Source organism: Heptranchias perlo, chromosome 12 (assembly GCF_035084215.1).
Source record: "Heptranchias perlo isolate sHepPer1 chromosome 12, sHepPer1.hap1, whole genome shotgun sequence".
In the NCBI taxonomy this organism is placed as follows: domain Eukaryota; kingdom Metazoa; phylum Chordata; class Chondrichthyes; order Hexanchiformes; family Hexanchidae; genus Heptranchias; species Heptranchias perlo.
In genome coordinates, this window is record NC_090336.1 from 75,902,653 (window position 1) to 76,046,831 (window position 144,179).

At 54.6% G+C, this 144,179-nt stretch overlaps 1 protein-coding gene across 1 annotated transcript; it reads right to left on the reverse strand.

The window, feature by feature from the left end:
* Positions 1-16,022: 16,022 nt before the first annotated feature.
* LOC137327767 (uncharacterized oxidoreductase YjmC-like) lies at positions 16,023-100,159 on the reverse strand. Its single transcript, XM_067993576.1, is given in 11 exon segments — positions 16,023-16,703; positions 29,911-30,021; positions 54,744-54,817; positions 54,820-54,838; positions 64,910-65,028; positions 70,248-70,383; positions 71,067-71,165; positions 82,297-82,350; positions 82,444-82,505; positions 94,607-94,795; positions 100,015-100,159. Coding segments are annotated over 11 exon segments (1,053 nt in total). The 5' UTR covers positions 100,142-100,159; the 3' UTR covers positions 16,023-16,640.
* Between the last annotated feature and the right edge of the window lie 44,020 nt (positions 100,160-144,179).

Sequence of the window (144,179 nt, forward strand, 5' to 3'; positions counted from 1 at the left end):
CAGGGATAGGGACAGGGACAGGGATAGGGATAGGGACAGGGACAGGGACAGGGATAGGGAGAGGGACAGGGAGAGGGACAGGGATAGGGACAGGGACAGGGACAGGGACTGGGATAGGGACATGGACAGGGATAGGGACAGGGACAGGGACAGGGATAGGGACAGGGACAGGGACAGGGACAGGGATCGGGATAGGGACAGGGACAGGGACAGGGATAGGGAGAGGGACAGGGAGAGGGACAGGGATAGGGACAGGGACAGGCACAGGGACAGGGACTGGGATAGGGACAGGGATAGGGACAGGGACAGGGACAGGGACTGGGACAGGGACAGGGACAGGGACTGGGATTGGGACAGGGATAGGGACACGGACAGGGATAGGGACAGGGACAGGGACAGGGACAGGGACAGAGACAGGGACAGGGATAGGGACACGGACAGGGATAGGGAGAGGGACAGGGATAGGGAGAGGGACAGGGACAGGGAGAGGGATAGGGAGAGGGACAGGGATAGGGACAGGGACACGGACAGGGATAGGGACAGGGACAGGGATAGGGATAGGGACAGGGTTAGGGATAGGGACACGGACAGGGACAGGGATAGGGATAGGGAGAGGGACAGGGACAGGGATAAGGATAGGGACAGGGACAGGGATAGGGACAGCGATAGGGACAGGGAGAGGGATAGGGAGAGGGACAGGGATAGGGACAGGGACACGGACAGGGATAGGGACAGGGACAGGGATAGGGATAGGGACAGGGACAGGGACAGGGATAGGGAGAGGGACAGGGAGAGGGACAGGGATAGGGACAGGGACAGGGACAGGGACAGGGACAGGTACTGCGATAGGGACAGGGATAGGGACAGGGACAGGGACAGGGATAGGGAGAGGGACAGGGACAGGGACAGGGATAGGGACAGGGATAGGGATAGGGACAGGGACAGGGACAGGGACAGGGATAGGGACAGGGATAGGGACACGGACACGGACAGGGATAGGGATAGGGACACGGACAGGGAGAGGGATAGGGATAGGGACAGGGACAGGGATAAGAATAGGGACAGGGACAGGGACAGGGACAGGGATAGGGATAGGGACAGGGAGAGGGGCAGGGATAGGGACAGGGACAGGGACAGGGACAGGGACTGGGATAGGGACAGGGATAGGGACAGGGACAGGGACAGGGACAGGGATAGGGACAGGGACAGGGACAGGGACAGGGACAGGGACAGGGACAGGGACAGGGACAGGGACAGGGACACGGACAGGGATAGGGACAGGGACAGGGACAGGGACAGGGATAGGGACAGGGACACGGACAGGGATAGGGACAGGGACAGGGATAGGGATAGGGACAGGGACAGGGACAGGGATAGGGAGAGGGACAGGGAGAGGGACAGGGATAGGGACAGGGACAGTGACAGGGACAGGGACTGGGATAGGGACAGGGATAGGGACAGGGACAGGGACAGGGACAGGGACAGGGACTGGGATTGGGACAGGGATAGGGACACGGACAGGGATAGGGACAGGGACAGGGACAGGGACAGGGACAGAGACAGGGACAGGGATAGGGACACGGACAGGGATAGGGAGAGGGACAGGGATAGGGAGAGGGACAGGGACAGGGATAGGGATAGGGACAGGGATAGGGATCGGGACAGGGACAGGGACAGGGACAGGGATAGGGAGAGGGACAGGGACACGGACAGGGATAGGGACAGGGACAGGGACAGGGACAGGGACAGGGACAGGGACAGGGACTTGGACTGGGACAGGGACTGGGACAGGAACAGGGACAGGGACACGGACAGGGACAGGGACAGGGATAGGGATAGGGAGAGGGACAGGGACAGGGACAGGGATAAGGATAGGGACAGGGACAGGGATAGGGACACGGACAGGGATAGGGATAGGGACACGGACAGGGACAGGGATAGGGATAGGGAGAGGGACAGGGACAGGGATAAGGATAGGGACAGGGACAGGGATAGGGACAGGGAGAGGGATAGGGAGAGGGACAGGGATAGGGACAGGGACACGGACAGGGATAGGGACAGGGACAGGGATAGGGATAGGGACAGGGACAGGGATAGGGACACGGACAGGGACAGGGATAGGGATAGGGAGAGGGACAGGGACAGGGATAAGGATAGGGACAGGGACAGGGATAGGGACAGGGATAGGGACAGGGAGAGGGATAGGGAGAGGGACAGGGATAGGGACAGGGACACGGACAGGGATAGGGACAGGAACAGGGATAGGCATAGGGACAGGGACAGGGACAGGGACAGGGACTGGGATAGGGACAGGGATAGGGACAGGGACAGGGACAGGGACAGGGATAGGGACAGGGACAGGGACAGGGATAGGGACAGGGACAGGGACAGGGATAGGGACAGGGACACGGACAGGGATAGTGACAGGGACAGGGACAGGGACAGGGATAGGGACAGGGACACGGACAGGGATAGGGACAGGGACAGGGATAGGGATAGGGACAGGGAAAGGGACAGGGATAGGGAGAGGGACAGGGAGAGGGACAGGGATAGGGACAGGGACAGGGACAGGGACAGGGACTGGGATAGGGACAGGGATAGGGACAGGGACAGGGACAGGGACAGGGATAGGGAGAGGGAGAGGGAGAGGGATAGGGACAGGGACAGGGATAGGGACAGGGACAGGGATAGGGACACGGACAGGGATAGGGACAGGGACAGGGATAGGGAGAGGGACAGGGACAGGGATCGGGACAGGGACAGGGATAGTGATAGGGACAGGGACAGGGATAGGGAGAGGGACAGGGACACGGACAGGGATAGGGACAGGGACAGGGACAGGGACAGGGATAGGGACAGGGACAGGGACAGGGACACGGACAGGGACTGGGACAGGGACTGGGACAGGAACAGGGACAGGGACAGGGACAGGGACAGGGATAGGGACAGGGACAGGGACAGGGACAGGGACTTGGACTGGGACAGGGACTGGGACAGGAACAGGGACAGGGACACGGACAGGGACACGGACAGGGACAGGGACAGGGATAGGGACAGGGACAGGGACAGGGATAGGGATAGGGATAGGGACAGGGACAGGGACACGGACAGGGACACGGACAGGGACAGGGACTTGGACTGGGACAGGGACTGGGACAGGAACAGGGACAGGGACACGGACAGGGACAGGGACAGGGACTGGGATAGGGACAGGGATAGGGACAGGGACAGGGACAGGGACAGGGACACGGACAGGGACAGGGACAGGGACAGGGATAGGGACAGGGACACGGACAGGGATAGGGACAGGGACAGGGACAGCGACAGGGACAGGGATAGGGAGAGGGACAGGGATAGGGACAGGGACAGGGACAGGGACAGGGACAGGGATAGGGAGAGGGACAGGGACAGGGATAGGGATAGGGACAGGGATAGGGATCGGGACAGGGACAGGGACAGGGACAGGGATAGGGAGAGGGACAGGGACACGGACAGGGATAGGGACAGGGACAGGGACAGGGACAGGGACAGGGACAGGGACAGGGACAGGGACTTGGACTGGGACAGGGACAGGGACAGGGACAGGGATAGGGAGAGGGACAGGGAGAGGGACAGGGATAGGGACAGGGACAGTGACAGGGACAGGGACTGGGATAGGGACAGGGATAGGGACAGGGACAGGGACAGGGACAGGGACAGGGACTGGGATTGGGACAGGGATAGGGACACGGACAGGGATAGGGACAGGGACAGGGACAGGGACAGGGACAGAGACAGGGACAGGGATAGGGACACGGACAGGGATAGGGAGAGGGACAGGGATAGGGAGAGGGACAGGGACAGGGATAGGGATAGGGACAGGGATAGGGATCGGGACAGGGACAGGGACAGGGACAGGGATAGGGAGAGGGACAGGGACACGGACAGGGATAGGGACAGGGACAGGGACAGGGACAGGGACAGGGACAGGGACAGGGACAGGGACTTGGACTGGGACAGGGACTGGGACAGGAACAGGGACAGGGACACGGACAGGGACAGGGACAGGGATAGGGATAGGGAGAGGGACAGGGACAGGGACAGGGATAAGGATAGGGACAGGGACAGGGATAGGGACACGGACAGGGATAGGGATAGGGACACGGACAGGGACAGGGATAGGGATAGGGAGAGGGACAGGGACAGGGATAAGGATAGGGACAGGGACAGGGATAGGGACAGGGAGAGGGATAGGGAGAGGGACAGGGATAGGGACAGGGACACGGACAGGGATAGGGACAGGGACAGGGATAGGGATAGGGACAGGGACAGGGATAGGGACACGGACAGGGACAGGGATAGGGATAGGGAGAGGGACAGGGACAGGGATAAGGATAGGGACAGGGACAGGGATAGGGACAGGGATAGGGACAGGGAGAGGGATAGGGAGAGGGACAGGGATAGGGACAGGGACACGGACAGGGATAGGGACAGGAACAGGGATAGGCATAGGGACAGGGACAGGGACAGGGACAGGGACAGGGACTGGGATAGGGACAGGGATAGGGACAGGGACAGGGACAGGGACAGGGATAGGGACAGGGACAGGGACAGGGATAGGGACAGGGACAGGGACAGGGATAGGGACAGGGACACGGACAGGGATAGTGACAGGGACAGGGACAGGGACAGGGATAGGGACAGGGACACGGACAGGGATAGGGACAGGGACAGGGATAGGGATAGGGACAGGGAAAGGGACAGGGATAGGGAGAGGGACAGGGAGAGGGACAGGGATAGGGACAGGGACAGGGACAGGGACAGGGACTGGGATAGGGACAGGGATAGGGACAGGGACAGGGACAGGGACAGGGATAGGGAGAGGGAGAGGGAGAGGGATAGGGACAGGGACAGGGATAGGGACAGGGACAGGGATAGGGACACGGACAGGGATAGGGACAGGGACAGGGATAGGGAGAGGGACAGGGACAGGGATCGGGACAGGGACAGGGATAGTGATAGGGACAGGGACAGGGACAGGGATAGGGAGAGGGACAGGGACACGGACAGGGATAGGGACAGGGACAGGGACAGGGACAGGGATAGGGACAGGGACAGGGACAGGGACACGGACAGGGACTGGGACAGGGACTGGGACAGGAACAGGGACAGGGACAGGGACAGGGACAGGGATAGGGACAGGGACAGGGACAGGGACAGGGACTTGGACTGGGACAGGGACTGGGACAGGAACAGGGACAGGGACACGGACAGGGACACGGACAGGGACAGGGACAGGGATAGGGACAGGGACAGGGACAGGGATAGGGATAGGGACAGGGACAGGGACACGGACATGGACAGGGACACGGACAGGGACAGGGACTTGGACTGGGACAGGGACTGGGACAGGAACAGGGACAGGGACACGGACAGGGACAGGGACAGGGACTGGGATAGGGACAGGGATAGGGACAGGGACAGGGACAGGGACAGGGACACGGACAGGGACAGGGACAGGGACAGGGATAGGGACAGGGACACGGACAGGGATAGGGACAGGGACAGGGACAGCGACAGGGACAGGGATAGGGAGAGGGACAGGGATAGGGACAGGGACAGGGACAGGGACAGGGACAGGGACAGGGACTGGGATAGGGACAGGGATAGGGACAGGGACTGGGATAGGGACAGGGACAGGGATAGGGACAGGGATAGGGACAGGGAGAGGGAGAGGGACTGGGATAGGGACAGGGACACGGACAGGGATAGGGACAGGGACAGGGATAGGGATAGGGACAGGGACAGGGACAGGGATAGGGAGAGGGACAGGGAGAGGGACAGGGATAGGGACAGGGACAGGGACAGGGACTGGGATAGGGACATGGACAGGGATAGGGACAGGGACAGGGACAGGGATAGGGACAGGGACAGGGACAGGGACAGGGATCGGGATAGGGACAGGGACAGGGACAGGGATAGGGAGAGGGACAGGGAGAGGGACAGGGATAGGGACAGGGACAGGCACAGGGACAGGGACTGGGATAGGGACAGGGATAGGGACAGGGACAGGGACAGGGACTGGGATAGGGAGAGGGAGAGGGAGAGGGAGAGGGACAGGGACAGGGATAGGGACAGGGACAGGGACAGGGACAGGGATAGGGACAGGGACAGGGATAGGGACAGGGACAGGGATAGGGACAGGGACAGGGATAGGGAGAGGGACAGGGACAGGGATAGGGACAGGGACAGGGACAGGGACACGGACAGGGACTGGGACAGGGACTGGGACAGGAACAGGGACAGGGACAGGGACAGGGACAGGGATAGGGACAGGGACAGGGACAGGGACTGGGACTGGGACAGGGACTGGGACAGGAACAGGGACAGGGACAGGGACACGGACAGGGACAGGGACAGGGATAGGGACAGGGACAGGGACAGAGACAGGGATAGGGACAGGGACAGGGATAGGGATAGGGACAGGGACAAGGACAGGGACACGGACAGGGACAGGGACACGGACAGGGACAGGGACAGGGACAGGGACAGGGACAGGGACACGGACAGGGACAGGGACACGGACAGGGACAGGGACAGGGACAGGGACTGGGATAGGGACAGGGATAGGGACAGGGACAGGGACAGGGACAGGGACACGGACAGGGACAGGGACAGGGATAGGGACAGGGACACGGACAGGGATAGGGACAGGGACAGGGACAGGGATAGGGAGAGGGACAGGGATAGGGACAGGGACAGGGACAGGGACAGGGACAGGGACAGGGACTGGGATAGGGACAAGGATAGGGAAAGGGACAGGGACAGGGACTGGGATAGGGACAGGGATAGGGACACGGACAGGGATAGGGACAGGGATAGAGAGAGGGACAGGGACAGGGACAGGGATAGGGACACGGACAGGGACACGGACAGGGATAGGGACAGGGACAGGGACAGGGACAGGGATAGGGACAGGGACAGGGACACGGACAGGGACTGGGACAGGAACAGGGACAGGGACAGGGACAGGGGCAGGGACAGGGACAGGGACTGGGACTGGGACAGGGACTGGGACAGGCACAGGGACAGGGACACGGACAGGGACAGGGACAGGGATAGGGACAGGGACAGGGACAGGGATAGGGTCAGGGACAGGGATAGGGATAGGGATAGGGACAGGGACACGGACAGGGATAGGGTCAGGGACAGGGATAGGGATAGGGACACGGACAGGGACAGGGACAGGGATAGGGACAGGGACGGGGACAGGGACAGGGATAGGGACAGGGACAGGGACAGGGACAGAGACAGGGATAGGGATAGGGACAGGGATAGGGACAGGGATAGGGACAGGGACAGGGACAGAGACAGGGATAGGGATAGGGACAGGGACAGGGACAGGGACAGGGATAGGGACAGGGACAGGGACAGGGACAGTGACAGGGACAGGGACTGGGATAGGGACAGGGATAGGGACACGGACAGGGATAGGGACACGGACAGGGACAGGGACAGGGATAGGGACAGGGACAGGGACACGGACAGGGACAGGGACAGGGACAGGGACAGGGACAGGGACTGGGATAGGGACAGGGATCGGGACACGGACAGGGATAGGGACAGGGACAGGGATAGGGAGAGGGAGAGGGACAGGGACAGGGACAGGGACAGGGACAGGGATAGGGACTGGGATAGGGACAGGGATAGGGACAGGGACAGGGACAGGGACTGGGATAGGGACAGGGATAGGGACACTGACAGGGATAGGGACAGGGACAGGGATAGGGAGAGGGAGAGGGAGAGGGAGAGGGACAGGGATAGGGACAGGGACAGGGACAGGGACTGGGATAGGGACATGGACAGGGATAGGGACAGGGACAGGGACAGGGACAGGGATAGGGAGAGGGACAGGGAGAGGGACAGGGATAGGGACAGGGACAGGGACAGGGACTGGGATAGGGACATGGACAGGGATAGGGACAGGGACAGGGACAGGGACAGGGATAGGGACAGGGACAGGGACAGGGACAGGGATCGGGATAGGGACAGGGACAGGGACAGGGATAGGGAGAGGGACAGGGAGAGGGACAGGGATAGGGACAGGGATAGGGACAGGGATAGGGACAGGGACAGGGACAGGGACTGGGATAGGGACAGGGATAGGGACACCGACAGGGATAGGGACAGGGACAGGGATAGGGAGAGGGAGAGGGAGAGGGACAGGGACAGGGATAGGGACAGGGACAGGGACAGGGATAGGGACACGGACAGGGATAGGGACAGGGACAGGGACAGGGATAGGGACAGGGACAGGGATAGGGACAGGGACAGGGATAGGGATAGGGACAGGGACAGGGACAGGGATAGGGAGAGGGACAGGGACAGGGATAGGGACAGGGACAGGGACAGGGACACGGACAGGGACTGGGACAGGGACTGGGACAGGAACAGGGACAGGGACAGGGACAGGGACAGGGATAGGGACAGGGACAGGGACAGGGACTGGGACTGGGACAGGGACTGGGACAGGAACAGGGACAGGGACAGGGACACGGACAGAAACAGGGACAGGGATAGGGACAGGGACAGGGACAGAGACAGGGATAGGGACAGGGACAGGGATAGGGATAGGGACAGGGACAAGGACAGGGACACGGACAGGGACAGGGACAGGGACAGGGACAGGGACAGGGACAGGGACACGGACACGGACAGGGACAGGGACACGGACAGGGACAGGGACAGGGACAGGGACTGGGATAGGGACAGGGATAGGGACAGGGATAGGGACAGGGACAGGGACAGGGACAGGGACACGGACAGGGACAGGGACAGGGATAGGGACAGGGACACGGACAGGGATAGGGACAGGGACAGGGACAGGGATAGGGAGAGGGACAGGGATAGGGACAGGGACAGGGACAGGGACAGGGACAGGGACTGGGATAGGGACAAGGATAGGGAAAGGGACAGGGACAGGGACTGGGATAGGGACAGGGATAGGGACACGGACAGGGATAGGGACAGGGATAGAGAGAGGGACAGGGACAGGGACAGGGATAGGGACACGGACAGGGACACGGACAGGGATAGGGACAGGGACAGGGACAGGGACAGGGATAGGGACAGGGACAGGGACACGGACAGGGACTGGGACAGGAACAGGGACAGGGACAGGGACAGGGACAGGGACAGGGACTGGGACTGGGACAGGGACTGGGACAGGCACAGGGACAGGGACACGGACAGGGACAGGGACAGGGATAGGGACAGGGACAGGGACAGGGATAGGGTCAGGGACAGGGATAGGGATAGGGATAGGGACAGGGACAGGGACACGGACAGGGATAGGGTCAGGGACAGGGATAGGGATAGGGACACGGACAGGGACAGGGACAGGGATAGGGACAGGGACGGGGACAGGGACAGGGATAGGGACAGGGACAGGGACAGGGACAGAGACAGGGATAGGGATAGGGACAGGGATAGGGACAGGGATAGGGACAGGGACAGAGACAGGGATAGGGATAGGGACAGGGACAGGGACAGGGACAGGGATAGGGACAGGGACAGGGACAGGGACAGGGACAGGGACTGGGATAGGGACAGGGATAGGGACACGGACAGGGATAGGGACACGGACAGGGACAGGGACAGGGATAGGGACAGGGACAGGGACACGGACAGGGACAGGGACAGGGACAGGGACAGGGACAGGGACTGGGATAGGGACAGGGATCGGGACACGGACAGGGATAGGGACAGGGACAGGGATAGGGAGAGGGAGAGGGACAGGGACAGGGACAGGGACAGGGACAGGGATAGGGACACGGACAGGGATAGGGACAGGGACAGGTATAGGGACAGGGACAGGGGTAGGGATAGGGACAGGGACAGGGACAGGGATAGGGAGAGGGACAGGGACACGGACAGGGATAGGGACAGGGACAGGGACAGGGACAGGGACACAGACAGGGACTGGGACAGGGACTGGGACAGGAACAGGGATAGGGACAGGGACAGGGACAGGGACAGGGATAGGGACAGGGACAGGGACTGGGACTGGGACAGGGACAGGGATAGGAACAGGGACAGGGATAGGGACAGGGATAGGGACACGGACAGGGACAGGGACAGGGACAGGGACAGGGATAGGGACAGGGACAGGGACAGGGACAGAGACAGAGACAGGGATAGGGATAGGGACAGGGACAGGGACAGGGATAGGGATAGGGATAGGGACAGGGACAGGGACACGGACAGGGACAGGGACACGGACAGGGACAGGGATAGGGACAGGGACAGGGACAGGGACACGGACAGGGACAGGGACAGGGACAGGGACAGGGACACGGACAGGGACAGGGATAAGAACATAAGAAATTGGAGCAGGAGTAGGCCAATCGGCCCCTCGAGCCTGCCCCGCCATTCAATAAGATCATGGCTGATCTGATCCCAACCACAAATCTAAAGAACACAAGAAGTCGGAGCAGGACCCGGCCACATAGCCCCTGGGCCCTCTCCGCCACCCACAGGGCATTGACCGATCCGAACTCAGCTTCATGTCCAATTTCCTGCCCGCTCCCCATAACCCCTAATTCCCTTTACTTCTAGGAAACTGTCTATTTCTGTTTTAAATTTATCTGATGATGTAGCTTCCACAGCTTCCTGGGGCAACAAATTCCACAGACCTACCACCCTCTGAGTGAAGAAGTTTCTCCTCATCTCAGTTTTGAAAGAGCAGCCCCTTATTCTAAGATTATGCCCCCTAGTTCTAGTTTCACCCATCTTTGGGAACATCCTTACTGCATCCACCCGATCAAGACCCTTCACAATCTTATATGTTTCAATAAGATCGCCTCTCATTCTTCTGAACTCCAATGAGTAGAGTCCCAATCTACTCAACCTCTGCTCATATGTCCGCCCCCTCATCCCCGGGATTAACCGAGTGAACCTTCTTTGTACTGCCTCGAGAGCAAGTATGTCTTTTCTTAAGTATGGAGACCAAAACTGTATGCAGTATTCCAGGTGCGGTCTCACCAATACCTTATATAACTGCAGCAATACCTCCTTGTTTTTATATTCTATCCCCCGAGCAATAAAAGCCAACATTCCGTTGGCTTTCTTGATCACCTGCTGCACCTGCATACCAACTTTTTGATTTTCTTGCACAAGGACCCCCAGATCCCTTTGTACTGCAGTACTTTCCAGTCTCTCGCCATTAAGAAAATAACTTGCTCTCTGATTTTTCCTGCCAAAGTGCATAACCTCACATTTTCCAATATTATATTGCATCTGCCAAATCTCCGCCCACTCACCCAGCCTGTCTATATCCCCTTGCAGGTTTTTTATGTCCTCCTCACTCTCTACTTTCCCTCCCATCTTTGTATCATCTGCAAATTTTGATATGTTGCACTCGGTCCCCTCCTCCAAATCGTTAATATAGATTGTAAAGAGTTGGGGACCCAGCACCGACCCCTGTGGAACACCACTGGTTACTGGTTGCCAGTCCGAAAATGAACCATTTATCCCAACTCTCTGCTTCCTGTTCGATAACCAATCCTCCACCCATGCCAGAATATTACCCCCAATCCCGGGATTTTTTATCTTAAGTAATAATCTTTTATGTGGCACCTTGTCGAATGCCTTCTGGAAGTCTAAATACACTATGTCCACTGGTTCCCCTTTATCCACCCTATACGTTATATCCTCGAAGAACTCAAGCAAATTTGTCAGACATGACTTCCCCTTCATAAAGCCATGCTGACTTTGTCCTATTAAATTATGCTTATCTAAATGTTCCGTTACTGTCTCCTTAATAATAGACTCCAAAATTTTACCCACCACAGATGTTAAGCTAACTGGCCTATAATTTCCAGCCTTCTGCCTACTACCCTTTTTAAATAACGGTGTTACATTAGCAGTTTTCCAATCTGCCGGGACCTCTCCTGAGTCCAGGGAATTTTGGAAAACTATCACCAAAGCATCCACAATCCCTACTGCCACTTCCCTCAAGACCCTAGGATGGAAGCCATCAGGTCCAGGGGATTTATCCGCCTTGAGTCCCATTATTTTACTGAGTACCATCTCCTGAGTGATTTTAATCGTATTTAGCTCCTCCCCCCCGAGAGTCCCCTGTTTGTCCAGTGTTGGGATATTCTTAGTGTCCTCTACTGTAAAGACTGAAACAAAATATTTGTTCAGCATTTTTGCCATCTCCATGTTTCCCATCATTAATTTCCCGGTCTCATCCTCTAAGGGACCTATGTTTGCCTTAGCCACCCTTTTTCTTTTTATATAACTATAGAAACTCTTGCTATCTGTTTTTATATTTTTTGCTAATTTCTTTTCATAATCTAACTTCCCTTTCTTAATCAATCCTTTAGTTACTTTTTGCTGTCTTTTGAAGAATTCCCAATCTTCTATCCTCCCACTAAGTTTGGCTACCTTATATGTCCTTGTTTTTCGTCGGATACTATCCTTGATTTCTTTACTTAGCCACGGATGGCTGTCATTTCTTTTACACCCTTTTTTCCTCAGTGGAATATATTTATTTTGAAAGTTGTAAAATAACTCCCTAAATGAACACCACTGCTCATGTACCGTCTTACCCTTTAATCTATTTTCCCAGTCCACTTTAATCAATTCCGCTCTCATACCATCATAGTCTCCTTTATTCAAGCTCAGTACGCTTGTTTGAGAATCAACCTTCTCACCCTCTAATTGGATATGGAATTCAACCATGTTGTGGTCGCTCGTTCCAAGGGGATCCTTAACTAGGACATTATTAATTAATCCTGACTCATTACACAGGACCAGGTCCAAGGTTGCCTGCCCCCTTGTAGGATCAGTTACATACTGCTCAAGAAATCCATCCCTGATGCACTCAATGAACTCGTCCTCAAGGCTGCTCTGCCCAATTTGATTTGTCCAGTTAATATGATAATTAAAATCCCCCATAATTATGGCTGTTCCCTTATTACATGCCCCGACTATCTCCTGATTAATACTTCTTCCAGCAGAGTTGCAACTATTAGGAGGCCTATATACTACGCCCACTAATGTTTTTTTTCCCTTATTATTCCTTATCTCCACCCAAACTGTTTCATTATCTTGATGCTTTGTCCCAATATCATTTCTCTGTATTACAGTGATTCCTTCCTTTATTAACATAGCCACCCCACCTCCCCTTCCTTCCTGCCTGTCCTTCCTGATTGTTAAATACCCTGGCATATTTAATTCCCAGTCGTTGTCACCCTGCAGCCATGTTTCTGTAATGGCCACAAGATCATACCCATACGTAGTTATTTGTGCCGTTAACTCGTCCATTTTATTACGAATGCTACGTGCATTCAGATAAAGAACTTTCAAATCTGTTTTGTGACGCTTAGTTCCTGCTTTTTCCTTTTTTAACACTTTACCTATTACTCCATACCTTCTGTCCCTTCCTGTTACGCTTTCCTCTCTCTCCCTGCTCAGGTTCCCAACCCCCTGCCACTTTAGTTTAAACCCTCCCCAACAGCACTAGCAAACACTCCTCCTAGGACAGCGGTCCCGGCCCTGCCCAGGTGCAGACCATCCGGTTTGTACTGGTCCCACCTCCCCCAGAACCGTTTCCAGTGTCCCAGGAATTTGAATCCCTCCCCCTTGCACCATTCCTCTAGCCACGTATTCATTTGAAATATCCTCCTATTTCTACTCTGACTAGCACATGGCACTGGCAGCAATCCTGAGATTACTACCTTTGAGGTCCTATTTTTTAATTTACCTCCTAACTCCCTATATTCTGCTTTTAGGACCTCATCCCCTTTTTTACCTATATCGTTGGTGCCTATGTGCACCACGACAGCTGGCTGTTCGCCCTCCCCCTCCAAAATGTTCTGTAGCCGCTCCGAGACATCCTTGATCCTTGCACCAGGGAGGCAACACACCATCCTGGAGTCTCGGTTGCGGCCGCAGAAACGCCTGTCTATTCCCCTTACAATTGAGTCCCCTATCACTATAGCTCTGCCACTCTTTTTCCTCCCAGCCTGTGCAGCAGAGCTACCCGTGGTGCCAGGAAGTTGGCTGCTGCTGCCTTCCCCTGATAAGTCATCCCCCCCAACAGCATCCAAAGTGGCATATCTGTTTGAGAGGGGGATGGCCACAGGGGACCCCTGCACTACCTGCCTGCATCTCTTACTCTTCCTGGTGGTCACCCATTCACTTCCTGCCTGTATACCCTTTACCTGCGGTGTGACCAACTCGCTAAACGTGCTATCCACGAGTTTCTCTGCATCGCGGATGCTCCACAGTGAGTCCACCCGCAGCTCCAGCTCCGAGATACGATCGGTCAGTAGCTGCAGGTGGACACGGACACTGACAGGGATAGGGTCAGGGACAGGGATAGGGATAGGGATAGGGACAGGGACAGGGACAAGGACACGGACAGGGATAGGGTCAGGGACAGGGATAGGGACAGGCACACGGACAGCGACAGGGACACGGACAGTGACAGGGACACGGACACGGACAGGGACAGGGACAGGGACAGAGACAGGGATAGGGATAGGGACAGGGACAGGGACAGGGACAGGGACACGGACAGGGACAGGGACAGGGACACGGACAGGGACAGGGACAGGGACAGGGACAGGGACAGGGACAGGGATAGGGACTGGGGACAGGGACAGGGACAGGGACACTGACAGGGATAGGGTCAGGGACAGGGATAGGGATAGGGACAGGGACACGGACACGGACAGGGATAGGGTCAGGGACAGGGATAGGGACAGGGACAAGGACAGGGATAGGGATAGGGACACGGACACGGACAGGGACAGGGACAGGGACAGGGACAGGGAGAGGGACAGGGACAGGGACAGGGACACGGACACGGACACGGACACGGACAGGGACACGGACACGGACACGGACACGGACAGGGACAGGGACAGGGACAGGGACAGGGACAGGGATAGGGATAGGGACAGGGACAGGGATAGGGATAGGGACAGGGACAGGGACAGGGACACGGACAGGGACACGGACAGGGGACAGGGAAATGGACATGGACAGGGACAGTGACAGGGATAGGGATAGGGACAGGGACAGGGAAAGGGATTGGGACAGGGAGAGGGACAGGGACAGGGACACGGACAGGGACAGGGACAGGGACAGGAACAGGGAGAGGGGTAGGGACAGGGATAGGGACAGGGACAGGGATAGGGACAGGGACAGGGACAGGGAAACGGACAGGGATAGGGATAGGGACAGGGAGAGGGACAGGGATAGGGACAGGGACACGGACAGGGACAGGAACAGGGAGAGGGACAGGGATAGGGACAGGGACAGGGATAGGGATAGGGACAGGGACAGGGACAGGGACAGGGACACGGACAGGGATAGGGACAGGGATAGGGACAGGGACAGGGACACGGACAGGGACAGGGACAGGGACAGGGACAGGGACAGGGACACGGACAGGGACAGGGACAGGGACAGGCACAGTGACGGGGACGGGGACAGGGACAGGGACAGGGACAGGGACAGGGACACGGATACGGACAGGGACAGGGACAGGGACAGGGACAGGGACACGGATACGGACAGGGACAGGGACAGGGACAGGGACAGGGACACGGATACGGACAGGGACAGGGACACGGACACGGACAGGGACAGGGACAGGGACAGGGACACAGACATGGATACGGACAGGGACAGGGACACGGATACGGACAGGGACAGGGACAGGGACACGGATACGGACAGGGACAGGGACACGGATACGGACAGGGACAGGGACAGGGACACGGACACGGACAGGGACAGGGACAGGGACAGGGACAGGGACAGGGACACAGAGACGGATACGGACAGGGACAGGGACAGGGACAGGGACACAGGACTCAGACAGGGACACGGACACAGGACTCAGACAGGGACAGGAGGGATTCCTGATGTAATATCACTGGGACCAGGATCAGGATTTCCTCCCAAATATGCTCCAATAGCACCTGATGACATCACCCTTCAGTAAAGCAATGCCAGATTACAGCTAGAAGTAAAATCTTTTATTGAAAATGTAGGAGCTTTAGTTTCACTGCACATTGTTCGAAAAGCCGATCGAAGAATAAAACACGTCCATTAAAATGATTGCCGCATTCAAATATCGTCTCAAGTCTAAAGTACTAACTAACTCTCAAACATCCATTCTCTCCGTCCATCCTTAAGTTGGAGGCCCCTCAGGGAGCAGCCTCCCCCGCCACCCCCTTCTGTAACCCGCCCAAGCGAGCATCTTCACGTGTGAGCTCAGGCTGGTCGACTGTGGAGGGCATCACACAGCTAAACCTCACCCGCAATATCCACACATTCCCACAGGGGTCTCTGGAGAGCAATGAGGATCTGTTTGCCTTCCCTGGTGCAGGTGTGCTGAGGCAGAAGGTTTTAATGTGAGAAACATATCTTGTAATTTCCGGGTTAAAATAACTGAAACATTGCGGATTAATAAAGAGCTGAACCGATACCTGCACCTCACTTAAATTGCAACATCGAGCGCTGAGCTAAAAAGCAAACTTTACAATCGTGAACCCATTGCCTGTGACGAGTGTGTGTGTGTGAATCCACTCAGTCGGCGATGACGGAGGGCAGGAGCCGAACGCCTGTACCTCAGTGCTCTAAGGGTTGACTGTACGGTCAGTCGGGAGCAGGTCAACTCCCAGATCCTTTGCAACAGAGTTCTGAAAAATAGAAAAGGTTGGTTTGTAACAGGAGACGGGAGAGATTAAAACACCAGGAACAATAATCCTGGACTTTGTCCAAAGGGTGAAGTGGTGTTAAATATCCATGGTTTGAACACTCGACTGGTTAGTTACTGCTTTGTCCCAGTTACTCTCTGGTGTGACACACTTATACCCAGTTACTCTCTGGTGTGACACACTTATACCCAGTCATTCTCTGGTGTGACACACTTACACCCAGTTACTCTCTGGTGTGACACACTTATACCCAGTTACTCTCTGGTGACACACTTATACCCAGTCATTCGCTGGTGACACACTTACACCCAGTTACTCTCTGGTGTGACACACTTATACCCAGTTACTCTCTGGTGACACACTTATACCCAGTTACTCTCTGGTGACACACTTATACCCAGTTACTCTCTGGTGTGACACACTTATACACAGTTATTCTCTGGTGACCCACTTATACCCAGTTATTCTCTGGTGTGACACACTTATACCCAGTTACTCTCTGGTGACACACTTATACACAGTCATTCTCTGGTGACACACTTATACCCAGTCATTCTCTGGTGACACACTTACACCCAGTTACTCTCTGGTGTGACACACTTATACCCAGTTATTCTCTGGTGACCCACTTATACCCAGTTATTCTCTGGTGTGACCCACTTATACCCAGTTATTCTCTGGTGTGACACACTTATACCCAGTCATTCTCTGGTGTGACACACTTACACCCAGTTACTCTCTGGTGTGACACACTTATACCCAGTTATTCTCTGGTGTGACACACTTAGACCCAGTTATTCTCTGGTGTGACACACTTAGACCCAGTTATTCTCTGGTGTGACACACTTATACCCAGTCATTCTCTGGTGACACACTTATACCCAGTCATTCTCTGGTGTGACACACTTATACACAGTTATTCTCTGGTGTGACCCACTTATACCCAGTTATTCTCTGGTGTGACACACTTATACCCAGTTACTCTCTGGTGACACACTTATACCCAGTCATTCTCTGGTGACACACTTACACCCAGTTACTCTCTGGTGTGACACACTTATACCCAGTTATTCTCTGGTGACCCACTTATACCCAGTTATTCTCTGGTGTGACCCACTTATACCCAGTTATTCTCTGGTGTGACACACTTATACCCAGTCATTCTCTGGTGTGACACACTTACACCCAGTTATTCTCTGGTGTGACACACTTAGACCCAGTTATTCTCTGGTGTGACACACTTAGACCCAGTTATTCTCTGGTGTGACACACTTATACCCAGTCATTCTCTGGTGACACACTTATACCCAGTTATTCTCTGGTGTGACACACTTATACCCAGTTACTCTCTGGTGACACACTTATACCCAGTCATTCTCTGGTGACACACTTATACCCAGTCATTCTCTGGTGACACACTTACACCCAGTTACTCTCTGGTGTGACACACTTATACCCAGTTATTCTCTGGTGACCCACTTATACCCAGTTATTCTCTGGTGTGACCCACTTATACCCAGTTATTCTCTGGTGTGACACACTTATACCCAGTTATTCTCTGGTGTGACACACTTATACCCAGTCATTCTCTGGTGTGACACACTTACACCCAGTTACTCTCTGGTGTGACACACTTATACCCAGTCATTCTCTGGTGTGACACACTTACACCCAGTTACTCTCTGGTGTGACACACTTATACCCAGTTACTCTCTGGTGACACACTTATACCCAGTCATTCGCTGGTGACACACTTACACCCAGTTACTCTCTGGTGTGACACACTTATACCCAGTTACTCTCTGGTGACACACTTATACCCAGTTACTCTCTGGTGACACACTTATACCCAGTTACTCTCTGGTGTGACACACTTATACACAGTTATTCTCTGGTGACCCACTTATACCCAGTTATTCTCTGGTGTGACACACTTATACCCAGTTACTCTCTGGTGACACACTTATACACAGTCATTCTCTGGTGACACACTTATACCCAGTCATTCTCTGGTGACACACTTACACCCAGTTACTCTCTGGTGTGACACACTTATACCCAGTTATTCTCTGGTGACCCACTTATACCCAGTTATTCTCTGGTGTGACCCACTTATACCCAGTTATTCTCTGGTGTGACACACTTATACCCAGTCATTCTCTGGTGTGACACACTTACACCCAGTTACTCTCTGGTGTGACACACTTATACCCAGTTATTCTCTGGTGTGACACACTTAGACCCAGTTATTCTCTGGTGTGACACACTTAGACCCAGTTATTCTCTGGTGTGACACACTTATACCCAGTCATTCTCTGGTGACACACTTATACCCAGTCATTCTCTGGTGTGACACACTTATACACAGTTATTCTCTGGTGTGACCCACTTATACCCAGTTATTCTCTGGTGTGACACACTTATACCCAGTTACTCTCTGGTGACACACTTATACCCAGTCATTCTCTGGTGACACACTTATACCCAGTCATTCTCTGGTGACACACTTACACCCAGTTACTCTCTGGTGTGACACACTTATACCCAGTTATTCTCTGGTGACCCACTTATACCCAGTTATTCTCTGGTGTGACCCACTTATACCCAGTTATTCTCTGGTGTGACACACTTATACCCAGTCATTCTCTGGTGTGACACACTTACACCCAGTTATTCTCTGGTGTGACACACTTAGACCCAGTTATTCTCTGGTGTGACACACTTAGACCCAGTTATTCTCTGGTGTGACACACTTATACCCAGTCATTCTCTGGTGACACACTTATACCCAGTTATTCTCTGGTGTGACACACTTATACCCAGTTACTCTCTGGTGACACACTTATACCCAGTCATTCTCTGGTGACACACTTATACCCAGTCATTCTCTGGTGACACACTTACACCCAGTTACTCTCTGGTGTGACACACTTATACCCAGTTATTCTCTGGTGACCCACTTATACCCAGTTATTCTCTGGTGTGACCCACTTATACCCAGTTATTCTCTGGTGTGACACACTTATACCCAGTTATTCTCTGGTGTGACACACTTATACCCAGTCATTCTCTGGTGTGACACACTTACACCCAGTTATTCTCTGGTGTGACACACTTAGACCCAGTTATTCTCTGGTGACACACTTATACCCAGTCATTCTCTGGTGTGACACACTTGTACCCAGTTACTCTCTGGTGTGACACACTTACACCCAGTTACTCTCTGGTGTGACACACTTATACCCAGTCATTCTCTGGTGACACACTTGCACCCAGTTACTCTCTGGTGTGACACACTTATACCCAGTTACTCTCTGGTGTGACACACTTATACCCAGTCATTCTCTGGTGACACACTTATACCCAGTCATTCTCTGGTGACCCACTTATACCCAGTTATTCTCTGGTGTGACACACTTATACCCAGTTACTCTCTGGTGTGACACACTTATACCCAGTTACTCTCTGGTGTGACACACTTATACCCAGTTACTTTCTGGTGTGACACACTTATACCCAGTTACTTTCTGGTGTGACACACTTATACCCAGTTACTCTCTGGTGTGAGACACTTAGACCCAGTTACTCTCTGGTGTGAGACACTTATACCCAGTTACTCTCTGGTGTGACACACTTATACCCAGTTACTCTCTGGTGTGACACACTTATACCCAGTCATTCTCTGGTGTGACCCACTTATACCCAGTTATTCTCTGGTGTGACACACTTATACCCAGTTATTCTCTGGTGTGACACACTTATACCCAGTTATTCTCTGGTGTGACCCACTTGGACCCAGTTATTCTCTGGTGTGAGACACTTATACCCAGTCATTCTCTGGTGTGACCCACTTATACCCAGTTATTCTCTGGTGTGACACACTTATACCCAGTCATTCTCTGGTGTGACCCACTTATACCCAGTTATTCTCTGGTGTGACACACTTATACCCAGTTATTCTCTGGTGTGACACACTTATACCCAGTTATTCTCTGGTGTGACACACTTATACCCAGTCATTCTCTGGTGTGACCCACTTATACCCAGTTATTCTCTGGTGTGACACACTTATACCCAGTTATTCTCTGGTGTGACACACTTATACCCAGTCATTCTCTGGTGTGACACACTTATACCCAGTTATTCTCTGGTGTGACACACTTATACCCAGTTATTCTCGGGTGTGACACACTTATACCCAGTTACTCTCTGGTGTGACACACTTAGACCCAGTCATTCTCTGGTGACACACTTACACCCAGTTATTCTCTGGTGTGACACACTTATACCCAGTTATTCTCTGGTGTGACACACTTATACCCAGTTACTCTCTGGTGTGACACACTTAGACCCAATCATTCTCTGGTGACACACTTAGACCCAGTTATTCTCTGGTGTGACACACTTACACCCAGTTATTCTCTGGTGTGACACATTTATACCCAGTCATTCTCTGGTGTGACACACTTATACCCAGTTATTCTCTGGTGTGACACACTTATACCCAGTCATTCTCTGGTGACACACTTATACCCAGTCATTCTCTGGTGTGACACACTTATACCCAGTCATTCTCTGGTGACACACTTACACCCAGTTACTCTCTGGTGTGACACACTTATACCCAGTTACTCTCTGGTGTGACACACTTATACCCAGTCATTCTCTGGTGACACACTTATACCCAGTCATTCTCTGGTGACACACTTACACCCAGTTCGTCTCTGGTGTGACACACTTATACCCAGTCATTCTCTGGTGTGAGACACTTATACCCAGTTATTCTCTGGTGTGACACACTTATACCCAGTTATTCTCTGGTGTGACACACTTATACCCAGTTACTCTCTGGTGTGACACACTTAGACCCAGTTATTCTCTGGTGTGAGACACTTACACCCAGTTATTCTCTGGTGTGACACACTTATATCCAGTCATTCTCTGGTGTGACGCACTTATACCCAGTTATTCTCTGGTGTGACACACTTATACCCAGTTATTCTCTGGTGTGACACACTTATACCCAGTTACTCTCTGGTGTGACACACTTATACCCAGTTACTCTCTGGTGTGACACACTTATACCCAGTTATTCTCTGTTGTGACAAACTTATGCCCAGTTACTCTCTGGTGTGACACACTTATACCCAGTTATTCTCTGTTGTGACACACTTATACCCAGTTACTCTCTGGTGTGACACACTTATACCCAGTTATTCTCTGGTGTGACCCACTTAGACCCTGTTACTCTCTGGTGTGACACACTTAGACCCAGTTACTCTCTGGTGTGACACACTTATACCCAGTTATTCTCTGGTGTGACACACTTATACCCAGTTACTCTCTGGTGTGACACACTTATACCCAGTTATTCTCTGGTGTGACACACTTAAACCCAGTTACTCTCTGGTGTGACACACTTATACCCAGTTATTCTCTGGTGTGACCCACTTATACCCAGTTATTCTCTGGTGTGACACACTTAGACCCAGTTATTCTCTGGTGTGACACACTTATACCCAGTTACTCTCTGGTGTGACACACTTATACCCAGTTATTCTCTGGTGTGACCCACTTATACCCAGTTATTATCTGGTGTGACACACTTAGACCCAGTTATTCTCTGGTGTGACACACTTACACCCAGTTATTCTCTGTTGTGACACACTTATACCCAGTTACTCTCTGGTGTGACACACTTATACCCAGTTATTCTCTGGTGTGACACACTTATACCCAGTTACTCTCTGGTGTGACACACTTATCCCCAGTTATTCTCTGGTGTGACACACTTGGACCCAGTCATTCTCTGGTGTGACACACTTATACTCAGTTATTCTCTGGTGTGACACACTTATACCCAGTTATTCTCTGGTGTGACACACTTAGACCCAGTCATTCTCTGGTGTGACACACTTATACCCAGTTACTCTCTGGTGTGACACACTTAGACCCAGTCATTCTCTGGTGTGACACACTTATACCCAGTTACTCTCTGGTGTGACACACTTACACCCAGTTATTCTCTGGTGTGACACACTTATACCCAGTTATTCTCTGTTGTGACCCACTTAGACCCAGTTACTCTCTGGTGTGACACACTTAGACCCAGTTACTCTCTGGTGTGACACACTTACACCCAGTTATTCTCTGGTGTGACACACTTATACCCAGTTATTCTCTGGTGTGACACACTTATACCCAGTTACTCTCTGGTGTGAGACACTTACACCCAGTTACTCTCTGGTGTGACACACTTATACCCAGTTATTCTCTGGTGTGACACACTTATACCCAGTTACTCTCTGGTGTGAGACACTTATACCCAGTTATTCTCTGGTGTGACCCACTTAGACCCAGTTACTCTCTGGTGTGACACACTTAGACCCAGTTACTCTCTGGTGTGACACACTTATACCCAGTTATTCTCTGGTGTGACACACTTATACCCAGTTATTCTCTGGTGTGACCCACTTATACCCAGTTATTCTCTGGTGTGACCCACTTATACCCAGTTATTCTCTCGTGTGACCCACTTATACCCAGTCATTCTCTGGTGTGACACACTTATACCCAGTCATTCTCTGGTGACACACTTATACCCAGTCATTCTCTGGTGACACACTTATACCCAGTTATTCTCTGGTGTGACCCACTTATACCCAGTTACTCTCTGGTGTGAGACACTTATACCCAGTTATTCTCTGGTGTGACACACTTAGACCCAGTTATTCTCTGGTGTGACACACTTATACCCAGTTATTCTCTGGTGTGACCCACTTATACCCAGTTATTCTCTGGTGTGACACACTTATACCCAGTTATTCTCTGGTGTGACCCACTTATACCCAGTCATTCTCTGGTGACACACTTATACCCAGTCATTCTCTGGTGTGACACACTTATACCCAGTCATTCTCTGGTGACACACTTATACCCAGTTATTCTCTGGTGTGACCCACTTATACCCAGTTATTCTCTGGTGTGACACACTTAGACCCAGTTATTCTCTGGTGTGACACACTTACACCCAGTTATTCTCTGTTGTGACACACTTATACCCAGTTACTCTCTGGTGTGACACACTTAGACCCAGTTATTCTCTGGTGTGACACACTTATACCCAGTTACTCTCTGGTGTGACACACTTATACCCAGTTATTCTCTGGTGTGACACACTTCGACCCAGTCATTCTCTGGTGTGACACACTTATACCCAGTTATTCTCTGGTGTGACACACTTATACCCATTTATTCTCTGGTGTGACACACTTCGACCCGGTCATTCTCTGGTGTGACACACTTCTACCCAGTTACTCTCTGGTGTGACACACTTAGACCCAGTCATTCTCTGGTGTGACACACTTATACCCAGTTACTCTCTGGTGTGACACACTTATACCCAGTTATTCTCTGGTGTGACCCACTTAGACCCAGTTACTCTCTGGTGTGACACACTTAGACCCAGTTACTCTCTGGTGTGACACACTTACACCCAGTTATTCTCTGGTGTGACACACTTATACCCAGTTATTCTCTGGTGTGACACACTTATACCCAGTTACTCTCTGGTGTGAGACACTTACACCCAGTTACTCTCTGGTGTGACACACTTATACCCAGTTATTCTCTGGTGTGACACACTTATACCCAGTTACTCTCTGGTGTGAGACACTTATACCCAGTTATTCTCTGGTGTGACCCACTTAGACCCAGTTACTCTCTGGTGTGACACACTTAGACCCAGTTACTCTCTGGTGTGACACACTTATACCCAGTTATTCTCTGGTGTGACACACTTATACCCAGTTACTCTCTGGTGTGAGACACTTATACCCAGTTATTCTCTGGTGTGACCCACTTAGACCCAGTTACTCTCTGGTGTGACCCACTTAGACCCAGTTACTCTCTGGTGTGACACACTTATACCCAGTTATTCTCTGGTGTGACACACTTATACCCAGTTATTCTCTGGTGTGACCCACTTATACCCAGTTATTCTCTGGTGTGACCCACTTATACCCAGTTATTCTCTCGTGTGACCCACTTATACCCAGTCATTCTCTGGTGTGACACACTTATACCCAGTCATTCTCTGGTGACACACTTATACCCAGTCATTCTCTGGTGACACACTTATACCCGGTTATTCTCTGGTGTGACCCACTTATACCCAGTTACTCTCTGGTGTGAGACACTTATACCCAGTTATTCTCTGGTGTGACACACTTATACCCAGTTATTCTCTGGTGTGACCCACTTATACCCAGTTATTCTCTGGTGTGACACACTTATACCCAGTTTTTCTCTGGTGTGACCCACTTTTTCCCAGTCATTCTCTGGTGACACACTTATACCCAGTCATTCTCTGGTGTGACACACTTATACCCAGTCATTCTCTGGTGACACACTTATACCCAGTTATTCTCTGGTGTGACCCACTTATACCCAGTTATTCTCTGGTGTGACACACTTAGACCCAGTTATTCTCTGGTGTGACACACTTACACCCAGTTATTCTCTGTTGTGACACACTTATACCCAGTTACTCTCTGGTGTGACACACTTAGACCCAGTTATTCTCTGGTGTGACACACTTATACCCAGTTACTCTCTGGTGTGACACACTTATACCCAGTTATTCTCTGGTGTGACACACTTCGACCCAGTCATTCTCTGGTGTGACACACTTATACCCAGTTATTCTCTGGTGTGACACACTTATCCCCATTTATTCTCTGGTGTGACACACTTAGACCCGGTCATTCTCTGGTGTGACACACTTATACCCAGTTACTCTCTGGTGTGACACACTTAGACCCAGTCATTCTCTGGTGTGACACACTTATACCCAGTTACTCTCTGGTGTGACACACTTACACCCATTTTTTCTCTGGTGTGACACACTTATACCCAGTTATTCTCTGGTGTGACCCACTTAGACCCAGTTACTCTCTGGTGTGACACACTTAGACCCAGTTACTCTCTGGTGTGACACACTTACACCCAGTTATTCTCTGGTGTGACACACTTATACCCAGTTATTCTCTGGTGTGACACACTTATACCCAGTTACTCTCTGGTGTGAGACACTTACACCCAGTTACTCTCTGGTGTGACACACTTATACCCAGTTATTCTCTGGTGTGACACACTTATACCCAGTTACTCTCTGGTGTGAGACACTTATACCCAGTTATTCTCTGGTGTGACCCACTTCGACCCAGTTACTCTCTGGTGTGACACACTTAGACCCAGTTACTCTCTGGTGTGACACACTTATACCCAGTTATTCTCTGGTGTGACACACTTAGACCCAGTTATTCTCTGGTGTGACACACTTATACCCAGTTATTCTCTGGTGTGACACACTTAGACCCAGTTACTCTCTGGTGTGACACACTTATACCCAGTTATTCTCTGGTGTGACCCACTTATACCCAGTTATTCTCTGGTGTGACACACTTATACCCAGTTATTCTCTGGTGTGACACACTTATACCCAGTTATTCTCTGGTGTGACCCACTTATACCCAGTTATTCTCTGGTGTGACCCACTTATACCCAGTTATTCTCTGGTGTGACCCACTTATACCCAGTCATTCTCTGGTGTGACACACTTATACCCAGTCATTCTCTGGTGAAACACTTATACCCAGTTATTCTCTGGTGTGACCCACTTATACCCAGTTATTCTCTGGTGTGACCCACTTATACCCAGTTACTCTCTGGTGTGAGACACTTATACCCAGTTATTCTCTGGTGTGACACACTTAGACCCAGTTATTCTCTGGTGTAACACACTTATACCCAGTTATTCTCTGGTGTGACCCACTTATACCCAGTTATTCTCTGGTGTGACACACTTATACCCAGTTATTCTCTGGTGTGACCCACTTATACCCAGTCATTCTCTGGTGACACACTTATACCCAGTCATTCTCTGGTGTGACACACATATACCCGGTCATTCTCTGGTGACACACTTCGACCCAGTTATTCTCTGGTGTGACACACTTATACCCAGTCATTCTCTGGTGACACACTTATACCCAGTTACTCTCTGGTGTGACACACTTATACCCAGTTATTCTCTGGTGTGACACACTTATACCCAGTTAATCTCTGGTGTGACCCACTTAGACCCAGTTATTCTCTGGTGTGACACACTTATACCCAGTTACTCTCTGGTGTGACACACTTATGCCCAGTTATTCTCTGCTGTGACACACTTACACCCAGTTACTCTCTGGTGTGACACACTTAGACCCAGTTATTCTCTGGTGTGACACACTTATACCCAGTTATTCTCTGGTGTGACACACGTAGACCCAGTTATTCTCTGGTGTGACACACTTACACCCAGTTACTCTCTGGTGTGACACACTTACACCCAGTTACTCTCTGGTGTGACACACTTAGACCCAGTTATTCTCTGGTGTGACACACTTAGACCCAGTTATTCTCTGGTGTGACACACTTACACCCAGTTACTCTCTGGTGTGACACACTTAGACCCAGTCATTCTCTGGTGTGACACACTTAGACCCAGTCATTCTCTGGTGTGACACACTTAGACCCAGTTATTCTCTGGTGTGACACACTTATACCCAGTTATTCTCTGGTGTGACACACTTATACCCAGTTACTCTCTGGTGTGACACACTTAGACCCAGTTATTCTCTGGTGTGACACACTTAGACCCAGTTATTCTCTGGTGTGACACACTTATACCCAGTTATTCTCTGGTGTGACACACTTATACCCAGTTACTCTCTGGTGTGACACACTTAGACCCAGTTACTCTCTGGTGTGACACACTTAGACCCAGTTATTCTCTGGTGTGACACACTTATACCTAGTTATTCTCTGGTGTGACACACTTATACCCAGTTATTCTCTGGTGTGACACACTTATACCCAGTTACTCTCTGGTGTGACACACTTAGACCCAGTTACTCTCTGGTGTGACACACTTAGACCCAGTTATTCTCTGGTGTGACACACTTATACCCAGTTATTCTCTGGTGTGACCCACTTATACCCAGTTATTCTCTGGTGTGACACACTTATACCCAGTTACTCTCTGGTGTGACACACTTATACCCAGTTACTCTCTGGTGTGACCCACTTATGCCCAGTTATTCTCTGTTGTACCATCCAGCACAGTATACAGGACGAATGAGGCCAAAAGGCAGATCTCGCTGTAAAACCCAGGATCCATTAGATTTTCATAGAATCAGAAATTTACAGCACAGAGGGAGGCCATTCGGCCCATCATGTCCGTGCCGGCCAAAAAAGAGCCCCCAGCCTAATCCCACTTTCCAGCCCTTGGTCCGTCGCCCTGTGGGTTTCGGCTCTTCAGGGGCACATCCAGGTACTTTTTAAATGAGTTGAGGGTTTCTGCCTCTCCCACCCTCTCAGGCAGTGAGTTCCAGACCCCCACCACCCTCTGGGTGAAAAATTTCTCCTCAGCTCCCCTCTAATCCTTCTACCAATTACTTTAAATCTATGCCCCCTGGTTATTGACCCCTCTGCTAAGGGAAATAGGTCCTTCCTGTCCACCCAATCTCGGCCCCTCAAAATTTTATACACCTCAATTAAATCTCCCCTCAGCCTCCTCTGTTCCAAGGAAAACAACCCCAGCCTATCCAATCTTTCCTCATAGCTAAAATTCTCCAGTCCTGGCAACATCCTCGTAAATCTCCTCTGCACCCTCTCCAGTGCAATCACATCCTTCCTGTAATGTGGTGACCAGAACTGTACACAGTACTCAAGCTGCGACCTAACCAATGTTTTATACAGTTCGAGCATAACCTCCCTGCTCTTATATTCTATGCCTCGGCTAATAAAGGAAAGTATCCCGTTTGCCTTTTTAACCACCTTATCTACCTGTCCTGCTACCTTCAGGGATCTGTGGACATGCACTCCAAGGTCCCTCACTTCCTCCACACCTCTCAGTATCCTCCCATTTATTGTGTATTCCCTTGCCTTGTTTGCCCTCCCCAAATGCATTACCTCACATTTCTCCGGATTGAACTCCATTTGCCACTTTTCTGCCCACCTGACCAGTCCATTGATATCTTCCTGCAGTCGACAGCTTTCCTCCTCACTATCAACCACACGGACAATTTTTGTATCATCTGCAAACTTCTTAATCATGCCCCATACATTTAAGTTCAAATCATTGATATAGGAACATAGGAACAGGAGTAGGCCATTCAGCCCCTCGTGCCTGCTCCGCCATTTGATAAGATCATGTCTGATCTGTGATCTAACTCCATATACCTGCCTTTGGCCCATATCCCTTAATACCTTTGGTTGCCAAAAAGCCATCTATCTCAGATTTAAATTTAGCAATTGAGCTCGTATCAATTGCCGTTTGCGGAAGAGAGTTCCAAACTTCTACCACCCTTTGTGTGTAGAAATGTTTTCTAATCTCGCTCCTGAAAGGTCTGGCTCTAATTTTTGGACTGTGCCCCCTACTCCTAGAATCCCCAACCAGCGGAAATAGTTTCTCTCTATCCACCCTATCTGTTCCCCTTAATATTTTATAAACTTCGATCAGATCTCGTTCGGTACCAGCACTTTCCCCCCCCTTTAGTTTAATTAACTTCTCTAATACTTTCCAATTTTTATTATAATATCTCAGCTCACTTTTAACCAATTCAGCATTTACCTCCTCGCCAATATCCTTCTCCTTTGTAAACTCTGAAGTTAAATCCTTGTTAAATATCCCACCAATTTCCACTTATCTTCGACTAACTCACTGACCCACCTCACCTTTAACAATTCTCATCTTACTGATATATTTTAGAATACTTCACTGTTCCTTTAATAGTTTTTGTGATTCTCTTCTTATCCTCGCTCCTTGCTTTTCTTATCCCTCTCTTAACCTCTTTCCTTATTTTCTCACATTCTCTTATTTCTATCATTGCTGTCGTCCCCTTATATCCTCCTCTTCAAAATTAATTCGTTTCCATTTGCCATTTATCCACGGCATTCTGAATTTTGAAGCAGTCTCTTAATTTAATAGTTTATATTTATTGCTACAACTTTGCAATCTCTTTTTTTTAAAACATCCCACTGTTGCTCCACAATCCGGTGAGATTATTTCTCCCTCCCCCCCTCTCCCTTTGGCCATCTCACTCCTCATCTTTCCAGTTTTTGTACTAAGTGACAGTCTCACCATGTGATTGACCACATTGACGTGATAGGGAATGGCTCCGTGATGATCACACTCTGCAACGTGAAGTCTCTCGGGGTCTCCGGGAGTCAGCACAGGAATCCCAGCTTCAGACTGCGAGGGTATAAACACATCGTACCGGTTAATTGGACTTAATCTGTGAGCTGATCACCCAAAGCCCATACTGCAGGACACCTGAGGTCAGGACCGACGATGGGATCGATCAGTAGGAACCAGTCAGGAGTCACCAGGTGCTGACGTCTAAACCCGACTCAGAGACCCAAACTTTAACAAGAATATTCCATGGGTTGATTTAGCGACACCTGTCAGCATGCGGCCTAATATTTGAGTGAAACGTTCCTTTGTCATTCCCTAGTTTATTGTAGATCCATTGGTGACTAGCATGCAAAGGAGTTCTACACAGATCGGTTCACCAGCCACTTGCAGTGGGAATTAAAGTGCTGGAGTCTATCATCAGGGAGGGAGTGACTGAGCACTGAGCAAGCACTAGCTGATCAGAGAGAGTCAGCATGGATTTCAGAAGGGTAGGTCATGTCCGATTAATCTAGTTGAATTTTTTGAGGAGGTCACTAGCGCAGTGAACAGGGGAGTGTCTATGGATGTTGTTTATAGAGACTTCCAGAAGGCATCTGATAAGGTTCCACACAAGAGATTATTGGCAAAAATGAGAGTGCTCATGGAAATGGAGGTCAGCCATGATCTGATTGAATGGCGGAGCAGGCTCGAGGGGCCGATTGGCCAACTCCTGCTCCTATTTCTTATGTTCTTATGTTCACCTTGTGACTTGGGTTGGTAATTGGGTGGGACGTAGACGACAGAGAGTGGGACACATAGAGTCATAGAGTCATAGAGTTATACAGCACGGATAGAGGCCCTTCGGCCCATCGTGTCCGCGCCGGCCATCAGCCCTGTCTACTCTAATCCCATATTCCAGCATTTGGTCCGTAGCCTTGTATGCTATGGCATTTCAAGTGCTCATCCAAATGCTTCTTGAATGTTGTGAGGGTTCCTGCCTCCACAACCCTTTCAGGCAGTGAGTTCCAGACTCCAACCACCCTCTGGGTGAAAAAGTTCTTTCTCAAATCCCCTCTAAACCTCCCGCCTTTTACCTTGAATCTATGTCCCCTTGTTATAGAACCCTCAACGAAGGGAAAAAGCTCCTTAGTATCCATCCTATCTGTGCCCCTCATAATTTTGTACACCTCAATCATGTCCCCCCTCAGCCTCCTCTGCTCCAAGGAAAACAAACCCAATCTTCCCAGTCTCTCTTCATAGCTGAAGCGCTCCAGCCCTGGTAACATCCTGGTGAATCTCCTCTGCACCCTCTCCAAAGCGATCACATCCTTCCTGTAGTGTGGCGACCAGAACTGCACACAGTACTCCAGCTGTGGCCTAACCAGTGTTTTATACAGCTCCATCATAACCTTCTTGCTCTTATATTCTATGCCTCGGCTAATAAAGGCAAGTATCCCATATGCCTTCTTTACCACCTTATCTACCTGTTCCGCCGCCTTCAGGGATCTGTGAACTTGCACACCAAGATCCCTCTGACCCTCTGTCTTGCCTAGGGTCCTCCCATTCATTGTGTATTCCCTTGCCTTGTTAGTCCCTCCAAAGTGCATCACCTCGCACTTTTCCGGGTTAAATTCCATTTGCCACTGTTCCGCCCATCTGACCAACCCATCTATATCGTCCTGCAGACTGAGGCTATCCTCCTCGCTATTTACCACCCTACCAATCTTTGTATCATCAGCGAACTTACTGATCATACCTTTTACATTCATATCCAAGTCATTAATGTAGACCACAAACAGCAAGGGACCCAGCACCGATCCCTGTGGTACCCCACTGGCCACAGGCTTCCAGTCACAAAAACAACCTTCGACCATCACCCTCTGCCTTCTGCCACTAAGCCAGTTTTGTATCCAAAGTGCCAAGGCACCCTGGATTCCATGGGCTCGTACCTTCTTGACCAGTCTCCTGTGGGGGACTTTATCGAAGGCCTTACTGAAATCCATGTATACCACATCCACTGCGTTACCCTCATCCACACGCCGAGTCACCCCCTCAAAAAATTCAATCAAATTAGTCAGACATGATCTTCCCTTGACAAAGCCATGTTGACTATCCCTGATTAATCCTTGCTTCTCCAAGTGGAGACTAATTTTGTCCTTCAGAATTTTTTCCAATAATTTTCCTACCACGGATGTTAGGCTCACTGGCCTGTAGTTCCCTGGTTTTTCCCTACTCCCCTTCTTGAATAATGGTATTACATTAGCGGTTCTCCAGTCCTCTGGCACATCCCCTGTGGCCAGAGAGGTTCTGAATATATGTGTCAGAGCCCCCGCAATCTCCTCCTTTGCCTCACACAATAGCCTGGGATACATTTCGTCCGGGCCTGGGGATTTATCCATTTTTAGGCCTGCTAAAACCGCCAATACCTCCTCCCGCTCGATGTTAATATGTTCGAGTATATCACAGTCCCCCTGCCATATTTCTATGTCTACATCGTCCTTCTCCATAGTGAAAACAGATGCAAAAAATTCATTTAGAACCCCTCCTACATCTGCCGGCTCCACACACAGATTGCCATTTTTGTCCCTAATGGGCCCTATTTTTTCCCTAGTTATCCTCTTACCCTTAATATACTTATAAAACATCTTAGGATTTTCCTTTATTTTGCTCGCCAGTGTTATTTCATGGCCCCTCCTTGATCTCCTAATTTCTTTTTTAAGTATCCCCCTGCACTTTTTGTACTCCTCTAGGGTTTCCTCCGTCTTTAGCCTTTTGTATCTGCCAAAAGCCCTCCTTTTTTTCCTAATCCATTCTCGTATATCCCCTGACATCCAAGGTTCCCTGGAGTTCTTGGAACCACCCTTGACCTTTACGGGAACATGTTGCCATTGTATGGTCTCAATCTCACTTCTGAAAGACTCCCATTGCTCCGATGCGGATTTTCCTACAAGCAGCTGATCCCAGTCCATTTTGGCCAGATCCTGCCGTATCCTATTAAAATCGGCCTTCCCCCAATTTAGAACCTTTATTTCCGGCCCCTCCCTGTCCTTTTCCATGACCACCTTAAATCTCACCGAATTATGGTCACTCTCACCAAAGTGCTCACCTACTAGCACTTCTTCCACTTGGCCGGCCACATTCCCTAGAATTAGGTCCAGTACCGCCCCCTCTCTTGTAGGACTTTCTACATGCCGGCTCAAAAAGCTCTGATTGGCAGGATGTGACGAGTGGTGTTCCTCAGGGATCTGTACTGGGGCCTCAACTTTTCACCATATTTATCAATGACTTGGATGAAGGAAGAGAGAGTTGTATATCCAAGTTTTCAGATGACACTAAGTTAGGAGGGACAGTAAGATGTGCAGATTGGAGAAGAAAGTTACAAAGGGACATTAAGTGAGTGTCAGATGGAGTTCAATGTGGGGAAGTGTGAGGTCATCCACTTTGGATCCAAGAAAGATAAAGCAGAGGCAGTAGTAGAGGCGGGTACAATTTTGTCTTTTAAAAAGCATTTGGACAGTTACATGGGTAAGATGGGTATCGAGGGATATGGGCCAAGTGCAGGCAATTGGGACTAGCTTAGTGGTATAAACTGGGCGACATGGACATGTTGGGCCGAAGGGCCTGTTTCCATGTTGTAAACTTCTATGATTCTAAATGGTGAGAAACTAGGGGCTATGGAGGAGCAGAGGGATTTGGGTGTCCAGGTACAGAAATCACTAAAACCTAGTGCACAGATACAAAAAGTAATCAAAAAAACTAATGGAATATTGGCCTTTATCTTATAGAAACATTGGAACAGGAGGAGGCCATTCAGCCCCTCGAGCCTGTTCCGCCATTCAATTAGATCACAGCTGATCTGCACCTCAACTCCATTTACCTGCCTTTAATCCATATCCCTCGATACCCTCACCCAACAAAAATCTATTGATTTAAATCTTGAAAGCTCCAATTGATCCCCAGCATCCATGGCCTTTTGGGGGAAGAGAATTCCAGATTTCCACTCCCCTTTGTGTGAACAGGATCTCGGGGATTGGAATTCAAAAGTAAGGAAGTGATGCTTCAATTGTACGCAGCCCAGGTTAGACCCCATCTGGAGCTTCTGGGCGCTAAATTGGGCTGTGTAGCGTCCGTTGGTTCGACATCCAAGATGACGTCTTGGCTGCGCACGCACATTTCCAGCGTGATGTGCGCCAGACGCCATCTTGGTATAGGAGTTAGCGCAGGCGCAGATAACGAACGCTGGCTGCATGTAAAGTAAGGAGAAAATGGCTTCAATCAGTGTACAACGCTGATTTAAAGTGATAGACACCATTTTGGGTCTTAACACTCAACTCAACGCACAGTCTTAACCCCGACCATCTGAACGTGTCTTAGAGTGTCTGGAGGACCCCCCACCAGCGCTATTTAAAGGGACCGTGCAGGATTTACAGGTTAGTGGCTGGATTATTGCTTCTGGCATTTGTACCTGTTTTTGGAGGTCTCCTAGACTCCAATACTAGGACACGGGGACATAGCCTAACATTTAGAGCCAGGACGTGCAGGAGTGAAGTTAGGAAATGCTTCTACACACAGAGGGTGGGAGATGTTTGGAACTCTCTTCTACAGACGGCAGTTGATGCTAGCTCACTTGTGAATGTTAAATCTGAGATTGATAGATTTGTGTGAACCAAGGGTATTAAGGGATATGGGGCTAAGGTGGGTATATGGAGTGAGGTCACAGGTTCACCATGATCTCATTGAATGGTGGAACAGGCTCGAGGGGCTAAATGCCACGGCCACTTGCTGCCTCCTGATATGCGCCACCTTCTCCTGCAAGAAAACGGGACGTGTGTCTGGGTGATGTGCCTGTCATGGTTGAATAGCTGCCAGTGTGTGGGGCCTGTGAGTTGTGGGTGGGCGGCTTGAAACAGTGGTAATGTGTGAGGGTGAGAGGAAGCCTCTGATTGGAAGAGTTGAGTACTGATGGAGAGAGTTTATTGGTCTGTGGGTGATGGGGGTGCAGTGGGTGGAGCAGTTGGTCGGAGACGTCACTCGACAGTTGACCTCACTCACCTTGACCACTCATGTCAAAGCATTGAACTCCTTCCTGCACTGCATCCATGTTCATGATGCTGTGCCCCTGGCATTGACTTCGTCCCCCGCTGCCTCCCACTGCCTTTTGGGAATATGTCTGGAGGGTCTCTTGCTCCCCCCAAACACTGCGGATAGAGGATGCCCCTCCTTCTGTCCACCTCTATTGGTTGATAGCGCTGTTTAACTATCAACTACAACAACTTCTTGCATTTTAAGCTATCGGTGGGTTAACTGTTTAACTATCGGTGGGTTAACTGTTTAACTATCGGCGGGTTAACTGTTTAAGCGCCTTTAAACGTCCCAGGGTGCTTCACAGGAGCGATTATCATCAGATTTTGACACCGAGCCATAAGGAGATATCGGGACAGGTGACCAAAAGCTCGGTCAAAGAGGGAGGTTTTAAGGAGCGTCTTAAAGGAGGAGAGAGAGGGGGAGAGATGGAGAGGGGGAGAGGGGGAGAGGTTTAGGGAGGGAATTCCAGAGCTCAGGGCCCAGGCAGCTGAAGGCACGGCCGCCAATGGTGGAGCGATAGAAATCGAGGATGCAGAAGAGGCCAGAATTAGAGGAGCAATTATGTGAACAATTATTTATACTTCCACAACACATCAAACAAAGAAAATGGATCAGAAACATGCACAATTTTCTAACTCATAACTTAATACGGTGTACGATTCAGGCGGAGCATTGGAACAATTGGATCTGCCCAGACCTGGGCCGCACACACATCACATGGTGACATTATTATTTCAGACGCTCCTTAAAACCTCCCTCTTTGACCAAGACTTTGGTCACCTGTCCTAATATCTCCTTCTGTGGCTCGGTGTCAATTTTTTTTTGATAATCGCTCCTGTGAAGCGCCTTGGAACGTTTTACTACATTAAAGGCTCTGTATAAATGCAAGATGTTGTTGGTGTTGTAAAATAAACCGAGCCAGCAGCAAACCTCACATCTCACACACACTGTTTCAGAGAGACTTTCAGGGGCTACAAAAAAAATACTAAAACTAAACACAGGCTTTCTAAAGAGACAGTTCACTGAGAACAAAAACTTCTGTACATAAGAAATAGGAGCAGGAGTAGGTCATTCGGCCCCTCGAGCCTGCTCCGCCATTCAATCAGATCATGGCTGATCTTTGACCTCAACTCCACTTTCCCGCCCGATCCCCATATCCCTTGATTCCCTTAGAGTCCAAAAATCTATTGATCTCAGCCTTGAATATACTCAACGACTGAGCATCCACAGCCCTCTGGGGTAGACAATTCCAAAGATTCACAACCCTCTGAGTGAAGAAATTCCTCCTCATCTCAGTCCTAAATGTCCGACCCCTTATCCTGAGACTATGCCCCCTAGTTCCAGACTCTCCAGCCAGAGGAAACAATCTCTCAGCATCAGTCGAACAGCAGAAAAAGGGACAGGATCGTCCCCTTGATTCCATCAGACGAATTTATCATTTTGCATTTAAACCAATCTTCAATTTCCGATGTTTGCGATTTAACCCCATTCTGTCCTGATTCAAAGTCTGAAGATCACAGTCTTGGAGCTCACTCAATCCTGTTACCTCCTGGATAATTCTGAACAGGATTCCCTGTTGGGATATGGGAGGGGTGTAATGAGATAGAGTAAAGGGGGGAAAGGGATGCTGAGATTACAGTTCAGAGTCCCAGTCCCTTTCTCGGTTCACTCTCTGGACCCGCTATTACTCCGAGTCCACATCCCGTCAGACCCTGCTCACAACTCCCACATCCCGTCAGACCCTGCTCACAACTCCCACATCCCATTAGACCCTGCTCACAACTCCCACATCCCGTCAGACCCTGCTCACAACTCCCACATCCCATTAGACCCTGCTCACAACTCCCGCATCCCATTAGACCCTGCTCACAACTCCCACATCCCATTAGACCCTGCTCACAACTCCCACATCCCATTAGACCCTGCTCACAACTCCCACATCCCATCAGACCCTGCTCACAACTCCCACATCCCATTAGACCCTGCTCACAACTCCCACATCCCATTAGACCCTGCTCACAACTCCCACATCCCATTAGACCCTGCTCACAACTCCCACATCCCATCAGACCCTGCTCACAACTCCCACATCCCATCAGACCCTGCTCACAACTCCCACATCCCATTAGACCCTGCTCACAACTCCCACATCCCATTAGACCCTGCTCACAACTCCCACATCCCATCAGACCCTGCTCACAACTCCCACATCCTGTTGACCCTTGCTCACAACTCCCACATCCCCATTAGACCCTGCTCACAACTCCCACATCCCATTAGACCCTGCTCACAACTCCCACATCCCATTAGACCCTGCTCACAACTCCCACATCCCATTAGACCCTGCTCACAACTCCCACATCCCATTAGACCCTGCTCACAACTCCCACATCCCATTAGACCCTGCTCACAACTCCCACATCCCATTAGACCCTGCTCACAACTCCCACATCCCATTAGACCCTGCTCACAACTCCCACATCCCATTAGACCCTGCTCACAACTCCCACATCCCATTAGACCCTGCTCACAACTCCCACATCCTGTCAGACCCTGCTCACAACTCCCACATCCCATCAGACCCTGCTCACAACTCGCACATCCCATTAGACCCTGCTCACAACTCCCACATCCCATCAGACCCTGCTCACAACTCCCACATCCCATTAGACCCTGCTCACAACTCCCGCATCCCATTAGACCCTGCTCACAACTCCCACATCCATTAGACCCTGCTCACAACTCCCACATCCTGTCAGACCCTGCTCACAACTCCCACATCCCATTAGACCCTGCTCACAACTCCCACATCCTGTCAGACCCTGCTCACAACTCCCACATCCCATTAGACCCTGCTCACAACTCCCACATCCATTAGACCCTGCTCACAACTCCCACATCCCATTAGACCCTGCTCACAACTCCCACATCCCATCAGACCCTGCTCACAACTCCCACATCCCGTCAGACCCTGCTCACAACTCCCACATCCCATCAGACCCTGCTCACAACTCCCACATCCCATTAGACCCTGCTCACAACTCCCACATCCCGTCAGACACTGCTCACAACTCCCGCATCCCATGAGACCCTGCTCACAACTCCCACATCCCATTAGACCCTGCTCACAACTCCCACATCCCATTAGACACTGCTCACAACTCCCACATCCCATTGGACCCTGCTCACAACTCCCACATCCCATCAGACCCTGCTCACAACTCCCACATCCCATCAGACCCTGCTCACAACTCCCACATCCCGTCAGACCCTGCTCACAACTCCCACATCCCATCAGACCCTGCTCACAACTCCCACATCCCATCAGACCCTGCTCACAACTCCCACATCCCATTAGACCCTGCTCACAACTCCCACATCCCATTAGACCCTGCTCACAACTCCCACATCCCGTCAGACCCTGCTCACAACTCCCGCATCCCATTAGACCCTGCTCACAACTCCCGCATCCCATTAGACCCTGCTCACAACTCCCACATCCCATTAGACCCTGCTCACAACTCCCGCATCCCATTAGACCCTGCTCACAACTCCCGCATCCCATTAGACCCTGCTCACAACTCCCGCATCCCATGAGACCCTGCTCACAACTCCCGCATCCCATGAGACCCTGCTCACAACTCCCGCATCCCATTAGACCCTGCTCACAACTCCCGCATCCCATTAGACCCTGCTCACAACTCCCGCATCCCATTAGACCCTGCTCACAACTCCCGCATCCATTAGACCCTGCTCACAACTCCCACATCCCATTAGACCCTGCTCACAACTCCCACATCCCATTAGACCCTGCTCACAACTCCCAAATCCCATTAGACCCTGCTCACAACTCCCGCATCCCATTAGACCCTGCTCACAACTCCCACATCCCATTAGGCCCTGCTCACAACTCCCAAATCCCATTAGACCCTGCTCACAACTCCCACATCCCATTAGACCCTGCTCACAACTCCCGCATCCCATTAGACCCTGCTCACAACTCCCAAATCCCATTAGACCCTGCTCACAACTCCCACATCCCATTAGACCCTGCTCACAACTCCCACATCCATTAGGCCCTGCTCCGGCTGCCGTCAGGAGCTGCAATGCAAAGTGGAGGGGGAGAGAAAGAGAGAGAGCCAGACGTCGTCCGACGCTGGAACGTAAGACGTGGGGGGGGAGAACGGGAAGATCGGGGGATAGTGGAAGATTGGGGGGGAGAGGGGAAGATCGGGGGGGGGGGAGAGGGAAAGATCGGGGGGGGGAGAGGGGAAGATCGGGGGGAGAGGAGAAGATCGGGGGGGAGAGGGGAAGATCGGGGGGGGGAGAGGGGAAGATCGGGGGGGAGAGGAGAAGATCGGGGGGGAGAGGGGAAGATCGGGGGGGGAGAGGGGAAGATCGGGGGGGGAGAGGGGAAGATCGGGGGGGGAGAGGGGAAGATCGGGGGGGGGAGGGAAGATCGGGGGGGGGGAGGGGAAGATCGGGGGGGGAGAGGGGAAGATCGGGGGGAGAGGGGAAGATCGGGGGGAGAGGGGAAGATCGGGGGGGAGAGGGGAAGATCGGGGGGGGGAGAGGAGAAGATCGGGGGGGAGAGGAGAAGATCGGGGGGGAGAGGGGAAGATCGGGGGGGAGAGGGGAAGATCGGGGGGGAGAGGGGAAGATCGGGGGGAGAGGGGAAGATCGGGGGGAGAGGGGAAGATCGGGGGGGAGAGGGGAAGATCGGGGGGGAGAGGGGAAGATCGGGGGGAGAGGGGAAGATCGGGGGGGGGAGAGGGGAAGATCGGGGGGGGGAGAGGGGAAGATCGGGGGGGGAGAGGGGAAGATCGGGGGGGGAGAGGGGAAGATCGGGGGGGGAGAGGGGAAGATCGGGGGGGGAGAGGGGAAGATCGGGGGGGAGAGGGGAAGATCGGGGGGGGAGAGGGGAAGATCGGGGGGGAGAGGGGAAGATCGGGAGGGGAGAGCAGAAGATCGGGGGGGAGAGGGGAAGATCGGGGGGGGAGAGGGGAAGATCGGGGGAGAGGGGAAGATCGGGGGGGAGAGGGGAAGATCGGGGGGGGAGAGGGGAAGATCGGGGGGAGAGAGGGGAAGATCGGGGGGGGAGAGGGGAAGATCGGGGGGAGAGAGGGGAAGATCGGGGGGAGAGGGGAAGATCGGGGGGGGAGAGGGGAAGATCGGGGGAGAGAGGGGAAGATCGGGGGGGGAGAGGGGAAGATCGGTGGGGGGAGAGGGGAAGATCGGGGGGAGAGGGGAAGATCGGGGGGTGAGAGGGGAAGATCGGGGGGGAGAGGGAAGATCGGGGGGGAGAGGGGAAGATCGGGGGGGGAGACGAGAAGATCGGGGTGGGGAGAGGGGAAGATCGGGGGGGAGAGGGGAAGATCGGGGGGGAGAGGGGAAGATCGGGGGGGAGAGGGGAAGATCGGGGGGGAGAGGGAAGATCGGGGGGAGAGGGGAAGATCGGGGGGAGAGGGGAAGATCGGGGGGGGAGAGGGGAAGATCGGGGGGGAGAGGGGAAGATCGGGGGGGAGAGGGGAAGATCGGGGGGGGAGAGGGGAAGATCGGGGGGGGGAGGGGAAGATCGGGGGGGGGAGGGGAAGATCGGGGGGGGAGAGGGGAAGATCGGGGGGGGGAGGGGAAGATCGGGGGGGAGAGGGAAGATCGGGGAGAGAGAGGGGAAGATCGGAGGAGTGAGGGGAAGATCGGGGGGGGGAGAGGGGAAGATCGGGGGAGAGAGGGGAAGATCGGGGGGGAGAGGGGAAGATCGGGGGGGAGAGGGGAAGATCGGGGGGGAGAGGGGAAGATCGGAGGAGTGAGGGGAAGATCGGGGGGGAGAGGGGAAGATCGGGGGGGAGAGGGGAAGATCGGGGGGGAGAGGGGAAGATCGGAGGAGTGAGGGGAAGATCGGGGGGGGGAGAGGGGAAGATCGGGGGGGAGAGGGGAAGATCGGAGGAGTGAGGGGAAGATCGGGGGGAGAGGGGAAGATCGGGGGGGAGAGGGAAGATCGGAGGAGTGAGGGGAAGATCGGGGGGGAGAGGGGAAGATCGGGGGGGAGAGGGGAAGATCGGAGGAGTGAGGGGAAGATCGGGGGGGGGAGAGGGGAAGATCGGGGAGGGAGAGGCGAAGATCGGGGGGGGAGAGGGGAAGATGGGGGGGGGAGGGGAAGATCGGGGGGGAGAGGGGAAGATCGGGGGGGGAGAGGGGAAGATCGGGGGGGGAGAGGGGAAGATCGGGGGGGGAGAGGGGAAGATGGGGGGGGGGAGGGGAAGATCGGGGGGAGAGGGGAAGATCGGGGGGGGAGAGGGGAAGATCGGGGGGGGGGAGAGGGGAAGATCGGTGGGGGGAGAGGGGAAGATCGGGGGGAGAGGGGAAGATCGGGGGGGAGAGGGGAAGATCGGGGGGGGGAGAGGGGAAGATCGGGGGGAGAGGGGAAGATCGGGGGGGGAGAGGGGAAGATCGGGGGGGGGGAGAGGGGAAGATCGGTGGGGGGGAGAGGGGAAGATCGGGGGGAGAGGGGAAGATCGGGGGGGGAGAGGGGAAGATCGGGGGGGGAGAGGGGAAGATCGGGGGGAGAGGGGAAGATCGGGGGGGGGAGAGGGGAAGATCGGGGGGGGGAGAGGGGAAGATCGGGGGGGGTGAGAGGGGAAGATCGGGGGGGAGAGGGGAAGATCGGGGGGGGGAGAGGGGAAGATCGGGGGGGGGAGAGGGGAAGATCGGGGGGGAGAGGAGAAGATCGGGGGGGAGAGGGGAAGATCGGGGGGGAGAGGGGAAGATCGGGGGGGAGAGGGGAAGATCGGGGGGAGAGGGGAAGATCGGGGGGGGAGAGGGGAAGATCGGGGGGGGGAGAGGGGAAGATCGGGGGGGGGAGAGGGGAAGATCGGGGGGGAGAGGGAAGATCGGGGGGGAGAGGGGAAGATCGGGGGGGGAGAGGGAAGATCGGGGGGGAGAGGGGAAGATCGGGGGGGGAGAGGGGAAGATCGGGGGGGAGAGGGGAAGATCGGGGGGGGAGAGGGAAGATCGGGGGGGGGAGGGGAAGATCGGGGGGGGGAGGGGAAGATCGGGGGGGGGGAGGGGAAGATTGGGGGGGGGAGGGGAAGATCGGGGGGGGAGGGGAAGATCGGGGGGGAGAGGGGAAGATCGGGGGGAGAGGGGAAGATCGGGGGGGAGAGGGGAAGATCGGGGGGGGAGAGGGGAAGATCGGGGGGGGAGAGGGGAAGATCGGTGGGGGGAGAGGGGAAGATCGGGGGGGAGAGGGGAAGATCGGGGGGGAGAGGGGAAGATCGGGGGGGGAGACGAGAAGATCGGGGTGGGGAGAGGGGAAGATCGGGGGGGAGAGGGAAGATCGGGGGGGAGAGGGGAAGATCGGGGGGAGAGGGGAAGATCGGGGGGGGAGAGGGGAAGATCGGGGGGGAGAGGGGAAGATCGGGGGGGAGAGGGGAAGATCGGGGGGGGAGAGGGGAAGATCGGGGGGGGGGGAGGGGAAGATCGGGGGGGGAGGGGAAGATCGGGGGGGAGAGGGGAAGATCGGGGGAGAGAGGGGAAGATCGGAGGAGTGAGGGGAAGATCGGGGGGGGGAGAGGGAAGATCGGGGAGGGAGAGGCGAAGATCGGGGAGGGAGAGGGGAAGATCGGGGGGGAGAGGGGAAGATGGGGGGGGGGAGGGGAAGATCGGGGGGGAGAGGGGAAGATCGGGGGGGGAGCGGGGAAGATCGGGGGGGGAGAGGGGAAGATCGGTGGGGGGGAGAGGGGAAGATCAGGGGGGGTGAGAGGGGAAGATCGGGGGGGGTGAGAGGGGAAGATCGGGGGGGGTGAGAGGGGAAGATCGGGGGGGGAGATGGGAAGATCGGGGGGGGTGAGAGGGGAAGATCGGGGGGGAGAGGGAAGATCGAGGGGAGAGAGTGGAAGATCGGGGGGAGAGGGGAAGATCGGTGGGGGAGAGGGGAAGATCGGGGGGGGAGAGGGGAAGATCGGGGGGGAGAGGGGAAGATCGGGGGAGAGAGGGGAAGATCGGGGGGGAGAGGGGAAGATCGGGGGGGAGAGGGGAAGATCAGGGGGGGGGGGAGAGGGGAAGATGGGGGGAGTGAGGGAAGATCGGGGGGTAGAGGGGAAGATGGGAGGGGAGAGGGAAGATGGGGGGAGCGAGGGAAGATCGGGGGGGAGAGGGGAAGATCGGGGGGGGAGAGGGGAAGATCGGGGGGAGAGGGGAAGATCGGGGGGGGGAGAGGGGAAGATCGGGGGGGGAGAGGGGAAGATCGGGGGGGAGAGGGGAAGATCGGGGGGAGAGGGGAAGATCGGGGGGGAGAGGGGAAGATCGGGGGAGAGAGGGGAAGATCGGGGGGGAGAGGGGAAGATCGGGGGGAGAGGGGAAGATCGGGGGGGGAGAGGGAAGATCGGGGGTGAGAGGGGAAGATCGGTGGGGGAGAGGGGAAGATCGGGGGGAGAGGGGAAGATCGGGGGGGGAGAGGGGAAGATCGGTGGGGAGAGGGGAAGATCGGTGGGGAGAGGGGAAGATCGGGGGGGGAGAGGGGAAGATCGGGGGGGAGAGGGAAGATCGGGGGGGGGAGAGGGGAAGATCGGGGGGGAGAGGGGAAGATCGGTGGGGGAGAGGGGAAGATCGGGGGAGAGAGGGGAAGATCGGGGGGAGAGAGGGAAGATCGGGGGGGAGAGGGGAAGTTCGGGGGAGAGAGGGGAAGATCAGGGGGGGGGAGAGGGGAAGATCGGGGGAGTGAGGGGAAGATCGGGGGGGAGAGGGGTAGATCGAGGGGAGAGAGGGGAAGATCGAGGGGAGAGAGGGGAAGATCGGGGGGGAGAGGGGAAGATCGGGGGGGAGAGGGGAAGATCGGGGGGGAGAGGGGAAGATCGGTGGGGGAGAGGGGAAGATCGGGGGGGGAGAGGGAAGATCGGGGGGGAGAGGGGAAGATCGGGGGAGAGAGGGGAAGATCGGGGGGGAGAGGGAAGATCGGGGGGAGAGAGGGGAAGATCGAGGGGGGAGAGGAGAAGATCGGGGGGGGAGAGGGGAAGATCGGGGGGGGAGAGGGGAAGATCGGGGGGGGGAGAGGGGAAGATCGGGGGGGGGAGGGGAAGATCGGGGGGGAGAGGGGAAGATCGGGGGGGGAGGGGAAGATCGGGGGGGAGAGGGGAAGATCGGGGGAGAGAGGGAAGATCGGAGGAGTGAGGGGAAGATCGGGGGGGGGAGAGGGGTAGATCGGGGAGGGAGAGGGAAGATCGGGGAGGGAGAGGGGAAGATCGGGGGGGAGAGGGAAGTTCGGGGGGGAGAGGGGAAGATCGGGGAGGGAGAGGGGAAGATCGGGGAGGGAGAGGGGAAGATCGGGGAGGGAGAGGGGAAGATGGGGGGGGGGGAGGGGAAGATCGGGGGGAGAGGGGAAGATCGGGGGGGGAGAGGGGAAGATCGGGGGGGGAGAGGGGAAGATCGGTGGGGGGGAGAGGGGAAGATCAGGGGGGGGTGAGAGGGGAAGATCGGGGGGGGTGAGAGGGGAAGATCGGGGGGGGTGAGAGGGGAAGATCGGGGGGAGAGGGGAAGATCGGTGGGGAGAGGGGAAGATCGGGGGGGAGATGGGAAGATCGGGGGGGAGAGGGGAAGATCGGGGGGGGAGAGGGAAGATCGGGGGGGAGAGGGGAAGATCGGGGGGAGAGAGGGGAAGATCGGGGGGGGAGAGGGGAAGATCGGGGGGGGAGAGGGGAAGATCGGGGGGGGAGAGGGGAAGATCGGGGGGAGAGGGGAAGATCGGTGGGGGAGAGGGGAAGATCGGGGGGGAGAGGGGAAGTTCGGGGGATGAGAGGGAAGATCAGGGGGGGGAGAGGGGAAGATCGGGGGAGTGAGGGAAGATCGGGGGGGAGAGGGGTAGATCGGGGGGAGAGGGGAAGATCGGGGGGGAGAGGGGAAGATCGGGGGGAGAGGGGTAGATCGAGGGGAGAGAGGGGAAGATCGGGGGGGAGAGGGGAAGATCGGGGGGAGAGGGGAAGATCGGGGGGGAGAGGGAAGATCGGGGGGGAGAGGGGAAGATCGGGGGGGAGAGGGGTAGATCGAGGGGAGAGAGGGGAAGATCGGGGGGGAGAGGGGAAGATCGGGGGGGAGAGGGGAAGATCGGGGGGGAGAGGGGAAGATCGGTGGGGAGAGGGAAGATCGGGGGGGGAGAGGGGAAGATCGGGGGGGAGAGGGGAAGATCGGGGGGAGAGAGGGGAAGATCGAGGGGGGGAGAGGAGAAGATCGGGGGGGAGAGGGGAAGATCGGGGGGGGAGAGGGGAAGATCGGGGGGGGAGAGGGGAAGATCGGGGGGGGGAGGGGAAGATCGGGGGGGAGAGGGGAAGATCGGGGGGGGGAGGGGAAGATCGGGGGGGAGAGGGGAAGATCGGGGGAGAGAGGGGAAGATCGGAGGAGTGAGGGGAAGATCGGGGGGGGGAGAGGGGAAGATCGGGGAGGGAGAGGGGAAGATCGGGGAGGGAGAGGGAAGATCGGGGGGGAGAGGGGAAGATGGGGGGGGGGAGGGGAAGATCGGGGGGGAGAGGGGAAGATCGGGGGGGGAGAGGGGAAGATCGGGGGGGGGAGAGGGGAAGATCGGTGGGGGGAGAGGGGAAGATCAGGGGGGGGTGAGAGGGGAAGATCGGGGGGGGTGAGAGGGAAGATCGGGGGGGGAGAGGGGAAGATCGGGGGGGGAGAGGGGAAGATCGGGGGGGGGAGAGGGAAGATCGGGGGGGTGAGAGGGGAAGATCGGGGGGGAGAGGGGAAGATCGGGGGGGAGAGGGGAAGATCGGGGGGGGAGATGGGAAGATCGGGGGGGTGAGAGGGGAAGATCGGGGGGGAGAGGGGAAGATCGGGGGGAGAGGGGAAGATCGGGGGGGGGAGAGGGGAAGATCGGGGGGGGGAGGGGAAGATCGGGGGGGAGAGGGGAAGATCGGGGGGGAGAGGGGAAGATCGGGGGGGAGAGGGGAAGATCGGGGGGGAGAGGGGAAGATCGGGGGGGAGAGGGGAAGATCGGGGTGGAGAGGGGAAGATCGGGGGGAGAGGGGAAGATCGGGGGGGGGAGAGGGAAGATCGGGGGAGAGAGGGGAAGATCGGTGGGGGAGAGGGGAAGATCGGTGGGGGAGAGGGGAAGATCGGGGGGGAGAGGGGAAGATCGGGGGGGAGAGGGGAAGATCGGGGGGGGAGAGGGGAAGATCGGAGGAGTGAGGGAAGATCGGGGGGGAGAGAGGGGAAGATCGGTGGGGGAGAGGGGAAGATCGGTGGGGGAGAGGGGAAGATCGGGGGGGGAGAGGGGAAGATCGGGGGGGGAGAGGGGAAGATCGGGGGGGGAGAGGGGAAGATCGGAGGAGTGAGGGGAAGATCGGGGGGAGAGAGGGGAAGATCGGTGGGGGAGAGGGGAAGATCGGTGGGGGAGAGGGGAAGATCGGGGGGGGAGAGGAAGATCGGGGGGGAGAGGGGAAGATCGGGGGGAGAGAGGGAGATCGGGGGGGAGAGGGGAAGAATCGGGGGAGAGAGGGGAAGATCGGGGGGAGAGGGGAAGATCGGGGGGAGAGGGGAAGATCGGGGGGGGAGAGGGGAAGATCAGGGGGGGGGGGAGAGGGGAAGATGGGGCGAGTGAGGGGAAGATCAGGGGGTAGAGGGAAGATGGGGGGGGAGAGGGGAAGATGGGGGGAGCGAGGGGAAGATCGGGGGGGAGAGGGGAAGATCGAGGGGAGAGAGGGGAAGATCGGGGGGAGAGAGGGGAAGATCGGGGGTGAGAGGGGAAGATCGGTGGGGGAGAGGGAAGATCGGGGGTGAGAGGGGAAGATCGGTGGGGGAGAGGGGAAGATCGGTGGGGGAGAGGGGAAGATCGGGGGGAGAGGGGAAGATCGGTGGGGAGAGGGGAAGATCGGGGGGGGAGAGGGGAAGATCGGGGGGTGAGGGGAAGATCGGGGGAGAGAGGGGAAGATCGGGGGAGAGGGAAGATCGGGGGGAGAGAGGGGAAGATCGGGGGTGAGAGGGGAAGATCGGTGGGGGAGAGGGGAAGATCGGGGGGAGAGGGGAAGATCGGGGGGGAGAGGGGAAGATCGGTGGGGGAGAGGGGAAGATCGGGGGGGAGAGGGGAAGATCGGGGGGAGAGGGGAAGATCGGTGGGGGAGAGGGGAAGATCGGGGGGGAGAGGGGAAGATCGGGGGGGAGAGGGGAAGTCCGGGGGAGAGAGGGGAAGATCGGGGGAGAGAGGGGAAGATCGGGGGGAGAGGGGAAGATCGGGGGGAGAGGGGAAGATCGGGGGGGGAGAGGGGAAGATCAGGGGGGGGGGGGAGAGGGGAAGATGGGGGGAGTGAGGGGAAGATCAGGGGGTAGAGGGGAAGATGGGGGGGGAGAGGGGAAGATGGGGGGAGCGAGGGGAAGATCGGGGGGGGAGAGGGGAAGATCGAGGGGAGAGAGGGGAAGATCGGGGGGGAGAGGGGAAGATCGGGGGGGAGAGGGGAAGATCGGGGGGGAGAGGGGAAGATCGGGGGGGAGAGGGGAAGATCGGGGGGGGAGAGGGGAAGATCGGGGGGGGAGAGGGAAGATCGGGGGGGAGAGGGGAAGATCGGGGGGGGGAAAGGGGAAGATCGGGGGGGAGAGGGGAAGATCGGGGGGAGAGGGGAAGATCGGGGGGAGAGGGGAAGATCGGGGGGTGAGGGGAAGATCGGGGAGAGAGGGGAAGATCGGGGGAGAGGGGAAGATCGGGGGAGAGAGGGGAAGATCGGGGGTGAGAGGGGAAGATCGGTGGGGGAGAGGGGAAGATCGGGGGGTGAGGGGAAGATCGGGGGAGAGAGGGGAAGATCGGGGGGAGAGGGGAAGATCGGGGGGGAGAGGGGAAGATCGGGGGGGAGAGGGGAAGATCGGGGGGTGAGGGGAAGATCGGGGGAGAGAGGGGAAGATCGGGGGGAGAGGGGAAGATCGGGGGAGAGAGGGGAAGATCGGGGGTGAGAGGGGAAGATCGGTGGGGGAGAGGGGAAGATCGGGGGGGAGAGGGGAAGATCGGGGGGGAGAGGGGAAGATCGGGGGGGAGAGGGGAAGATCGGGGGGGGAGAGGGGAAGATCGGGGGGGGAGAGGGAAGATCAGGGGGGGGAGAGGGAAGATCGGGGGAGTGAGGGAAGATCGGGGGGGAGAGGGAAGATCGGGGGGGAGAGGGGAAGATCGGGGAGTGAGGGGAAGATCGGGGGGGGAGAGGGGAAGATCGAGGGGAGAGAGGGAAGATCGAGGGAGAGAGGGAAGATCGGGGGGAGAGGGGAAGATCGGGGGGAGAGGGGAAGATCGGGGGGGAGAGGGGAAGATCGGTGGGGAGAGGGGAAGATCGGGGGGGAGAGGGGAAGATCGGGGGGGAGAGGGGAAGATCGGTGGGGGAGAGGGGAAGATCGGGGGGGAGAGGGGAAGATCGGGGGGGAGAGGGGAAGATCGGGGGGAGAGAGGGGAAGATCGGGGGGGAGAGGGGAAGATCGGGGGGGGAGAGGGGAAGATCAGGGGGGGGGGGGGAGAGGGGAAGATGGGGGGAGTGAGAGGGGAAGATCGGGGGGGGAGAGGGGAAGATCGGGGGGGGTGAGAGGGAAGAATCGGGGGGGAGAGGGGAAGATCGGGGGGAGAGAGGGGAAGATCGGGGGGGGAGAGGGGAAGATCGGTGGGGGAGAGGGGAAGATCGGTGGGGGAGAGGGGAAGATCGGTGGGGGAGAGGGGAAGATCGGTGGGGGAGAGGGGAAGATCGGGGGGGGAGAGGGGAAGATCGGGGGGGAGAGGGGAAGATCGGTGGGGGGAGAGGGGAAGATCGGGGGGGGAGAGGGGAAGATCGGGGGGGAGAGGGGAAGATCGGTGGGGGAGAGGGGAAGATCGGGGGGGAGAGGGGAAGATCGGTGGGGAGAGGGGAAGATCGGGGGGGGAGAGGGGAAGATCGGGGGAGAGGGGAAGATCGGGGGGGAGAGGGAAGATCGGGGGGGGGAGAGGGGAAGATCGGGGGGGGAGAGGGGAAGATCGGGGGGGAGAGGGGAAGATCGGTGGGGGAGAGGGGAAGATCGGGGGGAGAGAGGGGAAGCTCGGGGGGGAGAGGGGAAGTTCGGGGGAGAGAGGGGAAGATCAGGGGGGGAGAGGGGAAGATCGGGGGAGTGAGGGGAAGATCGGGGGGGAGAGGGGTAGATCGGGGAGGAGAGGGGAAGATCGGGGGGGGAGAGGGGAAGATCGAGGGAGAGAGGGGAAGATCGGGGGGGAGAGGGGAAGATAGGGGGGAGAGGGGAAGATCGGGGGGGAGAGGGGAAGATCGGGGGGGAGAGGGGAAGATCGGTGGGGGAGAGGGGAAGATCGGGGGGGGAGAGGGGAAGTTCGGGGGGGAGAGGGGAAGATCGGGGGGGAGAGGGGAAGATCAGGGGGGGAGAGGGGAAGATGGGGGGAGTGAGGGGAAGATCGGGGGGGAGAGGGGAAGATCGGGGGGGAGAGGGGAAGATCGGGGGGAGAGGGGTAGATCGGGGAGGAGAGGGGAAGATCGGGGGAGAGAGGGGAAGATCGGGGGGAGAGAGGGGAAGATCGAGGGGAGAGAGGGGAAGATCGGGGGGGAGAGGGGAAGATCGGGGGGGAGAGGGGAAGATCGGGGGGGAGAGGGGAAGATCGGGGGGGAGAGGGGAAGATCGGGGGGGGAGAGGGGAAGATCGGGGGGGGAGAGGGGAAGATCGGGGGGGGAGAGGGGAAGATCGGGGGGGGAGAGGGGAAGATCGGGGGGAGAGGGGAAGATCGGGGGGGAGAGGGGAAGATCGGGGGAGAGAGGGGAAGATCGGGGGGGAGAGGGGAAGATCGGGGGGAGAGGGGAAGATCGGGGGGGAGAGGGGAAGATCGGGGGGAGAGGGGAAGATCGGGGGGGAGAGGGGAAGTTCGGGGGGGAGAGGGGAAGATCGGGGGGGGAGAGGGAAGATCGGGGGGAGAGGGGAAGATCGGGGGGAGTGAGGGGAAGATCGGGGGGTAGAGGGGAAGATCGGGGGGGGGAGAGGGAAGATCGGGGGGAGAGGGGAAGATCGGGGGGGAGAGGAGAAGATGGGGGGAGTGAGGGGAAGATCGGGGGTAGAGGGGAAGATCGGGGGGGGAGAGGGGAAGATCGAGGGGAGAGAGGGGAAGATCGGGGGGGAGAGGGGAAGATCGGGGGGGAGAGGGAGAAGATCGGGGGGGAGAGGGGAAGATCGGGGGGGAGAGGGGAAGATCGGGGGGGAGAGGGGAAGATCGGGGGGGAGAGGGGAAGATCGGGGGGGAGAGGGAAGATCGGGGGGGAGAGGGAAGATCGGGGGGGAGAGGGGAAGATCGGGGGAGAGAGGGGAAGATCGGGGGGGAGAGGGGAAGATCGGGGGGAGAGGGGAAGATCGGGGGGGAGAGGGGAAGATCGGGTGGGGAGATGGGAAGTTCAGCGGGGAGAGGGGGGGTGAAGAAGGACATTGGGAGAGCATCTGGGGGGGGGTGAAGAGGGGACTTCAGAGAGGGAAACATCAGACATCGGAGCAGGGTACAAAGGGTATATTCATTTTGTGTTTTGACTTCCTTCTATGGTGCTTTATGTAATTTATTTAGTTTCTTTTTCTCCTGATCCGGCCCTTTCACTCCGGGTTTCACCAGGTGTGAATCAGAAGCAGTGTGCAAGCTGCCCAGGTCAGTTAAAAATCGTTCTCACCACTTCATCTGTCACGGGTAAAGTGCCTTAAATATCTCAATGAGGTCCACTGAACTCTCACCCCGCGGCTTTAATTTCCGGCGGGACGTCCATTTTCGGGTCTCCCGCGCGCGCACACAGGTGGGTCCCTGGGAAACTCGGAAGTCGGCGGGTTGGAGCCGGCTTCTGAACCCGATTTTCGGAGCCCCCGCCTCCAACAACCCCCCAATGCCCCTAAAGTTGAGCCCTCAGTTTCTCCTGCTCCCTCTCAGATTGTCCAACAGCTGTCTTGCACGTTGCTTTTCCATCCCAGCACCGCTATCTTTTTGCTTCTGCTGCCACAATTCCCGCAGTGCCTTTTCTATCCGGAGTCTGCCCGCCTCACCTTCTAAGCTGCGTATCTTATCTTATCTCCCAACTCTACGCCCTCATCACACATTCGTTCCATAGTATTGTGACGATCCAGGAAGGGATGGGTCGCTTGGACAGTGTGGAGTCTGACCACATCGCCGTCTGTTTTAAGCTCCACTATTTCTCCCTTCGAGACTCTAATTTCAGCCTTTGTCGTCAATGCTCCCTCCGGAGGGCACAGGAATCTTCTCTGTCTTCTGTCTTTTGTCTCTGCTGCAAGAGGAACATTTTCTGTCTCCTAGTCTCTCGTTCCTGCTTTTTATTTATTCGTTCGTGGGATGCGGGCGTCGCTGGCGAGGCCGGCATTTATTGCCCATCCCCAATCGCCCCTTGAGAAGGTGGTGGTGAGCCGCCTTCTTGAACCGCTGCAGTCCGTGTGGTGACGGTTCTCCCACATGATCGCTGAAACACATCCTCCAGTGCCTGCTCAATCTCCTCTCAGCTCCCTTTCAAAATTTCTTTGGAAAATCCGAAGGGACCTCCTTTCCTTTTAATCAAGTCACAAATTTTCAAAGGGACCGACTTGGTCGATATTCTTTGTCTGAGTCCATCTTATTCCCGAGATCGCGATTCCCAGTAACTTGTTACACTAAAGGGATCAAGGGATATGGGGAAAAAGCAGGGACAGGGTTCTGAGTTAGACGATCGGCCATGATCATTTTGAATGGGGGAGCAGGCCCGAAGGGCCGAATGGCCGACTCTTGCTCCTATTTTCTATGATCTGTGATACCAACTTTTAATATTGGGCAAAAGTTTCTCTCCATCGACTCTATCAAATCCCTTCATCATTTTCAACACCTCGATTAGATCACCCCTCAACCTTCTACACTCGAGGGAATATCCCTCAACCTTCACACTCGAGGGAATATCCCTCAACCTTCCACACTCGAGGGAATACCCCTCAACCTTCTACACTCGAGGGAATATCCCTCAACCTTCCACACTCGAGGGAATACCCCTCAACCTTCCACACTCGAGGGAATACCCCTCAACCTTCCACACTCGAGGGAATACCCCTCAACCTTCTACACTCGAGGGAATATCCCTCAACCTTCCACACTCGAGGGAATACCCCTCAACCTTCCACACTCGAGGGAATACCCCTCAACCTTCACACTCGAGGGAATACCCCTCAACCTTCTACACTCGAGGGAATACCCCTCAACCTTCCACACTCGAGGGAATACCCCTCAACCTTCCACACTCGAGGGAATACCCCTCAACCTTCTATACTCGAGGGGAATACCCCTCAACCTTCTACACTCGAGGGAATACCCCCTCACCTTCTATACTCGAGGGAATACCCTCAACCTTCCACACTCGAGGGAATACCCCTCAACCTTCTACACTTGAGGGAATACCGCTCAACCTTCCATACTCGAGGGAATACCCCTCAACCTTCCATACTCGAGGGAATACCCCTCAACCTTCCACACTTGAGGGAATACCCCTCAACCTTCCATACTCGAGGGAATACCCCTCAACCTTCCATACTCGAGGGAATACCCCTCAACCTTCCACACTTGAGGGAATACCCCTCAACCTTCTACACTCGAGGGAATACCCCTCAACCTTCCACACTCGAGGGAATACCCCTCAACCTTCCATACTCGAGGAATACCCCTCAACCTTCCATACTCGAGGGAATACCCCTCAACCTTCCACACTCGAGGGAATACCCCTCAACCTTCTACACTCGAGGGAATACCCCTCAACCTTCCATACTCGAGGGAATACCCCTCAACCTTCCACACTCGAGGAATACAAGCGTAGTCCATACAACCTGACCTCATAATTTAACCCTTTTAGCCCCGGGATCATTCTGGTTCCCAGACCTGAAGACAGTGGGGGAGGAATTGGATCAGGGCTGTTTTTGGGCGGGGGCAGCACGATGCCCTCTTACCCCGCGCCCAATGGCCCCCTGCGCAGGCAGCACGAGAGTTTCGTCAGGCCTGAGGATTTCACCTCCGACCCTGCGCTGGGAATCGGCGCGAACGAGGATTCGATGCAATTCGCACTTTCCACCAGCAGAGGGAACGCTTAAAGGCAGGCTGTCTATTAGAAATCTCTTAAAGGGAGCTGGTACCTGTTATTTGCTGAAAATAACTGTCTACTGTCTGCACAGAGTCTGACCAGAGATCAGACATCACACACATAAAACACAGGTGCAGGTCCCATCCCGATGTTTACACACCAATGAGTTATGTTAAAACATTGAATAAAGGTTGCGCACCACTAAATCCCACATCCTCCAATCTGCACACCAGACCTCACCAATCAGCTGATCTGAGTTGGTACCAGGCCTGCGAGAGTGCGACCGATAGTTAAACAGTGATACCCACCGATAGTTAAACAGTTATGCCCACCGATAGTTAAACAATGATACCCACCGATAGTTAAACAGTGATACCCACCGATAGTTAAACAGTTATGCCCACCGATAGTTAAACAGTTATACCCACCGATAGTTAAACAATGATACCCACCGATAGTTAAACAATGATACCCACCGATAGTTAAACAATGATACCCACCGATAGTTAAACAGTGATAACCACCGATAGTTAAACAATGATACCCACCGATAGTTAAACAATGATACCCACCGATAGTTAAACAATGATACCCACCGATAGTTAAACAATGATACCCACCGATAGTTAACAGACAGTGATACCCACCGATAGTTAAACAGTTATGCCCACCGATAGTTAAACAATGATACCCACCGATAGTTAAACAGTTATACCCACCGATAGTTAAACAATGATACCCACCGATAGTTAAACAGTTATGCCCACCGATAGTTAAACAATGATACCCACCGATAGTTAAACAGTTATACCCACCGATAGTTAAACAATGATACCCACCGATAGTTAAACAGTGATACCCACCGATAGTTAAACAATGATACCCACCGATAGTTAAACAGTTTTACCCACCGATAGTTAAACAGTGATACCCACCGATAGTTAAACAATGATACCCACCGATAGTTAAACAATGATACCCACCGATAGTTAAACAGTTATACCCACCGATAGTTAAACAGTGATACCCATCGATAGTTAAACAGTGAAACCCACCGATAGTTAAACAGTTATACCCACCGATAGTTAAACAGTGATACCCACCGATAGTTAAACAGTGATACCCACCGATAATTAAACAGTTATACAGTGATACCCACCGATAGTTAAACAGTGATACCCACCGATAATTAAACAGTGATACCCACCGATAATTAAACAGTTATACCCACCGATAATTAAACAGTTATACCCACCGATAGTTAAACAGTTATACCCACCGATAATTAAACAGTTATACAGTTATAGCCACCGATAGTTAAACAGTTATACCCACCGATAATTAAACAGTTATACCCACCGATAGTTAAACAGTTATACAGTTATACCCACCGATAGTTAAACAACAATATCGACCAATAGTTAAACAGTTATACAGTTATACCCACCGATAATTAAACAGTTATACCCACCGATAGTTAAACAGTTATACAGTTATACCCACCGATAGTTAAACAATGATACCCACCAATAATAGTTAAACAGTTTTACCCACCGATAGTTAAACAGTAATACCCACTGATAGTTAACCAGTGACACCCACCGATAGTTAACCAGTGACACCCACCGATAGTTAACCAGTGATACCCACCTCTTCTAGTATTCTGTGCATATTAAGCAAGTCTGACATCCTCTCCTTGAAACCTGGAGCGAAACAGTCTGGGTGATGGCGAGGAAGCACTGTCCCTGGAGGGTGAGGAGAGGGAAAGAGTCCGAGAGTTACTGAGGGCTCGGCTCACCCCACCGTCACTGAACTCTGAAACACACCTTTCTCTTTCAATTGTAAATGTGGTTCAAAAGGGAATTAAACACGTATTTGGAAAGAGACAGAGTAGAAGGGCAGGTGGTGAGATTACAGCTCCAGTGACCTCACCCCACAGACAGTCAGCAGTACGGGATCTTGCTGTGCTGCAATCGCTAAACGTGTTCAAACTCTGCTCGTGCTTTCCGTCAGGGGTCGGAGGTCACAGGTTTCGCGAACTGTCCTTTGACATTTGCCCTCTTCCCCGTGGCATGTCCTGGGCACAGTGCCAGGCCACCTGACTCAGGGGTCAGCCTTCATATCAGGCTGACCGACGTGGGCTATTCCACCGTGTGGGTGTCAGCTTATTACAAAGGTCTCTGCCGTTAACCTCACCCATTACAGACACCTGCTGCTGGTTCCCACTGTTTCCTGATTTATTTCAGATGTTATACACGTTTCCCTCTGTTCCCTGTACGACTCCAACACTCAGATTTGTGTCATTTGAAATTCCATTAATTACGTCCACAAAATGAAACATTGAACATTAAATAAAACCACGGGGACTCTGCAAAAACGCAAAGTGCAAACATTTGATGTAAGTGTAAATTAGCAACAACGGTTCGATTCAGAGGCACAGACATTCCACAGGGCACAGGGTAAAGGCCCAGGGGAAGGGCCCAGGGGAAGGGCCCAGTCCCACAGGGCACTCGGGTAAAGGCCAGTCCCACAGGATACCAGGGGAACAGCCCAGTCCCACAGGGCCAAGGGTAAAGGCCCAGGGGAAGGGCCCAGGGGAAGGGCCCAGTCCCACAGGGCCAAGGGAAAGGCCCAGGGGAAGGGCCCAGTCCCACAGGGCACTCGGGTAAAGGCCCAGTCCCACAGGGTACCAGGGGAAGAGCCCAGTCCCACAGGGCCAAGGGGAAAGGCCCAGGGGAAGGGCCCAGGGTAAAGGCCCAGTCCCACAGGGCACAGGGTAAAGGCCCAGGGAAGGGCCCAGGGTAAAGGCCCAGTCCCACCTTTAACAATCCCCCCTCGACCCCACCTCACCTTTAACAATCCCCCCTCGACCCCACCTCACCTTTAACAATCCTCCCTCGACCCCCCCTCACCTTTAACAATCCCCCTCGATCCCCCCTCACCTTTAACAATCCCCCCTCGACCCCCCCTCACCTTTAACAATCCCCCCTCGACCCCCCCTCACCTTTAACAATCCCCCTCGACCCCCCCCTCACCTTTAACAATCCCCCCCTCGACCCCCCCTCACCTTTAACAATCTCCCCTCGACCCCCCTCACCTTTAACAATCCCCCCTCGACCCCCCCTCCTACCTTTAACAATCTCCCCTCGACCCCCCCTCACCTTTAACAATCCCCCCTCGACCCCCCCTCACCTTTAACAATCCCCCCTCGACCCCCCCTCACCTTTAACAATCCCCCCTCGACCCCCCCTCACCTTTAACAATCCCCCTCGACACCACCTCACCTTTAAACAATCCCCCTCGACCCCACCTCACCTTTAACAATCCCCCCTCGACCCCCCCTCACCTTTAACAATCCCCCCTCGACCCCCCCTCACCTTTAACAATCCCCCTCGACCCCCCCTCACCTTTAACAATCCCCCCTCGACCCCCCCCTCACCTTTAACAATCCCCCCTCGACCCCCCCTCACCTTAACAATCCCCCTCGACCCCCCCTCACCTTAACAATCCCCCCTCGACCCCCCCTCACCTTTAACAATCCCCCCTCGACCCCCCCTCACCTTTAACAATCCCCCCTCGACCCCACCTCACCTTTAACAATCCTCCCTCGACCCCCCCCTCACCTTTAACTATCCTCCCTCGACCCCCCCTCACCTTTAACAATCCCCCCTCGACCCCACCTCACCTTTAACAATCCGCCTCGACCCCACCTCACCTTTAACAATCATCCCTCGACCCCCCCCTCACCTTTAACAATCCCCCCTCGACCCTCCCTCACCTTTAACAATCTCCCCTCGACCCCCCCTCACCTTTAACAATCCCCCCTCGACCCCCCCTCACCTTAACAATCCCCCCCTCGACCCCCCCTCACCTTTAACAATCCCCCTCGACCCCCCCTCACCTTTAACAATCCCCCCTCGACCCCACCTCACCTTTAACAATCCCCCCTCGACCCCACCTCACCTTTAACAATCCCCCCTCGACCCCCACCTCACCTTTAACAATCCCCCCCTCGACCCCCCCTCACCTTTAACAATCCCCCCTCGACCCCCCCCTCACCTTAACAATCCTCCCTCGACCCCCCTCACCTTTAACAATCCCCCCTCGACCCTCCCTCACCTTTAACAATCCCCCCTCGACCCCCTCTCACCTTAACAATCCCCCCTCGACCCCCCCTCACCTTTAACAATCCCCCCTCGACCCCCCCTCACCTTAACAATCCTCCCTCGACCCCCCCCTCACCTTTATCAATCCCCCCCTCGACCCCCCCTCACCTTTAACAATCCCCACTCGACCCCCCCTCACCTTTAACAATCCCCCCTCGACCCCTCCTCACCTTTAACAATCCCCCCTCGACCCCCCCCTCACCTTTAACAATCCCCCTCGACCCCCCCTCACCTTTAACAATCCTCCCTCGACCCCCCTCTCACCTTTAACAATCCCCCCCTCGACCCCCCTCACCTTTAACAATCCCCCCTCGACCCCCCCTCACCTTTAACAATCCCCCCTCGACCCCCCCTCACCTTTAACAATCCCCCTCGACCCCCCCCTCACCTTTAACAATCCCCCCTCGACCCCCCTCACCTTTAACAATCCCCCCTCGACCCCCCCTCACCTTTAACAATCCCCCCTCGACCCCCCCTCACCTTTAACAATCCCCCCTCGACCCTCCCTCACCTTTAACAATCCCCCCTCGACCCTCCCTCACCTTTAACAATCCCCCCTCGACCCCCCCTCACCTTTAACAATCCCCCCTCGACCCCCCCTCACCTTTAACAATCCCCCCTCGACCCCCCCTCACCTTTAACAATCCCCCCTCGACCCCCCCTCACCTTTAACAATCCCCCCTCGACCCCACCTCACCTTTAACAATCCCCCCTCGACCCCCCCTCACCTTTAACAATCCCCCCTCGACCCCCCCTCACCTTTAACAATCCCCCTCGACCCCCCCTCACCTTTAACAATCCCCCCCTCGACCCCCCCTCACCTTTAGCAATCCCCCCTCGACCCCCCCTCACCTTTAACAATCCCCCTCGACCCCCCCTCACCTTTAACAATCCTCCCTCGACCCCCCCTCACCTTTAACAATCCCCCCTCGACCCCCCCTCACCTTTAACAATCCCCCCTCGACCCCCCTCACCTTTATGAATTCTCTCTTTGCTGATACATTTGTTAAATATTTAATTCTCCTTTTGACGTGTTTGTGATATTTTTCCGTCGTTTTTCTGACCCTGCTCTGAGCCTCTTTATTTCTCACATTCCCCTCGAGTTTGTTCATTATTTTTATCCTTTAATCCTCATAAACCCTTTTAATTGGGGTCGAGCTTCTTCATTTCCATCAGGCACCCCGAAACTCGCAAATCCCGGAAACTCGCAAATCCCGGAAACTCGCAAATCCCGGAAACTCGCAAATCCCGGAAACTCGCAAATCCCCGAAACTCGCAAATCCCGGAAACTCGCAAATCCGGAAACTCGCAAATCCCCGAAACTCGCAACTCCCGGAAACTCGCAAATCCCCGAAACTCGCAAATCCCGGAAACTCGCAAATCCCCGAAACTCGCAAATCCCGGAAACTCGCAAATCCCGGAAACTCGCAAATCCCGGAAACTCGCAAATCCCCGAAACTCGCAAATCCCCGAAACTCGCAAATCCCGGAAACTCGCAAATCCCGAAACTCGCAAATCCCGGAAACTCGCAAATCCCGGAAACTCGCAAATCCCCGAAACTCGCAAATCCCCGAAACTCGCAAATCCCCGAAACTCGCAACTCCCGGAAACTCGCAAATCCCGGAAACTCGCAAATCCCGGAAACTCGCAATCCCCGAAACTCGCAAATTCCGTCTTTTTAGTCGAATATTTTATTCTGAATTTTTGCAATTTCTTTTCTAAAAACATCCCGTGAGATCATTTCTCTCCCCCCCTCCCCTCAGCTCACTCCTCCCTCCCCTCAGCTCACTCCTCCCTCCCCTCAGCTCACTCCTCCCTCCCCTCAGCTCACTCCCCCCTCCCCTCAGCTCACTCCCCTCAGCTCACTCCTCCCTCCCCTCAGCTCACTCCTCCCTCCCCTCAGCTCACTCCCCCCTCCCCTCAGCTCACTCCCCCCTCCCCTCAGCTCACTCCCCTCAGCTCACTCCTCCCTCCCCTCAGCTCACTCCTCCCTCCCCTCAGCTCACTCCCCCCTCCCCTCAGCTCACTCCCCTCAGCTCACTCCTCCCTCCCCTCAGCTCACTCCCCCCTCCCCTCAGCTCACTCCCCTCAGCTCACTCCTCCCTCCCCTCAGCTCACTCCTCCCTCCCCTCAGCTCACTCCCCCCTCCCCTCAGCTCACTCCCCCTCAGCTCACTCCTCCCTCCCCTCAGCTCACTCCCCCCTCCCCTCAGCTCACTCCCCCCTCCCCTCAGCTCACTCCCCTCAGCTCACTCCTCCCTCCCCTCAGCTCACTCCTCCCTCCCCTCAGCTCACTCCTCCCTCCCCTCAGCTCACTCCCCCCTCCCCTCAGCTCACTCCTCCCTCCCCTCAGCTCACTCCCCCCTCCCCTCAGCTCACTCCTCCCTCCCCTCAGCTCACTCCCCTCAGCTCACTCCCCCCTCCCCTCAGCTCACTCCTCCCTCCCCTCAGCTCACTCCCCCCCTCCCCTCAGCTCACTCCCCTCAGCTCACTCCTCCCTCCCCTCAGCTCACTCCCCCCTCCCCTCAGCTCACTCCCCTCAGCTCACTCCTCCCTCCCCTCAGCTCACTCCTCCCTCCCCTCAGCTCACTCCCCCCTCCCCTCAGCTCACTCCCCTCAGCTCACTCCTCCCTCCCCTCAGCTCACTCCCCTCAGCTCACTCCCCCCTCCCCTCAGCTCACTCCTCCTCCCTCCCCTCAGCTCACTCCCCCCTCCCCTCAGCTCACTCCCCCCTCCCCTCAGCTCACTCCCCTCAGCTCACTCCTCCCTCCCCTCAGCTCACTCCTCCCTCCCCTCAGCTCACTCCTCCCTCCCCTCAGCTCACTCCCCCCTCCCCTCAGCTCACTCCTCCCTCCCCTCAGCTCACTCCCCCCTCCCCTCAGCTCACTCCCCTCAGCTCACTCCCCCCTCCCCTCAGCTCACTCCTCCCTCCCCTCAGCTCACTCCCCTCTCCCCTCAGCTCACTCCCCTCTCCCCTCAGCTCACTCCCCTCAGCTCACTCCCCCCTCCCCTCAGCTCACTCCCCTCAGCTCACTCCCCTCTCCCCTCAGCTCACTCCCCCTCCCCTCAGCTCACTCCCCTCAGCTCACTCCTCCCTCCCCTCAGCTCCCTCCCCTCAGCTCACTCCCCTCAGCTCACTCCTCCCTCCCCTCAGCTCACTCCTCCCTCCCCTCAGCTCACTCCCCTCAGCTCACTCCCCCCTCCCCTCAGCTCACTCCCCTCAGCTCACCTCCTCCCTCCCCTCAGCTCACTCCTCCCTCCCCTCAGCTCACTCCTCCCTCCCCTCAGCTCACTCCCCCCTCCCCTCAGCTCACTCCCCCCTCCCCTCAGCTCACTCCCCCCTCCCCTCAGCTCACTCCCCTCAGCTCACTCCTCCCTCCCCTCACCTCACTCCCCCCTCCCTCAGCTCACTCCCCTCAGCTCACTCCTCCCTCCCCTCAGCTCACTCCCCCCTCCCCTCAGCTCACTCCCCCCTCCCCTCAGCTCACTCCTCCCTCCCCTCAGCTCACTCCCCCCTCCCCTCAGCTCACTCCTCCCTCCCCTCAGCTCACTCCTCCCTCCCCTCAGCTCACTCCCCCCTCCCCTCAGCTCACTCCCCTCTCCCCTCAGCTCACTCCCCTCAGCTCACTCCCCCCTCCCCTCAGCTCACTCCCCTCAGCTCACTCCCCTCAGCTCACTCCTCCCTCCCCTCAGCTCACTCCCCTCAGCTCACTCCCCCTCCCCTCAGCTCACTCCCCTCAGCTCACTCCTCCCTCCCCTCAGCTCACTCCCCCCTCCCCTCAGCTCACTCCCCCCTCCCCTCAGCTCACTCCCCTCAGCTCACTCCTCCCTCCCCTCAGCTCACTCCTCCCTCCCCTCAGCTCACTCCTCCCTCCCCTCAGCTCACTCCCCCCTCCCCTCAGCTCACTCCTCCCTCCCCTCAGCTCACTCCCCCTCCCCTCACTCCCCCCCCTCCCCTCAGCTCACTCCCCCCTCCCCTCAGCTCACTCCCCCCTCCCCTCAGCTCACTCCCCTCAGCTCACTCCCCTCAGCTCACTCCCCCCTCCCCTCAGCTCACTCCCCCCTCCCCTCAGCTCACTCCCCTCAGCTCACTCCCCTCAGCTCACTCCCCCCTCCCCTCAGCTCACTCCCCTCAGCTCACTCCCCCCTCCCCTCAGCTCACTCCCCCTCCCCTCACACCCCCCCCTCCCCTCAGCTCACTCCCCCCTCCCCTCAGCTCAGCTCACTCCCCTCCCCTCAGCTCACTCCCCTCCCCTCCCCTCAGCTCACTCCCCTCCCCTCACTTCCTCTCCCCTCACTCCCCTCCCCTCACTCCCCTCAGCTCACTCCCCTCAGCTCACTCCCCTCCCCTCCGCTCACTCCCCTCAGCTCACTCCCCTCAGCTCACTCCCCTCAGCTCACTCCCCTCCCCTCAGCTCACTCCCCCTCCCCTCCGCTCACTCCCCTCCCCTCCGCTCACTCCCCTCCCCTCCGCTCACTCCCCTCCGCTCACTCCCCTCCGCTCCCCTCACTCCCCGTCTCTCTAATCTCTGCGCTGACCCACTCTGGTCCTCGAGTTTTTATACTGAATTTTTCCCTTTCTAGTTGGATTTTAACCCATGTCATATTGTGGTCCTGACTCTGCTCCCGAGGAATCACCCACCTGTTTCATCTCATTGCTGATAACCAGATCCAGTAACACCTCCCCACTGTCGGCCGACTAACACACTGCCGGAGGCAGGAGCCCCCCCGCCAGAGGCAGGGGCCGCCGCGCCGCCTGAGGCAGGAGCACCCCCGCGCCGCCAGAGGCAGGAGCACCCCCGCCAGAGGCAGGGGCCCCCGTGCCGCCTGAGGCAGGAGCAGCCCCGCCAGAGGCAGGGGCCCCCGCGCCGCCTGAGGCAGGAGCACCCCCGCCAGAGGCAGGGGCCCCCGCGCCGCCTGAGGCAGGAGCACCCCCGCCAGAGGCAGGGGCCCCCGCGCCGCCGGAGGCAGGAGCCCCCCCGTGCCGCTGGAGGCAGGAGCACCCCCGCGCCGATGTTGATGGTGGGAGATTCGGCGATGGTAATGCCGTTGAATGTCAAGGGGAGGTGGTTAGACTCTCTCTTGTTGGAGATGGTGATTGCCTGGCACTTATTAGCCCAAACTTGGATGTTGTCCAGGTCTTGCTGCATGCAGGCTCAGACTGCTTCATTATCTGAGGGGTTGCGAATGGAACTGAACACTGTGCAATCATCAGCGAACATCCCCATTTCTGACCTTATGATGGAGGGAAGGTCATTGATGAAGAAGCTGAAGGTGGTTGGGCCGAGGACACTGCCCTGAGGAACTCCTGCACCAATGTCCTGGGGCTGAGATGATTGGCCTCCAACAACCACTACCATCTTCCTTTGTGCGAGGTATGACTCCAGCCACTGGAGAGTTTTCCCCCTGATTCCCATTGACTTCAATTTTACTCGGGCTCCTTGTGCCACACTCGGTCAAATGCTGCCTTGATGTCAAGGGCAGTCACTCTCACCTCACCTCTGGAATTCAGTTCTTCTGTCCATGTTTGGACCAACGCTGTAATGAGGTCTGGAGCCGAGTGGTCCTGGCGGAACCCAAACTGAGCATCGGTGAGCAGGTTATTGGTGAGTAAGTGCCGCTTGATAGCAGTGTCGACGACACCTTCCATCACTTTGCTGATGATTGAGCGGATTGGGTTTGTCCTGCTTTTTGTGGACAGGACATACCTGGGCAATTTTCCACATTGTCAGGTAGATGCCAGTGTTGTAGCTGTACTGGAACAGCTTGGCTAGAGGCGCAGCTAGTTCTGGAGCACAAGTCTTCAGCACTACAGCCGGGATGTTGTCGGGGCCCATAGCCTTTGCTGTATCCAGTGCACTCAGCCGTTTCTTGATATCATGTGGAGTGAATCGAATTGGCTGAAGACTGGCTTCTGTGATGGTGGGGATATCGGGAGGAGGCTGAGATGGATCATCCACTCGGCACTTCTGGCTGAAGATGGTTGCAAACGCTTCAGCCTTGTCTTTTGCACTCACGTGCTGGACTCTGCCATCATTGAGGATGGGGATGTTTACAGAGCCTCCTCCTCCCGTTAGTTGTTTAATTATCCACCACCATTCACGACTGGATGTGGCAGGACTGCAGAGCTTTGATCTGATCCGTTGGTTGTGGAATTGCTTAGCTCTGTCTATAGCATGTTGCTTCCGCTGTTTAGCATGCATGTCGTCCTGAGTTGCAGCTTCATCAGGTTGGCACCTCATTTTTAGGTACGCCTGGTGCTGCTCCTGGCATGCTCTTCTACACTCCTCATTGAACCAGGGTTGATCCCCTGGCTTGTTGGTAATGGTAGAGTGAGGAATATGCCGGGCCATGAGGTTACAGATTGTGCTGGAATACAATTCTGCTGCTGCTGATGGCCCACAGCGCCTCATGGATGCCCAGTTTTGAGCTGCTAGATCTGTTCTGAATCTATCCCATTTAGCACGGTGGTAGTGCCACACAACACATTGGATGGTGTCCTCAGTGCGAAGACGGGACTTCGTCTCCACGAGGACTGTGCGGTGGTCACTCCTACCAATACTGTCATGGACAGATGCATTTGCGACAGGTAGATTGGTGAGGACGAGGTCAAGTAAGTTTTTCCCTCGTGTTGGTTCGTTCACCACCTGCCGCAGGCCCAGTCTGGCAGCTCTGTCCTTCAGGACTGGCCAGCTCGGCCAGTAGTGGTGCTACCGAGCCACTCTTGATGATGGACATTGAAGTCCCCCACCCAGAGTACATTTTGTGCCCTTGCTACCCTCAGTGCTTCCTCCAAGTGGTGTTCAACATGGAGGAGGACTGATTCATCAGCTGAGGGAGGACGGTCGGTGGTAATCAGCAGGAGGTTTCCTTGCCCATGTTTGACCTGATGCCATGAGATTTCATGGGGTCCAGAGTCAATGTTGAGGACTCCCAGGGCCACTCCCTCCTGACTGTATATCACTGTACCGCCACCTCTGGTGGGTCTGTCCTGCCGGTGGGACAGGACATCCCCAGGGATGGTGATGGAAGAGTCTGGGACGTTGGCTGAAAGATATGATTCTGTGAGTATGGCTATGTCAGGCTGTTGCTTGACTAGTCTGTGGGACAGCTCTCCCAATTTTGGCACAAGTCCCCAGATGTTAGTGAGGAGGACCTTGCAGGGTCGACTGGGCTTGGTGTTTTGCCGTTGTCGTGTCCGGTGCCTAGTGGTCCGATGCCGGGTGGTCCGTCCGGTTTTATTCTTATTATGACTTTTTGTAGTGGGATTGGACAACTGAGTGGCTTGCTAGGCCATTTCAGAGGGCAATTAAGAATCAACCACATTGCTGTGGGTCTGGAGTCACATATAGGCCAGACCGGGTAAGGACGGCAGGTATCCTGAGCTCGAGCTCCTCCAGCTGACGACACTTCCTGCACCTGTGTTTTTCTAGGACACGGGAAACATTGTGGAGTTCCCACATGGCACAGTCCATGCATTCGATGGATCTGAGCTGCCCTGCCATGCCTCCGTTTATTATAAGACATTAGTGAACCCGATGGGTTTGTACGACAATCCAGTAGTTTCATGGTCACCATTACTGATACTAGTCACAGTTTTTTATTTGACGCACTGACGCAGTTACTAAATGCAGCGACAGTGACTCCTTACCAGATCAGCGACCTCGTTTGTCTCCTTCCAAGTACGGATGTTTTTACTATAATGTGATCCTGAGAGCACACCACAAAAGACCTCCACCATCATACTCAGCCCGTAGCCTTTATAACCACCTGTAAACAGAAACACAGCACTCGGTACTGAAACACGGTAACAACATGGTACTGAAACAACACGGTAACAACATGGTACTGAAACAACACGGTAACAACATGGTACTGAAACAACACGGTAACAACATGGTACTGAAACAACACGGTAACAACATGGTACTGAAACAACACGGTAACAACATGGTACTGAAACAACACGGTAACAACATGGTACTGAAACAACACGGTAACAACATGGTACTGAAACAACACGGTAACAACATGGTACTGAAACAACACGGTAACAACATGGTACTGAAACAACACGGTAACAACATGGTACTGAAACAACACGGTAACAACATGGTACTGAAACAACACGGTAACAACATGGTACTGAAACAACACAGTAACAACATGGTACTGAAACAACACGGTAACATGGTACTGAAACAACACGGTGGTAACATGGTACTGAAACAACACGGTAACAACATGGTACTGAAACAACACGGTAACAACATGGTACTGAAACAACACGGTAACAACATGGTACTGAAACAACACGGTAACAACATGGTACTGAAACAACACAGTAACAACATGGTACTGAAACAACACGGTAACAACATGGTACTGAAACAACACGGTAACATGGTACTGAAACAACACGGTAACATGGTACTGAAACAACACGGTAACATGGTACTGAAACAACACGGTAACAACATGGTACTGAAACAACACAGTAACAACATGGTACTGAAACAACACGGTAACAACATGGTACTGAAACAACACGGTAACAACATGGTACTGAAACAACACGGTAACAACATGGTACTGAAACAACACGGTAACAACATGGTACTGAAACAACACGGTAACAACACGGTACTGAAACAACACGGTATTCACTGGAGTTTAGAAGAATGAGAGGTGATCTCATTGAAACATACAAAATTCTTACAGGGCTCGACAGGGTAGATGCTGGGAGGATGTTTCCTCTGGGTGGGGAATCTAGAACCAGGGGTCACAGTCTCAGAATAAGGGGTCGGCCATTTAGGACTGAGATGAGGAGGAATTTCTTCACTCAGAGGGTGGTGAATCTTTGGAATTCTCTCCCCCAGAGGGCTGTGGAGGCTCAGTCATTGAGTACATTCAAAACAGAGATCGATAGACTTCTAGATATTAAAGGCATCAAGGGATATGGGGATGGTGCAGGAAAATGGTGTTGAAAAGATCAGCCATGAGCTTGTTGAATGGCGGAGCAGGATTGAGGGGCCGGATGGCCTACTCCTGCTCCTATTTCTAATGTTCTTATGTTCACCCCTCCCCTTTACTCCACTCCCCTCTCATGCCCTCGCCTCCCCTCTCATGCTCTCACCTCCCCTCTCGTTCCCTTCCATCCTATGGTTCCTTCCCTCTCCTCCCTCCTTTCCCCTCCCCTCCTCTCCGCTCCCTTCCTCTCTCCTTGTCTCCCCTCCCATGAACCCTCCTCCCTCCAATCTGTAACCTCATGGCCCGGCATATCCCTGACTCCTCCATCACCATCGAGCCAGGAGACCAGCCCTGGTCCAATGGGGAGTGTCGAAGGGCTTGCTGGGAGCAGCACCGTGGCATACCTTTAGAATAAGGTACAAACCTAGTGAAGCTACTATGCGGGGTTACCTGCAGCTAAACAGCAAAAGCAGCAGGCTAGAGACAGGACTGAGCAGTGCTGCAACCAATGGATCAGAGAAAAGCTCAGTGGCCCTGCTGAGAATGTTGGTGGACAGCCAGGCAACTAATGGAAGGAGGAGGCTCCTTGGACATCGCCATCCTCATCGATGGTGGAGCCCAGCAGGTGAGTGCAAGAGACAAGACTGAAATGTTTACAAGAGTCTTCAGCCAGGAGTGCCAAGTGAATGATTCTACTCAGCCTCCTCCCAACGTCCCACCTTCACCGATTCCAGTCTCCAGCCAATTCGGTTCACTCCGTGTGACATCTAGTAGTGGCTGACTGCACTGGACACAGCGAAGGCTTTGGGCCCTGATAATACCTGGCTGTTGTGCTGAAGACCTGTGCTCCCGAGCTAGTCATTCCCCTGACAAAACTGTCCTGGTGCACCTATAACACTGGCATCTACCCAGATATATCCTGTCCACAAAAAATAAGTTCAATCTAACCCAGCCAATTCCCGGCCCATCAGCTCCCTCTTAATCATCAGTAAAGTGATGGATGGTGTCATCGACAGTGCTATCAAGCGGCACTTACTCACCAATAACCTGCTCACCGATGCTCAGTGGATCACTCAGCTCCAGATCTTATCACAGCCTTGGTCCAGAACTGGGCAGAAGAGCTGAATTCCAGAGATGAGGTGACATCAAGCTGACATTTGGCCGAGTGGCCCCAAGGATTCCTAGTACACTGAGGTCAATGGGGAAACTCTCCAGTGGCTGGAGCCATTCTAAAGGAAGATGGTTGTGGTTGTTGGAGGCCAATCATCTCAGCCCCTGGACATTGCTGCAGGAGTACCTCAGGGCAGTGTCCGAGGCCCAACTATCTCCAACTGCTTCATCAATGGCCTTCCTTCCATCGTAAGGTCAGAAGTGGGGCTGTTCACTGATGATTCCACATGTTTCCGATGATTCCGATGTTTCGTTCCATTCACAACTCTTCCAATGGTCAAACAGCCTCATCCCAACCTACAGCAGGAGCTGGATAACCTTTAGGTTTGGGCTGACAGGTGACCATCTTGTACAACAGAAAGCCTGGCATCACCCCTTGACCTTCAATGGCACCACCATCAATGAGGCCCCACCATCAACATCCAGGGGGTCGCCAATGACCACAAGCTTTACTGGATGAGCCACATTGACACTGTGGCTACAAGAGTTATGTTGGGGCGAGGTTCTGTACTAAGTGCATTACCCCAGGGTTCGATGTTTGGACTACTACTGTTTCTAATTTACATCAAAGACCTGGATTTAGAAACTCAATGCAAAGTGGGCACATTAGCAGATGATATCTGACTAGGAGGATCAGGGGAACCAAAGAACGCAGCTCAGAGTTAGATAAAATAAGCAAGGGTGGTGAACAATGGTGGGTGGAGATTAATGGAGAGGAATGGAAAGTGCTACACATGGGAATGAAAAATCGATGCCACACGTCCTCTGTGACTGGAGCTGAAATAGGCCAAGAAAAAGCCACGAGTCTCAGTTAACTCAACGCTAAACATGTCCAACCAGTGCAGAGCAGCAATCAACAGAGCAAATAGGACACTGAACTACAGCGAGAACAAGAGGGTTTACGTCAGGGAGGTGATGATCAAACTGTCCAGGGCTTTGGTCAGACTCACCTTGAGCACTGTGTCCAGTTCTGGTCAGACCCACCTTGTGCACTGTGTCCAGTTCTGGTCAGACTCACCTTGTGCACTGTGTCCAGTTCTGGTCAGACTCACCTTGTGCACTGTGTCCAGTTCTGGTCAGACCCACCTTGAGCACTGTGTCCAGTTCTGGTCAGACCCACCTTGTGCACTGTGTCCAGTTCTGGTCAGACTCACCTTGTGCACTGTGTCCAGTTCTGGTCAGACTCACCTTGAGCACTGTGTCCAGTTCTGGTCAGACCCACCTTGTTCACTGTGTCCAGTTCTGGTCAGACCGTCCTTGTGCACTGTGTTCAGTTCTGGTCAGACCCACCTTGTTCACTGTGTCCAGTTCTGGTCAGACCCTCCTTGTGCACTGTGTTCAGTTCTGGTCAGACTCACCTTGTTCACTGTGACCAGTTCTGGTCAGACCCACCTTGTTCACTGTGTCCAGTTCTGGTCAGACTCACCTTGAGCACTGTGTCCAGTTCTGGTCAGACTCACCTTGAGCACTGTGTCCAGTTCTGGTCAGACCCACCTTGTTCACTGTGTCCAGTTCTGGTCAGACCCACCTTGTGCACTGTGTTCAGTTCTGGTCAGACTCACCTTGTTCACTGTGACCAGTTCTGGTCAGACCCACCTTGAGCACTGTGTCCAGTTCTGGTCAGACCCACCTTGAGCACTGTGTCCAGTTCTGGTCAGACTCACCTTGTTCACTTTGTCCAGTTCTGGTCAGACCCACCTTGAGCACTGTGTCCAGTTCTGGTCAGACCCACCTTGAGCACTGTGTCCAGTTCTGGTCAGACTCACCTTGAGCACTGTGTCCAGTTCTGGTCAGACTCACCTTGAGCACTGTGTCCAGTTCTGGTCAGACCCACCTTGAGCACTGTGTCCAGTTCTGGTCAGACCCACCTTGAGCACTGTGTCCAGTTCTGGTCAGACTCACCTTGAGCACTGTGTCCAGTTCTGGTCAGACTCACTTTGAGCACTGTGTCCAGTTCTAGTCACGGAGACACAAGGGAGATATTTGACTGTGGGAGGCAGTGCAGAGAGGAGGTGCGAGTCTGATCCCCGGGGTCCGGGTCTGCATTATGGGGAAAGACGGAGAGCCTCCGCGTGGGTGAAATTGATTTTCGGCGTGAGTGCGAGCCAGGCCACAGCCAATCGCAGCACGTTTCACACCTGCTCGTTTTCTTTTCCATTGACTTAAATTTTTGTGCTGCCGAAGATTCTAATTTCACCCCTTTGGGCTATTCAACTGGGAAAGGAAGTGTCTGAGAGGTGATCATATCGATGGTGATTAGATTGTTAAGGGAATGGATGAGATAAATCCAGGTTATTATTTTAAATTAAAATGCGAGAGTAGAAATTGGGGGCAGGATTGATGGACCAGCTGGTCTTTTCCTGCCCGTCAATTTTGCATGTTTGTGTGTTCATATGTTCACATGTTTGTGTGTTCACATGTTCATATGTTTGTATGTCCATATGTTTGTGTTCACATGTTCATATGTCCGTGCATTCGTATGTTCGTGTGTTCATATGTCTGTATGTGTGTGTTTGTATGTTTGTATGTTCATATGTTTATGTGTTCATATGTTTACATGTTTGTGTGTTCATATGTTCGTATGTTCATATGTAGTAGGACAAGGAGGGCAAGGTTCGAGTTAGTAAAAGGCAAATTCAGAACTGATACCAGGAAATTCTTCACCCAGGAAGGTGAAGACATGGGATAAAGTAAAGGAGGGAAAAGCCTGGGATCATTAAAGAGACAATTGGATGCGACAATATGGGATGTTAGCTTCACTCTGGGTGGATGGATTCAGATGGGCTGAATGGCCTCACTCTTCCATAATGATCTTGTGAAAAAGACATTTTGATAAAAATCACTCTTACTTGTGGCCTCACTTCCACCGAGAGGCACCAGCCCTCCACCCTGCAGAACCAGTGCTGGATCAGTGCTGTCTCTGCCATTGGAATCACACCCCCATCCCACCGGAACCTTCTCCCCACGTCTGTGGTGAACTTCTATCTAAAGAGAAGAAAATGGGACAGCTCAACAACCAGGTTTTGCACATCAGTGACACACAACGACAACAACCTGCATTTATATAGAGCCTTTAACGTAGTAAAACGTCCCAAGGTGCTTCACAGGAGCGATTATCAAACAAAACTTGACACCGAGCCACATCAGGAGATACTAGGACAGGTGACCAAAAGCTCGGTCAAAGAGGGAGGTTTTAAGGAGCGTCTTAAAGGAGGAGAGAGAGAGAGGCGGAGAGTTTTAGGGAGGGAATTCCAGAGCTTAGGGCCCAGGCAGCTGAAGGCACGGCCGCCAATGGTGGAGCGATTAAAATCGGGGGATACGCAAGAGGCCAGAATTGGAGGAGCGCAGAGATCTCGGAGGGTTGCAGGGGCTGGAGGAGGTTACAGAGAATTTTTAATTTGAGGTGTTCCCGGACCGGGAGCCAGTGTTGGTCAGCGAGCACAGGGGGTGATGGGTGAACGGGACTTGGTGCGAGTTAGGATACGGGGCAGCAGAGTTTTGGATGAGCTCAAGTTTATGGAGGGTGGAAGGTGGGAGGCCGGCCAGGAGAGCATTGGAACAGTCGAGTCTGGAAATAAGAAAGGCAGGAATGAGGGTTTCAGCAGCAGATGGGTTTAAGTGTAGTTTAATCAAAACCACCTGAACGTAAATAACAAAATCTGCCTCACCTTTCCCAGAGACACCGCTGATGTGGCCATGTCCAGAACAAAGCTGTCACCATCCAGGGCCGGAGCAGCAACACTGATAGGGTTGGTCCCCAGTGTGCACTGCAATAACAGGTAAACGGCAGTAAACAACAGGTAAACCACAGGTAAACATAGAAACATAGAAACATAGAAAATAGGAGCAAGAGTAGGCCATTCGGCCCTTCGGGCCTGCTCCACCATTCAAAATGATCATGGCTGATCGTCTAACTCAGTACCCTGTTCCCGCTTTTTCCTCATATCCCTTGATCCCTTTAGCATTAAGAAATATATCTATCTCCTTCTTGAATACATCTAATGACTTGGCCTCCACAGCCTCCTGTGGTAGAGAATTCCACAGGTTCACCACCCTCTGAGTGAAGACATTTCTCCTCATCTCGGTTCTAAATGGCATACCCCGTATCCTGAGACTGTGACCCCTGGTTCTGGACTCCCCAGCCATCGGGAACATCCTCCCTGCATCCAGTCTGTCTAGTCCTGTTAGAATTTTATATGTTTCGATGAGATCACCTCTCATTCTTCTAAACTCCAGTGAATATAGGCCGAGTCGACCCAATCTCTCCTCATACGTCAGTACTGCCATCCCAGGTAAACGACAGGAAAACAACAGGTTAACAACAGTAAACAATAGGTAAATGGCAGTAAACAACAGGTAGACAAGAGGTAAACTACAGGTAAAAGGCAGGAAAACCGCAGGTAAACAACAGGTAAACAGCATAGAAACATAGAAACATAGAAAATAGGAGCAAGAGTAGGCCATTCGGCCCTTCGGGCCTGCTCCACCATTCAAAATGATCATGGCTGATCGTCTAACTCAGTACTCTGTTCCCGCTTTTTCCCCATATCCCTTGATCCCTTTAGCATTAAGAAATATATAGCAGGTTAACAACAGGTTAAACGACAGAAAAATGCCAGGTAAATGACAGGTAAACAACAGGTAAACGACAGGAAAATGACAGGTAAACAACAGGTAAACGGAAGGTAAACAGCAGGTAAACAACAGGTAAACAACAGTAAACGACAAGTAAATGACAGGAAAATGACAGGTAAACAACAGGTAAACGGCAGGTAAACAACAGGTAAACAACAGGTAAACGACAGGAAAATGACAGGTAAACAACAGGTAAACGGCAGGTAAACAACAGGTAAACAACAGTAAACGACAGGTAAATGACAGGTAAATGACAGGTGACAGGTAAATGGCAGTAAACAACAGGTAAACGACAGGTAAATGGTACAATTTTAAAGGGGGAGCAGGAACAGGGAGACCTGGGGCTGCACACACACAAATCTTTGAAGGTGGCAGGACAGGTTGAGAAGGCTGTTCAAAAAAGCATACAGGATCCTGGGCTTTATAAACAGAGGCATCGAGTAAAAAAGCAAGGAAGTTTTGCTAAACCTTTATAAATCACCGGCTAGGCCTCAGCTGGAGTATTGTGTCCAATTCTGGGCACCGCACTTTAGGAAGGATGTCAAGGCCTCGGAGAGGGTGCAGAGGAGATTTACTAGAATGGTACCAGGGATGTGGGACTTCAGTTATGTGGAGAGACTGGAGAAGCTGGGGTTGTTCTCCTTAGAGCAGAGAAGGTTAAGGGGAGATTTAATCGAGGTGTTCAAAATCATGAGGGGTTTTGATAGAGTAAATAAGGAGAAACTGTTTCCAGTGGCAGGAGGGTCGGTAACCAGAGGACACAGATTTACGGTAATTGTGTAATTTAAGGTAAAAGAACCATAAGAACATAAGAAATAGGAGCAGGAGTAGGCCAATCGGCCCCTCGAGCCTGCTCCGCCATTCAATAAGATCATGGCTGATCTGATCCTAACCTCAAATCTAAATTCATGTCCAATTTCCTGCCCGCTCCCCGTAACCCCTAATTCCCTTTACTTCTAGGAAACTGTCTATTTCTGTTTTAAATTTATTTAATGATGTAGCTTCCACAGCTTCCTGGGGCAGCAAATTCCACAGACCTACTACCCTCTGAGTGAAGAAGTTTCTCCTCATCTCAGTTTTGAAAGAGCAGCCCCTTATTCTAAGATTATGCCCCCTAGTTCTAGTTTCACCCATCCTTGGGAACATCCTTACCGCATCCACCCGATCAAGACCCTTCACAATCTTATATGTTTCAATAAGATCGCCTCTCATTCTTCTGAACTCCAATGAGTAGAGTCCCAATCTACTCAACCTCTCCTCATATGTCCGCCCCCTCATCCCCGGGATTAACCGAGTGAACCTTCTTTGTACTGCCTCGAGAGCAAGGGGGGAGATGAGGAGAAATTTTTTAAGGCAGCGAGTTGTTCTGATCTGGAACGCGCTGCCTGAAAGGGCGGGGGAAGCAGATTCAATAATAACTTTCAAAAGGGAACTGGATAAATACTCAGAGGGGAGAAAATTTCCAGGGCCACGGGGAAAGAGCGGGGGGAGTGGGATTAATCGGATCGCTCTTTCAAAGAGCCGGCACAGGCACGATGGGCCGAATGGCCTCCTCCTGCGATGTATGATAATGACCAGTAACTGATCAGTATTGAAGTGACCAGGCAATAGGTCAATGTGCAGCTTCAGCGAAAGCTCCAGATGTTTAGGATTCTCCCATCGTCTCCTGCAGGTACTGACCCTCCCGCACTGAGTAAAGCCTCGAGTCGGGCCTCCCTCGGCCTCTACCCAAGGGCCTGTTCTTCGAGTGTGAGCACAGGCAGTGAGTGTGGGCAGTGAGTGTGGGCAGTGAGTGTGGGCAGTGAGTGTGGGCAGTGAGTGTGGGCAGTGAGTGTGAGCAGTGAGTGTGGGGAGTGGGTGTGGGCAGTGGGTGTGGGCAGTGGGTGTGAGCAGTGAGTGTGGGCAGTGAGTGTGGGCAGTGAGTGTGGGCAGTGAGTGTGGGCAGTGAGTGTGAGCAGTGAGTGTGGGCAGTGAGTGTGAGCAGTGAGTGTGGGGAGTGAGTGTGGGCAGTGGGTGTGGGCAGTGGGTGTGAGCAGTGGGTGTGGGCAGTGAGTGTGGGGAGTGAGTGTGGGCAGTGAGTGTGGGCAGTGGGTGTGAGCAGTGAGTGTGGGCAGTGAGTGTGGGCAGTGAGTGTGGGCAGTGAGTGTGGGCAGTGAGTGTGGGGAGTGAGTGTGGGCAGTGAGTGTGGGGAGTGAGTGTGGGGAGTGAGTGTGGGCAGTGAGTGTAGGCAGTGGGTGTGAGCAGTGAGTGTGGGCAGTGAGTGTGGGCAGTGGGTGTGAGCAGTGGGTGTGGGCAGTGAGTGTGAGCAGTGAGTGTGGGCAGTGAGTGTGGGCAGTGGGTGTGAGCAGTGAGTGTGGGCAGTGAGTGTGGGGAGTGAGTGTGGGGAGTGAGTGTGGGCAGTGGGTGTGGGCAGTGAATGTGGGCAGTGAGTGTGGGCAGTGAGTGTGGGCAGTGGGTGTGAGCAGTGAGTGTGGGCAGTGGGTGTGAGCAGTGAGTGTGAGCAGTGAGTGTGAGCAGTGAGTGTGGGCAGTGAGTGTGGGCAGTGGGTGTGGGCAGTGAGTGTGGGCAGTGAGTGTGGACAGTGAGTGTGGGCAGTGGGTGTGGGCAGTGGGTGTGAGCAGTGAGTGTGGGCAGTGAGTGTGAGCAGTGAGTGTGGGCAGTGAGTGTGGGCAGTGGGCGTGAGCAGTGAGTGTGGGCAGTGAGTGTGGGCAGTGAGTGTGGGCAGTGGGCGTGAGCAGTGAGTGTGGGCAGTGAGTGTGAGCAGTGAGTGTGGGCAGTGAGTGTGGGCAGTGAGTGTGGGCAGTGAGTGTGGGCAGTGAGTGTGGGCAGTGAGTGTGAGCAGTGAGTGTGGGCAGTGAGTGTGGGCAGTGAGTGTGGGCAGTGAGTGTGGGCAGTGAGTGTGAGCCAGGCCCAGTCCCATCCTCACCCTATAATCTGCGCACAAGGACCCTGGAGCACGGAGGGCACTGGATATTCCTCGACAGTGGGACATTCTCCGATTAATGGGCTCACTGGTCCAGGGAGCACTGCTGAGACGAATTGTAGTTACTGCTATTGAGACCGACTAAAGCAGCACAGAACGAGAATCAAACCTGGCACATTCCCCGGTGAATGAATCAGTAGTCGCGTCAGTACAGTGACCCAGTGTTTCTCTGAGGGTACAGTGACCCAGTGTTTCCCTGTGGGTACAGTGACCCAGTGTTTCTCTGAGGGTACAGTGACCCAGTGTTTCCCTGTGGGTACAGTGACCCAGTGTTTCCCTGAGGGTACAGTGACCCAGTGTTTCCCTGAGGGTACAGTGACCCAGTGTTTCTCTGAGGGTACAGTGACCCAGTGTTTCCCTGTGGGTACAGTGACCCAGTGTTTCCCTGAGGGTACAGTGACCCAGTGTTTCCCTGAGGGTACAGTGACCCAGTGTTTCCCTGTGGATACAGTGACCCAGTGTTTCCCTGTGGGCACATTGACCCAGTGTTTCCCTGAGGGTACAGTGACCCAGTGTTTCTCTGTGGGTACAGTGACCCAGTGTTTCCCTGAGGGTAAGGTGATCCAGTGTTTCTCTGAGGGTACAGTGACCCAGTGTTTCCCTGAGGGTACAGTGACCCAGTGTTTCCCTGTGGGTACAGTGACCCAGTGTTTCCCTGTGGGTACAGTGACCCAGTGTTTCCCTGTGGGTACAGTGACCCAGTGTTTCCCTGAGGGTACAGTCTGCCAGTGTTTCCCTGTGGGTACAGTGACCCAGTGTTTCCCTGTGGGTACAGTGACCCAGTGTTTCCCTGAGGGTACAGTGACCCAGTGTTTCCCTGAGGGTACAGTGACCCAGTGTTTCTCTGTGGGTACAGTGACCCAGTGTTTCCCTGAGGGTGCAGTGACCCAGTGTTTCCCTGAGGGTGCAGTGACCCAGTGTTTCCCTGAGGGTACAGTGACTCAGTGTTTCCCTGTGGGTGCAGTGACCCAGTGTTTCCCTGTGGGTGCAGTGACCCAGTGTTTCCCTGTGGGTACAGTGACCCAGTGTTTCCCTGAGGTTACAGTGACCCAGTGTTTCCCTGTGGGTACAGTGACCCAGTGTTTCCCTGTGGGTACAGTGACCCAGTGTTTCCCTGAGGGTACAGTGACCCAGTGTTTCCCTGAGGGTGCAGTGACCCAGTGTTTCCCTGAGGGTACAGTGACCCAGTGTTTCCCTGAGGGTACAGTGATCCAGTGTTTCCCTGAGGGTACAGTGATCCAGTGTTTCCCTGAGGGTACAGTGACCCAGTGTTTCTCTGAGGGTACAGTGACCGAGTGTTTCCCTGAGGGTACAGTGAACCAGTGTTTCTCTGAGGGTACAGTGACCCAGTGTTTCCCTGTGGATACAGTGACCCAGTATTTCCCTGAGGGTACAGTGACCCAGTATTTCGCTGTGGGTGCAGTGACCCAGTGTTTCCCTGAGGGTACAGTGACCCAGTGTTTCTCTGAGGGTACAGTGATCCAGTGTTTCCCTGTGGGTACAGTGACCCAGTGTTTCTCTGAGGGTACAGTGACCCAATGTTTCCCTGAGGGTACAGTGATCCAGTGTTTCTCTGAGGGTACAGTGACCCAGTGTTTCCCTGAGGGTACAGTGATCCTGTGTTTCCCTGAGGGTACAGTGACCCAGTGTTTCCCTGTGGGTACAGTGACCCAGTGTTTCCCTGAGGGTGCAGTGACCCAGTGTTTCCCTGTGGGTACAGTGACCCAGTGTTTCCCTGTGGGTACAGTGACCCAGTGTTTCCCTGTGGGTACAGTGACCCAGTGTTTCTCTGTGGGTACAGTGACCCAGTGTTTCCCTGAGGGTGCAGTGACCCAGTGTTTCCCTGAGGGTACAGTGAACCAGTGTTTCCCTGAGGGTACAGTGACCCAGTGTTTCCCTGAGGGTACAGTGAACCAGTGTTTCCCTGAGGGTACAGTGACCCAGTGTTTCCCTGAGGGTACAGTGACCCAGTGTTTCCCTGAGGGTACAGAGAACCAGTGTTTCTCTGAGGGTACAGTGACCCAGTGTTTCCCTGAGGGTACAGTGACCCAGTGTTTCCCTGTGGGTACAGTGATCCAGTGTTTCCCTGAGGGTACAGTGACCCAGTGTTTCTCTGAGGGTACAGTGACCCAGTGTTTCCCTGAGGGTACAGTGATCCAGTGTTTCTCTGAGGGTACAGTGACCCAGTGTTTCCCTGAGGGTACAGTGATCCAGTGTTTGCCTGAGGGTACAGTGATCCAGTGTTTCTCTGAGGGTACAGTGACCCAGTGTTTCCCTGAGGGTACAGTGACCCAGTGTTTCCCTGAGGGTACAGTGACACAGTGTTTCCCTGAGGGTGCAGTGACCCAGTGTTTCCCTGTGGGTACAGTGACCCAGTGTTTCCCTGTGGGTACAGTGACCCAGTGTTTCCCTGAGGGTACAGTGACCCAGTGTTCCCTGTGGGTACAGTGACCCAGTGTTTTCCTGTGGGTACAGTGACCCAGTGTTTCCCTGAGGGTACAGTGACCCGGTGTTTCCCTGAGGGTACAGTGAACCAGTGTTTCTCTGAGGGTACAGTGACCCAGTGTTTCCCTGAGGGTACAGTGAACCAGTGTTTCTCTGAGGGTACAGTGACCCAGTGTTTCCCTGAGGGTACAGTGACCCAGTGTTTCTCTGAGGTTACAGTGACCCAGTGTTTCCCTGTGGGTACAGTGACCCAGTGTTTCCATGTGGGTACATTGACCCAGTGTTTCCCTGTGGGTACAGTGATCCAGTGTTTCTCTGTGGGTACAGTGACCCAGTGTTTCCCTGTGGGTACAGTGACCCAGTGTTTCTCTGTGGGTACAGTGACCCAGTGTTTCCCTGAGGGTACAGTGACCCAGTGTTTCCCTGACGGTACAGTGACCCAGTGTTTCTCTGAGGTTACAGTGACCCAGTGTTTCCCTGAGGGTACAGTGACAAATTGTTTCTCTGAGGTTACAGTGACCCAGTGTTTCCCTGAGGGTACAGTGACCCAGTGTTTCCCTGTGGGTACAGTGACCCAGTGTTCCCTGTGGGTACAGTGACCCAGTGTTTTCCTGTGGGTACAGTGACCCAGTGTTTCCCTGAGGGTACAGTGACCCAGTGTTTCCCTGAAGGTACAGTGAACCAGTGTTTCTCTGAGGGTACAGTGACCCAGTGTTTCCCTGAGTACAGTGACCCAGTGTTTCTCTGAGGTTACAGTGACCCAGTGTTTCCCTGTGGGTACAGTGATCCAGTGTTTCCCTGTGGGTACAGTGATCCAGTGTTTCCCTGTGGGTACAGTGACCCAGTGTTTCCCTGTGGGTACAGTGACCCAGTGTTTCCCTGTGGGTACAGTGACCCAGTGTTTCCCTGTGGGTACAGTGACCCAGTGATTCCCTGAGGGTACAGTGAACCAGTATTTCCCTGTGGGTACAGTGATCCAGTGTTTCCCTGTGGTTACAGTGACCCAGTGTTTCCCTGTAGGTACAGTGATCCAGTGTTTCCCTGTGGGTACAGTGATCCAGTGTTTCCCTGTGGGTACAGTGATCCAGTGTTTCCCTGTGGGTACAGTGACCCAGTGTTTCCCTGAGGGTACAGTGACCCAGTGTTTCCCTGAGGGTACAGTGTGCCAGTGTTTCCCTGAGGGTACAGTGACCCAGTGTTTCTCTGAGGGTACAGTGACCCAGTGTTTCCCTGTGGGTACAGTGATCCAGTGTTTCCCTGTGGGTACAGTGACCCAGTGTTTCCCTGTGGGTACAGTGACCCAGTGTTTCCCTGTGGGTACAGTGACCCAGTGTTTCCCTGAGGGTACATTGACCCAGTGTTTCTCTGAGGGTACAGTGATCCAGTGTTTGCCTATGGGTACAGTGATCCAGTGTTTTGCTGTGGGTACAGTGATCCAGTGTTTCCCTGTGGCTACAGTGACCCAGTGATTCTCTGAGGGTACAGTGATCCAGTGTTTCCCTGAGGGTACAGTGACCCAGTGATTCTCTGAGGGTACAGTGACCCAGTGATTCTCTGAGGGTACAGTGACCCAGTGTTTCCCTGTGGGTACAGTGATCCAGTGTTTCCCTGTGGGTACAGTGACCCAGTGTTTCCCTGTGGGTACAGTGACCCACTGTTTCCCTGAGGGTACATTGACCCAGTGTTTCTCTGAGGGTACAGTGATCCAGTGTTTGCCTATGGGTACAGTGATCCAGTGTTTTGCTGTGGGTACAGTGATCCAGTGTTTGCCTATGGGTATAGTGATCCAGTGTTTCCCTGTGGGTACAGTGATCCAGTGTTTCCCTGTGGGTACAGTGATCCAGTGTTTCCCTGTGGGTACAGTGACCCAGTGTTTCCCTGTGGGTACAGTGACCCAGTGTTTCCCTGAGGGTACAGTGACCCAGTGTTTCCCTGAGGGTACAGTGTGCCAGTGTTTCCCTGAGGGTACAGTGTGCCAGTGTTTCCCTGAGGGTACAGTGACCTAGTGTTTCTCTGAGGGTACAGTAACCCAGTGTTTCCCTGAGGGTAGTGACCCAGTGATTCTCTGTGGGTACAGTGATCCAGTGTTTCCCTGTGGGTACAGTGATCCAGTGTTTCCCTGTGGGTACAGTGACCCAGTGTTTCCCTGTGGGTACAGTGACCCAGTGTTTCCCTGAGGGTACATTGACCCAGTGTTTCTCTGAGGGTACAGTGATCCAGTGTTTGCCTATGGGTACAGTGATCCAGTGTTTTGCTGTGGGTACAGTGATCCAGTGTTTGCCTATGGGTATAGTGATCCAGTGTTTCCCTGTGGGTACAGTGATCCAGTGTTTCCCTGTGGGTACAGTGATCCAGTGTTTCCCTGTGGGTACAGTGACCCAGTGTTTCCCTGAGGGTACAGTGACCCAGTGTTTCCCTGAGGGTACAGTGTGCCAGTGTTTCCCTGAGGGTACAGTGACCCAGTGTTTCTCTGAGGGTACAGTGACCCAGTGTTTCTCTGTGGGTACAGTGATCCAGTGTTTGCCTGAGGGTACAGTGATCCAGTGTTTCCCTGTGGGTACAGTGACCCAGTGTTTCCCTGAGGGTACAGTGACCCAGTGTTTCCCTGAGGGTACAGTGACCCAGTGTTTCCCTGAGGGTACAGTGATCCAGTGTTTCCCTGTGGGTACAGTGACCCAGTGTTTCCCTGAGGGTACAGTGACCCAGTGTTTCCCTGAGGGTACAGTCTGCCAGTGTTTCCCTGCGGGTACAGTGACCCAGTGTTTCTCTGAGGGTACAGTGATCCAGTGATTCTCTGAGGGTACAGTGACCCAGTGTTTCCCTGTGGATACAGTGACCCAGTGTTTCCCTGTGGCTACAGTGACCCAGTGATTCTCTGAGGGTACAGTGGCCCAGTGTTTCCCTGAGGGTACATTGACCCAGTGTTTCTCTGAGGGTACAGTGACCCAGTGTTTCCCTGAGGGTACAGTGACCCAGTGTTTCTCTGAGGGTACAGTGATCCAGTGATTCTCTGAGGGTACATTGACCCAGTGTTTCTCTGAGGGTACAGTGACCCAGTGTTTCCCTGAGGGTACAGTGATCCAGTGTTTTGCTGTGGGTACAGTGATCCAGTGTTTGCCTGTGGGTATAGTGATCCAGTGTTTCCCTGTGGGTACAGTGATCCAGTGTTTCCCTGTGGGTACAGTGATCCAGTGTTTCCCTGTGGGTACAGTGACCCAGTGTTTCCCTGAGGGTACAGTGACCCAGTGTTTCCCTGAGGGTACAGTGACCCAGTGTTTCCCTGCGGGTAGTGACCCAGTGTTTCTCTGAGGGTACAGTGATCCAGTGATTCTCTGAGGGTACAGTGACCCAGTGTTTCCCTGTGGATACAGTGACCCAGTGTTTCCCTGTGGGTACAGTGACCAAGTGATTCTCTGAGGGTACAGTGACCCAGTGTTTCTCTGAGGGTACAGTGATCCAGTGTTTGCCTATGGGTATAGTGATCCAGTGTTTTGCTGTGGGTACAGTGATCCAGTGTTTGCCTATGGGTATAGTGATCCAGTGTTTCCCTGTGGGTACAGTGTTCCAATGTTTCTCTGAGGGTACAGTGACCCAGTGTTTCCCTGAGGGTACAGTGACCCAGTGTTTCCCTGAGGGTACAGTGTTCCAGTGTTTCTCTGAGGGTATAGTGATCCAGTGTTTCCCTGAGGGTACAGTGACCCAGTGTTTCTCTGAGGGTACAGTGATCCAGTGTTTCTCTGAGGGTACAGTGATCCAGTGTTTTGCTGTTGGTACAGTGATCCAGTGTTTCCCTGTGGGTACAGTGATCCAGTGATTCTCTGAGGGTACAGTGATCCTGTGTTTCCCTGAGGGTACAGTGATCCAGTGATTCTCTGAGGGTACAGTGACCCAGTGTTTCCTCTGAGGGTACAGTGACCCAGTGTTTCCCTGAGGGTACAGTGATCCAGTGTTTCCCTGAGGGTACAGTGATCCAGTGTTTCCCTGAGGGTACAGTGATCCAGTGTTTCCCTGAGGGTACAGTGACCCAGTGTTTCCTCTGAGGGTACAGTGACCCAGTGTTTCCCTGAGGGTACAGTGATCCAGTGATTCCCTGAGGGTACAGTGACCCAGTGTTTCCCTGAGGGTACAGTGACACAGTGTTTCCTCTGAGGGTACAGTGACCCAGTGTTTCCCTGAGGGTACAGTGATCCAGTGTTTCCCTGAGGGTACAGTGATCCAGTGATTCCCTGAGGGTACAGTGACCCAGTGTTTCCCTGAGGGTACAGTGATCCAGTGTTTCCCTGAGGGTACAGTGACCCAGTGTTTCCCTGAGGGTACAGTGACCCAGTGTTTCCTCTGAGGGTACAGTGATCCAGTGTTTCTCTGAGGGTACAGTGATCCAGTGTTTCCCTGAGGGTACAGTGACCCAGTGTTTCCCTGAGGGTACAGTGATCCAGTGATTCCCTGAGGGTACAGTGACCCAGAGCTCATGAGTTCAAATCCCACCAGAACTAGTTGTGAAATTGAATTTGATAAATCTGGTAATCTGGGACAGGCACCGGATTAAATAACCATGAAATCTGTCGGACTGTCGTAAAAACCCAACTAGTTCACCAACGTCCTTCAGGGAAGGAAACCTGCCGTCCTGACCCGGTCTCGGCCTGAATGTGACTCCAGTCCCATACACTATCTGGTTGACCCTTAATGCCCTCTGAAGAGCCCTAGCAACATCACAAGGCCATTTAAAGCAGCCTATCCCACGTCCTCCACCTCCAGTGAAGATAGGGAAGCAGGGAAAGGGGCAGGGATTTCACACACAGCTTGAGACCGTCACGTCCCGATGGACGATAGTTTACCTCCTTTGCTCTGGTTGGTACTACCAGTGGAGAGGTGTTTGTGCAGGTCATCCCCTGTTGAAAGAAAAGGCAAATACTGTAATAAACTGCGAGTCCTACGAGTAATATTTCTAAATCCTTTTGTTGTCTATTATTTACTCTACTTACGATGAAACCGCATTTCATAGCCTGCATGGAATAAAATCCAGCGATGCCGTAGTGATTGGATCCTGGAATGAATAAAGCAGTAAAGCACAGCACTCTGTACAAGATGTCCCCACCCCTTCCCCACTCATCCCCTCTCTACCCACCCCTTCCCCACTCATCCCCTCTGTTCCCACCCCTTCCCCACTCATCCCCTCTGTCCCCACCCATTCTCCACTCATCCCCTCTGTTCCCACCCCTTCCCCACTCATCCCCTCTGTACCCACCCCTTCCCCACTCATCCCCTCTGTACCCACCCCTTCCCCACTCATCCCCTCTGTTCCCACCCCTTCCCCACTCATCCCCTCTGTACCCACCTCTTCTCCACTCATCCCCTCTGTACCCACCCCTTCCCCACTCATCCCCTCTGTTCCCACCCCTTCCCCACTCATCCCCTCTGTACCCACCTCTTCTCCACTCATCCCCTCTGTCCCCACCCCTTCCCCACTCATCCCCTCTGTACCCACCCCTTCCCCACTCATCCCCTCTGTCCCCACCCATTCGCCACTCATCCCCTCTGTTCCCACCCCTTCCCCACTCATCCCCTCTGTTCCCACCCATTCCCCACTCATCCCCTCTGTACCCACCCCTTCCCCACTCATCCCCTCTGTTCCCACCCATTCCCCACTCATCCCCTCTGTACCCACCCCTTCCCCACTCATCCCCTCTGTACCAACCCCTTCCCCACTCATCCCCTCTGTTCCCACCCATTCCCCACTCATCCCCTCTGTACCCACCCCTTCCCCACTCATCCCCTCTGTACCCACTTCCCCACTCATCCCCTCTGTACCCACCCCTTCCCCACATATCAGGAAGAGATAAAGGCAGTGGAAATAATTCAGAGACCAGTAACAAGAGATTTAGATCACTGATCTGATTACTGACGTGTAGTCACTGTTGTGCGGGGAGGGAGCGGGGAAGGAGGGGGAGGGAGAGGGAATGGGGAGGGGACGAGGAGGGAGAGGGGGAGGGAGAGGGAGAGGGGAGGGGACAGGGAGGGAGAGGGGGAGGGAGCATGGAGGGAAAGAGGGAGAGAGTGGGGGGAGAGGGGAGGGAGTGGGGGAGGAGGGGAGGGAGCGGGGAGTGAGAGGGGGGAGTGAGAGGGGGGAGTGAGAGGGGGGAGTGAGAGGGGGGAGTGAGAGGGGGGAGGGAGAGGGGGGAGGGAGAGGGGGGAGGGAGAGGGGGGAGGGAGGGAGGGAGAGAGGGAGGGAGGGAGGGAGAGGGAGACGGAGAGGGGGAGGGAGCGGGAAAGGAGAGGGGGAGGGAGCGGGAAAGGAGAGGGGGAGGGAGCGGGAAAGGAGAGGGGGAGGGAGCGGGAAAGGAGAGGGGGAGGGAGCGGGAAAGGAGGGGGGAGGGAGAGACGGAGGGAGAGGGTAGGGAGAGGGGGAGAGATTGTGGGGGAGAGGGGGGAGGGAGAGGGGGGAGGGAGAGGGGGGAGGGAGAGGGGGGAGGGAGAGGGGGGAGGGAGAGGGGGGAGGGAGAGGGGGGAGGGCGAGGGGGGAGGGCGAGGGGGGAGGGCGAGGGGGGAGGGCGAGGGGGGAGGGCGAGGGGGGAGGGCGAGGGGGGAGGGCGAGGGGGGAGGGCGAGGGGGGAGGGCGAGGGGGGAGGGCGAGGGGGGAGGGCGAGGGGGGAGGGCGAGGGGGGAGGGAGAGGGGGGAGGGAGAGGGGGGAGGGAGAGGGGGGAGGGAGAGGGGGCGGGAAAGGAGAGGGGGAGGGAGCGGGAAAGGAGGGGGGAGGGAGAGACGGAGGGAGAGACGGAGGGAGAGGGGGAGAGATTGTGGGGGACAGGGAGGGAGAGGGGGAGGGAGAGGAGAGGGAGGGGGATGGGGAGTGAGAGGGGGAGGGAGCAGGGAAGGGGAGAGGGGAAGGGAGTGGGGAGAGAGGGGGAGAAGAGAGGGAGAGGGGAGAGAGAGAGAGAGGTCACACACAAGCAGACAGCTTTTTACCTTCACCGTCTGAGCTGTGCCATGTGGGAACTCCACGAAGCTTCCCGTGTCCCAGAAAACCACAGGTGCAGGAAGTGTCGTCAGCTGGAGGAGCTCGAGCTCAGGATTTCGGAGCTTGAGCAGCAGCTGGGGTCACTGCAGTGCTTCCGCGAGGCTGAGACCTACATGGATGGCACGTTTCTGGAGGTGGTCACCCCGCAGCTTAAGAGAGTGCGGGCAGAGGGGGACTGGGTGACCGCCAGACAGATAAGGAGGACCAGGCAGGTAGTGCAGGAGTCCCCTGAGGGCATCTCACTCTCCAACCAGTATTCAGTTCTGTATACGAGTGAGGGAGAGGGTCCCTCTGTGGAGTGCAGCCAGAGCCAGGACCACAGCACCATGGAAGAGGGGGGAGGGAGCGGGAAGGGAGAGGGGGATCCCGCTCCCTCCTTCCCGCTCAGCTGCACGGGGGGGAGGAGAAAGTTCAGGATTCTACAGTTAGGGGAGCAGACAGGCGTTTCTGCGGCCGCAAACATGACTCCAGGATGGTTTGTTGCCTCCCTGGTGCCAGGGTCAAGGATGTCACTGAGCGGCTGCAGAACATTTTGGAGGGGAGGGTGAACAGCCAGAGGTCATGGTCCATATCGGTACCAACGACATAGGGAGAAAGGGGGATGAGGTCCTATAGGAAGATTTTAAGGAGTTAGGAAAAAGAGTAAGAAGCAGATCCTCAAAGCAATTAATCTTCGGATTACTCCCGGGACCACGCGCTGGTGAGTATAGAAACAGGAGGATAGAGCAGGTGAACGAGTGGCTGGAGAGATGGTGCAGGAGGGAGGGCTTTAGATTCCTGGGGCATTGGGACCGGTTCTGGGGGAGGTGGGACCTGTACAGGCCGGACAGGTTGCACCTCAACAGGTCTGGGACCAATATCCTCGCGGGGAGGTTTACTAGTGCAGTCGGGGAGGGTTTAAACTAGCTTGGCAGGGGGATGGGAACCTGAGTGTAGATTCAGATGGGAGAGAATCAGAACTGGAGATAGAAGGCAGAAAATTAGTAAGTAAGTTTGGAAGGCAGAGGAAACAAAGGTTAGAAAATAGACAACAAAGGAGTTTGGCAGTGATTAATGGTATTTACCTCAATGCAAGGAGTCTAGTGAATAAGGCAGATGAGCTGAGGGTATCGATAGACACGTGGCAGTACGTTATCAGAGCAATTACTGAAACATGGCTTAAAGAGGGGCAGGAATGGCAGCTCAACGTTCCTGGTTACAGGGTTTCCAGACGAGATAGAGAGAGGGACAAAAAAGGAGGGGGGGGGTGGCAATTTTGGTTAAAGAAACAATTACAGCTGATAGGATTTCCAATCCTCCCTGGATACAGGCGTCGTGCCGGAGGATTGGAGGACTGCTAACATTGTACCGTTGTTTAAAAAGGGAGCGAGGGATAGACCGAGTAATTACAGGCCAGTCAGTCTAACCTCGGTGGTGGGCAAATTATTGGAATCAATTCTGAGGGACAGGATAAACCGTCACTTAGAAAGGCACGGAATAATCAAGGACAGTCAGCACGGATTTGTTAAGGGAAGGTCATGTCTGACTAACTTGATTGAATTTGACAAGGAGGGTCGATGAGGGTAGCGCAATTGATGTAGTCTACATGGATTTTAGCAAGGCTTTTGACAAGGTCCCACATAAAGACATAGAAAATAGGAGCAAGAGTAGGCCATTCGGCCCTTCGGGACTGCTCCGCCATTCAAAATGATCATGGCTGATAGTCTAACTCAGTACCCTGTTCCCGCTTTTTCCCCATATCCCTTGATCCCTTTAGCATTAAGAAATATATCTATCTCCTTCTTCAATACATCTAATGACTTGCCCTCCACAGCCTTCTGTGGTAGAGAATTCCACAGGTTCACCACCTCCTGAGTGAAGAAATTTCCCCTCATCTCGGTTCTAAATGGCACACCCCATATCCTGAGACTGTGACCCCTGGTTCTGGACTCCCCAGCCATCGGGAACATCCTCCCTGCATCCAGTCTGTCTAGTCCTGTTAGAATTTTATATGTTTCGATGAGATCACCTCTCATTCTTCTAAACTCTAGTGAATATAGGCCTAGTCGACCCAATCTCTCCTCATACGTCAGTCCTGCCATCCCAGGAATCAGTCTGGTAAACCTTCATTGCACTCCCTCCATGGCAAGGACATCCTTCCTCAGATAAGGAGACCAAAACTGCACACAATACTCCAGGTGTGGTCTCACCAAGGCCCTGTATAACTGCAGTAAGACATCCCTGCTCCTGTACTCAAATCCTCTTGCAATGAAGGCCAACATACCATAGAATCATAGAAGTTACAACATGGAAACAGGCCCTTCGGCCCAACATGTCCATGTCGCCCAGTTTATACCACTAAGCTAGTCCCAATTGCCTGCACTTGGCCCATATCCCTCGATACCCATCTTCCCCATGTAACTGTCCAAATGCTTTTTAAAAGACAAAATTGTACCCGCCTCTACTACTGCCTCTGGCAGCTCGTTCCAGACACTCACCACCCTTTGAGTGAAAAAATTGCCCCTCTGGATCCTTTTGTATCTCTCCCCTCTCACCTTAAATCTGTGCCCCCTCGTTATAGACTCCCCTACCTTTGGGAAAAGATTTTGACTATCGACCTTATCTATGCCCCTCATTATTTTATAGACTTCTATAAGATCACCCCTTAACCTCCTACTCTCCAGGGAATAAAGTCCCAGTCTGTCTAACCTCTCCCTGTAAGTCAAACCATCAAGTCCCGGTAGCATCCTAGTAAATCTTTTCTGCACTCTTTCTAGTTTAATAATATCCTTTCTATAATAGGGTGACCAGAACTGTACACAGTACTCCAAGTGTGGCCTCACCAATGCCCTGTACAACTTCAACAAGACATCCCAACTCCTGCATTCAATGTTCTGACCAATGAAACCAAGCATGCTGAATGCCTTCTTCACCACCCTATCCACCTGTGACTCCACTTTCAAGGAGCTATGAATCTGTACTCCTAGATCTCTTTGTTCTATAACTCTCCCCAACGCCCTACCATTAACGGAGTAGGTCCTGGCCCGATTCGATCTACCAAAATGCATCACCTCACATTTATCTAAATTAAACTCCATCTGCCATTCATCGGCCCACTGGCCCAATTTATCAAGATCCCGTTGCAATCCTAGATAACCTTCTTCACTGTCCACAATGCCACCAATCTTGGTGTCATCTGCAAACTTACTAACCATGCCTCCTAAATTCTCATCCAAATCATTAATATAAATAACAAATAACAGCGGACCCAGCACCGATCCCTGAGGCACACCGCTGGACACAGGCATCCAGTTTGAAAAACAACCCTCGACAACCACCCTCTGTCTTCTGTCGTCAAGCCAATTTTGTATCCAATTGGCTACCTCACCTTGGATCCCATGAGATTTAACCTTATGTAACAACCTACCATGCGGTACCTTGTCAAATGCTTTGCTGAAGTCCATGTAGACCACGTCTACTGCACAGCCCTCATCTATCTTCTTGGTTACCCCTTCAAAAAACTCAATCAAATTCGTGAGACATGATTTTCCTCTCACAAAACCATGCTGACTGTTCCTAATTAGTCCCTGCCTCTCCAAATGCCTGTAGATTCTGTCCCTCAGAATACCCTCTAACAACTTACCCACTACAGATGTCAGGCTCACTGGTCTGTAGTTCCCAGGCTTTTCCCTGCCGCCCTTCTTAAACAAAGGCACAACATTTGCTACCCTCCAATCTTCAGGCACCTCACCTGTAGCGGTGGATGATTCAAATATCTCTGCTAGGGGACCCGCAATTTCCTCCCTAACCTCCCATAACGTCCTGGGATACATTTCATTCGCCTTCCTAACTGCTTGCTGCACCTGAATGCTCACTTTCAGCGACTGGTGTACAAGGACACCCAGGTCTCGTTGCACCTCCCCTTTTCCCAATCTATCACCATTCAGATAATAATCTGCCTTTCTGTTTTTACAACCAAAGTGGATAACCTCACATTTATCCACGTTATACTGCATCTGCCATGTTCTTGCCCACTCACCCAACTTGTCTAAATCACATTGGAGCCTCTTTGCATCCTCCTCACAGCTCACATTCCACCCCAGCTTTGTGTCGTCTGCAAACTCGGAAATATTACATTTAGTTCCCTCATCCAAATCATTGATATATATTGTGAATAGCTGGGGCCCAAGCACTGATCCCTGCGGTACCCCACTAGTCACTGCCTGCCACCCGGAAAAAGACCCGTTTATTCTTACTCTCTGTTTCCTGTCTGTCAACCAATTCTCAATCCATGTCAGTATATTCCCCCAATCCCATGTGCTTTAATTTTGCACATTAACCTCTTGTGTGGGACTTTATCAAAAGCCTTCTGAAAATCCAAATACACCACATCCACTGGTTCTCCCCTATCTATTCTATTAGTTACATCCTCAAAAAACTCCAGTAGATTTGTTAAGCATGATTTCCCTTTCATAAACCCATGCTGACTTTGTCCAATCCCGTTAATGCCCTCCAAGTGTTCTGTTATCACATCTTTTATAATAGACTCTAGCATTTTCCCCACTACTGATAGGCTAACTGGTCTGTAATTCCCTGTTTTTTCTCTCCCTCCTTTTTTAAATAGTGGGGTTACATTTGCCACCCTTCAATCTGTAGGAACTGTTCCAGAGCCTATAGAATTTTGGAAGATGATCACCAATGCATCCACTATTTCCAGGGCCACTTCCTTTAGTATTCTGGGATGTAGATTATCAGGCCCTGGGGATTTGTCAGCCTTTAGCCCCATTAATTTCCCTTGCACTATTTTTTTACGAATACTGATTTCCTTCAGTTCCTCCCTCTCACTGGACCCTTGGTTCCCTAACATTTCTGGGAGGTTATTTATGTCCTCCTTTGTGAAGACAGAACCAAAGTATGTGTTTACTTGTTCTGCCATTTCTTTGTTCCCCATTATAATTTCCCCCATTTCTCACTGTAAGGGACCTACATTTGTCTTCACTAATCTTTTCTTCTTGACATATTTATAGAAGCTTTTACAGTCAGTTTTTATGTTCCCTGCTAGTTTACTCTCATACTCTATTTTCCCCCTCTTAATCAATCTCTTTGTCCTCCTTTGCTGAATTCTGAACTGCTCCCAATCCTCAGGCTTGCCGCTTTTTCTGGCAATTTTATATGTCTCCTCTTTGGATCTAATACTATCCCTAATTTCTTTTGTAAGCCACGGTTGAGCCACCTTTCCTGTTTTATTTTTGTGCCAGACAGGAATGAATAATTGTTGTAATTCCTGCACACGTTCTTTAAATATTAGCCATTGCCTATCCACCATCATCCCTTTTAGTAAAGTTCCCCAATCTATCAGAGCCAACTCGCACCTCATACTTTCGTAATTTCCTTTATTTAGATTCAGGACCCTAATTTCGGATTCAACTACTTCACTCTCCATCTTAATGAGGAATTCTATCATGGCAGATTGGTCAAAAAAGTAAAGGCCCATAGGATCCAAGGGAATGTGGAAAATTGGATCCAAAATTGGCTCAGTGGCAGGAAGCAAAGGGTAATGGTCAACGGGTGTTTTTGCGACTCGAAGGCTGTTTCCAGTGGGGTGCTGCAGGGCTCGGTACTCGGTCCTTTGCTTTTTGTGGTATATATTAACAATTTGGACTTAAATATAGGGGGCATGATTAAGAAATTTGCGGATGACACAAAGATAGGCCGTGTGGTTGATAGTGAGTAGGAAAACTGTAGACTGCAGGAAGATATCAATGGACTGGTCAGATAGGGAGAAAAGTGGCAAATGGAATTCAATCTGGAGAAGTGTGAGGTAATGCATTTGGGGAGGGCAAACAAGGCAAGGGAATACACAATAAATGGGAGGATACTGAGAGATGTAGAGGAAGTGAGGGACCTTGGAGTGCATGTCCACAGATCCCTGAAGGTAGCAGGACAGGTAGATAAGGTGGTTAAGAAGGCATATGGGATACTTTCCTTTATTAGCCGAGGCACAGAATGGTGACACCTGTCTGTCTGAACACTTTGGTTGCCTTGGCAACGGGCAGTTGAAAAGACTGTCTGTAATCACCAGGTATTGTTCTGTGATTTATAAATGCGAGAGGTTCGAGGATTTCTTGACATTCACCTGAGGAAGGAGGAAGCCTCCGAAAGCTTGTGAATTTTAAAATAAAATTGTTGGACTATAATTGTGTTGTAAAATTGTTTAGAATATAAGAGCAGGGAGGTTATGCTGGAACTGTATAAAACACTAGTTGGGCCACAGCTTGAGTACTGTGTACAGTTCTGGTCACCACATTACAGGAAAGATGTGATTGCACTAGAGAGGGTGCAGAGGAGATTTACGAGGATGTTGCCAGGACTGGAGAATTTTAGCTATGAGGAAAGATTGGATAGGCTGGGGTTGTTTTCCTTGGAACAGAGGAGGCTGAGGGCTGATTTGATTGAGGTACAAAATTATGAGGGGACTAGATAGAGTGGATAGGAAGGACCTATTTCCCTTAGCAGAGAGATCAATAACCAGGGGGCATAGATTTAAAGTAATTGGTAGAGGGATTGGAGCAGAAATGAGGAAAACTTTTTTCCCCCAGAGAGTGGTGGGGGTCTGGAACTCACTGCCTGCGAGGGTGGGAGAGGCAGAAACCCTCAACTCATTTAAAAAATACCTGGATGTGCACCTGAAGAGCTGTGACCTGCAGGGCCACGGACCAAATGCGGGAAAGTGGGATTAGGCTGGGTGGCTCGTTTCTCAGCCGGTGCGGACACGATGGGCCGAATGGCCTCCTCTGTGCTGTAAATTTTCTATGATTCTATGATTCTTTGAGGGATGATATGTTAAAATTATCATCAAATGAGGCCATTTGGGTTGAGCTAAGGAACAAAAAAGGGGCAGTCACACTACTGGGAGTGTACTATAGACCCCCAAACAGTCAGAGGGAGATAGAGGAGCAAATATGTTGGCAAATTTCTGAGAAGTGCAAAAACAGTAGGGCAGTAATAGTCGGGGATTTTAACCACCCTAATATCAAGTGGGACACAAACAGTGTGAAGGGTTTAGAGGGTGCAAAATTCTTAAATTACATTCAGGAGAACTTTTTTAGCCAGTACATAGCAAGCCCAACAAGAGAGGGGGCAGTTCTGGATTTAGTTTTCGGAAATGAAGGTGGGCAGGTGGAAGGAGTATCAGTGGGAGAGCATTTTGTTTGGTAGTGATCATAATTCAGTTAGATTTAGCATAATTATGGAAAAGGACAAAGATAGAACAGGAAAGAATAGACTGGCGGCCAACATAAAAGGGAATCCAAAAGTCTTCTACAGGCTGTAAACAGTAAACGGGTAGTAAGAGGAGGGGTGGGGCTGATTAGGGACCATAAAGGAGATTTACTTACGGAGGCAATGGGGATTCCCGAGGTACTAAATGAGTGCTTTGCATCGGTCTTTACCAAGGAAGATGCTGCCAGAGTCTCAGTAAAGGAAGATATAGTTGAGATACTGGATCGACTAAAAATTGATAAAGAGGAGGATCTAGAAAGGCTGGCTGTACTTCGAGTCTTGACACGATGGGTCGAAGGGCCTCTCTCCGTGCTGTATAACTCACCCGCTCCGGATGAGATGCATCCGAGGTTGCTGAGGGAAGTAAGGGTGGAAATTGTGGGGGTACTGGCCATAATCTTCCAAACACCCTTAGATACAGGGGTGGTGCCAGAGGACTGGGGAATTGCAAATGTTACACCCTTGTTCAAAAATGGGTGTAAGGGTGTGTCACTCGCCGCAGAATACCCAGCCTCTGACCTGCTCTTGTAGCCACAGTATTTATGTGGCTGGTCCAGTTAAGTTTCTGGTCAATGGTGACCCCCAGGATGTTGATGGCGGGGGATTCGGCGATGGTAATGCCGTTGAATGTCAAGGGGAGGTGGCAAACTAGTCAAAAAAGTACAAGCCCATGGGATCCAAGGGAAAGTGGCAAGTTGGATGCAAAATTGGCTCAGTGGCAGGAAGCAAAGGGTAATGGTCGACGGGTGTTTTTGTGACTGGAAGGCTGTTTCCAGTGGGGTTCCGCAGGGCTCAGTACTCGGTCCCTTGCTTTTTGTGATTTTTATTAATGATTTGGACTTAAATACAGGGGGAATGATTAAGAAGATTGCAGATTATACAAAAATTGGCCTTGTGGTTAAAGCTGTAGATTGCAGGAAGATATCAATGGACTGGTCAGGTGGGCAGAAAAGTGGCAAATGGAATTCAATCCGGAGAAGTGTGAGGTAATGCATTTGGGGAGAGCAAACAAGGCAAGGGAATGCACAATAAATGGGAGGATACTGAGGGGTGTAGAGGAAGTGAGGGACCTTGGAGTGCATGTCCACAGATCCCTGAAGGTAGCAGGACAGGTCGATAAGGTAGTTAAGGAGGCATATGGAATACTTTCCTTTATTAGCCGAGGCACAGAATATAAGAGCAGAGAGGTTGTGCTGGAACTGTATAAAATACTGGTTAGGCCACAGCTTGAGTACTGCGTCCAGTTCTGGTCACTCACCTGACGACGGGGATAATCTCCGAAAGCTTGTGATTTAAAATAAAATTGTTGGACTATAACCTGGTGTTGTAAGATTCCTTACATTTGTCAACCACATTACAGGAAGGATGTGATTGCACTAGAGAGGGTATAGAGGAGATTTACGGCTCATTTTCGGCCGGCGGGGACGCGATGGGCTGAATGGCCTCCTTCTGTGCCGTAAATTTTCTATGATTTCCCAGAATTAATTTTCCCTGAAATTGGTCTAGGTTTTTTTTAGGGTCCCAGGAGTTTACACTGCTGGTGATTGGGGGTGGGGGGAGGGTATGGAGGAGAGTATTGGGGGTAGGGTATGGGGGGGTTATTGGGTGGGGTATTGTTGGGGTAGTGTTGAGTGGGGTATGGGGGAGGGTATTGGGAGGAGGGGATGGGGTATTGAGTGGGGTATGGGGGAGGGTATTGGGAGGAGGGGATGGGGTGTATTGAGTGGGATATTGTGGGGAGGCTATTGGGGAGGTATTGAGTGGGGTATGGGGAGGGTATTGGGAGTATTGGGTGGGGTATTGAGTTGGGTATGGGGGAGGGTACTGGGGGTATTGGGAAGAAGGTATTGCAGGTATTGGGGGAGGGTAATGGGGGTATTGAGTAACTATTGGGGCTATTTGGGGGTATTGGGGGTTGGGGGTTTTGGGGGATATTGGGAGGGCATTGTGGGTATGAGGTTATTGGGGGAGCATATTGGGTGTTATGGGGGTATTGGGGAGGGTATTGGGGGTATGGGGGTATTGGATAAGGATATTGGGGGGTATTGGGAAGGCTATTGGGGTATTGGCAGAGGGTATTGGGGGTATCGGGGTAGGTTACTGGGAGTACTGGGGGAGGGTATTGGGGGATTGGGAGGAGGGAATTGGGGGGTTTGGTATTGGGAGGATAGTGGGGCGTTTTGGGGGGAGGGTATTGGGGGGAATTGGGAGGGCATTGGGGAGTGTTGGGTGAGGGTATTGGGGGTATTGGTGGGTATGGGGGAGGTTATTGTGGAGTATTGGGGGTATTGGGAGGGTATGGGGTATTGGGGAGGGTATGGGGGTATTGGGGGCTACTGGAGAGGATTGGGGTATTGTGATGGGGAATTGTGGGTTATTGGGGGGTATTGGGGAGGGTATTGGGGGGAGGGTATTGGGGGATATTGTGGAGTTATTGTGGAGTTTTGGGAGAGTATTGGGGGGTATTGAGGGGGTACTAGAGGTGATTGGGGTATTGTGGGGAGGAAATTGGGGGGCATTGAGGAGCATATGGGGGTATTGGGGAGGGTATTGGTGGGTATTGGGGGAGGGTATTGGGAGGTATTGGGGGGTATTGGGGGAGGGCATGAGGTATTGGGGGATATGGGGGGGATGTCCTGCTTAGTTGCAACATAGCTGAATGGGACAGGCTCGATGGACCAGGTGGTCTTTCTCGGTGCATCTTTTTGTATCTTCCTGTATTCCTCTTTTTTTACCTCCTTCACTTCCGACACACCTTTAGCAACAATGAAATGTTGTCTGGGACATTCTCCATTAACTGGCTCAGTCACTTCAGTTAAATCAATAAACAGGGATTAACAAGCGTCACAGAGCTGGTACTGGCACTCACCATAAGCTGCCACCCATCCGATTCCCACTTCTTTGGCCATTTGAATAGCCAGATCCATGCAGAAATTGCCAACCACTGGTCCTATTAGATTATTGCCATTCACCAATGCTGTGGCCACTGTTGACTTTTCAATTACGGGCTCCCCGTCCTTGGCACAGATTCCAGACTTCAGGTCCTTCAAATACATGTCTGCAACATAGACACACCGTCATAGTTAGAACCCTAACCCAAACCTGAACCCTGACCCCACTTGCACCTTGAACCTAACTCAAACCCTGACTTTAATTCGAACCCTGACCCTGACCTGAACCCTGACCCCAACCTGAACCCAAATTCTGACCCGAACCATGACCCTAACCTGAACCCTGACCCCAAACCCTGACTCGAACCGAAATCCTAATCCGAACCCTGACCCAAACCTGCACCGAGCCGAACTCAAACCCTGACCCTAACTCGAACCCTGACCCTAACCTGAACCCTGACTCGAACCCGAACCCTGGCACTAACCCAAATCCCGACCTTAACCTGAGCCCTGACCCGAACCGTGACCTTAACCCTGACCCTAATCTGACCGAACCCGATCCCTGACGCTAATCGGAACCCTGACCTGAACCTGAACCCAAACCCCGAACTTAACCCGGACCCTGACCCTAACCCTGAGCTGAACCCTGACTCTAACCTGACCGAACCCGATCCCTGACCCTAACCTGAACCCTGGCCCGAACTCTGACCCTAACCCGAACCCTGACCCAAACCTGTCTCGAACCCTGACCCGAACCTTGACCCTAACCCAAATCCTGACCCGAACCCTGACCCTGACCCGAACGACCCTAACCCGAACCCTGACCCTCCAGTACATGTCTGCAACACAAACACCAACAGTTTGTGGTGCAGACATGTACCAGGTACGGTAGCATAGTGGTTATGTTACTGGGCTAGTAATCCAGAGGCCTGGACTAAAATCCAGAGTCATGCGTTCAAATCCCGCCACGGCAGCTGGCGAATTTAAATTCAATTAATTAAAATAAAATCTGGAATTAAAATGCTAGTATCAGTAATGATGGCCATGAAACTACCGGATTGTCGTAAAAACCCATCTGGTTCACGAATGTCCTTTAGGGAAGGAAACCTGCCGTCCTTACCCGGTCTGGCCTATATGTGACTCCAGACCCACAGCAATGTGGTTGATTCTTAATTGCCCTCTGAAATGGCCTAGCAAGACACTCAGTTGTAAAATCTCATGACGAAAAGTCACAATAAGAATAAAACCGGACGGACCACTAGGCACCGGACACGACAACGGCAAAACACCAAGCCCAGTCGACCCTGCAAGGTCCTCCTCACTAACATCTGGGGACTTGTGCCAAAATTGGGAGAGCTGTCCCACAGACCAGTCAAGCAACAGCCTGACATAGCCATACTCACAGAATCATACCTTTCAGCCAACGTCCCAGACTCTTCTATCACCATCCCTGGGTATGTCCTGTCCCACCGGCAGGACAGACCCACCAGAGGTGGCGGTACAGTGATATACAGTCAGGAGGGAGTGGCCCTGGGAGTCCTCAACATTGACTCCGGACCCCATGAAATCTCACGTCATCAGGTCAAACATGGGCAAGGAAACCTCCTGCTGATTACCACCTACCGTCCTCCCTCAGCTGATGAATCAGTCCTCCTCCATGTTGAACACCACTTGGAGGAAGCACTGAGGGGAGCAAGGGCACAAAATGTACTCTGGGTGGGGGACTTCAATGTCCATCACCAAGAGTGGCTCGGTAGCACCACTACTGACCGAGCTGGCCGAGTCCTGAAGGACAGAGCTGCCAGACTGGGCCTGCGGCAGGTGGTGAGTGAACCAACACGAGGGAAAAACTGACTTGACCTCGTCCTCACCAATCTACCTGTCGCAAATGCATCTGTCCATGACAGTATTGGTAGGAGTGACCACCGCACAGTCCTCGTGGAGATGAAATCCCGTCTTCGCACTGAGGACATCATGCACCGTGCTAAATGGGATAGATTCAGAACAGATCTAGCAGCTCAAAACTGGGCATCCATGAGGTGCTGTGGGCCATCAGCAGCAGCAGAATTGTATTCCAGCACAATCTGTAACCTCATGGCCCGGCATATTCCTCACTCTACCATTACCAACAAGCCAGAGGATCAACCCTGGTTCAATGAGGAGTGTGGAAGAGCATGCCAGGAGCAGCACCAGGCGTACCTAAAAATGAGGTGCCAACCTGGTGAAGCTACAACTCAGGACTACATGCATGCTAAACAGCGGAAGCAACATGCTATAGACAGAGCGAAGCGATTCCACAACCAACGGATCAGATCAAAGCTCTGCAGTCCTGCCACATCCAGTCGTGAATGGTGGTGGACAATTAAACAACTAACGGGAGGAGGAGGCTCTGCAAACATCGCCATTCTCAATGATGGCGGAGTCCAGCACGTGAGTGCAAAAGACAAGGCTGAAGCATTTGCAACCATCTTCAGCCAGAAGTGCCGAGTGGATGATCCATCTCAGCCTCCTCCCGATATCCCCACCATCACGGAAGCCAGTCTTCAGCCAATTCGATTCACTCCCACGTGATATCAAGAAACGGCTGAGTGCACTGGATACAGCAAAGGCTATGGGCCCTGACAACATCCCAGCTGTAGTGCTGAAGACTTGTGCTCCAGAACTAGCTGCGCCTCTAGCCAAGCTGTTCCAGTACAGCTACAACACTGGCATCCACCCGACAATGTGGAAAATTGCCCAGGTATGTCCTGTCCACAAAAAGCAGGACAAATCCAATCCGGCCAATTACCGCCCCATCAGTCTACTCTCAATCATCAGCAAAGTGATGCTCAGTTTGGGTTCCGCCAGGACCACTCGGCTCCAGACCTCATTACAGCCTTGGTCCAAACATGGGCAAAAGAGCTGAATTCCAGAGGTGAGGTGAGAGTGACTGCCCTTGACATCAAGGCAGCATTTGACCGAGTGTGGCACCAAGGAGCCCGAGTAAAATTGAAGTCAATGGGAATCAGGGGGAAAACTCTCCAGTGGCTGGAGTCATACCTCGCACAAAGGAAGATGGTAGTGGTTGTTGGAGGCCAATCATCTCAGCCCCAGGGCATTGCTGCAGGAGTTCCTCAGGGCAGTGTCCTAGGCCCAACCATCTTCAGCTGCTTCATCAATGACCTTCCCTCCATCATAAGGTCAGAAATGGGGATGTTCGCTGATGACTGCACAGTGTTCAGTTCCATTCGCAACCCCTCAGATAATGAAGCAGTCCGAGCCTGCATGCAGCAAGACCTGGACAACATCCAGGCTTGGGCTGATATGTGGCAAGTAACATTCGCGCCAGATAAGTGCCAGGCAATGACCATCTCCAACAAGAGAGAGTCTAACCACCTCCCCTTGACATTCAATGGCATTACCATCACCGAATCCCCCACCATCAACATCCTGGGGGTCACCATTGACCAGAAACTTAACTGGACCAGCTATATAAATACTGTGGCTACAAAAGCAGGTCAGAGGCTGGGTATTCTGCGGCGAGTGACTCACCTCCTGACTCCCCAAAGCCTTTCCACCATCTACAAAGCACAAGTCAGGAGTGTGATGGAATACTCTCCACTTGCCTGGATGAGCGCAGCTCCAACAACACTCAAGAAGCTCGACAACATCCAAGATAAAGCAGCCCGCTTGATTGGCACCCCATCCACCACCCTAAACATTCACTCCCTTCACCACCGGCGCACTGTGGCTGCAGTGTGCACCATCCACAGGATGCACTGCAGCAACTCGCCAAGGCTTCTTCGACAGCACCTCCCAAACCCGCGACCTCTACCACCTAGAAGGACAAGGGCAGCAGGCGCATGGGAACAACACCACCTGCACGTGCCCCTCCAAGTCACACACCATCCCGACTTGGAAATATATCGCTATTCCTTCATTGTCGCTGGGTCAAAATCCTGGAACTCCCTTCCTAACAGCACTGTGGGAGAACCTTCACCACACGGACTGCAGCGGTTCAAGAAGGCGGCTCACCACCACCTTCTCGAGGGCAATTAGGGATGGGCAATAAATGCCGGCCTCGCCAGCGACGCCCACATCCCATGAACAAATAAAAAAAAAAAGTTAGAATCCATGTTGCTCAGTTCCCTTCAGCTTTTTTTACAGCTCTTTTAACAATTGTTTTTCCAAAGGATCAGCCAAGATCATATTGAATGATGGGCCGAATGGCCGACTCCTGCTCCTAATTTCTGTTTCTATTTTCTATGTTTCGAACCATAACCCGATCCAGAACCCCAACCGGTTTCAGGGAATGTGTGAAAAAGTTCAATAAATTATAATTTGTACGTTGAGAAGTTTGATAAATTGTTTGAGCGTTGAGGGGGGAAGGGGATGTCTATGGGGGGGGGGGGGTGTCTGAGGGGGGGGGGGGTGTCTGAGGGGGGGGGGGGGTGTCTGAGGGGGGGGGGGTGTCCGAGGGGGGGGGGGTGTCCGAGGGGGGGGTGTCCGAGAGGGGGGGTGTCCGAGAGGGGGGGTGTTCGAGAGGGGGGTGTCCATGAGGGGTGTCCGAGAGGGGGTGTCCGAGAGGGGGTGTCCGAGAGGGGGGTGTCCGAGAGGGGGGTGTCCGAGAGGGGGGTGTCCGAGAGGGGGGTGTCCGAGAGGGGGGTGTCCATGAGGGGGGGTGTCCGAGAGGGGGGTGTCCATGAGGGGTGTCCGAGAGGGGGTGTCCGAGAGGGGGTGTCCGAGAGGGGGTGTCCGAGAGGGGGGTGTCCATGAGGGGGGGTGTCCGAGAGGGGGGTGTCCGAGAGGGGTGTCCGAGAGGGGGTGTCCGAGAGGGGTGTCCGAGAGGGGGTGTCCGAGAGGGGGTGTCCGAGAGGGGGTGTCCGAGAGGGGGTGTCCGAGAGGGGTGTCCGAGAGGGGGTGTCCGAGAGGGGGTGTCCGAGAGGGGGTGTCCGAGAGGGGGTGTCCGAGAGGGGGTGTCCGAGAGGGGGGGGCATCGCTGACCATTACGGGCGATCAGGCCGTTCCCCCTCTTTGTATAAATAGCGGGGGGAACGGACCAGAAGAGAAACTCGCTGCAGATTCGAACTCTCCAGCTGCTGTTCAGAGAGGAGGGGCAGCCCTTCCCGGAAATAACCCCCCCCCCGCAACCCGAGTCGCACCCCTTGGAAATAATCCCCCCCGACCCCCACCCCCTGGGGCTGAATGACCGGCCCCTCTTCCTATGTTCAATCTATGTTCATCATCGCAAACTGTCCCACCCCCCAATAATCAGAGTTATTTCACTGGGGAAGAGCCATAAATATTCCCAATCGCTGGTGTGATGAGCAGAGAATGGTGGAGACCAGGTCCCTCCCAATATACAGACCCCTCCCTGGTCTCACTGGATATCGAGGTGATCACACACCCAGTCTGTTGAGTCCGTGGCTGTAGTGCCCTCTGTAATCTCCTTCCACCAGCACGTTGCCCAGGGCTGAACCATGACTGCTCTTGGCTCCCACTGCTTTCATACAGCGTTCGATGAACAACTGCATCTCCGACCGAGTGATGAGGTATCTGTAACAGAAACTCAACTTTAATATCCACTCACAATATATCCAGTTCCTGACACACTGTCTGGAGCAAAAGTCCGATTCTGCTCAGGGTAACAAGACAAGTTATTGCAGACAGACTGAGGGTTGGAGTCTGAGGGACAGAGACTGAGGGACAGAGACTGAGGGACAGAGACTGAGGGACAGAGACTGAGGGACAGAGACTGAGGGACAGAGACTGAGGGACAGAGACTGAGGGACAGAGACTGAGGGACAGAGACTGAGGGACAGAGATTGGGGACAGAGATTGGGGACAGGGGCTGGGGGACAGGGACTGGGGGACAGGGACTGGGGGACAGGGACTGCGGGACAGGGACTGCGGGACAGGGACTGGGGGCAGGGACTGGGGGACAGGGACTGAGGGACAGGGACTGAGGGACAGGGACTGGGGGACAGGGATGGAGGGACAGAGACTGAGGGACAGAGACTGAGGGACAGAGACTGAGGGACAGAGACTGAGGGACAGAGACTGAGGGACAGAGACTGAGGGACAGACACTGGGGACAGAGAATGAGGGACAGAGACTGGGGACAGAGAATGAGGGACAGGGAGAGAGAGCCAGAGACTGTGGACAGGGACTGAGGGATAGGGACTGAGGTCAGGGGCTGAGGGACAAAGAATGAGGGACAGGGACTGAGGGACAGGTCTGGGGACAGAAACTGGGACAGGGGCTGAGGGACAGGGGCTGAGGGACAGGGGCTGAGGGACAGGGGCTGAGGGACAGGGGCTGAGGGACAGGGGCTGAGGGACAGGGGCTGAGGGACAGGGGCTGGGAACAGGGGCTGGGGACAGGGATTGAGGGACAGGGACTGAGGGACAGAGACTGAGGGACAGGGACTGAGGACAGAGACTGAGGGACAGGGACTGATGGACAGGGACTGAGGGACAGGGACTGAGGGACAGGGACTGAGGACAGAGACTGAGGGACAGAGACTAAGGGACAGAGACTAAGGGACAGAGACTAAGGGACAGAGACTAAGGGACAGGGAGAGAGAGCCAGAGACTGTGGACAGGGACTGAGGGATAGGGACTGAGGGACTGGGGTCAGGGGCTGAGGGACAGAGACTGAGGGACAGGGTCTGGGGAGAGAGACTGAGGGGCAGGGGCTGATGGACAGAGACTGGGGACAGGGATTGAGGGACAGGGATTGAGGGACAGGGATTGAGGGACAGGGTCTGAGGGACAGGGTCTGAGGGACAGGGTCTGAGGGACAGGGTCTGAGGGACAGGGTCTGAGGGACAGGGTCTGGGGACAGGTCTGGGGACAGAGAATGAGGGACAGAGAATGAGGGACAGAGAATGAGGGACAGAGAATGAGGGACAGAGAATGAGGGACAGAGACTGAGGGACAGAGACTGAGGGACAGAGACTGAGGGACAGAGACTGAGGGACAGAGACTGAGGGACAGAGAATGAGGGACAGAGAATGAGGGACAGAGAATGAGGGACAGAGAATGAGGGACAGAGAATGAGGGACAGGGAGAGAGAGCTAAAGACTGTGGACAGGGACTGAGGGATAGGGACTGAGGGACTGGGGTCAGGGGCTGAGGGACAGGGACTGAGGGACACGTCTGGGGACAGAGACTGAGGGACAGAGACTGAGGGACAGAGACTGAGGGACAGAGACTGAGGGACAGAGACTGAGGGACAGAGACTGAGGGACAGGGAGAGAGAGCCAGAGACTGTGGACAGGGACTGAGGGACAGGGACTGAGGGACAGGGGCTGAGGGACAGGGGCTGAGGGACAGGGGCTGAGGGACAGGGGCTGAGGGACAGGGGCTGAGGGACAGAGACTGAGGGACAGAGACTGAGGGACAGAGACTGAGGGACAGGGTCGGGGACAGAGACTGAGGGTCAGAGATTGGGGACAGGGGCTGAGGGACAGGGACTGAGGGACAGGGAGTGGGGAAAGAGACTGAGGGACAGGGATTGGGGACAGGGACTGAGGGACAGGGACTGAGGGACAGGGAATGAGGGGCTGGGATTGAGGGGCTGGGATTGAGGGGCAGGTCTGGGGACAGAGACTGAGGGACAGAGACTGAGGGACAGGGTCTGAGGGACAGGGTCTGAGGGACAGGGTCTGGGGACAGGGTCTGGGGACAGGGTCTGGGGACAGAGATTGAGGGACAGAGATTGAGGGACAGAGACTGAGGGACAGAGACTGAGGGACAGAGACTGAGGGACAGAGACTGAGGGACAGGGAATGAGGGACAGAGAATGAGGGACAGAGAATGAGGGACAGAGAATGAGGGACAGAGAGAGAGAGCCAGAGACTGTGGACAGGGACTGAGGGACTGGGGTCAGGGGCTGAGGGACACGTCTGGGGACAGAGACTGAGGGACAGAGACTGAGGGACAGAGACTGAGGGACAGAGACTGAGGGACAGAGACTGAGGGACAGAGACTGAGGGACAGGGTCTGGGGACAGGGTCTGGGGACAGGGTCTGGGGACAGGGTCTGGGGACAGGGTCTGGGGACAGGGTCTGGGGACAGGGTCTGGGGACAGGGATTGAGGGACAGGGATTGAGGGACAGGGATTGAGGGACAGGGATTGAGGGACAGGGATTGAGGGACAGGGATTGAGGGACAGGTCTGGAGACAGAAACTGGGGGACAGAGACTGAGGGACAGAGACTGAGGGACAGAGACTGAGGGACAGAGACTGAGGGACAGAGACTGAGGGACAGAGACTGAGGGACAGAGACTGAGGGACAGAGACTGAGGGACAGAGACTGAGGGACAGAGATTGGGGACACGGGCTGAGGGACAGGGATTGAGGGACAGGGATTGAGGGACAGGGATTGAGGGACAGGGATTGAGGGACAGGGACTGAGGGACAGGGACTGAGGGACAGGGACTGAGGGACAGGGACTGAGGGACAGGGATTGAGGGACAGCGATTGAGGGACAGCGATTGAGGGACAGGGACTGAGGGACAGGGACTGAGGGACAGGGACTGAGGGACAGGGATTGAGGGACAGGGATTGAGGGACAGGGATTGAGGGAAAGGGATTGAGGGACAGGTCTGGGACAGAGACTGAGGGACAGAGACTGAGGGACAGAGACTGAGGGACAGAGACTGAGGGACAGAGACTGAGGGACAGAGACTGAGGGACAGAGACTGGGGACAGAGACTGGGGACAGAGACTGGGGACAGGGGCTGGGGACAGAGAATGAGGGACAGAGAATGAGGGACAGAGAATGAGGGACAGAGAATGAGGGACAGAGAGTGGGGAAATAGACTGAGGGACAGGGATTGAGGGACAGGGATTGAGGGACAGGGACTGAGGGACAGGGACTGAGGGACAGGGACTGAGGGACAGGGACTGAGGGACAGGGACTGATGGACAGGTCTGGGGACAGAGACTGAGGGACAGAGACTGAGGGACAGAGACTGAGGGACAGAGACTGAGGGACAGAGACTGAGGGACAGAGACTGGGGACAGAGACTGGGGACAGAGACTGGGGACAGAGAATGAGGGACAGAGAGTGGGGAAATAGACTGAGGGACAGGGACTGAGGGACAGGGACTGAGGGACAGGGACTGAGGGACAGGGACTGAGGGACAGGGACTGAGGGACAGGGACTGAGGGACAGGGATTGAGGGACAGGGACTGATGGACAGGTCTGGGGACAGAGACTGAGGGACAGAGACTGAGGGACAGAGACTGAGGGACAGAGACTGAGGGACAGAGACTGAGGGACAGAGACTGAGGGACAGAGACTGGGGACAGGGGCTAGGGACAGAGAATGAGGGACAGAGAATGAGGGACAGAGATTGAGGGACAGAGATTGAGGGACAGAGATTGAGGGACAGAGATTGAGGGACAGAGAATGAGGGACAGAGAATGAGGGACAGAGAATGAGGGACAGAAAATGAGGGACAGAGAATGAGGGACAGAGAGTGGGGAAATAGACTGAGGGACAGGGACTGAGGGACAGGGACTGAGGGACAGGGACTGAGGGACAGGGACTGAGGGACAGGGACTGAGGGACAGGGACTGAGGGACAGGGATTGAGGGACAGGGATTGAGGGACAGGGATTGAGGGACAGGGATTGAGGGACAGGGAATGAGGGACAGGTCTGGGGACAGAGACTGAGGGACAGAGACTGAGGGACAGAGACTGAGGGACAGAGACTGAGGGACAGACACTGGGGACAGACACTGGGGACAGAGACTGGGGACAGAGAATGAGGGACAGGGAGAGAGAGCCAGAGACTGTGGACAGGGACTGAGGGATAGGGACTGAGGTCAGGGGCTGAGGGACAAAGAATGAGGGACAGGGACTGAGGGACAGGTCTGGGGACAGAAACTGGGACAGAGACTGGGACAGAGACTGGGACAGAGACTGGGGACAGAGACTGGGGACAGAGACTGGGGACAGAGACTGGGGACAGAGACTGAGGGACAGAGGCTGAGGGACAGGGGCTGAGGGACAGGGGCTGAGAGACAGGGGCTGAGAGACAGGGGCTGAGGGACAGGGGCTGAGGGACAGGGGCTGAGGGACAGGGGCTGGGGACAGGGACTGAGGGACAGGGACTGAGGGACAGGGACTGAGGGACAGGGACTGAGGGACAGAGACTGAGCGACAGGGGCTGGAGACAGGGATTGAGGGACAGAGATTGGGGACACGGGCTGAGGGACAGAGACTGAGGGACAGAGACTGAGGGACAGAGACTGAGGGACAGAGACTGAGGGACAGAGACTGAGGGACAGAGACTGAGGGACAGAGACTGAGGGACAGAGACTGAGGGACAGGGATTGAGGGACAGGGATTGAGGGACAGGGATTGAGGGACAGAGACTGAGGGACAGAGACTGAGGGACAGAGACTGAGGGACAGGGATTGAGGGACAGGGATTGAGGGACAGGGATTGAGGGACAGGGATTGAGGGACAGGGATTGAGGGACAGGGATTGAGGGACAGGGACTGAGGGACAGGGACTGAGGGACAGGGATTGAGGGACAGGGATTGAGGGACAGGGATTGAGGGACAGAGACTGAGGGACAGGGACTGAGGGACAGGGACTGAGGGACAGGGACTGAGGGACAGGGACTGAGGGACAGGGATTGAGGGACAGGGACTGAGGGACAGGGACTGAGGGACAGGGACTGAGGGACAGGGATTGAGGGACAGGGATTGAGGGACAGGGATTGAGGGACAGGGACTGATGGACAGAGACTGAGGGACAGAGACTGAGGGACAGAGACTGAGGGACAGAGACTGAGGGACAGAGACTGAGGGACAGAGACTGGGGACAGAGACTGGGGACAGAGGCTGGGGACAGGGGCTAGGGACAGAGAATGAGGGACAGAGAATGAGGGACAGAGAATGAGGGACAGAGAATGAGGGACAGAGAATGAGGGACAGAGAATGGGGAAATAGACTGAGGGACAGGGACTGAGGGACAGGGACTGAGGGACAGGGACTGAGGGACAGGGACTGAGGGACAGGGACTGAGGGATTGAGGGACAGGGATTGAGGGACAGGGATTGAGGGACAGGGACTGAGGGACAGGGACTGAGGGACAGGGACTGAGGGACAGAGACTGAGGGACAGAGACTGGGGACAGAGACTGGGGACAGAGAATGGGGACAGAGAATGAGGGACAGAGAATGAGGGACAGAGAATGAGGGACAGAGAATGAGGGACAGAGAATGAGGGACAGAGAATGAGGGACAGAGAGTGGGGAAATAGACTGAGGGACAGGGACTGAGGGACAGGGACTGAGGGACAGGGATTGAGGGACAGGGACTGATGGACAGGTCTGGGGACAGAGACTGAGGGACAGAGACTGAGGGACAGACACTGGGGACAGAGAATGAGGGACAGAGACTGGGGACAGAGAATGAGGGACAGGGAGAGAGAGCCAGAGACTGTGGACAGGGACTGAGGGATCGGGACTGAGGTCAGGGGCTGAGGGACAAAGAATGAGGGACAGGGACTGAGGGACAGGTCTGGGGACAGAAACTGGGACAGAGACTGAGGTCAGGGACTGAGGGACAGGGGCTGAGGGACAGGGGCTGAGGGACAGGGGCTGAGGGACAGGGGCTGAGGGACAGGGGCTGAGGGACAGGGGCTGGGGACAGGGATTGAGGGACAGGGACTGAGGGACAGAGACTGAGGGACAGAGACTGAGGGACAGAGACTGAGGGACAGAGACTGAGGGACAGGGATTGAGGGACAGAGACTGAGGGACAGGGATTGAGGGACAGGGATTGAGGGACAGGGACTGAGGGACAGGGACTGAGGGACAGGGACTGAGGGACAGGGACTGAGGGACAGGGACTGAGGGACAGGGACTGAGGGACAGGGATTGAGGGACAGGGATTGAGGGACAGGGACTGATGGACAGGTCTGGGGACAGAGACTGGGGACAGAGACTGGGGACAGAGACTGGGGACAGGGGCTAGGGACAGAGAATGAGGGACAGAGAATGAGGGACAGAGAATGAGGGACAGAGAATGAGGGACAGAGAATGAGGGACAGAGAGTGGGGAAATAGACTGAGGGACAGGGACTGAGGGACAGGGACTGAGGGACAGGGACTGAGGGACAGGGACTGAGGGACAGGGACTGAGGGACAGGGACTGAGGGACAGGGACTGAGGGACAGGGACTGAGGGACAGGGACTGAGGGACAGGGACTGAGGGACAGGGATTGAGGGACAGGGATTGAGGGACAGGGACTGATGGACAGGGACTGATGGACAGGTCTGGGGACAGAGACTGAGGGACAGAGACTGAGGGACAGAGACTGAGGGACAGAGACTGAGGGACAGAGACTGGGGACAGAGACTGGGGACAGAGACTGGGGACAGAGACTGAGGGACAGAGACTGAGGGACAGAGACTGAGGGACAGAGACTGGGGACAGAGACTGGGGACAGGGGCTAGGGACAGAGAATGAGGGACAGAGAATGAGGGACAGAGAATGAGGGACAGAGAATGAGGGACAGAGAATGAGGGACAGAGAATGAGGGACAGAGAATGAGGGACAGAGAATGAGGGACAGAGAATGAGGGACAGAGAATGAGGGACAGAGAGTGGGGAAATAGACTGAGGGACAGGGACTGAGGGACAGGGACTGAGGGACAGGGACTGAGGGACAGGGATTGAGGGACAGGGATTGAGGGACAGGGATTGAGGGACAGGGATTGAGGGACAGGTCTGGGGACAGAGACTGAGGGACAGAGACTGAGGGACAGAGACTGAGGGACAGAGACTGAGGGACAGAGACTGAGGGACAGACACTGGGGACAGACACTGGGGGACAGAGACTGGGGACAGAGAATGAGGGACAGAGAATGAGGGACAGGGAGAGAGAGCCAGAGACTGTGGACAGGGACTGAGGGATAGGGACTGAGGTCAGGGGCTGAGGGACAAAGAATGAGGGACAGGGACTGAGGGACAGGTCTGGGGACAGAAACTGGGACAGAGACTGGGGACAGAGACTGGGGACAGAGACTGGGGACAGAGACTGGGGACAGGGGCTGAGGGACAGGGGCTGAGGGACAGGGGCTGAGGGACAGGGGCTGAGGGACAGGGGCTGAGGGACAGGGGCTGGGGACAGGGACTGAGGGACAGGGACTGAGGGACAGGGACTGAGGGACAGGGACTGAGGGACAGGGACTGAGGGACAGGGACTGAGGACAGAGACTGAGGGACAGAGACTGAGGGACAGAGACTGAGGGACAGAGACTAAGGGACAGGGAGAGAGAGCCAGAGACTGTGGACAGGGACTGAGGGATAGGGACTGAGGGACTGGGGTCAGGGGCTGAGGGACAGAGACTGAGGGACAGGGTCTGGGGAGAGAGACTGAGGGACAGAGACTGAGGGACAGAGATTGGGGGCAGGGGCTGATGGACAGAGACTGGGGACAGGGACTGGAGACAGGGACTGGAGACAGGGATTGAGGGACAGGGATTGAGGGACAGGGATTGAGGGACAGGGATTGAGGGACAGGGATTGAGGGACAGGGATTGAGGGACAGGGATTGAGGGACAGGGATTGAGGGACAGGGTCTGAGGGACAGGGTCTGAGGGACAGGGTCTGAGGGACAGGGTCTGAGGGACAGGTCTGGGGACAGAAACAGGGACAGAGAATGAGGGACAGAGAATGAGGGACAGAGAATGAGGGACAGAGAATGAGGGACAGAGAATGAGGGACAGAGAATGAGGGACAGAGAATGAGGGATAGAGAATGAGGGACAGAGAATGAGGGACAGAGAATGAGGGACAGAGAATGAGGGACAGGGAGAGAGAGCTAGAGACTGTGGACAGGGACTGAGGGATAGGGACTGAGGGACTGGGGTCAGGGGCTGAGGGACAGGGACTGAGGGACACGTCTGGGGACAGAGACTGAGGGACAGAGACTGAGGGACAGAGACTGAGGGACAGAGACTGAGGGACAGAGACTGAGGGACAGAGACTGAGGGACAGAGACTGAGGGACAGGGAGAGAGAGCCAGAGACTGTGGACAGGGACTGAGGGACAGGGACTGAGGTCAGGGGCTGAGGGACAGAGAATGAGGGACAGGGAAAGAGAGCCAGAGACTGTGGACAGGGGCTGAGGGACAGGGGCTGAGGGACAGGGGCTGAGGGACAGGGGCTGAGGGACAGGGGCTGAGGGACAGGGGCTGAGGGACAGGGGCTGAGGGACAGGTCTGGGGACAGGGTCGGGGACAGAGACTGAGGGTCAGAGATTGGGGACAGGGGCTGAGGGACAGAGAATGAGGGACAGGGACTGAGGGACAGAGAGTGGGGAAAGAGACTGAGGGACAGGGATTGGGGACAGGGACTGAGGGACAGGGACTGAGGGACAGGGAATGAGGGGCTGGGATTGAGGGGCTGGGATTGAGGGGCAGGTCTGGGGACAGAGACTGGGGACAGAGACTGGGGACAGAGACTGGGGACAGGGGCTAGGGACAGAGACTGAGGGACAGACACTGGGGACAGACACTGGGGGACAGAGACTGGGGACAGAGAATGAGGGACAGAGAATGAGGGACAGAGAATGAGGGACAGAGAATGAGGGACAGAGAATGAGGGACAGAGAGTGGGGAAATAGACTGAGGGACAGGGACTGAGGGACAGGGACTGAGGGACAGGGACTGAGGGACAGGGACTGAGGGACAGGGATTGAGGGACAGGGATTGAGGGACAGGGATTGAGGGACAGGGATTGAGGGACAGGTCTGGGGACAGAGACTGAGGGACAGAGACTGAGGGACAGAGACTGAGGGACAGAGACTGAGGGACAGAGACTGAGGGACAGACACTGGGGACAGACACTGGGGACAGACACTGGGGGACAGAGACTGGGGACAGAGAATGAGGGACAGAGAATGAGGGACAGAGAATGAGGGACAGGGAGAGAGAGCCAGAGACTGTGGACAGGGACTGAGGGATAGGGACTGAGGTCAGGGGCTGAGGGACAAAGAATGAGGGACAGGGACTGAGGGACAGGTCTGGGGACAGAAACTGGGACAGAGACTGGGGACAGAGACTGGGGACAGAGACTGGGGACAGAGACTGGGGACAGAGACTGGGGACAGGGGCTGAGGGACAGGGGCTGAGGGACAGGGGCTGAGGGACAGGGGCTGGGAACAGGGGCTGGGAACAGGGATTGAGGGACAGGGACTGAGGGACAGGGACTGAGGGACAGGGACTGAGGGACAGGGACTGAGGACAGAGACTGAGGGACAGGGACTGAGGGACAGGGACTGAGGGACAGGGACTGAGGGACAGGGACTGAGGGACAGGGACTGAGGACAGAGACTGAGGGACAGAGACTGAGGGACAGAGACTGAGGGACAGAGACTGAGGGACAGAGACTGAGGGACAGAGACTGAGGGACAGGGAGAGAGAGCCAGAGACTGTGGACAGGGACTGAGGGATAGGGACTGAGGGACTGGGGTCAGGGGCTGAGGGACAGAGACTGAGGGACAGGGTCTGGGGAGAGAGACTGAGGGACAGAGACTGAGGGACAGAGATTGGGGGCAGGGGCTGATGGACAGAGACTGGGGACAGGGACTGGAGACAGGGATTGAGGGACAGGGATTGAGGGACAGGGATTGAGGGACAGGGTCTGAGGGACAGGGTCTGAGGGACAGGGTCTGAGGGACAGGGTCTGAGGGACAGGGTCTGAGGGACAGGTCTGGGGACAGAAACAGGGACAGAGAATGAGGGACAGAGAATGAGGGACAGAGAATGAGGGACAGAGAATGAGGGACAGAGAATGAGGGACAGAGAATGAGGGACAGAGAATGAGGGACAGAGAATGAGGGATAGAGAATGAGGGACAGAGAATGAGGGACAGAGAATGAGGGACAGGGAGAGAGAGCTAGAGACTGTGGACAGGGACTGAGGGACTGGGGTCAGGGGCTGAGGGACAGGGACTGAGGGACACGTCTGGGGACAGAGACTGAGGGACAGAGACTGAGGGACAGAGACTGAGGGACAGAGACTGAGGGACAGGGAGAGAGAGCCAGAGACTGTGGACAGGGACTGAGGGACAGGGACTGAGGTCAGGGGCTGAGGGACAGAGAATGAGGGACAGGGAAAGAGAGCCAGAGACTGTGGACAGGGGCTGAGGGACAGGGGCTGAGGGACAGGGGCTGAGGGACAGGGGCTGAGGGACAGGGGCTGAGGGACAGGGGCTGAGGGACAGGGGCTGAGGGACAGGGGCTGAGGGACAGGGTCGGGGACAGAGACTGAGGGTCAGAGATTGGGGACAGGGGCTGAGGGACAGAGAATGAGGGACAGGGACTGAGGGACAGAGAGTGGGGAAAGAGACTGAGGGACAGGGATTGGGGACAGGGACTGAGGGACAGGGACTGAGGGACAGGGAATGAGGGGCTGGGATTGAGGGGCTGGGATTGAGGGGCAGGTCTGGGGACAGAGACTGAGGGACAGAGACTGAGGGACAGAGACTGAGGGACAGAGACTGAGGGACAGAGACTGAGGGACAGGGTCTGGGGACAGGGTCTGGGGACAGGGTCTGGGGACAGAGACTGAGGGACAGAGACTGAGGGACAGAGACTGAGGGACAGAGACTGAGGGACAGGGATTGAGGGACAGGGATTGAGGGACAGAGACTGAGGGACAGAGACTGAGGGACAGAGACTGAGGGACAGAGACTGAGGGACAGAGAATGAGGGACAGAGAGAGAGAGCCAGAGACTGTGGACAGGGACTGAGGGACTGGGGTCAGGGGCTGAGGGACAGGGACTGAGGGACACGTCTGGGGACAGAGACTGAGGGACAGGGTCTGGGGACAGGGTCTGGGGACAGGGTCTGGGCGACAGGGTCTGGGCGACAGGGTCTGGGCGACAGGGTCTGGGCGACAGGGTCTGGGCGACAGAGACTGAGCGACAGGGATTGAGGGACAGGGATTGAGGGACAGGGATTGAGGGACAGGGATTGAGGGACAGGGATTGAGGGACAGGGATTGAGGGACAGGGATTGAGGGACAGGGATTGAGGGACAGGTCTGGAGACAGAAACTGGGACAGAGACTGAGGGACAGAGACTGAGGGACAGAGACTGAGGGACAGAGACTGAGGGACAGAGACTGAGGGACAGAGACTGAGGGACAGGGATTGAGGGACAGGGATTGAGGGACAGGGATTGAGGGACAGAGATTGAGGACACGGGCTGAGGGACAGAGACTGAGGGACAGGGATTGAGGGACAGGGATTGAGGGACAGGGATTGAGGGACAGGGACTGAGGGACAGGGACTGAGGGACAGGGACTGAGGGACAGGGACTGAGGGACAGGGATTGAGGGACAGGGACTGATGGACAGGTCTGGGGACAGAAACTGAGGGACAGAGACTGAGGGACAGAGACTGAGGGACAGAGACTGAGGGACAGAGACTGGGGACAGGGGCTAGGGACAGAGAATGAGGGACAGAGAATGAGGGACAGAGAATGAGGGACAGAGAGTGGGGAAATAGACTGAGGGACAGGGACTGAGGGACAGGGACTGAGGGACAGGGACTGAGGGACAGGGACTGAGGGACAGGGATTGAGGGACAGGGACTGATGGACAGGTCTGGGGACAGAGACTGAGGGACAGAGACTGAGGGACAGAGACTGAGGGACAGAGACTGAGGGACAGAGACTGAGGGACAGAGACTGAGGGACAGAGACTGGGGACAGAGAGACAGAGAATGAGGGACAGAGACTGAGGGACAGAGACTGAGGGACAGAGACTGAGGGACAGAGACTGGGGACAGAGACTGGGGACAGAGAATGAGGGACAGAGAATGAGGGACAGAGAATGAGGGACAGAGAGTGGGGAAATAGACTGAGGGACAGGGACTGAGGGACAGGGACTGAGGGACAGGGACTGAGGGACAGGGACTGAGGGACAGGGATTGAGGGACAGGGATTGAGGGACAGGGATTGAGGGACAGGGACTGATGGACAGAGACTGAGGGACAGAGACTGAGGGACAGAGACTGAGGGACAGAGACTGAGGGACAGGGGCTAGGGACAGAGAATGAGGGACAGAGAATGAGGGACAGAGAATGAGGGACAGAGAATGAGGGACAGAGAATGAGGGACAGAGAATGAGGGACAGAGAATGAGGGACAGAGAGTGGGGAAATAGACTGAGGGACAGGGACTGAGGGACAGGGACTGAGGGACAGGGACTGAGGGACAGGGACTGATGGACAGGGACTGAGGGACAGGGACTGAGGGACAGGGACTGAGGGACAGGGACTGAGGGACAGAGACTGAGGGACAGAGACTGAGGGACAGGGAGAGTGAGCCAGAGACTGAGGGACAGAGATTGGGGACAGGGGCTGAGGGACAGAGACTGAGGGACAGGGATTGGGGACAGGGACTGAGGGACAGGGACTGAGGGACAGGGACTGAGGGACAGGGACTGAGGGACAGGGACTGAGGGACAGGGACTGAGGGACAGGGAGAGAGAGCCAGAGACTGTGGACAGGGTCTGAGGGATAGGGACTGAGGGACTGGGGTCAGGGGCTGAGGGACTGGGGTCAGGGGCTGAGGGACAGGGACTGAGGGACACGTCTGGGGACAGAGACTGAGGGACAGAGACTGAGGGACACGTCTGGGGACAGAGACTGAGGGACAGAGACTGAGGGACAGAGACTGAGGGACAGAGACTGAGGGACAGAGACTGAGGGACAGAGACTGAGGGACAGAGACTGAGGGACAGGGTCTGGGGACAGGGTCTGGGGACAGGGTCTGGGGACAGGGTCTGGGGACAGAGACTGAGGATCAGAGATTGGGGATCAGAGATTGGGGACAGGGGCTGAGGGACTGAGAATGAGGGACAGAGAGTGGGGAAAGAGACTGAGGGACAGGGATTGGGGACAGGGATTGAGGGACAGGGATTGAGGGACAGGGATTGAGGGACAGGGATTGAGGGACAGAGACTGAGGGACAGAGACTGAGGGACAGAGACTGAGGGACAGAGACTGAGGGACAGAGACTGAGGGACAGGGAGAGAGAACCAGAGACTGAGGGACAGAGATTGGGGACAGGGGCTGAGGGACAGGGATTGAGGGACAGGGATTGAGGGACAGGGATTGAGGGACAGGGATTGAGGGACAGGGATTGAGGGACAGAGACTGAGGGACAGAGACTGAGGGACAGAGACTGAGGGACAGAGACTGAGGGACAGAGACTGAGGGTCAGAGAGTGGGGAAATAGACTGAGGGACAGGGACTGAGGGACAGGGACTGAGGGACAGGGATTGAGGGACAGGGATTGAGGGACAGGGACTGATGGACAGGTCTGGGGACAGAGACTGAGGGACAGAGACTGAGGGACAGAGACTGAGGGACAGAGACTGAGGGACAGGGTCTGGGGACAGGGTCTGGGGACAGGGTCTGGGGACAGAGACTGAGGGACAGGGATTGAGGGACAGGGATTGAGGGACAGAGACTGAGGGACAGAGACTGAGGGACAGAGACTGAGGGACAGAGACTGAGGGACAGAGACTGAGGGACAGGGAGAGAGAGCCAGAGACTGAGGGACAGAGATTGGGGACAGGGGCTGAGGGACAGAGACTGAGGGACAGGGATTGAGGGACAGGGATTGAGGGACAGGGATTGAGGGACAGGGATTGAGGGACAGGGATTGAGGGACAGGGATTGAGGGACAGGGATTGAGGGACAGGGATTGAGGGACAGGGATTGAGGGACAGGGATTGAGGGACAGGTGAGGGACAGAGAATGAGGGACAGAGAATGAGGGACAGAGAATGAGGGACAGAGAATGAGGGACAGAGAATGAGGGACAGAGAATGAGGGACAGAGAATGAGGGACAGAGAATGAGGGACAGAGAATGAGGGACAGAGAATGAGGGACAGGGATTGAGGGACAGGGATTGAGGGACAGGGATTGAGGGACAGGGATTGAGGGACAGGGATTGAGGGACAGGGATTGAGGGACAGGGATTGAGGGACAGAGAATGAGGGACAGAGAATGAGGGACAGAGAATGAGGGACAGAGAATGAGGGACAGAGAATGAGGGACAGAGAATGAGGGACAGAGAATGAGGGACAGAGAATGAGGGACAGAGAATGAGGGACAGGGAGAGAGAGCCAGAGACTGTGGACAGGGTCTGAGGGATAGGGACTGAGGGACTGGGGTCAGGGGCTGAGGGACAGGGACTGAGGGACACGTCTGGGGACAGAGACTGAGGGACAGAGACTGAGGGACAGAGACTGAGGGACAGAGACTGAGGGACAGAGACTGAGGGACAGAGACTGAGGGACAGAGACTGAGGGACAGAGACTGAGGGACAGGGTCTGGGGACAGGGTCTGGGGACAGGGTCTGGGGACAGGGTCTGAGGGTCAGAGACTGAGGGACAGAGACTGAGGGACAGAGACTGAGGGACAGAGACTGAGGGACAGAGACTGAGGGACAGGGATTGAGGGACAGGGATTGAGGGACAGGGATTGAGGGGCTGGGACTGAGGGACAGGGACTGAGGGACAGGGACTGAGGGACAGGGACTGAGGGACAGGGACTGAGGGACAGGGTCTGGGGACAGAAACTGGGACAGAGACTGAGGGACAGAGACTGAGGGACAGAGACTGAGGGACAGGGGCTGAGGGACAGGGGCTGAGGGACAGGGGCTGAGGGACAGGGGCTGAGGGACAGGGGCTGAGGGACAGAGACTGAGGGACAGAGACTGAGGGACAGAGACTGAGGGACAGGGATTGAGGGACAGGGATTGTGGGGCTGGGATTGAGGGACAGAGACTGAGGGACAGAGACTGAGGGACAGAGACTGGGGACAGAGACTGGGGACAGGGTCTGGGGACAGGGTCTGGGGACAGGGTCTGGGGACAGGGTCTGGGGACAGAGACTGAGGGTCAGAGATTGGGGACACGGGCTGAGGGACAGGGATTGAGGGACAGGGATTGAGGGGCTGGGATTGAGGGGCTGGGACTGAGGGACAGGGACTGAGGGACAGGGACTGAGGGACAGGGACTGAGGGACAGGGACTGAGGGACAGGGACTGAGGGGCTGGGATTGAGGGGCTGGGATTGAGGGACAGGGACTGAGGGACAGGGACTGATGGATAGGGACTGATGGATAGGGACTGATGGACAGGTCTGGGGACAGAAACTGGGACAGGGACTGAGGGACAGGGACTGAGGGACAGGGACTGAGGGACAGGGACTGAGGGACAGGGACTGAGGGACAGGGTCAGAGGGACAGGGTCAGAGGGACAGGGTCTGAGGGACAGGGTCTGAGGGACAGAGAATGAGGGATAGAGACGGAGGGACAGGAACTGAGGGACAGAGAGTGGGGAAAGAGACTGAGGGACAGGGATTGAGGGACAGGGATTGAGGGACAGGGATTGAGGGACAGGGATTGAGGGACAGGGATTGAGGGACAGGGATTGAGGGACAGGGATTGAGGGACAGGGATTGAGGGACAGGGTCTGAGGGACAGGGACTGAGGGACAGAGACTGAGGGACAGAGACTGAGGGACAGAGACTGAGGGACAGGGAGAGAGAGCCAGAGACTCTGGACAGGGACTGAGGGACTGGGGTCAGGGGCTGAGGGACAGGGACTGAGGGACACGTCTGGGGACAGAGACTGAGGGACAGAGACTGGGGGACAGAGACTGGGGGACAGAGACTGGGGGACAGAGACTGGGGGACAGAGACTGGGGGACAGAGACTGGGGGACAGAGACTGGGGGACAGAGACTGGGGGACAGAGACTGAGGAGAGGGTCTGGGGACAGGGTCTGGGGACAGATAATGTGGGATAGAGAATGAGGGATAGAGACGGAGGGACAGGAACTGAGGGACAGGAACTGAGGGACAGAGAGTGGGGAAAGAGACTGAGGGACAGGGATTGAGGGACAGGGATTGAGGGACAGGGATTGAGGGACAGGGATTGAGGGACAGGGATTGAGGGACAGGGATTGAGGGACAGGGATTGAGGGACAGGGATTGAGGGACAGGGTCTGAGGGACAGGGTCTGAGGGACAGGGTCTGAGGGACAGGGTCTGAGGGACAGAAACTGGAACAGAGACTGAGGGACAGAGACTGAGGGACAGAGACTGAGGGACAGAGACTGAGGGACAGAGACTGAGGGACAGAGTCTGAGGGACAGAGACTGAGGGACAGAGACTGAGGGACAGAGACTGAGGGACAGAGAACAAGGGACAGAGAACAAGGGACAGAGAACAAGGGACAGAGAACAAGGGACAGAGAACAAGGGACAGGGAGAGAGAGCCAGAGACTGTGGACAGGGACTGAGGGACTGGGGTCAGGGACTGAGGGACAGGGACTGAGGGACACGTCTGGGGACAGAGACTGAGGGACAGAGACTGAGGGACAGAGACTGAGGGACAGAGACTGAGGGACAGAGATTGGGGACACGGGCTGGAGACAGGGACTGAGGGACAGGGACTGAGGGACAGGGACTGAGGGACAGGGACTGAGGGACAGGGAGTGGGGAAAGAGACTGAGGGACAGGGATTGAGGGACAGGGATTGAGGGACAGGGTCAGAGGGACAGGGTCAGAGGGACAGGGTCAGAGGGACAGGGTCAGAGGGACAGGGTCAGAGGGACAGGGTCAGAGGGACAGGGTCAGAGGGACAGAGACTGAGGGACAGAGACTGAGGGACAGAGACTGAGGGACAGGGGCTGAGGGACAGGGGCTGAGGGACAGGGGCTGAGGGACAGAGACTGAGGGACAGAGACTGAGGGACAGAGATTGAGGGACAGGGATTGAGGGACAGGGATTGAGGGACAGGGATTGAGGGACAGGGATTGAGGGACAGAGACTGAGGGACAGAGACTGAGGGACAGAGACTGGGGACAGGGTCTGGGGACAGGGTCTGAGGGACAGGGACTGAGGGACAGGGACTGAGGGACAGGGACTGAGGGACAGGGACTGAGGGACAGGGACTGAGGGACAGGGTCTGGGGACAGAAACTGGGACAGAGACTGAGGGACAGAGACTGAGGGACAGAGACTGAGGGACAGGGGCTGAGGGACAGGGGCTGAGGGACAGAGACTGAGGGACAGAGACTGAGGGACAGAGACTGAGGGGCAGAGACTGAGGGGCAGGGATTGAGGGGCTGGGACTGAGGGACAGGGACTGAGGGACAGGGACTGAGGGACAGGGACTGAGGGACAGGGACTGAGGGACAGGGACTGAGGGACAGGGTCTGGGGACAGAAACTGGGACAGAGACTGAGGGACAGAGACTGAGGGACAGAGACTGAGGGACAGAGATTGAGGGACAGGGATTGAGGGACAGGGATTGAGGGACAGGGATTGAGGGACAGGGATTGTGGGGCTGGGATTGAGGGACAGAGACTGAGGGACAGAGACTGAGGGACAGAGACTGAGGGACAGAGACTGGGGACAGGGTCTGGGGACAGGGTCTGGGGACAGGGTCTGGGGACAGGGTCTGGGGACAGGGTCTGGGGACAGGGTCTGGGGACAGAGACTGAGGGTCAGAGATTGGGGACACGGGCTGAGGGACAGGGATTGAGGGACAGGGATTGAGGGGCTGGGATTGAGGGGCTGGGACTGAGGGACAGGGACTGAGGGACAGGGACTGAGGGGCTGGGATTGAGGGGCTGGGATTGAGGGGCTGGGATTGAGGGACAGGGACTGAGGGACAGGGACTGATGGATAGGGACTGATGGATAGGGACTGATGGACAGGTCTGGGGACAGAAACTGGGACAGAGACTGAGGGACAGGGACTGAGGGACAGGGACTGAGGGACAGGGACTGAGGGACAGGGACTGAGGGACAGGGTCAGAGGGACAGGGTCAGAGGGACAGGGTCAGAGGGACAGGGTCTGAGGGACAGGGTCTGAGGGACAGAGAATGAGGGATAGAGACGGAGGGACAGGAACTGAGGGACAGAGAGTGGGGAAAGAGACTGAGGGACAGGGATTGAGGGACAGGGATTGAGGGACAGGGATTGAGGGACAGGGATTGAGGGACAGGGTCTGAGGGACAGGGTCTGAGGGACAGGGACTGAGGGACAGAGACTGAGGGACAGAGACTGAGGGACAGAGACTGAGGGACAGGGAGAGAGAGCCAGAGACTCTGGACAGGGACTGAGGGACTGGGGTCAGGGGCTGAGGGACAGGGACTGAGGGACACGTCTGGGGACAGAGACTGAGGGACAGAGACTGGGGGACAGAGACTGGGGGACAGAGACTGGGGGACAGAGACTGGGGGACAGAGACTGAGGGACAGAGACTGGGGGACAGAGACTGGGGGACAGAGACTGGGGGACAGAGACTGAGGAGAGGGTCTGGGGACAGGGTCTGGGGACAGATAATGTGGGATGGAGAATGAGGGATAGAGACGGAGGGACAGGAACTGAGGGACAGGAACTGAGGGACAGAGAGTGGGGAAAGAGACTGAGGGACAGGGATTGAGGGACAGGGATTGAGGGACAGGGATTGAGGGACAGGGATTGAGGGACAGGGATTGAGGGACAGGGATTGAGGGACAGGGATTGAGGGACAGGGTCTGAGGGACAGGGTCTGAGGGACAGGGTCTGAGGGACAGAAACTGGAACAGAGACTGAGGGACAGAGACTGAGGGACAGAGACTGAGGGACAGAGACTGAGGGACAGAGTCTGAGGGACAGAGTCTGAGGGACAGAGTCTGAGGGACAGAGTCTGAGGGACAGAGACTGAGGGACAGAGACTGAGGGACAGAGAACAAGGGACAGAGAACAAGGGACAGAGAACAAGGGACAGGGAGAGAGAGCCAGAGACTGTGGACAGGGACTGAGGGACTGGGGTCAGGGACTGAGGGACAGGGACTGAGGGACACGTCTGGGGACAGAGACTGAGGGACAGAGACTGAGGGACAGAGACTGAGGGACAGAGACTGAGGGACAGAGATTGGGGACACGGGCTGGAGACAGGGACTGAGGGACAGGGACTGAGGGACAGGGACTGAGGGACAGGGACTGAGGGACAGGGACTGAGGGACAGGGACTGAGGGACAGGGAGTGGGGAAAGAGACTGAGGGACAGGGATTGAGGGACAGGGTCAGAGGGACAGGGTCAGAGGGACAGGGTCTGAGGGACAGGGTCTGAGGGACAGGGTCTGAGGGACAGGGTCTGAGGGACAGGGTCTGAGGGACAGGGATTGAGGGACAGGGTCTGAGGGACAGGGTCTGAGGGACAGGGTCTGAGGGACAGGGACTGAGGGACAGAGACTGAGGGACAGAGACTGAGGGACAGAGACTGAGGGACATGGTCTGAGGAGAGAGACTGAGGGACAGAGACTGAGGGACAAAGACTGATGGACAGAGATTGGGGACAGAGATTGGGGACAGAGATTGGGGGACAGGGATTGAGGGACAGGGATTGAGGGACAGGGACTGAGGGACAGGGACTGAGGGACAGGGACTGAGGGACAGGGACTGAGGGACTGAGGGGCTGGGACTGAGGGGCTGGGACTGAGGGGCTGGGACTGAGGGGCTGGGACTGAGGGACAGGGACTGAGGGACAGGGACTGAGGGACAGGGACTGAGGGACATGGTCTGAGGAGAGAGACTGAGGGACAGAGACTGAGGGACAAAGACTGAGGGACAAAGATTGGGGACAGAGATTGGGGACAGGGATTGAGGGACAGGGACCGAGGGACAGGGACTGAGGGACAGGGACTGAGGGACAGGGACTGAGGGGCTGGGACTGAGGGACAGGGACTGAGGGACAGGGACTGAGGGACAGGGACTGAGGGGCTGGGACTGAGGGGCTGGGACTGAGGGACAGGGACTGAGGGACAGGGACTGAGGGACAGGGACTGAGGGACAGGTCTGGGGACAGAAACTGGGACAGAGACTGAGGGACAGAGACTGAGGGACAGAGACTGAGGGACAGAGATTGAGGAACAGCGACTGAGGGTTAGAGATTGGGGACAGGGGCTGAGGGACAGAGAATGAGGGACAGAGATGGAGGGACAGGGACTGAGGGACAGGGACTGAGGGACAGGGACTGAGGGACAGGGACTGAGGGACAGGGACTGAGGGACAGAGACTGGGGGACAGGGTCTGGGGACAGGGTCTGGGGACAGGGTCTGGGGACAGGGTCTGGGGACAGGGTCTGGGGACAGGGTCTGGGGACAGAGATTGAGGGACAGAGATTGAGGGACAGAGATTGAGGGACAGAGACTGAGGGACAGAGACTGAGGGACAGAGACTGAGGGACAGAGATTGAGGGACAGAGACTGAGGGACAGAGACTGAGGGACAGAGACTGAGGGACAGGGGCTGGAGACAGGGATTGAGGGACAGGGATTGCGGGACAGGGACTGAGGGACAGGGACTGAGGGACAGGGACTGAGGGACAGGGACTGAGGGACAGGGACTGAGGGATAGGGACTGAGGGATAGGGACTGAGGGATAGGGACTGAGGGACTGGGGTCAGGGGCTGAGGGACAGGGACTGAGGGACAGAGAGTGAGGGACAGAGACTGAGGGACAGAGACTGAGGGACAGAGACTGAGGGACAGGGTCGGGGGACAGGGTCTGGGGACAGGGTCTGGGGACAGGGTCTGGGGACAGGGTCTGGGGACAGGGTCTGGGGACAGGGTCTGGGGACAGAGACTGAGGGTCAGAGATTGGGGACAGGGGCTGAGGGACTGAGAATGAGGGACAGAGAGTGGGGAAAGAGACTGAGGGACAGGGACTGAGGGACAGGGACTGAGGGACAGGGACTGAGGGACAGGGACTGAGGGACAGGGACTGAGGGACAGAGATTGGGGACAGAGATTGAGGGACAGAGATTGAGGGACTGGGAGAGAGAGCCAGAGACTGTGGACAGGGACTGAGGGATAGGGACTGAGGGTCTGGGGTAAGGGGCTGAGGGACAGGGACTGAGGGACAGGTCTGGGGACAGAAACTGGGACAGAGACTGAGACTAAGGGACAGAGACTCAGGGACAGAGACTGAGGGACGGGGCTGAGGGACAGAGACTGAGGGACAGAGACTGAGGGACAGAGACTGAGGGACAGAGACTGAGGGACAGAGACTGAGGGACAGAGACTGAGGGTCAGAGATTGGGGACAGGGACTGAGGGACAGGGACTGAGGGACAGGGACTGAGGGACAGGGATTGAGGGACAGGGATTGAGGGACAGGGATTGAGGGACAGGGACAGAGACGGAGGGACAGGGACTGAGGGACAGAGACTGGGGTCAGGGACGGAGGACAGAGAATGAGGGACAGGGAGTGAGGGACAGAGAGTGGGGAAAGAGGGTGAGGGGCAGGGGGTGAGGGGCAGGGATTGAGGGACAGAGAGTGAGGGACAGAGAGTGAGGGACAGAGAGTGAGGGACAGAGAGTGAGGGACAGAGAGTGAGGGACAGAGAGTGAGGGACAAGGTCTGGGGACAGGGACTGAGGGGCAGGGATTGAGGGACAGAGAGTGAGGGACAGAGAGTGAGGGACAGAGAGTGAGGGACAGAGAGTGAGGGACAGAGAGTGAGGGACAGAGAGTGAGGGACAAGGTCTGGGGACAGGGACTGAGGGACAGGGATTGAGGGACAGGGATTGCGGGACAGGGATTGCGGGACAGGGATTGAGGGACAGGGATTGCGGGACAGGGATTGAGGGACAGGGATTGAGGGACAGGGATTGAGGGACAGAGACTGAGGGACAGAGACAGAGGGACAGGGACTGAGGGACAGTGACTGAGGGACAGTGACTGAGGGGCAGGAACTGAGGGGCAGGGATTGAGGGACAGGGACTGAGGGACAGGGACTGAGGGACAGGGACTGAGGGACAGGGATTGGGGACAGGGACTGAGGGACAGGGATTGAGGGACAGGGACTGAGGGACAGGGACTGAGGGACAGGGACTGAGGGACAGGGATTGAGGGACAGGGATTGAGGGACAGGGTCTTAGGGACAGAGACTGAGGGACAGAGACTGAGGGACAGGAACTGAGGGACAGGAACTGAGGGACAGGGAGAGACAGCCAGAGACTGTGGACAGGGACTGAGGGACAGGGACTGAGGGACAGGGACTGAGGGACAGGGACTGGGGGACAGGGACTGGGGGACAGGGATTGAGGGGCTGGGATTGAGGGACAGGGACTGAGGGACAGGGACTGGGGGACAGGGACTGGGGGACAGGGATTGAGGGGCTGGGATTGAGGGACAGGGTCTGAGGGACAGGGTCTGAGGGACAGAGATTGAGGGACAGAGATTGAGGGACGGAGACTGAGGGACAGAGACTGGGGACAGGGAGTGAGGGACAGGGAGTGAGGGACAGGGAGTGAGGGACAGGGAGTGAGGGACAGGGAGTGAGGGACAGGGAGTGAGGGACAGGGAGTGAGGGACAGGGAGTGAGGGGCAGGGGGTGAGGGGCAGGGGGTGAGGGGCAGGGGGTGAGGGGCAGGGGGTGAGGGGCAGAGGGTGAGGGGCAGAGGGTGAGGGGCAGAGGGTGAGGGGCAGGGGGTGAGGGGCAGAGAATGAGGGACAGGGACTGAGGGACAGGGATTGAGGGACAGGGACTGAGGGACAGGGACTGAGGGACAGGGACTGAGGGACAGGGATTGGGGACAGGGATTGGGGACAGGGATTGGGGGACAGGGACTGAGGGACAGGGACTGAGGACTGGGATTGGGGACTGGGATTGGGGACAGGGATTGAGGGACAGGGATTGAGGGACAGGGATTGAGGGACAGGGACTGAGGGACAGGGTCTTAGGGACAGAGACTGAGGGACAGAGACTGAGGGACAGGAACTGAGGGACAGGGAGAGCCAGAGACTGTGGACAGGGACTGAGTGACTGGGGTCAGGGGCTGAGGGACAGAGAATGAGGGACAGAGATTGGGGACAGGGACTGAGGGACAGGGATTGAGGGACAGGGATTGAGGGACAGGGACTGAGGGACAGAGACTGAGGGACAGAGACTGAGGGACAGAGATTGGGGACAGGGACTGAGGGACAGGGATTGAGGGACAGGGATTGAGGGTCAGGGGCTGAGGGACAGAGAATGAGGGACAGAGATTGGGGACAGGGACTGAGGGACAGGGATTGAGGGGCAGGGATTGAGGGACAGGGACTGGGGGACAGAGACTGGGGGACAGGGACTGAGGGACAGGGATTGAGGGGCTGGGATTGAGGGACAGGGTCTGAGGGACAGAGGGTGAGGGACAGGGATTGAGGGACAGAGATTGAGGGACAGAGATTGAGGGACAGGGACTGAGGGACAGGGACTGGGGGACAGAGACTGAGGGACAGGGATTGAGGGACAGAGATTGAGGGACAGAGATTGAGGGACAGGGACTGAGGGACAGGGATTGAGGGACAGAGAATGAGGGACAGGGACTGAGGGACAGGGATTGAGGGACAGAGATTGAGGGACAGAGATTGAGGGACAGGGACTGAGGGACAGGGATTGAGGGACAGAGAATGAGGGACAGGGACTGAGGGACAGGGAATGAGGGACAGAGATCGGGGACGGAGATTGAGGGGCGGGGTCGGTGTCCAAGGGTCGAGGCCGGGAGTCGAGGGTCGGGTAAGTGTCCGGTCTCCGGGGGCCGGGGGTCGGATTCCGGGGTCGGTGTCCGGTGTCGGGGGTCGGGCCGGGGCCGGGGTCAGGTCCTGTGTCCGAGTGTCCGGTGTCCGGGGTCCGGGGCCGGGCTCTGTGTCGGGGGTCGGGGGTCGGGCCGGGTCTCCTGTGTCCGGTGTCCGGGGCCGGGGCCGGGGGTCGGGCCGGGTCTCCGGTCTCCTGTGTCCTGTGTCCGGGGCCGGGGCCGGGCCGCTCACCTGGCCATGATCCCCCGCGGGTCCCGGGGGCGGGCGGAGTCCGGACCACGTGCGGGGCTCGAGCAACGTCACGGGGCTCCCCGTATACCGGGCAATGTATAGATTCCATACCATAGACAGCCCTATACCGCGGGGCTCCCCGTATATCGGGCAATGTATGGATTCCATACCATAGACAGCCCTATACCGCGGGTCTCCCCGTATATCGGGCAATGTATAGATTCCATACCATAGACAGCCCTATACCGCGGGGCTCCCCGTATACCGGGCAATGTATAGATTCCATACCATAGACAGCCCTATACCGCGGGTCTCCCCGTATATCGGGCAATGTATAGATTCCATACCATAGACAGCCCTATACCGCGGGGCTCCCCGTATATCGGGCAATGTATAGATTCCATACCATAGACAGCCCTATACCGCGGGGCTCCCCGTATACCGGGCAATGTATAGATTCCATTCCATAGACAGCCCTATACCGCGGGGCTCCCCGTATATCGGGCAATGTATAGATTCCATTCCATAGACAGCCCTATACCGCGGGGCTCCCCGTATACCGGGCAATGTATAGATTCCATTCCATAGACAGCCCTATACCGCGGGGCTCCCCGTATATCGGGCAATGTATAGATTCCATACCATATACAGCCCTATACCGCGGGGCTCCCCGTATATCGGGCACTGTATAGATTCCATTCCATAGACAGCCCTATACCGCGGGGCTCCCCGTATATCGGGCAATGTATAGATTCCATTCCATAGACAGCCCTATACCGCGGGGCTCCCCGTATATCGGGCAATGTATAGATTCCATACCATAGACAGCCCTATACCGCGGGGCTCCCCGTATATCGGGCAATGTATAGATTCCATACCATATACAGCCCTATACCGCGGGGCTCCCCGTATATCGGGCAATGTATAGATTCCATACCATAGACAGCCCTATACCGCGGGGCTCCCCGTATATCGGGCAATGTATAGATTCCATACCATAGACAGCCCTATACCGCGGGGCTCCCCGTATATCGGGCAATGTATGGATTCCATACCACAGACAGCCCTATACCGCGGGGCTCCCCGTATATCGGGCAATGTATAGATTCCATACCACAGACAGCCCTATACCGCGGGGCTCCCCGTATATCGGGCAATGTATAGATTCCATACCATAGACAGCCCTATACCGCGGGGCTCCCCGTATATCGGGCAATGTATAGATTCCATACCATAGACATCCCTATACCGCGGGGCTCCCCGTATATCGGGCAATGTATGGATTCCATACCATAGACATCCCTATACCGCGGGGCTCCCCGTATATCGGGCAATGTATAGATTCCATACCATAGACATCCCTATACCGCGGGGCTCCCCGTATATCGGGCACTGTATAGATTCCATACCATAGACATCCCTATACCGCGGGGCTCCCCGTATATCGGGCAATGTATAGATTCCATACCATAGACAGCCCTGTACCGCGGGGCTCCCCGTATATCGGGCAATGTATAGATTCCATACCATAGACATCCCTATACCGCGGGGCTCCCCGTATATCGAGCAATGTATGGATTCCATTCCATGGACAGCCCTATACCGCGGGGCTCCCTGTATATCGGGCAATGTATAGATTCCATACCATATACAGCCCTGTACCGCGGGGCTCCCCGTATATCGGGCAATGTATAGATTCCATACCATAGACAGCCCTGTACCGCGGGGCTCCCCGTATATCGGGCAATGTATAGATTCCATACCATAGACAGCCCTATACCGCGGGGCTCCCTGTATATCGGGCAATGTATGGATTCCATACCATAGACAGCCCTATACCGCGGGGCTCCCTGTATACCGGGCAATGTATAGATTCCATACCATAGACAGCCCTATACCGCGGGGCTCCCTGTATACCGGGCAATGTATAGATTCCATACCATAGACAGCCCTATACCGCGGGGCTCCCCGTATACCGGGCAATGTATAGATTCCATACCATAGACAGCACTATACCGCGGGGCTCCCCGTATACCGGGCAATGTATAGATTCCATACCATAGACAGCCCTATACCGCGGGGCTCCCTGTATTTCGGGCAATGTATAGATTCCATACCATAGACAGCCCTATACCGCGGGGCTCCCCGTATATCGGGCAATGTATGGATTCCATACCATAGACAGCACTATACCGCGGGGCTCCCCGTATATCGGGCAATGTATGGATTCCATACCATAGACAGCCCTATACCGCGGGGCTCCCCGTATATCGGGCAATGTATAGATTCCATACCATAGACAGCCCTATACCGCGGGGCTCCCCGTATATCGGGCAATGTATGGATTCCATACCATAGACAGCCCTATACCGCGGGGCTCCCCGTATATCGGGCAATGTATGGATTCCATACCATAGACAGCACTATACCGCGGGGCTCCCCGTATATCGGGCAATGTATGGATTCCATACCATAGACAGCCCTATACCGCGGGGCTCCCCATATACCGGGCAATGCATAGATTCCATACCATAGACAGCCCTATACCGCGGGGCTCCCCGTATACCGGGCAATGCATAGATTCCATACCATAGACAGCCCTATACCGCGGGGCTCCCCGTATATCGGGCACTGTATAGATTCCATACCACAGACAGCCCTATACCGCGGGGCTCCCCGTATATCGGGCACTGTATAGATTCCATACCATAGACAGCCCTATACCGCGGGGCTCCCCGTATACCGGGCAATGTATGGATTCCATACCATAGACAGCCCTATACCGCGGGGCTCCCCGTATATCGGGCAATGTATGGATTCCATACCATAGACAGCCCTATACCGCGGGGCTCCCCGTATATCGGGCAATGTATGGATTCCATACCATAGACAGCACTATACCGCGGGGCTCCCCGTATATCGGGCAATGTATGGATTCCATACCATAGACAGCCCTATACCGCGGGGCTCCCCGTATACCGGGCAATGCATAGATTCCATACCATAGACAGCCCTATACCGCGGGGCTCCCCGTATACCGGGCAATGCATAGATTCCATACCATAGACAGCCCTATACCGCGGGGCTCCCCGTATATCGGGCACTGTATAGATTCCATACCACAGACAGCCCTATACCGCGGGGCTCCCCGTATATCGGGCACTGTATAGATTCCATACCATAGACAGCCCTATACCGCGGGGCTCCCCGTATACCGTTCAATGTATGGATTCCATACCATAGACAGCCCTATACCGCGGGGCTCCCCGTATATCGGGCAATGTATGGATTCCATACCATAGACAGCCCTATACCGCGGGGCTCCCCGTATACCGGGCAATGCATCGATTCCATACCATAGACAGCCCTATACCGCGGGGCTCCCCGTATATCGGGCAATATATAGATTCCATACCATAGACAGCCCTATACCGCGGGGCTCCCCGTATACCGGGCAATGCATAGATTCCATACCATAGACAGCCCTATACCGCGGGGCTCCCCGTATATCGGGCACTGTATAGATTCCATACCACAGACAGCCCTATACCGCGGGGCTCCCCGTATATCGGGCACTGTATAGATTCCATACCATAGACAGCCCTATACCGCGGGGCTCCCCGTATATCGGGCAATGCATAGATTCCATACCACAGACAGCCCTATACCGCGGGGCTCCCCGTATATCGGGCACTGTATAGATTCCATACCACAGACAGCCCTATACCGCGGGGCTCCCCGTATATCGGGCAATGTATGGATTCCATACCACAGACAGCCCTATACCGCGGGGCTCCCCGTATATCGGGCAATGTATGGATTCCATACCACAGACAGCCCTATACCGCGGGGCTCCCCGTATATCGGGCAATGTATGGATTCCATACCACAGACAGCCCTATACCGCGGGGCTCCCCGTATATCGGGCAATGTATGGATTCCATACCATAGACAGCCCTATACCGCGGGGCTCCCCGTATACCGGGCAATGTTTGGATTCCATACCATAGACAGCCCTATACCGCGGGGCTCCCCGTATATCGGGCAATGTATGGATTCCATACCATAGACAGCCCTATACCGCGGGGCTCCCCGTATACCGGGCAATGCATAGATTCCATACCATAGACAGCCCTATACCGCGGGGCTCCCCGTATATCGGGCAATGTATAGATTCCATACCATAGACAGCCCTATACCGCGGGGCTCCCCGTATACCGGGCAATGCATAGATTCCATACCATAGACAGCCCTATACCGCGGGGCTCCCCGTATATCGGGCACTGTATAGATTCCATACCACAGACAGCCCTATACCGCGGGGCTCCCCGTATATCGGGCACTGTATAGATTCCATACCATAGACAGCCCTATACCGCGGGGCTCCCCGTATACCGGGCAATGTATGGATTCCATACCATAGACAGCCCTATACCGCGGGGCTCCCCATATATCGGGCAATGTATGGATTCCATACCATAGACAGCCCTATACCGCGGGGCTCCCCGTATACCGGGCAATGCATAGATTCCATACCATAGACAGCCCTATACCGCGGGGCTCCCCGTATATCGGGCAATGTATAGATTCCATACCATAGACAGCCCTATACCGCGGGGCTCCCCGTATACCGGGCAATGCATAGATTCCATACCATAGACAGCCCTATACCGCGGGGCTCCCCGTATATCGGGCACTGTATAGATTCCATACCACAGACAGCCCTATACCGCGGGGCTCCCCGTATATCGGGCACTGTATAGATTCCATACCATAGACAGCCCTATACCGCGGGGCTCCCCGTATATCGGGCAATGCATAGATTCCATACCATAGACAGCCCTATACCGCGGGGCTCCCCGTATATCGGGCACTGTATAGATTCCATACCACAGACAGCCCTATACCGCGGGGCTCCCCGTATATCGGGCAATGTATGGATTCCATACCACAGACAGCCCTATACCGCGGGGCTCCCCGTATATCGGGCAATGTATGGATTCCATACCACAGACAGCCCTATACCGCGGGCTCCCCGTATATCGGGCAATGTATAGATTCCATACCACAGACAGCCCTATACCGCGGGGCTCCCCGTATATCGGGCAATGTATAGATTCCATACCATAGACAGCCCTATACCGCGGGGCTCCCCGTATATCGGGCAATGTATAGATTCCATACCATAGACAGCCCTATACCGCGGGGCTCCCCGTATATCGGGCAATGTATAGATTCCATACCATAGACAGCCCTATACCGCGGGGCTCCCCGTATATCGGGCAATGTATAGATTCCACACCATAGACAGCCCTATACCGCGGGGCTCCCCGTATATCGGGCAATGTATGGATTCCATACCATAGACAGCCCTATACCGCGGGGCTCCCTGTATACCGGGCAATGTATAGATTCCATACCATAGACAGCCCTATACCGCGGGGCTCCCCGTATATCGGGCAATGTATGGATTCCATACCATAGACAGCCCTATACCACGGGGCTCCCCGTATATCGGGCACTGTATAGATTCCATACCATAGACAGCCCTATACCGCGGGGCTCCCCGTATATCGGGCAATGTATAGGTTCCATACCATAGACAGCCTTATACCGCGGGGCTCCCCGTATATCGGGCACTGTATAGATTCCATACCATAGACAGCCCTATACCGCGGGGCTCCCCGTATATCGGGCAATGTATAGGTTCCATACCATAGACAGCCCTATACCGCGGGGCTCCCCGTATATCGGGCACTGTATAGATTCCATACCATAGACAGCCCTATACCGCGGGGCTCCCCGTATACCGGGCAATGTATGGATTCCATACCATAGACAGCCCTATACCGCGGGGCTCCCCATATATCGGGCAATGTATGGATTCCATACCATAGACAGCCCTATACCGCGGGGCTCCCCGTATACCGGGCAATGCATAGATTCCATACCATAGACAGCCCTATACCGCGGGGCTCCCCGTATATCGGGCAATGTATAGATTCCATACCATAGACAGCCCTATACCGCGGGGCTCCCCGTATACCGGGCAATGCATAGATTCCATACCATAGACAGCCCTATACCGCGGGGCTCCCCGTATATCGGGCACTGTATAGATTCCATACCACAGACAGCCCTATACCGCGGGGCTCCCCGTATATCGGGCACTGTATAGATTCCATACCATAGACAGCCCTATACCGCGGGGCTCCCCGTATATCGGGCAATGCATAGATTCCATACCATAGACAGCCCTATACCGCGGGGCTCCCCGTATATCGGGCACTGTATAGATTCCATACCACAGACAGCCCTATACCGCGGGGCTCCCCGTATATCGGGCAATGTATGGATTCCATACCACAGACAGCCCTATACCGCGGGGCTCCCCGTATATCGGGCAATGTATGGATTCCATACCACAGACAGCCCTATACCGCGGGCTCCCCGTATATCGGGCAATGTATAGATTCCATACCACAGACAGCCCTATACCGCGGGGCTCCCCGTATATCGGGCAATGTATAGATTCCATACCATAGACAGCCCTATACCGCGGGGCTCCCCGTATATCGGGCAATGTATAGATTCCATACCATAGACAGCCCTATACCACGGGGCTCCCCGTATATCGGGCAATGTATAGATTCCATACCATAGACAGCCCTATACCGCGGGGCTCCCCGTATATCGGGCAATGTATAGATTCCACACCATAGACAGCCCTATACCGCGGGGCTCCCCGTATATCGGGCAATGTATGGATTCCATACCATAGACAGCCCTATACCGCGGGGCTCCCTGTATACCGGGCAATGTATAGATTCCATACCATAGACAGCCCTATACCGCGGGGCTCCCCGTATATCGGGCAATGTATGGATTCCATACCATAGACAGCCCTATACCACGGGGCTCCCCGTATATCGGGCACTGTATAGATTCCATACCATAGACAGCCCTATACCGCGGGGCTCCCCGTATATCGGGCAATGTATAGGTTCCATACCATAGACAGCCTTATACCGCGGGGCTCCCCGTATATCGGGCACTGTATAGATTCCATACCATAGACAGCCCGATACCGCGGGGCTCCCCGTATATCGGGCAATGTATAGGTTCCATACCATTGACAGCCCTATACCGCGGGGCTCCCCGTATATCGGGCAATGTATAGATTCCATACCACAGACAGCCCTATACCGCGGGGCTCCCCGTATATCGGGCAATGTATGGATTCCATACCATAGACAGCCCTATACCGCGGGGCTCCCCGTATATCGGGCAATGTATAGATTCCATACCACAGACAGCCCTATACCGCGGGCTCCCCGTATATCGGGCAATGTATGGATTCCATACCATAGACAGCCCTATACCGCGGGCTCCCCGTATATCGGGCAATGTATAGATTCCATACCACAGACAGCCCTATACCGCGGGCTCCCCGTATATCGGGCAATGTATAGATTCCATACCACAGACAGCCCTATACCGCGGGGCTCCCCGTATATCGGGCAATGTATAGATTCCATACCATAGACAGCCCTATACCGCGGGGCTCCCCGTATATCGGGCAATGTATAGATTCCATACCATAGACAGCCCTATACCACGGGGCTCCCCGTATATCGGGCAATGTATAGATTCCATACCATAGACAGCCCTATACCGCGGGGCTCCCCGTATATCGGGCAATGTATAGATTCCACACCATAGACAGCCCTATACCGCGGGGCTCCCCGTATATCGGGCAATGTATAGATTCCATACCATAGACAGCCCGATACCGCGGGGCTCCCCGTATATCGGGCAATGTATAGGTTCCATACCATTGACAGCCCTATACCGCGGGGCTCCCCGTATATCGGGCACTGTATAGATTCCATACCATAGACAGCCCTATACCGCGGGGCTCCCCGTATATCGGGCAATGTATAGGTTCCATACCATAGACACACCTATACCGCGGGGCTCCCCGTATATCGGGCAATGTATAGATTCCATACCATAGACAGCCCTATACCGCATGGCTCCCCGTATATCGGGCAATGTATAGATTCCATACCATAGACAGCCCTATACCGCGGGGCTCCCCGTATATCGGGCAATGTATGGATTCCATACCATAGACAGCCCTATACCGCGGGGCTCCCTGTATACCGGGCAATGTATAGATTCCATACCATAGACAGCCCTATACCGCGGGGCTCCCCGTATATCGGGCAATGTATGGATTCCATACCATAGACAGCCCTATACCACGGGGCTCCCCGTATATCGGGCACTGTATAGATTCCATACCATAGACAGCCCTATACCGCGGGGCTCCCCGTATATCGGGCAATGTATAGGTTCCATACCATAGACAGCCTTATACCGCGGGGCTCCCCGTATATCGGGCACTGTATAGATTCCATACCATAGACAGCCCGATACCGCGGGGCTCCCCGTATATCGGGCAATGTATAGGTTCCATACCATTGACAGCCCTATACCGCGGGGCTCCCCGTATATCGGGCAATGTATAGATTCCATACCACAGACAGCCCTATACCGCGGGGCTCCCCGTATATCGGGCAATGTATGGATTCCATACCATAGACAGCCCTATACCGCGGGGCTCCCCGTATATCGGGCAATGTATAGATTCCATACCACAGACAGCCCTATACCGCGGGCTCCCCGTATATCGGGCAATGTATGGATTCCATACCATAGACAGCCCTATACCGCGGGCTCCCCGTATATCGGGCAATGTATAGATTCCATACCACAGACAGCCCTATACCGCGGGCTCCCCGTATATCGGGCAATGTATAGATTCCATACCACAGACAGCCCTATACCGCGGGGCTCCCCGTATATCGGGCAATGTATAGATTCCATACCATAGACAGCCCTATACCGCGGGGCTCCCCGTATATCGGGCAATGTATAGATTCCATACCATAGACAGCCCTATACCACGGGGCTCCCCGTATATCGGGCAATGTATAGATTCCATACCATAGACAGCCCTATACCGCGGGGCTCCCCGTATATCGGGCAATGTATAGATTCCACACCATAGACAGCCCTATACCGCGGGGCTCCCCGTATATCGGGCAATGTATGGATTCCATACCATAGACAGCCCTATACCGCGCGGCTCCCTGTATACCGGGCAATGTATAGATTCCATACCATAGACAGCCCTATACCGCGGGGCTCCCCGTATATCGGGCAATGTATGGATTCCATACCATAGACAGCCCTATACCGCGGGGCTCCCCGTATATCGGGCACTGTATAGATTCCATACCATAGACAGCCCTATACCGCGGGGCTCCCCGTATATCGGGCAATGTATAGGTTCCATACCATAGACAGCCCTATACCGCGGGGCTCCCCGTATATCGGGCACTGTATAGATTCCATACCATAGACAGCCCGATACCGCGGGGCTCCCCGTATATCGGGCAATGTATAGGTTCCATACCATAGACACACCTATACCGCGGGGCTCCCCGTATATCGGGCAATGTATAGATTCCATACCATAGACAGCCCTATACCGCATGGCTCCCCGTATATCGGGCAATGTATAGATTCCATACCATAGACAGCCCTATACCGCGGGGCTCCCCGTATATCGGGCAATGTATAGATTCCATACCACAGACAGCCCTATACCGCGGGGCTCCCCGTATACCGGGCAATGTATAGATTCCATACCATAGACAGCCCTATACCGCGGGGCTCCCCGTATACCGGGCAATGTATAGATTCCATACCATAGACAGCCCTATACCGCGGGGCTCCCCGTATACCGGGCAATGTATAGATTCCATACCATAGACAGCCCTATACCGCGGGGCTCCCTGTATACCGGGCAATGTATAGATTCCATACCATAGACAGCCCTATACCGCGGGGCTCCCCGTATACCGGGCAATGTATAGATTCCATACCATAGACAGCCCTATACCGCGAGGCTCCCCGTATACCGGGCAATGTATAGATTCCATACCATAGACAGCCCTATACCGCGGGCTCCCCGTATATCGGGCAATGTATGGATTCCATACCATAGACAGCCCTATACCGCGGGCTCCCCGTATATCGGGCAATGTATAGATTCCATACCACAGACAGCCCTATACCGCGGGCTCCCCGTATATCGGGCAATGTATAGATTCCATACCACAGACAGCCCTATACCGCGGGGCTCCCCGTATATCGGGCAATGTATAGATTCCATACCATAGACAGCCCTATACCGCGGGGCTCCCCTTATATCGGGCAATGTATAGATTCCATACCATAGACAGCCCTATACCACGGGGCTCCCCGTATATCGGGCAATGTATAGATTCCATACCATAGACAGCCCTATACCGCGGGGCTCCCCGTATATCGGGCAATGTATGGATTCCATACCATAGACAGCCCTATACCGCGGGGCTCCCTGTATACCGGGCAATGTATAGATTCCATACCATAGACAGCCCTATACCGCGGGGCTCCCCGTATATCGGGCAATGTATAGATTCCATACCATAGACAGCCCTATACCGCGGGGCTCCCCGTATATCGGGCAATGTATGGATTCCATACCATAGACAGCCCTATACCGCGGGGCTCCCTGTATACCGGGCAATGTATAGATTCCATACCATAGACAGCCCTATACCGCGGGGCTCCCCGTATATCGGGCAATGTATGGATTCCATACCATAGACAGCCCTATACCACGGGGCTCCCCGTATATCGGGCACTGTATAGATTCCATACCATAGACAGCCCTATACCGCGGGGCTCCCCGTATATCGGGCAATGTATAGGTTCCATACCATAGACAGCCTTATACCGCGGGGCTCCCCGTATATCGGGCACTGTATAGATTCCATACCATAGACAGCCCGATACCGCGGGGCTCCCCGTATATCGGGCAATGTATAGGTTCCATACCATTGACAGCCCTATACCGCGGGGCTCCCCGTATATCGGGCAATGTATAGATTCCATACCACAGACAGCCCTATACCGCGGGGCTCCCCGTATATCGGGCAATGTATGGATTCCATACCATAGACAGCCCTATACCGCGGGGCTCCCCGTATATCGGGCAATGTATAGATTCCATACCACAGACAGCCCTATACCGCGGGCTCCCCGTATATCGGGCAATGTATGGATTCCATACCATAGACAGCCCTATACCGCGGGCTCCCCGTATATCGGGCAATGTATAGATTCCATACCACAGACAGCCCTATACCGCGGGCTCCCCGTATATCGGGCAATGTATAGATTCCATACCACAGACAGCCCTATACCGCGGGGCTCCCCGTATATCGGGCAATGTATAGATTCCATACCATAGACAGCCCTATACCGCGGGGCTCCCCGTATATCGGGCAATGTATAGATTCCATACCATAGACAGCCCTATACCACGGGGCTCCCCGTATATCGGGCAATGTATAGATTCCATACCATAGACAGCCCTATACCGCGGGGCTCCCCGTATATCGGGCAATGTATAGATTCCACACCATAGACAGCCCTATACCGCGGGGCTCCCCGTATATCGGGCAATGTATGGATTCCATACCATAGACAGCCCTATACCGCGCGGCTCCCTGTATACCGGGCAATGTATAGATTCCATACCATAGACAGCCCTATACCGCGGGGCTCCCCGTATATCGGGCAATGTATGGATTCCATACCATAGACAGCCCTATACCGCGGGGCTCCCCGTATATCGGGCACTGTATAGATTCCATACCATAGACAGCCCTATACCGCGGGGCTCCCCGTATATCGGGCAATGTATAGGTTCCATACCATAGACAGCCCTATACCGCGGGGCTCCCCGTATATCGGGCACTGTATAGATTCCATACCATAGACAGCCCGATACCGCGGGGCTCCCCGTATATCGGGCAATGTATAGGTTCCATACCATAGACACACCTATACCGCGGGGCTCCCCGTATATCGGGCAATGTATAGATTCCATACCATAGACAGCCCTATACCGCATGGCTCCCCGTATATCGGGCAATGTATAGATTCCATACCATAGACAGCCCTATACCGCGGGGCTCCCCGTATATCGGGCAATGTATAGATTCCATACCACAGACAGCCCTATACCGCGGGGCTCCCCGTATACCGGGCAATGTATAGATTCCATACCATAGACAGCCCTATACCGCGGGGCTCCCCGTATACCGGGCAATGTATAGATTCCATACCATAGACAGCCCTATACCGCGGGGCTCCCCGTATACCGGGCAATGTATAGATTCCATACCATAGACAGCCCTATACCGCGGGGCTCCCTGTATACCGGGCAATGTATAGATTCCATACCATAGACAGCCCTATACCGCGGGGCTCCCCGTATACCGGGCAATGTATAGATTCCATACCATAGACAGCCCTATACCGCGAGGCTCCCCGTATACCGGGCAATGTATAGATTCCATACCATAGACAGCCCTATACCGCGGGCTCCCCGTATATCGGGCAATGTATGGATTCCATACCATAGACAGCCCTATACCGCGGGCTCCCCGTATATCGGGCAATGTATAGATTCCATACCACAGACAGCCCTATACCGCGGGCTCCCCGTATATCGGGCAATGTATAGATTCCATACCACAGACAGCCCTATACCGCGGGGCTCCCCGTATATCGGGCAATGTATAGATTCCATACCATAGACAGCCCTATACCGCGGGGCTCCCCTTATATCGGGCAATGTATAGATTCCATACCATAGACAGCCCTATACCACGGGGCTCCCCGTATATCGGGCAATGTATAGATTCCATACCATAGACAGCCCTATACCGCGGGGCTCCCCGTATATCGGGCAATGTATAGATTCCACACCATAGACAGCCCTATACCGCGGGGCTCCCCGTATATCGGGCAATGTATGGATTCCATACCATAGACAGCCCTATACCGCGCGGCTCCCTGTATACCGGGCAATGTATAGATTCCATACCATAGACAGCCCTATACCGCGGGGCTCCCCGTATATCGGGCAATGTATGGATTCCATACCATAGACAGCCCTATACCGCGGGGCTCCCCGTATATCGGGCACTGTATAGATTCCATACCATAGACAGCCCTATACCGCGGGGCTCCCCGTATATCGGGCAATGTATAGGTTCCATACCATAGACAGCCCTATACCGCGGGGCTCCCCGTATATCGGGCACTGTATAGATTCCATACCATAGACAGCCCGATACCGCGGGGCTCCCCGTATATCGGGCAATGTATAGGTTCCATACCATTGACAGCCCTATACCGCGGGGCTCCCCGTATATCGGGCACTGTATAGATTCCATACCATAGACAGCCCTATACCGCGGGGCTCCCCGTATATCGGGCAATGTATAGGTTCCATACCATAGACACACCTATACCGCGGGGCTCCCCGTATATCGGGCAATGTATAGATTCCATACCATAGACAGCCCTATACCGCATGGCTCCCCGTATATCGGGCAATGTATAGATTCCATACCATAGACAGCCCTATACCGCGGGGCTCCCCGTATATCGGGCAATGTATAGATTCCATACCACAGACAGCCCTATACCGCGGGGCTCCCCGTATACCGGGCAATGTATAGATTCCATACCATAGACAGCCCTATACCGCGGGGCTCCCCGTATACCGGGCAATGTATAGATTCCATACCATAGACAGCCCTATACCGCGGGGCTCCCCGTATACCGGGCAATGTATAGATTCCATACCATAGACAGCCCTATACCGCGGGGCTCCCTGTATACCGGGCAATGTATAGATTCCATACCATAGACAGCCCTATACCGCGGGGCTCCCCGTATACCGGGCAATGTATAGATTCCATACCATAGACAGCCCTATACCGCGAGGCTCCCCGTATACCGGGCAATGTATAGATTCCATACCATAGACAGCCCTATACCGCGGGGCTCCCCGTATATCGGGCAATGTATCGATTCCATACCATAGACAGCCCTATACCGCGGGGATTTCAACTTCCCCAATATTAACTGGGATACTCAGAGTGTAAAAGGCTTAGAGGGTACAAAATTCTTAACGTGCATCCAGGAGAGCTTTTTGAGCCAGCATGTAGAAAGTCCTACAAGAGAGGGGGCGGTACTGGACCTAATTCTAGGGAATGTGGCCGGCCAAGTGGAAGAAGTGCTAGTAGGTGAGCACTTTGGTGACAGTGACCATAATTCGGTGAGATTTAAGGTGGTCATGGAAAAGGACAGGGAGGGGCCGGAAATAAAGGTTCTAAATTGGGGGAAGGCCGATTTTAATAGGATAAGGCAGGATCTGGCCAAAATAGACTGGGATCAGCTGCTTGTAGGAAAATCCGCATCGGAGCAATGGGAGTCTTTCAGAAGGGAGATTGAGACCATACAATGGCAACATGTTCCCGTAAAGGTCAAGGGTGGTTCCAAGAACTCCAGGGAACCTTGGATGTCAGGGGATATACGAGAATGAATTAGGAAAAAAAGGAGGGCTTTTGGCAGATACAAAAGGCTAAAGACGGAGGAAGCCCTAGAGGAGTACAAAAAGTGCAGGGGGATACTTAAAAAAGAAATTAGGAGATCAAGGAGGGGCCATGAAATAACACCGGCGAGCAAAATAAAGGAAAATCCTAAGATGTTTTATAAGTATATTAAGGGTAAGAGGATGACTAGGGAAAAAATAGGGCCCATTAGGGACAAAAATGGCAATCTGTGTGTGGAGCCGGCAGATGTAGGAGGGGTTCTAAATGAATTTTTTGCATCTGTTTTCACTGTGGACAAGGACGATGTAGACATAGAAATACGGCAGGGGGACTGTGATATACTCGAACATATTAACATTGAGCGGGAGGAGGTATTGGCGGTTTTAGCAGGCCTAAAAATGGATAAATCCCCAGGCCCGGACGAAATGTATCCCAGGCTACTGTGTGAGGCAAAGGAGGAGATTGCGGGGGCTCTGACACATATATTCAGAACCTCTCTGGCCACAGGGGATGTGCCAGAGGACTGGAGAACCGCTAATGTAATACCATTATTCAAGAAGGGGAGTAGGGAAAAACCGGGGAACTACAGGCCAGTGAGCCTAACATAAGTGGTAGGAAAATTATTGGAAAAAATTCTGAAGGACAAAATTAGTCTCCACTTGGAGAAGCAAGGATTAATCAGGGATAGTCAACATGGCTTTGTCAAGGGAAGATCATGTCTGACTAATTTGATTGAATTTTTTGAGGGGGTGACTAGGCGTGTGAATGAGGGTAACGCAGTGGATGTGGTGTACATGGATTTCAGTAAGGCCTTCGATAAAGTCCCCCACAGGAGACTGGTCAAGAAGGTACGAGCCCATGGAATCCAGGGTGCCTTGGCACTTTGGATACAAAACTGGCTTAGTGGCAGAAGGCAGAGGGTGATGGTCGAAGGTTGTTTTTGTGACTGGAAGCCTGTGGCCAGTGGGGTACCACAGGGATCGGTGCTGGGTCCCTTGCTGTTTGTGGTCTACATTAATGACTTGGATATGAATGTAAAAGGTATGATCAGTAAGTTCGCTGATGAAACAAAGATTGGTAGGGTGGTAAATAGCGAGGAGGATAGCCTCAGTCTGCAGGACGATATAGATGGGTTGGTCAGATGGGCGGAACAGTGGCAAATGGAATTTAACCCGGAAAAGTGCGAGGTGATGCACTTTGGAGGGACTAACAAGGCAAGGGAATACACAATGAATGGGAGGACCCTAGGCAAGACAGCGGGTCAGAGGGATCTTGGTGTGCAAGTTCACAGATCCCTGAAGGCGGCGGAACAGGTAGATAAGGTGGTAAAGAAGGCATATGGGATACTTGCCTTTATTAGCCGAGGCATAGAATATAAGAGCAAGGAGGTTATGATGGAGCTGTATAAAACACTGGTTAGGCCACAGCTGGAGTACTGTGTGCAGTTCTGGTCGCCACACTACAGGAAGGATGTGATCGCTTTGGAGAGGGTGCAGAGGAGATTCACCAGGATGTTACCAGGGCTGGAGCGCTTCAGCTATGAAGAGAGACTGGGAAGATTGGGTTTGTTTTCCTTGGAGCAGAGGAGGCTGAGGGGGGACATGATTGAGGTGTACAAAATTATGAGGGGCACAGATAGGATGGATACTAAGGAGCTTTTTCCCTTCGTTGAGGGTTCTATAACAAGGGGACATAGATTCAAGGTAAAAGGCGGGAGGTTTAGAGGGGATTTGAGAAAGAACTTTTTCACCCAGAGGGTGGTTGGAGTCTGGAACTCACTGCCTGAAAGGGTTGTGGAGGCAGGAACCCTCACAACATTCAAGAAGCATTTGGATGAGCACTTGAAATGCCATAGCATACAAGGCTACGGACCAAATGCTGGAATATGGGATTAGAGTAGACAGGGCTGATGGCCGGCGCGGACACGATGGGCCGAAGGGCCTCTATCCGTGCTGTATAACTCTATGACTCTATATCGGGCAATGTATGGATTCCATACCATAGACAGCCCTATACCGCGGGGCTCCCTGTATATCGGGCAATGCATAGATCCCATACCATATACAGCCCTATACCGCGGGGCTCCCCGTATATCGGGCAATGTATAGATTCCACACCATAGACAGCCCTATACCGCGTGGCTCCCCGTATATCGGGCAATGTATAGATTCCATACCATAGACAGCCCTATACCGCGGGGCTCCCCGTATATCGGGCAATGTATAGATTCCATACCATAGACAGCCCTATACCGCGGGGCTCCCCGTATACCGGGCAATGTATAGATTCCATACCATAGACAGCCCTATACCGCAGGGCTCCCCCATATCGGGCAATGTATAGATTCCATACCATAGACCGCCCTATACCGCGGGGCTCCCCGTATATCGGGCAATGTATAGATTCCATACCATAGACAGCCCTATACCACGGGGCTCCCCGTATATCGGGCAATGTATAGATTCCATACCATAGACAGCCCTATACCGCGGGGCTCCCCTTTATCGGTCAATGTATAGATTCCATACCATAGACAGCCCTATACCGCGGGGCTCCCCGTATATCGGGCAATGTATAGATTCCATACCATAGACAGCCCTATACCGCGGGGCTCCCCGTATATCGGGCAATGTATAGATTCCATACCATAGACAGCCCTATACCGCGGGGCTCCCCGTATATCGGGCAATGTATAGATTCCATACCATTGACAGCACTATACCGCGGGGTTCCCCGTATATCGGGCAATGTACAGAATCCACACCATAGACAGCCCTATACCGCGGGGCTCCCCCTATATCGGGCAATGTATAGATTCCATACCATAGACAGCACGATACCGCGGGGCTCCCCGTATATCGGGCAATGTATAGATTCCATACCATAGACAGCCCTATACCACGGGGCACCCGGATATCGTGCCAAGTATAGATTCCATACCATAGACAGCCCTATACCGCGGGGCTCCCCGTATATCAGGCAATGTATAGATTCCATACCATAGACAGCCCTATACCGCCGAGCTCCCCGTATATCGGGCAATGTATGGATTCCATACCATAGACGGCCCTATACCGCGGGGCTCCCCGTATATCGGGCAATGTATAGATTCCATACCATAGACAGAACTATACCGCGGGGCTCCCCGTATACCGGGCAATGTATAGATTCCATACCATAGACAGCACTATACCGCGGGCCTCCCCGTATATCGGGCAATGTATAGATTCCATACCATAGACAGCCCTATACCGCGAGGCTCCCCGTATACCGGGCAATGTATAGATTCCATACCATAGACAGCCCTATACCGCGGGGCTCCCCGTATATCGGGCAATGTATCGATTCCATACCATAGACAGCCCTATACCGCGGGGATTTCAACTTCCCCAATATTAACTGGGATACTCAGAGTGTAAAAGGCTTAGAGGGTACAAAATTCTTAACGTGCATCCAGGAGAGCTTTTTGAGCCAGCATGTAGAAAGTCCTACAAGAGAGGGGGCGGTACTGGACCTAATTCTAGGGAATGTGGCCGGCCAAGTGGAAGAAGTGCTAGTAGGTGAGCACTTTGGTGACAGTGACCATAATTCGGTGAGATTTAAGGTGGTCATGGAAAAGGACAGGGAGGGGCCGGAAATAAAGGTTCTAAATTGGGGGAAGGCCGATTTTAATAGGATAAGGCAGGATCTGGCCAAAATAGACTGGGATCAGCTGCTTGTAGGAAAATCCGCATCGGAGCAATGGGAGTCTTTCAGAAGGGAGATTGAGACCATACAATGGCAACATGTTCCCGTAAAGGTCAAGGGTGGTTCCAAGAACTCCAGGGAACCTTGGATGTCAGGGGATATACGAGAATGAATTAGGAAAAAAAGGAGGGCTTTTGGCAGATACAAAAGGCTAAAGACGGAGGAAGCCCTAGAGGAGTACAAAAAGTGCAGGGGGATACTTAAAAAAGAAATTAGGAGATCAAGGAGGGGCCATGAAATAACACCGGCGAGCAAAATAAAGGAAAATCCTAAGATGTTTTATAAGTATATTAAGGGTAAGAGGATGACTAGGGAAAAAATAGGGCCCATTAGGGACAAAAATGGCAATCTGTGTGTGGAGCCGGCAGATGTAGGAGGGGTTCTAAATGAATTTTTTGCATCTGTTTTCACTGTGGACAAGGACGATGTAGACATAGAAATACGGCAGGGGGACTGTGATATACTCGAACATATTAACATTGAGCGGGAGGAGGTATTGGCGGTTTTAGCAGGCCTAAAAATGGATAAATCCCCAGGCCCGGACGAAATGTATCCCAGGCTACTGTGTGAGGCAAAGGAGGAGATTGCGGGGGCTCTGACACATATATTCAGAACCTCTCTGGCCACAGGGGATGTGCCAGAGGACTGGAGAACCGCTAATGTAATACCATTATTCAAGAAGGGGAGTAGGGAAAAACCGGGGAACTACAGGCCAGTGAGCCTAACATAAGTGGTAGGAAAATTATTGGAAAAAATTCTGAAGGACAAAATTAGTCTCCACTTGGAGAAGCAAGGATTAATCAGGGATAGTCAACATGGCTTTGTCAAGGGAAGATCATGTCTGACTAATTTGATTGAATTTTTTGAGGGGGTGACTAGGCGTGTGAATGAGGGTAACGCAGTGGATGTGGTGTACATGGATTTCAGTAAGGCCTTCGATAAAGTCCCCCACAGGAGACTGGTCAAGAAGGTACGAGCCCATGGAATCCAGGGTGCCTTGGCACTTTGGATACAAAACTGGCTTAGTGGCAGAAGGCAGAGGGTGATGGTCGAAGGTTGTTTTTGTGACTGGAAGCCTGTGGCCAGTGGGGTACCACAGGGATCGGTGCTGGGTCCCTTGCTGTTTGTGGTCTACATTAATGACTTGGATATGAATGTAAAAGGTATGATCAGTAAGTTCGCTGATGAAACAAAGATTGGTAGGGTGGTAAATAGCGAGGAGGATAGCCTCAGTCTGCAGGACGATATAGATGGGTTGGTCAGATGGGCGGAACAGTGGCAAATGGAATTTAACCCGGAAAAGTGCGAGGTGATGCACTTTGGAGGGACTAACAAGGCAAGGGAATACACAATGAATGGGAGGACCCTAGGCAAGACAGCGGGTCAGAGGGATCTTGGTGTGCAAGTTCACAGATCCCTGAAGGCGGCGGAACAGGTAGATAAG